Source organism: Phacochoerus africanus, chromosome 2 (genome assembly GCF_016906955.1).
Source record: "Phacochoerus africanus isolate WHEZ1 chromosome 2, ROS_Pafr_v1, whole genome shotgun sequence".
Lineage (NCBI taxonomy): Eukaryota > Metazoa > Chordata > Mammalia > Artiodactyla > Suidae > Phacochoerus > Phacochoerus africanus.
Window position 1 is genome coordinate 86,331,782 of NC_062545.1, and position 144,179 is coordinate 86,475,960.

The 144,179-nt window shown below is 42.0% G+C and overlaps 1 protein-coding gene across 1 annotated transcript; it reads right to left on the reverse strand.

The window, feature by feature from the left end:
* Positions 1 to 38,140: 38,140 nt before the first annotated feature.
* On the reverse strand, positions 38,141 to 104,119 carry SH3BGRL2 (SH3 domain binding glutamate rich protein like 2). Its single transcript, XM_047763404.1, has 4 exons — positions 103,564 to 104,119; positions 65,427 to 65,612; positions 45,915 to 45,995; positions 38,141 to 41,174 (listed from the first exon to the last, which is right to left on the reverse strand). Exons 1-4 carry the CDS (start codon positions 103,606 to 103,608, stop codon positions 41,163 to 41,165), a joined length of 324 nt encoding a protein of 107 aa, XP_047619360.1. The 5' UTR covers positions 103,609 to 104,119; the 3' UTR covers positions 38,141 to 41,162.
* Between the last annotated feature and the right edge of the window lie 40,060 nt (positions 104,120 to 144,179).

Here is a 144,179-nt window from a genome sequence, read left to right on the forward strand (position 1 = left end):
CACTCATTGGGTTAAGGATCCGGTATTGCCATGAGCTGTGGTGTAGTTCAAAGAAACGACTCGGATCTAGTGTTGCTGTGGCTGTGGTATAGGTCACCGGCTACAGCTACGATTCAACCCCTAGCCTGGGAACTTCCATATGCTGAGGGTGCAGCCCTAAAAAAAAATACAAAAAAAAAAAGAGAGAGAGAGAGAGAGAGAAAAAAAGAAAGCTGTTCTCCAACCCACCATGAGGAAAGATAGATCAACAAAGCTGGCAAAGTATGAATATGCAAAAAGACCCCTTTTTGACAAAATTAAGGTTTGAAGACAGACCCTATGTCATTCACTACTGTGCTAAACCAATAGAAAGGAAAAACTTTCACTTTTTTCCAGCAATGTATTAGTACAATTAAAATATGTTAAGCCATGTCTTCTTACTTTTTTCTGCAATATTTTGTTAAATTTTTATTATTTTTTACTGACATAATAAAGTCAGTAAATGAAGCCCTTTTCACTGTTTACATTTCTTTTCTGTCCATTATTATTGTTGTTGTTATTTTTTGCTTTTTAGGGCCACACCTGCGGCATATGGAAGTGCCTAGGCCAGGAGTCAAATCGAAGCTGCAGTTGCTGTCTGATGCCATGGCCACAGCAACACATGACCGGGGCAGCATCTATAAACTACAACCACCGCTCATGGCAACACTGGATCCTTAACCCACTGAGCAAGGCCAGGGATATCAAACCCAAGTCTTCATGGATGCTAGTTGGGTTCCTTACCACTGAGCCACAACTGGAACTCCCGTCCATTATTATATACTTGATTCAGCCTGTGATAACTCCTGAAATAATTTTTGATGGGGGTATGAAAAACCTATTTTTTCAGCCTAGGTGAACTTCTAGATTCACCACTGCTTAAACTCTCTCCTTAGCCTCCCTCACAAACTTGCCTCCCACTCAGCCTCTCCTCCTTCCCACTGGGCCATCTCATCTCAACTAGGGAAGCTGAAGTTGAAATGGAGATTTTGTACTTTTAAGGTCAGTTAACAACCCCCCGGACACCCGTCTAATCATTCTCTGAGTTAGAACAAGGGTACCATTAGTATGGCTTGTTCTCAGAGTGGGCTTTTATCTTAAATTCTGGAAAAGAGGGAAGATTTTGATCAGCTCCTCAACCACCACACATTTTAGAACAAGTAGATCAGTGCTTGATGACTTCAATTGAACTTGATCATAGCAGATGGCATTGCTTAATATGAATATAAAAATGATTTGGGGGAGTTCCCGTTGTTGTTCAGCGGAAACGAATCTGACTAGCATCCATGAGGATGCAGGCTCAGTGGGTTAAGGATCCGGTGTTGCCATGAACTATAGTGTAGGTCACAGACGTGGCTTAGATCTCATGTTGCTGTGGCTATGGTACAGGCTGGCAGCTGCAGCTCCCATTCAACCCCTAGCCTGGGAAATTCCATATGCCTCGGGTGTAGCCCTAAAATAAAATTAAAAAAAAAAAAGATTTTGGTTAATGGAATAATTTTGAGACTCTCCCTAGTAACCTTTTTTTTTTTTTTTTTGGCTTTTTAGGGCTGCAACTGCAGCACATGGAAGTTCCCAGGCTAGGAGTGAAATCAGAGCTACAACTGCAGGCCTACACCATGGCCACAGCAACTTGGGATCCGAGATGCGTCTGGGACCTACACCACAGCTCATGGCAATGCTGGATTCTTAACACACTGATCAAGGCCAGGGATTGAACCTTTATCCTTATGGATCCTAGTCGTGTTTGTTAACTGCTGAACCATGAAGAAAACCTCCCTAGTAACAATTTAAAAAAAAAAAAAACCTCAGCCTTAATTATCTTACATAACTTAAACTTGTAGTTTTAAAACAGAACTATAGAGAAATTTAAAATATGTGATCACACCACTTTAATGCGGAGGGGAAAAAAAAAATAGAATGAATTAACTTCTTTGCTGCTCCTGCAGTACTGACAGGATTTGCCAGTGATGGAAACTTTGCTCCTATTCCCAGTTGAGAAAGACAAAAATGATTCTGAGAAACATGGCATTATTTTGCAAAGAAGTGTGCTTATTAAAGGAGGTTTCAAAACTTGAGACTCTGTGACATAAATCCTCTCTGAAATCGTTCAGAGTTGCTCTCAGGCAAGTCTCATCTTTTGATTTCTTCATCGTTTTTACTTCTCCAGCTAGAAGTCCTAGGTGAAGATTGAATGATTCTTTGCATGGTTCTGTCCTGGGAAGTAGTCATCCATGCGGGACTGCAACTGAGCAGTCCAGGCTGTGTTCCTTGGTCGATGAGCCAGAAGCCTAGACAAACAGATTCAGTTTTTGTTTTCCTTTTCCTCCTGTTACTGGTTGGTGATTTTGGGTCTTGAGATCAGGGTATCTTTGGTTTTTCTCTGGGTAAGCTAAGCCCTTCAGGTTTATCCCTCGGAATAACATTGCAGAAAGGCAAAGAGAAGAACGGGATCGCGAAGCTTACATGTCCTTTGCTCTGGAAGGGGATTTGTGCTTTGTTTAATGATTTCTTGATAATATGCAGTGCACGTAACGAGAAATGAAGGCTTTTGAATGTCTGCTCTCCATTTTAAGAGAATACTTGTTCAGGTTCACCAACAAAGAAGCAGTAAAATTAGTAACATCATTGATGGCTTCCTGAGAAAAATCTTTAAAATCATGCATCTTTATCTTCTACCAAGAGAGGTTATCTAGATCTGATTTTTTTCAAAAAATTCCAAAATGTTTAAAGACCAAGACTTCAAAGGAGAAAAGTTTAATCATGAAGGGGACATAGCAGGGTCTTGAGCTACATAATAAAGTCTTTTAATTTGCACTACCTGCTCCCGTCCCCCACCAGCGTTAGGTTATTTCCTTTTTATTGTTCTCTGAAATGCCTATACTTCAATGAAATACACCAGGACCTGGAATAAGTATTTCCTCAATTAATTAAGATTGGCTTCAGGTCCTGTAAGTCACAAACTCAAAACCTTTTTTTAATGCCTTAACCTGCCTTTCAAAGCAATGTTTGCCCAGTGTAAGGAAACAATTGTGAAACTACAAATAGATGCTGACAAGACTAGAATAATGGTTGTGTCCGTTTTACTAATTTATGGTTAATGAAGTCTACAGAGCCTGCCACTGGCTTTTTTGTCTGCTCAACAGGCTTTCCAGTCCCATTCTTCTCAAAACAGACCCTGGTCCTTCGGCTACAGTGGTGGGGTGAGCTAATTCTAGTGCTTTATCCTTCAGGGCAGCAGTGACCAAAGCGTGTGTGTGACCACTCAGGGCTGGTCATACACATTCCCTGGAGTTGATACATAAACACTCAGAGGAAAAGAAGTTCATTCTTTCTGCTAACTTGGGAACCAGGGGACAAGTTCTTTGCCACAAGGAGGTCAGTAAGAACAACCCCAAGTATGACTTTAAAGCCAAGCACAGGGGAAGAATCTGGCCCCAGGAACTGACAGTTCTGTCTCTGTGCTTCTAAAGCCCAACCTTTAGGTTTATCATCAACACACACTGGCTCTTCCAGCTACCTACATAGTCAATCTTTCCCTCCCTCTCTCTCTCTTTTTTTTTTTTTTGCATAAAAATCATTTCTTTCTGAAACTTGCAGCCTGAAAGACTCATACATGTGCCATTTTTTCAGCATTCATTTTGCCATGTTTTTTAAATTTAGTTTTTAGTTGACATACAGGAAGACCCACTTTTTTAAAGAACTGGTTCGTTTTTATTTATTTATTTGTTTACTTATTTATTTTTGGCCACACCCAGGGCATGTGGAAGTTCTGGGCCAGGGATCAAACCCTCAACACTGCAGTTACCCAAGCTACAGTAGTGACAATGCTTGATCCTTAACCCACTGAGCCATCAAGGAACTCCTCATTTTTTTTTGATATGCAGTTATATGTTATGTTAGCATTAGCAAATGCATAGGGTCATGTGGCAAACACTGTTACAAGACACAAAATAGTTCCATCACACCCCAAAATGCCCTTATGCTGACCCTTTCTAGTCACTCCCTACACCCAAAACCAGCCCTTCAGAACCAACCATCTGTTCTCCATCCTAATAAATTTGCTTTTTGCAGAATGTTATTTAAATAGAACCATAGAGTACGCTGCCTAGAGTAGGCAGCCTTTTGTGTTTGGCTTCCTTCACTTAGCACAGGGATCCAGCAAACTCATTATGTAAAGGGCCAGGTAGTAAATATTTTTAGCTTTGTGAGCCCTATTGTTGCAACTATATATCTATTTAACTCTGTCATAGTAGCATAAAACCCCCACAGACAGTAATAATAAATGAATAGGTATGGCTGGAATTAGCCTACAGACCAAATAGTTTGCTGACTCCTGACTTAGCCTAATCCATTTGAGATTCATCCATCATGTTGTCTGTTGGTTCCTTTTGCTCACTGAGTAGTATTCCATTGGGGGGAATGTTCCACTGTGTGTTTATCCATTCGACAATGGAAAGATGTTCAGATGGCTTCCAGTTTTGAGAGATTATGAATAAAATTGCTATCAACATTGGCATACTGGCTTTTGTATGAACTTCAGTTTCATTTCTCTTGGGTAAAATACACAGGTGTGTGATTGCAGGGGCGTATGGTTGTTGTTTGTTTAGTTATATAAGAAACTGCCAAACCATTTTCTAGAGAGGATGTACCACTTTGTGGGGCTGCGCATTCTTTTTTTTCCCCAAGAGTTATTGAGATATAATTGACATGTAACACATTGTATTAGTTTAAGATTGCAACATAATGAGTTGATATATACATATATTGAGAAATGATTACCACAATAAGTTTAGTTAACATCCATCACCTCGCATAATTACAGTTTGTTTTCTTGTGACGAGAACTTTAAAGATTCATGCTCTTAGCAACTTTCAAATATACAGTATGGTTAACTACAGTCACCGCAATGTGGATGTGCCATTTTGCACACCCACCAGCAACACCTGATGGAACCACTTGCTCCTTATCCTGTTAGCACATGATATTGCTAGCTATTTTTTTTAATTTTCAAAATGATTTATTTTTTCCATTATAACTGGTTTACAGTGTTCTATCAAATTTCTACTATACAGCAAGGTGACCCAGTTACACACTTATATACATTCTTTTTCTCACGTTATCCTCCATCATGCTCCATCATAAGTGAGTAGATAGTTTCCAGTGCTATATAGCAGGATCTCATTGCTTATCCATTCCAATCTATTAACCCCAGATTCCCAGTCCTTCCCGCTCCCTCCCCCTCCCCCTTGGCAACCACAAGTCTGTTCTCCAAGTCCATGAGTTTCTTTTCTGTGGAAAGGTTCATTGGTGCCTTGTATTAGATTCCAGATATCAGTGATCATATGGTATTTGTCTTTCTCTTTCTGACTTACTTCACTTAGTATGAGAGTCTCTAGTTCCATCCATGTTGCTACAAGTGGCACTATTTTTTTCTTTTTTATGGCTGAGTAGTTTTCAATTGTGTATATATACCACATCTTATTAATCCATTCATCTGTCGATGCTATTTTTTTTAAATTTGCCCCTCTAATAGGAGTATAAAAGTTTCTCATGTTTTCAATTTGAATTTCCCTATTGAACAGTGATGTTGAGTATATTTTTAGGTACTATCCAACTATCTTCTTTGGTAGAGTGTCTATCAAATCTCCTGCCCATTTTTCATTGGGTTATTGGCTTTTTTATTATTATTGAATCTTAGCTTTCTTCATATATTCTGGGTACAAATTCTTCTTTGTGAGTGATTTGTAAAATTTCTCTCAGTCTGTAGTTTGTCCTGTCAGTCTCTTGAAAGTGTCCTCCACAGAGCAATATTTTTTAAACTTTTGATAAAGTCTTATTGATCATTTTTTATAGTCATGCTTTTGAAGTCACATCTCAGATTCTTTCCCCAACTCAAGGTCACAAAGCTTTTCTCCTGTCTTTTCTTCTGAAAGTTTTATAGTTTCATATTTTACATTTAGGTTCATAATCTATTTGAAGTTAATTTTGCAGTAAGATTTATGACTAGGTTTAATTTTATCATTCAGTTTGAAATTATCACTTATTTTTGATGTTTTTTTATGACTATAATATCTTCCTATTCCAGAGAAAATTCAAAGCAGCTACTTTTCTTTCTTTCTTTTTTTGGCCACACCAGGGATTGAACCCGAGCCACAGCAGTGACCACACTGAGTCTTTAACTTATAGGCCACCAGGGAACTCTTATTTGGGGTTAATTTTTGTACATAGTATATCTCGTCAAGGTCCGCTTCTTTGTGGCTGAATAACTTTTCTTTGCATCATTGCTAGAAATCAATTGGCTATATTTGAGTAGGCCTATTTCTGGGCTTTCTCTTCTTCATGGATTTATTTGTCTTCCCTTTTACCAGTATTACACTCTTTCTCTCTTGATTACTGTAGCTTTATAGGAAATCTCGAAATCTGAGTGTTCTTCGTATAACTTCATTCTTTGACAAAATTGTCTTGGCTATTCCAGTTATTTGCCTTCCAATATAAATTTTAGGATCAAATTTTTTCAGTCTTAAAAAAATCCTTTTCAGAATTTTGATTAGGATTTTTTTGAATCTACAGATAAACATTGCAAGAATTGACTTCTTAACAGTATTGAGCCTTCCATTAACATGGCACATCTCTCTTTATTTAGGTCTTTTTGAATTTTTTTTTCTGTGCCTGTGTTGCTATGGCTGTAGTGTAGGCTGGTAGCTGCAGCTCCAATTGGACCCCTAGTCCAGGAATATGCCGTAGGTGCAGCCCTAAAAAAATAAAAAAATAAGATAAAAAACTAGAGCACCTAGTTTGAAGTGTCCAGGTCAGTTTCCACAGCCAATTTGTTGTAGAGCTGGGTATATTTAAGATCTTTCTCATGGTCAGTACTCTTAGCATGCTTTGGTGTTAGTAAATCATGTTCTTCAACTCTGAAAAATTCTCAGCTCAGATCTCTTCAAACATTATTTCCATTATTCCCTTGTTACTCTTTTAGCAAATGTTTGTGTTGGCAAGGTTGCTCAGGGAACACACTGCACAACTCTAGGGTCACCATTCACACCAAGAGGCTGTGAGCCTCTAATTTCCAGTCAATTTATGTAGAGACAATTTTGTCAGTTCTCAAAGAGTTGATACTTGAAGACATTTTGGGTGCGGCTCTAAAAAGACAAAAAACAAAACAAAACAAAAAAAGATTAGAAGAAGCCATTTCTACCACATGTTTGTAAATCAGCTGTTACATACCTGGTCCTCCAGAAAAGAAGATATTTCCTGATGACCTATTGCTATGTCATTCAAATTTACCTCTGCTTCTCAAGTAATAATAATAATAATAATACTGATAATGATAATAGCTTTTTCATGTATTATGCTCCATCATCTTAAGAATGATTCATGTGCCTTATTTGACCTGATTCTCATCACAATCCTGTGAGATAGTTTGCGTGTATGGTATCAATGCCACCATTTATTGGACCAGGTCTCAGTGAAGCCAAATGGCTTTTACACAAGCTAATAAGGGCATACAGCTTCAAATGGCAATTGGGCTCAAGTCTTCTGCAGCTTAAACAGTGCTCACAACACTCTCAAAGATATTCAAATGCATAATAAGATGATTTCCTCATAGTAGAAATCAACGAGGTCTGTTGACTTGACCTGTCATCACTACCATTAACCTCACCATAAAAGAAACTGCACTCAGCAATACAACTAAGTATGGTACAGGCTAAAAGGTTTTGAGTTGTCACACAATTATGTAACATAGGAGTTCCCATGGTGGCTCAGCAGTTTAAGAACCCGACTAGTATCCATGAGGATGCGAGTTTGATCCCTGGCCTTGCTTAGTAGGTTAGGGATCCAGCATTGACACAAACTGCTGTGTAGGTCACAGATGAGGCCCACATCTGGTGTTGCTGTAGCTATGGCACAGGCCAGCAGTTGCAGCTCCAATTCAACCCATAGCCCAGGAATTTTTATATGCCACAGGTGCTGCCTCCACCCCCAAAAAGGAAAATTATGTAACAATTATGTAATTATTTATGTATAAATATTGCCGGTAGTTTCCATGACTAAAGGATGAAGTCTAAACACCATAGCCTTCCACATCTTGGATCCTTCTTACATTTTTCTGGTCACTTTTCATATTTTCCTATTGCAAGCACTATAATTTTCCAACACTCTTTTTTTTTTTTTTTTTGGCTTTTTAGGGTCACACCCACAGCACATGGAAGTTCCCAGGCTAAGGGCCAAATTGGAGCTGCAGGCCACCGGCCTATGCCACAGCCACAGAATCATGGGATCCCAGACATGTCTGTGACCTACACCACATCTCACAGCAAGCGGGATCCTTAACCCACTAAGTGAGGCCAGGGATTGGACCTGCACGCTCATGGATCCTGGTCAGGTTCCTTAACTGCTGAGCCACAAAGGGAACTCCAATTTCCCAACATTCTTGAATATCCCAAGCCCTTTCAGAGCTGACATGTCTCTTCTCTCAGGTTTCTGCCTCCTCTGCCCCTCTGTGGAGCCCAGAGAACAGGAGACCACCTATGGGTGCCATAGATGAAGTTGCCTCAACTGTGACTTCTTTATCAGATTTCTTCTGTGCCTGGTGCTTTTCTATTAAAACATGAGCTCCTGGAAGGTAGGGGGGGCTATTTCTTAGATGTCTGTGAATTCCCAGTTCTCGGCACAAGGCTTGGGCCACACACCGGGAGTGCCTAACATTTTGTGAATGAATTGAAATACAAAAAAATTATTTCTAGATAGAAAGGTTTATGAAGTTTTACAGTTTGAAAACACTTTCATGTGTTAAAACCTAACTTTTTTTTATAATGATTTTTATTTTATTTTCCGTTGTAGCTGGTTGACAGTGTTCTGTCAATTTTCTACTGTACAGCATGGTGACCCAATTACACATACATGTATACATTCTTTTTTCTCACATTATCATGCTCCAATATAAGTGACCGGACATAGTTCCCAGTGCTACACATCAGGAAAACCTAACTTTTTTTTATGGTTGTGCCACAGCATATGGAATTTCCTGGGCCAAGGATCAAATCAGAGCCTTAGCTGCAACCTACACTTCAACTGCAGCAATGCTGAATCCTTTAACCAACTGCGCCAGGCCTGGGATTGAACCCGCACCTCTGCGGTGACCCCAGGTGCTATAATTGGATTCCTAACCCACTGCACCACTGGGGGAAATCCAATACCTAAGCTTTTATTTCAAGCTTTCTGAAAAAATGCTAAATACTGAGTTAATATACGTCAAAAGGATAATAAACAAATTAATTAATGAATAAATTAGTGGATCTTAATAATAAAATAAGGCAATACCTCTATGTGTGTTTAATAATAAATCCTCTCACCGTAAAATTTAATTCAGTCAGTTTAATGTGCTTAATTGCACTCTTAACCTTTACTGACATTTAAATCTATAAGCTCACTAATTTAATCTTTAAAACGAATGCAATGTGAAATGTTTAAAATCTGTCAGGGAATCTGAACAAAAGGTATGAGCAAATATAAACTTGCCGTGTTAGATACTGATTTCATCATTTCTGATCTAGGAATATAAAATCAATGTTTAATATGGCAGCCAATGATGAATGTTGGGGGCTCAATGAGCTTCCTATGTGTATTCATTTTGGTGGTAAGTGAAACAAAAGGGATCCAGTGTGAATTTACGCCTGTGGCGCAGTTGATTAAACCTGCATGTGCGGTCACAGTGTGAGTGAAATATCATTGGATCCATGAGATGTAGTTTGCCTGCAGGAGCAGCAGGCAGGCAGATCCTCTGCAGTTCGGTGATTTTACTGCATATATGTGATTTCAGACAAGTGCGACAGAAAATACTAAGAATAAAGGCAGCCCCGGAAAGATAGCCAAGCCACAAATGATAGATTGGCTGTTTCAGAGACGCAAGAAACAGGGCAGCTTGATAAGCATTAAGAAAGGAGCAATGGACGCCTGGCATTCCATTTCATTGTCAAAGCCAGACTAGAGAAAAATCATGTCTCTGCTGGGTTTGTAAGCAGGCCAGGCAGGAAAAATACAAGCAAATATTCATGGAGAAAAGACTATAAAAGCACTCTTTTCACAGCTGGCCCAAGTCCACCAGGCCAGATTAGAAGATGAATTTAAGAGCTATAGAGGGAAGCACAACCACAGAGAAAGAAAATTCCATCCTGTGGTTGTTTGTGCTGGCCTACTCACTTTTCATTCAGCAAATATTAATAAGGACCTTGCTAGGATATGTAGAGAATGCAAAAAGAACAGGTCACATCTGGGCTCAGATAGCCTTGTTTGGTTAAAAATGTCCTTTACCAGGAGTTCCTATTGTGGTTCAATGGGTTAAGAATCCGATGCTGTCTCTGTGAGGATGTGAGTTCAGTCCCTGGACTCACTCAGTGGGTTAAGGATCCTGCATTACCACAAGCATCAGCGTAGGTCTCAGATGCAGCTCAGATCTGGTGTTGCCGTGCCACAGCTGCAGCTCCAATTTAACCCCTGGCCCAGGAAATTCCACATGCCACGGGTGTGGCAGATAAAAAAAAAAAAAGAAAGAAAGAAAAGTTTTATCATTATAGAATGATTATAACTGGAGATTGCAAGGAAGAGTGTCTAGTTCTTTAATTTTTGCTTTTTAGGGCCTTACCCATGACATATGGAAGTTTCCAGGCTAGGGGTTGAATTGGAGCTTACAGCTGCCTGCCTATACCACAGCCACAGCAACATGGGATCTGAGCCACCTCTTTGAACTACACCACAGCTCATGGCAACACCAATCCCCAACCCACTGAGTGAGGCCAGGGATCGAACATGCATCCTTATGGATACCAGCTGAATTCATTTCCGCTGAGCCATAAGGGTAACTCCCAAGAGTATCTAGTTCTTGAATGAACACATTTTCCCACAGCTCTAGAGAATCCTATATTAGACTAGATTCCATTATTATTACATTACCTTGGAGAGGTGAGGTGTTTAGCATCTTTGGGGCCATAAGAATGTTGTTTAGAGAGTGATATCTTCAAGTGCTGGAGCATGAGCATCTATTTCAGCAGAGGGAAAGAGTTCAAGGTGTTTTATTTATTTATACGTTCAAATCCAGCAGTTTATTTATATCCTAAGGCTTTTTATTAATAGGGTATTCTCCCAGGCCACTTTAGAAACCTCTATAAGGCATGTCCATTAAAACTGGAGTTCCCATCATGGCTCAGTGGTTAACGAACCCAACTAGCATCCATGAAGACATGAGTTCAATCCCTGGCCTCGCTCAGTGGGTTAAGGATCTGGCATTGCTGTGAACTGTTGTGTAGGTCACAGACACCGCTCAGATCCCAAGTTGCTGTGGCTATGGCGCAGGCCAGCAGTTGTAGCTCCAATTTGACGCCTAGCCTGGGAACCTCCATATGCCACCAGTGCAGCCCAAAAAGACAAAACAAAAACAAAAAACCAAAAACTGAATTATGGTTCCTCAACAGCTAGGCAAGTTATTAATTTTAGGTGTCAGTTGCTTATAACATCTTTTCAGCTTTTATTCTAATATGATCTTAAGATAATCATGGGTCCAGAAGCTCATAGGCTAAAATACCTGCCAAAGAGAAACTGGGGAGACAGTTTTCCTTTAATGTGATGCTCTGAGTTTGTGGTTTTCAGAGCAACTGGTTGTAAATATATTAACATAAGTTGAATATGGGAACTGAAGAAAGTGGAGGAAACCATCAGCAAATGTGAACACAATGCATTTTTGGGGTCTTTTGCTATTTTATTTTATTATTATTTATTTATTTGTTTTGCTTTTTAGGGACACACCCACAGCACATGGAGGTTCTCAGGCTAGGGATGGAATCGAAGCTGCAGCTTCTGGCCTACACCACAGCCAGAGCAACTGCAGATCCAAGCTAGATCTGTGACCTACACCGCAGCTCACAGCAACACCAGATCCTTAACTCACTGAGTGAGGCCAGGGATTGAACTGGCATCCTCATGAGTACTAGTCAGATTTGTTTCTGCTGCGCCACAACAGGAACTCCTTTTGGTATTTTAAATAATTCTCTGAAGTATTATTCTAGGCTTCTTAATGACAAATGGCCTTTACCTCTCTTGACTATGTTTTCTCTGTTATTTGGCATTTCGAACAAATACCTCACTTCCCATTACTTACACTTGTTTATTTCAATTCAGTAAACCTTTTAAAGCTTCTACCTACACTCTTTGTCAACGGAGAAATGTGTTTCCCAAGTGCCATGTGCTGGAAAGTCTAAGTAGCTAAAAAGCAAAAGCTGTGGGCCTGTTTCTGGAGTCTACATTTTACACAGAAGTCAATTTCAACTTTTTTTTTTCATTAAAATTACTAACACTATACAATAATTTTGAATGTAAAATTCACTTGAATTTCTAAGAGAAAGCATGGCTTCAAAGCCGTTTTATCCTAAAGTGGTCTGAAGGTATATATTCTTCTGCAGTAAGTAGTACCTGGAGGAAAATGTGAGAACATTTCATGCAGGATAGGTGGTTAGTCACATACCACTGGGAAGCATAAAGAATCTAGCCATGTTCCTCTTACTCCTGGAGTTTATAATTTGGAAGTAGAAAATACAACTCACAATGAACACAAACAGAAGCTTGTGGAGAGACAGGAGGGGAAAATCAATTCTGAATAATATAGGTGTCTTGTGAGTGGTAAAAAACTGGGAAAGCCCTGGAATTTCCAGCAGGTGCAGTATGTGGAAGGGCATTCCAGGTGGAGGGATCAACCTGTGCAATGGCACAGAGGCATGAATCAGGATGGCAGATTTAGGAACAAGAAACCATGTCATGTGACTGGAACATGAGCACAGGACACAGGGAAGATTTTTCAAAAGTTGTGCATACGTGTTTTTTTGTATGTGTTGTGTTATCTCAGATAAATCAACATCCAATCTCTAGGAGTTCCCATCATGGTGCAGTGGTTAACAAATCTGACTAGGAACCGTGAGGTTGCCGGTTCAATCCCTGGCCTTGCTCAGTGGGTTAAGGATCCGGATTTGCCATGAACTCTGGATTAGGTTGCAGACATGGCTCAGATCCCGCGTTGCTGTGGCTCTGGTGTAGGCCAGTGGCTACAGCTCCAATTCGACCCCTAGCCTGGGAAACTCCATATGCCTCGGGAGCGGCCCAAGAAATGGCAAAAAGACAAAAAAACAAAAAACAAAAAACAAAAAAAAATCCAATCTCTAAAGGAAGCGTCTTATGAATAATTAACTTTTAAAGTGGAAATAACTTCATTTATCTGCAAGAAGATTGACTGGTCTCCTTAGGAATAGTGTGCTCAGTAGTGAGTTGTCTGCTATCTCTGGCAGTCCCTCCAGAGTCATCAAGATGTTAAAGCAACAGAAAATCGAAGGCATGGTTAATACACCAATTGACATTAGTCGAGTATAGACATTAATACTAGAGAAGCTCATTAACTCAACCCTTAATAAAGATCACAAAAGGAGTAATGGAGAATAACTTCATGAAGACCATATGGAATAAGAACTATAAACACATTACTCTGAATTAGCTTGGGCATTATTCTTCACTACAAACTATAAGTCCAGTGCACAGTGGTGTTTATAATAACTACCAATGCTGTCTCACTGTGATTTCCTAAGATTTCCTAGAGCCCTTAGAGCCTGGCTAAAGGAAGTTTCCTTTTTTTTTTTTTTAATTGCTTTTTAGGGCCAAACCCGCAGCAAATGGAGGTTCCCAGGCTAGGGGTCGAATAGGAGCTACAGCTGCTGGCCTACACCACAGCCACACCTGATCCAAGCCACATCTGCGACCTAAACACCACAGCTCATGGCAACACCGGATCCTTAACCCATTGAGCAAGGCCAGGGATCGAACCGCAACCTCATGGTTCCTAATTGGATTTGTTTCCACTGCACCACTATGGGAACTCCTAAAGGAAGTTTCTTGGTTATTGTCTTCACTTCAGTCCTGATATCTCCTCACCTGCTGACTCCTCTTTTATGATTCCCATCAGTCTATGGGAACCATCATTTCTTCTCTTTCTCTCTCTCTCTCTCTCCCTCTCTCTCTCTCTCTCTCTCTCTCTCTCTCTCTCTCGCTCTCGCTCTCGCTCTCGCTCTCGCTCTCGCTCTTTTTTTTTCTTTTTTCTTTTTAGGGCCACACCTGCAGCATCTGGAAGTTCCCAGGCTAGGGTCGAATCAGAGCTACAGCTGCCAGCCTACACCACAGTCACAGCAACACAGATCCAAGCTAATTCTGCGACCTACACCACAGCTCATGGCAATGCTGGATCCCCAACCCACTGAGAAAGGCCAGGGATCAAACCCATGCCCTCAGGGATACTAGTCGGATTCATTACCACTGAGACACAACAGGACAACAGGAACTCCTACATTTTATTTAATAAATGTCTCTATGTCCCTTCACATCAATATGTCTAAATAAAAAATACTTTTTATTATCTGATTTGGGATGTGTTTGGGTTTCCTGGATTTGAGTCTTCCCACAATTTTGGAAAACTTCAGTATCTTCTTCGAGATTGCCTTTCCTCCATTCTGTTACCTTCCTCTGAAACTCTGGACTGAAATAATTAAAACTTCTTTCTATAGCTGTTCCTTTTACGTTTCTTATCTTTGTCTATCTCTAATTTAATTGAGTAATTTATTCAGATCTGTCTTGTTTCCAGTTCACAAATCCCCTTTCATCTAGGTCTAACTGCTATTTAACTTCTCCATAGAGTTTCTCATTTCAATAATTATATATTTCTTTATTTCCAAAAGTCTTATTTTTTTACCTTGCTTATTCTCTAAGTCTCTTTGTCCCACTCATATTCTCCATACTTTTAATATTTCTTTAAACATACTAATATTTTATTTTATATTTCTATATTAAATAGATCCAAATATTCTCCTAAATATGCTGACCCTCTTAGACACCATCTTGTTTGGACTGATAATTTTTTTAGGGATGCACCTTTGGCATATCAAACCACACATTTGCAGTGAACCGAGCTATTGCAGTTGGATTCTTTTTTTTTTTTTTTTTGCTTTTTGGGGCCATGCCCACAGCAAATGGAAGTTCCCAGGCTAGGGGTCAAATCAGAGCTACAGCTGCCAGTCTATACCAAAGCCACAGCAACTCAGGATCTAAGCTTCATCTTCAACCTACACCACAGCTCACGGTAATACCAGATCCTTAACCCATTGAGTGAGGCCAAGGATCAAACTCATGTCCTCATGGATACTAGTCAGATTCATTTCCGCTGAGCTACAATGGATTTTTAACCCATGGCACCAAAGCAGGAACTCCTAACCAATAATTTTGGAGTGAATTCCAACACTAATTTGGCCTTTGGGGTTGTAGATACAAGCTTCTCCTAGATCCATATGTATCTGAATACTAGGACAGAATGTTCCAAGCAGCCTGGTAATAATGATTCCAGCTTTGATGTAATACATAGGTTAATTATATTCTTGTGACAATGCCAGAAGTTTGGCTGCATTGTCCAAGGGACTGTGATTATCTACAGTGATTAAGTATTCATTGATATTTGTGAGAAATGTTCTAGCACTATTTCAAAACCTTCCTCATCTAGACAACTCAATCTTCTTGTGTACAAACCATCAATATTTCCATAGGATAGTTTCCATATGGATCATCCTTGTGCTAACATATTAAAACAGTATTTAAAATGAAATATTTAGCCTAAATGGAGAGGTATTAAAAACAAAGACCAGCTGTTATGTCTGTGAACTTGGGAAAAAAACAGCTGGAATCAATATAGCATTTGGACGCATGGCTGAAGATGTGCTTTGTGTGAGGAATACACCCTTGGGGAAAAGAACTTTTGCATTTGTGTACAACTGAAGTAGAAAATAGGAAAGAAACTTGAAAGCTAGGGACTGTCTTTAGATACATAACAGAAGTGAAGAGTGAATGCTTTGAATGTTATTGATTACAAGGCAGCCATGATAAACCATGGAGTTTTAATTAAATCCTGCACATTGGCAGTGAAAGCCCAGTCCCAACCTTGTGCTAAGTTTTAGGAGTTGAATATAGAGCCTCTTAGGGTATCTATGTGGCCTGCTCATAGTAGATTTGTGCTGTCCAAAATGGTAGCACTAGCCATACATAGATGTTTACACTTAATTTAAATGAAATACATTTTATTTTATTTTATTTTTGGCTGTACTCATAGCATGCAGAAGTTCCCAGGCCAGGGACCCATGCCACAGCAGCGACCCAAGCCACAGCAGTGACAATGCCAGATTCTTAACCTGCTGAGCTCCCAGGGAACTCCATAAATGAAATACATTTTAAAATTCAGCTCCTCAGTCTCACTAGGCACATTTCAAGTGCTCAGCAGTTACAGGTGGCTAGTGGCCACTGTGCTGAACCATGCAGATATGGAACATTTCCTGCATTGTGGAAAGTTAGACAGCACTACATCAGACTTCGATAAATGTATGTTGAATGAATGAATACATGAATGCCCAAAATCTGAAAAGAGATAAAAAGTATTGCTTTTGGAAAAAATTGAACCAGTCCTCTTAAAGAAGACATAGTATTTATTCAGGGGGAAATAAACACTAGTGGTAAAGTGATATAACCACCTCTTAAGAATTGTAATGTCATGATTCCACTGGACATTGTTAGAAACTGTGAGGGAAGAAGAAAAGGGAAGAAGGAGAAACAGCGAGAGAAGAAGGAGGCAGAAGAACGGGAGCAATGGGATTTCAGGAAGATTTATCAACCAACAGAGTGGCTGGGAGCACTGAACAGAGAGAACTCAGGTTCCCTGGAGTTTAGGGAGCAGCTAGTTTTATAGGGAAAGGGGTAGTTTCTATTTTTAGCACATTCTATTTTTAGCACAGTTTCCCAAATAAATAAGAACAGGGAAGATACTGTCACACTGTAACAGTTCCTCCAACTATTCTTGTCTTGCAGTTTTGTGTTTCATTTCGTACAGTTACACCTAACAGACATATAGCTTAAGCCTTGAGAGAAACTCTGCCTCTGGAATCTTCAGTAAAATCTGTTTTGTTCAAGAATGCTTGTGTGGGTGAGGATGTTTTTAAAAATTTTTATTGAAATGTAATTGATTTATAATGTTGTGCTAGTTTCAGGCGTAAAGTGATTCATATATATATATTCTTTTTAAATTTTTCTTCCATTATAAGTTATTACAAGATATTGAGTATGGTCCCCTGTGCTATACTGTAGGTCCTAGTTGTTTATCTATTTTATATATAATCGTGTGCATATTTTAATCCCAATCTCCTAATTTATCCTTCTCCCCCACTCCCCTTAGATAACCATAAATTTGTTTCCTATGTTGTGGACCTATTTATGTTTTTTAAGTAAGTTCATCCTGTTTTAAGATTCCACATATAAATAGTATTATATGATATTTGTCTTTCTCTGACTGACTTCACTTAGCATGATAATCTCTAGGTCCATTCATGTTGCTACAAATGGCATAATTTCATTCTTTTATGGCTGCGTAGTATTCCATTGTGTATATGTACCACATGTTCTTAATCCATTCATCTGTCGATAGACATTTAGTTTGTTTCCATATCTTGGCCATTTTAAGTAGTGCTGCTATGAACATAGCTGTGCATGTATCTCTTCAATTTATGTTTTTCTCAGGATAAATGCCAAGGAGTGGGATTGCTGGATATACAGAAACTCTAGGTTTAGGTTTTTGTTTTTTGGGTTTTTTTTTTTTGGATTTTTAGGGGCACATCCACAGCATATGGAGGTTCCCAGGCTAGGGGTCAAATTGGAGCTACAGCTGCTGGCCTACACCACAGTCACAGCAACGCCAGATCCGAGCTGTGTCTGCAACCTACACCAGAGCTTATGGCGACGCCAGATCCTTAACCCACTGATCGAGGCCACCACTGCACCACAATGGGAACTCCCCAATGACTGCTTTTTGAAAAAGGATATTTCATGACACATGAAAATAATATGTAGTTCAAATTTCAACATTCACAAAAAGTTTTGTTGAAACACAACCATGTCATTTGTCTATTGCTGATTTCATGCTCCAGTGGCAGAGTCAGAGTGGTTGCAACAGAAAGCACATGGCTTGTGAACTTTGAAATATTTATGCTTTGGCCCTTTATAGAAAAAGTCTGTCAGCCCCTGTACTGTGTGATCAGTAGTGAGAAAAGGGATCTGCCTACCAAAGACTACAAACACTGAGGCCAGGAATGGGCTGTACTAAAACATGGCTGCCTCTGGAGTTCCCTAAAGGGACAGCAGGTTAGGGATCCAGCATTGTCACTGCAGCGGCTCAGGTTGCAGCTGTGACTGGGGTTCAGTCCCTGGCCTGGGAACTTCCACATGCAGTGGGCGTGGCAAAATAAATAAATAAATACATTTAAAATAAATTATTAATTTACTAAATATGGCTGCCTCATGGGGAATTGGAGAAAATTTTTAGACAATTAGAAGTGGTGAGGAGTAGAAAATTACTTAACTGGGAAAAAAACTCTCCATCAAATGTAAACTGCTAGATTTTTATGGATGACCACAGGAGGAAACTGGACAGATAAACGGAAAAACTGTGTGACTGGTTACTCAGCTAACCTTTCTGAGGGTCTTTTCAATATCAGGCAAACATCCACCTGTGATACAGCACCGTCCACACCAGATGCTGTGGCTCATTTGGTAAACAAATACCTATGTAGTGCCTCCCACAGGAAGATGCTACGCTAAAGTCATAGGGATGGGAATATGGGAAGTCTCAGTTTTGGCCTTTATTCTCTACAAAGTATGTAACCTCCATGGAGAGTTAAAAAAACATATTGGATTGTTTTTGATCATCAGGGGGCAAATGAGAAATTTTGGAAACAAGTAATAGAACCATTCAGAAAGGAAGGAGCTAGAGATCAGCACAAGTAGTCAAAAAAGTCCTCTGAAAGAAGAAAGGAAGGAGGTGGGGTGGAACTTGAAGGCTGATTGGGCAGAGGGGAGGGGAAGAAAGGTAGTCCAGATGGGGAAATGGATGAGCAAGAGCTCAGCACCCTCCAAAAGAGGAAACCCTTCAAAAGAAGAGAACAGCCAGGCTGGAGCCGGTGAGTACCATGCAGAGAAGCTGGAGATGGAGGGCAACAGAGCAAAGGAGGGTTTGGGAAGGTTTTTGAAAGCTAAGATGAAGGGTTTTCCAAATTGATAGTAGAAAACCCTAGTATGTTTGTATAAAGAGGTAGGATAAGAAACTGGGTTTTTTTTGAGTTCCCCTGTGATGCAGTGGGTTAAGGACCTGGTGTTGTAGCTGCAGCAGCTTGGGTCGCTGCAGTGGCAAGAGTTTGATCCCTGGCCTAAGGAAGTTACACATGCCATGGGAGTGGCCAAGAAAAGAAGAAAAAGGTTTTCTTCAAAGCTATAGCACAGAGAAGAGTTGTATAAGCACAAAGAAAACAGACAAGTCTGATGATATTCTAGTAGGAGAGAAATAAGCAGTAAGCAAGGGTGTGCACCTTAGATTTTACAAGATAGGAGAGAAATAGTCTCAAAAGACTCATCATCTAGAGCTTCTGAAGACAAAATATAATGAGAGTCCATGAATAAAGATGGAAATTGTGCAGCAGTGCTGTGACTTCGGGCACATCATGGCCAACTGCTGACCACACAGCCAGTGGCTTTATTTCCATATGGGTCTGATGAATTTCTAAAAAAGATAATGAGCAGAAGCATTAGCATAAACAACTGATCCTAGACAACTAGGCACCATAGATGTCTCTTACTCTCCTGACCAAAGGTTAGAATAAAAAGAGAAAGAGGCTCAAGAGGGGAGAGATTCAGAAATATCCATCAACCCTCCAAGTTCCTGGAGTCAAGGGAATGGAGAAAGTCTACTGCTCAAGAGTGAATCCAATAAAACATCTTTTATTGTTATGGAAGCTGTTGAAAACATACAGTACAGTCACCATTGTTTTTTTCCCTTCCATCTTTTTTCTTGACCACTTCAGTGAGGCAACACATAGAGTGAATTTGTGACTAAAACACCAACCTCAGTGGCTAATAGGTGGCCACATCCCCACAGGTATGGTTGAGAAACAGTAACCAGAGCTATGAAGCTTGGAGAAGACATTCATAAAAGATGCTCAGTACACATGAAAGTCCATGACCCCTTGTTGAAAATGATAAAAGGAGCCTAAGGACTTCCACTTCAGAGATCTCACTAAGATGGCTAATAGCAGATGCTACTGTTTTTATATCGCCTTTAAAAACCAAGAGTTTTGCTATTTAGGTTGGTGACAAACCCAAAACCCCTTGGCTCATATCAAAAAAAATTATTTTTTATAGACTGAAGAATAATAACTTTGTTAGTTTTACCAACAGGTTTAGCACTGTATATGGTTTTTACTAAGAGTCATTGAGTAACATGTTGTGTGGTCAATAAAGCCATTGGCTGTATGGTCAATGACACTGTATCGAGTCCCAGTGGCTAGAAGCCTTTGGCAGCCACATCAGTGAGTCCTGATTTGAGAAGATCAAAGGCCATGTTCATGTAAAATGGAGGTTCTTGTCCACCATATGTGCTCTTACTGTTTGCACAAGAATAAAATGACGGGGGGAAAAAATCATAAATAAAATGATTTTTTTCCATGATTGAGATGGCTTCTTGTAGATATGAAATAGAAGATAATCAATTATCACATTGACCTTGCACATTTCAAGAAATGAGCTTGTTTTAAAAAATTAACAAAATGTCTTAACTTCTATTTTTGGATGAACAGAATTAATTGTGTCTAGGTATAAGACTTAGTGTGTTGGTAAGAAACATAGATACAGTTTTATAACTAAAAAGATGTCCAAAACATCGAAACCCTTTGCTAATTAATTCATAACTACGTGAGTAACTAGAATGGACAGGAATTGACAGCACAAAACTTAAAGCATGTTTCTGGACTAATTTCAATAAAATAGGTTGATTATACTACTAAATGAACTAAATTCTATGAAGAATAATAGGGCTTCTATAATGATCTAATTTCACATGATTTGTTTCTACCAACAGAGAGAGAAGATAAATGGTTAAATCTGAAAATAAAATGTAACTGGCTTATAAAAGCTTTTCCATTTTCCATTAAAAAATAATTTCTGGATTAAATTTGTCCTGTTACATTTTAATGTGATTCTTTAGGCAATTAGAATTAGATTATAAAAGCTCTAGGAAGCTCTTCCAAAAGTAAAGGAAAAAAAAAAAAAAAACTTCAAAAGAGAAGGCAAATTGCCAGCTCAGAAAAAAATTATTTGTGCACCTTTCAAATGAAAATAAACGCATTTGAATGTCTGGTTTCTTTAAAAGGTTATTTTAAAAATCATGAAGTTCAGGTCAGTTCCTGCCTTGAATACTAATAAGTGGTGAAGAGTTTTCTGAAGCTTTCTCCAACTCCATAAATTCAACAATAGTGCAATGTCAAAATAAAGGCATATTTTACTCATCTGCTAGGAAAACCACTTCCTGAACTCTAATTAGAGGGTGATGCATAAAACATTTTTTACCTAACCAACCTAACATATTTGCAGCTGAGATACTGTCCAGGGAACATACATTCAAATGAAAAGGAGAACTTATTTGGGGGTAATGATTACTCTTGATTATTAAATATTTCTCTCTTTACTTAAAATTTAATTGCTCTGAGAGAAATATTAATTTTCAAGCAGTAAATTAAGAAAATGAAGGTAAATGCAGACAAGTTCACTGTGTATGGGGTGAAGATAGGCTTATAGATGGAATTCATATTTAAAACACAGATAATTTACCTAATAACTCACTTTTTGGCCAGAAAAAAAAAGAAGTACCATATTTGATACAAACTATTATATATAAAACAGATAAGCAACAAGGATTTACTGTGCAGCAGTAAATAACCTATAATGGAAAAAATTGGACTATATATATGCAAATATATAGATAACTGAATCACTTTGCTGTATACCTGTCACTAACACAATGTTGTAAATCAACTATATTTCAATACAAAAGAAAGAAGAAAAAAAGCAGCATCTTTGTTTTCAAGGAGCTGGTGTTTTGAACACAAATAAGGAGTCCAGAGGTGGATTACAGGACATATGGCACACCTGGCAGCCACAACCCACATCAGCACAGAGCAGGTGGTTCCCTGGCAGGCAGGTGCAGACACTGAGATGGCTGACCACGGACCTGTCTTAGGGAGGTTCCACTCACTCTGACAGAATGTGGAATTCAACAGACTGGAACTGTCCCTATCAGAGACATTGATCAAACAATAGATAGACCCTCCCAAGCTATATACTTTCCACACAGCCTGGGTGCCTGTCCCCCTAGAGTTCTGGGGAAGATGTGTCTGCAGTACAGGTCCAGAGTGCCATCTTAGGATATCATATTCCCTAGAAGCATTCTTCTTTTTTTTTTTTTTTCTTTTTTAGGGCAGCACCTTCAGCATATGGAAGTTCCCAGGCTAGGGTTCAAATTGGAGCTACAGCTGCTGTCCTGCACCACAGCCACAGCAATGCAGTATCCCAGCCGTGCCTGCTACCTACACCACAGCTCGCAGCAACATTGGATCCCGACCTACTGAGAGAGGCCAGGGATGAAACCAGCATCTTCATGGATACTAGTTGGATTTCTTTCTGCTGCACCACAACAGGAACTCCAAAGCATTCATTTTTTAAAGACACTAAAAATAAATTATCATGATATAAAAGAAAAAAGAAAAAAAAGAAACACTGCTCTGTAGCTTATAGGCTGTGCAGCATTAAGAAAGTACAAGAGGAGTTTCCTGGCTCAGCAGGTTAAGGATCCGGTGTTGTCATTGCCATGGCAGGGTTTTGTTTTGTTTTGTTTTTTTGCTTTTTAGGGCCAAACCCAAGGCATATGGAAGTTCCCAGGCTGGGGGCTGAATTGGAGCTACAGCTGCTGGCCTACACCGCAGCCATGGCAACACCAGATCCTAACCATGCCTTCACCCTACACCACAGCTCACAGCAATTCGGGATCCCCAACACACTGAGCGAGACCAGGGATTGAACCTTAATCCTCATGGAAACTAGTCATATTCATTTCTGCTGTGCCACAATGAGAACTCCACTGTGGCACAGGTTTGCTCCCTGGCCTGGGAATTTCCAGGGGCCTGGGGCATGGCCAAAAAATAAAAAGAAAAAAGAAAAAGAAAGAAAGAAGAAAGTACAAGAACTTGATAAAGCCCACATAGTTTCTAACGCACTAAAAGAATTACACCTGGGAGTGAAATATGGTGAGGTAACAGGCTGGGGCACGGACAGCTTTTCAACACATTGTGTAGCATGAACAGCCAACTGAGAAGCTATTAGCTATGTCAGGTTTAAGTCCAGATACTTGCTCTTAATGACACAGCACAGAATTGAAGACGCATTTTTTTTTTTTTTTTTTTGCCATGCTTGTGGCATGTGCAAATTCCCAGGCCAGGGATAAAACTCATGCCACAGCAGCAACCTGGGCCACTGCAGTGACAATGCCGGATCCTTAACCTTCTGCACCGCAAGAGAATTCCCTAAGATGCTCTTAATAGTCAAGGTTTAAAAAAAGAGTCATTCCATCTCCATCACTTATTTCCAGCTTTCTTCTGTTTTCCTTCTATAAGCATCTTCCTAAAGCCTCTGATACTTTTGATCCCCAATTTTCTCCATTTTTCTTCTTATTTCTAGGCTCTGCATGCTCCAGTTGGGTTTTATCAGATTTCTGCCGAAGCATCCTCCTTTTCAAGTGGCTTGCCTGCTTCCATGAGAGTCCTTAAAAATCAAAACCTGCTACTACAAGTCCACTTGCCTCAACTTAAGATATTTTTTTTCTTTAGTGACATTCTGCATACATTCAAGTTTCCTTTCCATTTCTAGTCACTCTCTCCCAATTTCAGCAATTCTTTCCTACAATTTTCAGCACATAAATAATTAAGGACCTCACCTCAGATTTCCAAATTGTCAAATCTGAAGGATAAGGTCTAGAGTTTGTTTGATCTGACATTTCTTCGAGACTCTTCTTTCTTGAAGCTGGCCATACAATGCTTTCTCCTGACTTTCCCACTTCTCGGGGAGGGGGGGTTCCCTTCATTTTCTGTTCTCCAGGACTTCCCGAACTGTGTCATCATAGCCACTGCGCTGTCCAACGGTGAATTTAAACACCTGGGTCGGAGTTCCCATCGTGGCACAGTGGAAACGAATCTTACTAGGAACCATGAGATTGTGGGTTTGATCTCTGGCCTTGCTCAGTGGGTTAAGGATCCAGCATTGCCGTGAGCTGTGGTGTAGTTTGCAGATGCGGCTCAGATCTGGTGTTGCTGTGGCTGTGGTGTAGGCCAGCGGCTACAGTTCCAATTAGACCCTAGCCTGGGAACCTCCATTTGCCGCAGGTGCGGCCTTAAAAAAAATAAAATAAAATAAAATAACATAAAATAAAATAAAAAATAAACACTGGGTGTTTCACCTCAAACTCAGTGTCCAAACACAGCCTCATTATCTCTATTCTGTTTAACTATATCCATCAACTAAGCCAGAAAATGCAGGTGTCGCCCTTAACTCCTTTTGCTCCCCAGCAGCTAAGACATTTCCACTAGCTATGAACCTAGTCTTAGTCCTTCTTCTCCCTGAGTAAACTCTGTAATCATTCCCCCAGCCTCCATTCTTCCCAGCATCACCCTTCTTCACATCCTATCTTCTCCTCTCCCAACTCTGTGATTTTCTGAAAATGCAAATATGATTCTTTGACCCTTGCTTTCAATCCTTCAATGCCTTCTCTCTACATCAGGGCTTCTCAAATTTCAACCTGACTTTCAATCACCTGCGAGCTTGTTAAAATGTGATTTTCATGGGGGCGGGGCTGTAGCCCATTCCCCATGCTGCTCTTGCTGCTCCTTGGACCACACTTTGATAGCAAGACTTCCAAGTTCACATCCAAGTCCTATAGCCCCTTATAGTCTGGTCCTTGACAGCTGAGACCTTGACATCGCCCAGGAAATACCGGTGTTCTAGCTTTCTTCCTTCCTTCCTTTTCTTTTTCAGCTGCACTTGTGGCACATGGAAGTCCCCAAGCTAGGGCTAGGGATCAACTCAGAGCTGCTGCTGCCGCCCTACACCACTGGCTCAGCAACAGTGGATCCCTGCCGTATCTGCAACCTGTGCTGAAGCTTGCAGCAATGCCAGATCCTTAACCCACTGAGTGAGGCCAGGGATCAAACCTGCATTCTCACAGACACTATGTTGGGTTCTTAAGTTGCTGAGCCACACAGAACCTCTAGCCACAGTTTTTTTTTTTTTTTTTGGTCGACCAGTAAAATAAGCACCAGCTGGGGATTAGTCCATATTCAAAAGATAAAAATCATATCAAATTTCCATAATAGCAGGGCAATACATGTTTTACAAGCTCTTTAGTGTGAAATGGTTCAATAATCTCACATGTGTTTCATATTTCTTAACAATTCACCTTTGGGTCTTTACCATGGTAATCTTTTTTCTTTTTTTTTTAATAATAAAAATCTCACTAAAATTTTCATGAGGCCGGTGGTAAAAGAACAGAACTATATTGAGTCTCATGAAAAATATATTATACATCTTCCTTTAGATATTGTCTTTTCATATTTTCCTTGGATTATCAATTGCTTATCTTCATTCTAGCTTTATAGTTTCTTTTCTTTTATCGTTAGAAGTGGCTAATAAAAAGGTAGATTAAAATACTGTGTGACTGGGGTTGAACATACTTTCCTAACACCATGAATACTGGGAAGCAAGGTTTACGTGAAAGAAAATCAACCTCCTTGTTCCTAGAGCCCAGAGCAGATCCTTATTGTAAAAGAATAGCCTCTCATCACGTAGTTGAGTCTTTAGGTCCAGCCTTGTCTCCCACCATGTCCAGCAACACAACACAACACAACATCCTATTAGTCACGAAAACTGCTGAGCTGTCTTTACACATTTCCGTACTTTTGCATATACTATTTGCTATGTTTAAAACTCCCTTTCTCGGAGTTCCTGTCATGGCGCAGTGGTTAACGAATCCGACTAGGAACCATGAGGTTGCGGGTTCAATCCCTGCCCTTGCTCAGTGGGTTAACGATCCAGTGTTGCCGTGAGCTGCAGTGTAGGTTGCAGATGTGGCTCGAATCCCACGTTGCTGTGCTCTGGCATAGGCCGGTGGGTACAGCTCCGATTCGACCCCTAGCCTGGGAACCTCCATATGCCGCGGGAGCGGCCCAAGAAATAGCAAAAAGACCAAAAAAAAAAATTAAAAAAATAAAAAATAAATAAAACTCCCTTTCTCCCTTTGGTAGCTAACTCATCCTGATCTTTCAGAACTAGGTTAAATGTCACCTGGATTTGGAAGCCTGAACTGATAGCCTCAGCTTCTTACTGAGTTACCTACAATGACCACCACTGGTCCTATAACCGAGCAGGACCCTGTGGGGCCTTCCCAGAGTGGACCCTCACTTGTGTCCCCCCACCTGCCTTTTTAGCTAGAGAAAAACTTTAACCAAAGAACCAATTTAATCAGAGAAATGAAAAAATACAGAGGAAAAGGAAAACAGTCAAACAAGACAGAATAACAACAGTTAAGCCATTCAATGAAGTCAAGGACCTTTAGTTAGTTCTTCTTCAAGGACTGTACATAATATTCTGAGCCAAGTCCTTGGAGCTGTTTGGCAGGTGCTGAAGCTCCACCGGTTGGAAGAAGTTAATTCTATGCTGCCCACAAGTACGTAGACCCTGGACCGTTTGGAACCAGAAGGTTGATGACGCTGACTCCCAATGACCTCACTACCCACCAATCAGGAAAATGTCCATGAGCTGATCACTCCCTGCTCCTCAAACACTGTAAGACTCCTCACTAACCCCTCCAAGGGGGGTGGGCACAATCCTTGAGGCAATAGCCTGCTGTGTCCCCTCTTTGCCTGGCAATTAACTACATTTTCTGTTTCCTCCATCTCTGTCTCTGAGTTTCCATTTGGTCTCGGTGGACAGAGGCAGCCAACATTTTGGCAACAGTACTGTGTAAAATCTGATGTATTTGCAGGGCCCTATCCCTACCATATTAGAGGTTGGGACTTTATACCTCCTGTGCCCAGTTGGCACAGTGGTGATTTATGAGGTGCTTGTGAAGGACAGGAGACTGCCCTCTCCTCTCAAAGATGTCTGTGTCCTGGTCTCCCACACCTGCTTTACATTAGTAAAGGGGACTTTGCAGATGGAATTCATGACCTTGGAAAGGAGTCTAACCTAGATTATTATCAGAGTGGGCCCAATGTAATGCCAAGGATCCTTCTAAGGGAAAGGAGGTAGTGTCTGAGTCAGAGAAGGAGACGGAGATGTGAGATGAAAGCAGAGGTCGAGTCACACAGCTTGGAGCTGAGGTTCTGGAAGCTGAAAAAGGCAAGACAATAGTTTTTCTCCAGGAGCCATCAGAAAGGATTGCATCCCTACCAACACCTTGATTTTAGCCTAGTTGGGGCTTCTGACTTCCTGAACCCTAAGATACATTTCTGTTGTTTTAAGCCACTAGCTTCCAGTGATGTGTTACAGCAGCAAAAGGAATCTAACACAGTGTGAAATTAATGCTCTTTTGCAACATGAAGAAGAGAAAAATGCCTCTGGGCTCATCTTCTCTGTCTTGTGCTGTTTTTCTCTCCTCTTCCTCCTTGAGCTGCAAGGGGCCTGCCAAGATAACTTTCACACCCACACATGTTTTGCAACCCCCTGCCCTTCTGCTGGCTCAGCTGAGTCAGGGCTGGGAGGGAAATAGGGGCTTCTTTCCAGTTCACTCCACCAAAATGCAAAGTCGCACTTCATTCATCATTTTCTATCACCTACTGGGGCAAGGCTCCTGTGGTTGGTGCTGTGAGCAATCTTATTTGGTCTCTATCTTACTTTTAAGATTCTCTAGAACTCCTTGAGAACTGCAGCAAGGTAAGTTCAAAGGACACCCCTCTGGTGATCCTCCGCCCTCCACCGGTTTCTCCACCTTCTCCCCCAGGAAGACAGGCCCGCCCACCTCCCTGGAGAACTCAGGTCTCCCCAGTCACAAACCTTCTCCTTCCCCAGGCCTTCATTTCCAATGTAACTTACGTAAATATATACTGAAAAAGGCCTGTTCTGAAAGGTAGATTGCCTTCTCACTGTTATCTTCACCGGTCTTTTCATTGTTATAGTGGCGGTTAAAATGCAACACGCAGTTCAGTCTGACTTGCACTCAGCTATAAGGCCTCTAGGTGTCGCCACCACCCAAGTCCTGTTAAACAAGGGCGCCGGTTCTGCACATCCATACTGCTAAACATTTATTTTCCCCAAGATGATCCAGGAAAAATATATGCATATCATATATACTATATATACAATGTATATTTTTTCACAAATATTAAATGTGTAATATACATTTTTGCCCTAGACTTTACACACACACACATACACACATACATATACATACACATCATAATTTTCCTTCATTCCGTGCCAGCTCTAATTTTCTGTGCAAAATTCAAACTAAGAGTATATGTTGTACCTGGCTACATGCTAATTTTATTTTACTCTATTTTCACTGGCACTGGAACTTCTTGGATTTTGCTTGACTATCAGAATGTTCATTAAAGATACACCAAGTTCCGCAGACACAAAGAAGAAGTTTTTTCTCCTACAACACGGTGTGGGTGTTTTCCTTTCCTCTGGACCCGCATCCGTTTCTGGAGACTACCTTGAGTTGATTTGGTTTTCAAAGCAAGCAGAAGGCAGCCAACACAGAAGAGTGGAGGCTTTTAGACTTCTGGAAATACTTCAAAAGTTCATCAGTTAATCACTTAAAATCACTTAACGTTTCCTTCTTCCCCACTCTGAAATTTTATAGCTTAACAAATGTAAATCTATGGTATTAGGAATCTGAAAGAAGAATGCTGGGTGGGAGAATTCAGAAGAGTTGAAAGGGTGGAAACCCTGCCTTCCAATTCTGCTCCTTTGTGATCTTAGGAAGTTTTTCTCCAAGTCGGACAACCCAGAACACGTGTCTGTCTTGATTTCAAAACATATAGCCAAGTTTTACAACAATTACCCCAGTTCAGTTATACTACTTTCTCTCTTTATTCCGGAATTGCCTCCTTTGTTCCTATGTCTTTATGCTTTGGCATTGCTACTGTTCCTTGTGACTGACTTTGTAATCATTTCGTTTTCTTTCTGGTGACTGCTATAGGTCGTAGGCTAGACCAAGGCTTAAATCGAATAACTGGAAAGAACATTCTGTTTAAAGATACTCCTTGCCTCTCTTTATTTAAAACTAAGTAGAACTAAAAATTGAGACAAATTTCCATTAAGAGATATGTGTGTGTACACACACAAACACACTCATAAATAAATGGGGGCTTTCCAAATCTTAAATTTCAAATATATAGTCATTTTCTGTTAGCTTTGAATATAATCAAAGCTATTGTTAGGCAAAGAACCTTGACTGTAATCAAGGTTATTGTAAGACAAAGGAACACGCTGTTTTTATCATCCACCCACTTGCTCTACCCAAGAAAAATACTGAACAGCAGTTAGCTCATATTAAAGGCTATATCTAGTTACTGCTAAATTGGCAGATTTCTCTCAGGCTTCTAAAAGCAATTCGCATTGATTTCTGACTTTGGAGCTAAAATTAATAAGGGGCAGAGGAAGGCCAGGGTTTTTCCTCCAACAGAGAAACAACCCAAAGGCTATGTCCATGAAGAGTTGGCTGTGCTAGTTAAGGGGTTTTTGTTCGTTTATTTTCAAGTGTGTATGTATACTAATCAGATTGAAAAAGTGGGTAGTTACATAGTAAAAGTGAGTATCTGATTTTGCTCTGCTTCCATTGTACACTAGCAGTGATACTTCCATTTAGCCCCTGGGGAAGCTAGACTGTTTAGTTAACTAATACTTGTGTAAAATTACAGAATACCAAGCCTACCAGGCATAGGTATTAACAGTTGACAAGTCTGAGCTTGTGGGGTAAGGATAATTAATTCCTGAAACAAACACCCATGTTCCTACTGATTTACAGATTCCTGTAAAATCCACACCATAGAAACGAAGAGCTAGAAGGGTGCGGAGGCTGCCTGGTGCATCTCCTCAGCACTATGGAAATCTTTCTACAGGTGGCCTTGTATGACATCAACACCACAATCTCCTAATATGACAGAGCCACACTGGAAGTCACTTCTCCATTCCCAACAAAGTCCAGAACGGTGCTGGTCCTCTGAATATCTGTTACTCTTGATTTAATAGATGTCTTTTTTTTTTCTTTTTCTTTTTAGGGTTGCACTCACAGCATATGGATGTTCCCAGGCTAGGGGTCCAATCGGAGCTGTAGACGCTGGCCTACACCACAGCCACAGCAACGTGGGATCCGGGCCACCTCTGCAACCTACACCACAGCTCATGGCAACAGCGGATCCTTAACTCACTGAACAATGTCAGGGATCGAACCGGAGTCCTCATGGATGCTAGTCGGGTTCGTTAACCACTAAGCCACGACAGGAACCCCTAGTAGACGTGTCTTGATGGCACACATAACCCTCAGGTATAGTGGAGACACCACAACAGAAAATGAGCATTTCAGTGGCAAGCTGAGAAAGGCATTGGGAAAGAATGGAGAATACTGTGCTGGTCATCTTGTGAAGCCAATTAGTTTCTCAGGAAAATTAATTTTTCTTTCACTGCAGTCTCACTTAAAGGTTAACAAAGGTAGGCTCTCTGGCAGGATCATCTCTCTCTCTCCATTTATGCATCTGCTTAATCACTAGCCACCACGGACTAGAGTCTAGAAGGCACAGAATCATTGGGTTTAATTGGTTCTGGCACCTACCGTTTCCTAATAACATTTTTCTGCCTTGGTCTTCCATTAGAGGTGGGTAGGTCTTTCAGGGTGAGTCAATAGGATCGACTTTACAGCAAGGTTTTTCAATTTTCTGTTTGCCACTGGAGTAAACTAAAAACAAGAAGAGCCAATAGCTCATGGCCTTTATGAAAGAATTGAGTCCTTGGTCTTCACTGTTTTGGAATTAAAGAGAAATTCTAATGCTAGTCTAAGATCAATGCTCAAAAAATAGTTTGGTGAGTATCCTCTAGAGCTGATTGTGTGCAAAGTCATTTCTAGAAGCTTTAAATATATTCCTCAGCATCTTTCTTCTTCCTTTAAATTTCCACAGCTTTATAAAACTAAGAACCACAAAGTAAGGATGCCTGGACGTCACAGTTACATCCCAAGCTTTGCATCTTCCTGTAATATTTATATTTGTGACAAGATGCTCACCAGCTCGGTTAACAACTGAATTACAAGCTTCCCATGGTGAAGTTTTGCCTACTGGTCAGCAAGGCCTCAGTATGGCTCTTATGGCTAATTTTCACTTCAGTAACCTATAGTTCATAAAACACTGATCATCCTTCTGTTCTTAATGAACATGGTGAATTTTAGATGAGACGCCACTAAGAGAATCCCTTTACAATGTGTGCCAGCTATCAATGTATTGTGTCTTAGCTTCATATTCACCCGCCAACACATGTTGTCATGGTTGACAGAACTCCTTTAAATGTCTTTCCTTCAGTGAGCATGTTACAGCAGCTGCCCAGCAGCCCCACGGCTGCAATGCATCAGCTCTAGAGACAGCCCTGTGGTTGCAGTGTACCAGCTCCAGCAGCTCTGTGCCTGAAGTATATCAGCTCTTTTAACCTGCGAGAAACCAAACGAGCACTTGGAGAGTTGGAGAACTCAGGATTATTACGCTGGCAGGCTCAGAGGACATCTCTCTGCAGAGTCTGAGCCCCAAAGAAGGGTTTCACAAGGCTTTTATGGGCTACCTCTTCCAGGTCCATGCTTGGCTGGTTGGACCACTGTGAGGTCAGGCAAGGTAGTAGATGTGGAAGAAAGTTTACAGAAGAAGATGTGTGGGGGAGGGTTGGTTAGGGGCAGTTGGCTGGACTTTGCTTAGTCATCATGGCCGAGGTCCCTTCTTTCCACCTTTTTATAGGGACATTTTCTTCTACAAGCACATTATGCTTTCTCAGTAGAGGGCGGTAGAGGGACAGTGCAGGAGAAAGGGGGCTTTCCTTGGGGGCTGCTGCGTGGTGTGTCTGATGGTGCTGCTTCAACTCTGGGTCCCAGAACATGTGGTGGCTCGGGGACCTTGCAGCTCTGGCCTGACCTGGTAATAACCAACCTCTCTGAAAGTGCTCTTGTTGTGGACACACCTGCTTCAGGTGTACCATCCACATCCCCTCTCAACCACGTGTCACTGTGCTTGCACTGTCTGACTCCAGTAAAACCCCTGTCCATCCTCACTGCAGGTGTAACCGTGTACCTTAGGGATTCAGGTAAAGCTGTCCCTAGAGAACTGGGTCACTCTTGAATGGTCTCAATAAGAGGCAGCCCAGGAGTTCCCGTTGTGGCTCAGTGGTTAACAAATCTGACTAGGAACCATGAGGTTGCAGGTTCAATCCCTGGCCTCGCTCAGTGGGTTAAGAATCCGGCATTGCTGTGAGCTGTGGTGTAGGTCAGACGTGGCTTGGATTCTGCCTTGCTGTAGCTCTGGCGTAGGCCGATGGTTATAGCTCCGATTCGACACCTAGCCTGGGAACCTCCATATGCTGCAGTTTCGGCCCTAGAAAGCAAACAAACAAACAAAAGAGGCAGCCAGGTCCCCGAATGTGTCCATGCCAGGAAAGGGGTTCCTGGCTATTGTTCAGAAACTGCCCAGAAGCCTGAATGCTGCCGTCATTTTACTTGCTAAATATACACACTAAAATTCAGTTTGCCAGTCATTTGATAACTAGGACAGAAAGTATGTTACTATTCAGTCCCCCCCCCCCCCCCCCCGTTTTTTTTTTAATTTTTCAGCTGTACCCATGGCATATGGAAGTTCCTGGGCCAGGGACTGAACCCTCACCACCTCGGAGACAATGCTGGTTCCTTAACCTGCTGCACCATAGTGGGAACTCCCAGTTTCTCATTTGGAATACTGCAGAATAAGTATTTATGAGGCCTAAAAAACTGTACAGAAGGGAAGCTGCAGCTGGAGGCATTCTTCCTGGTTGCCAATCTGGGGAGTAGAAATATTGCTGTTGTCATGACTTCTGCTGCCCATGCTAGTTAGTTAGGATGTGGTTAGAAGCACATTGTTTAAGAGTGGTTAACCACCAAAAACAGGGAGAGAGGACAAGTCCAGCCCAACAAAAGAGTCAATGCCAAATTGCTGGTTCTTTTTGCCCCAGCTCTTGATCTTAGTCCTCTTCCAGTCTAGCTGTGGGCTGTCCTAGAACCCAAAACCGCATTTCAATAGGGATATCATTGTACAAGACATGACACAGATTGACAGGGAGGAAATTAAGAGAAAAATATTATCTCAACTGAACAGATGGGATCATAATATCAACAAGCTAAATTAGCATGAAAAATGTGTCTGTAATTTATTCCGGACAAGTTGTCCTACCCATCCCTAAAGGCTAAATCCTGCCTAGGTGTGGCAGCTCATTAGAATGACAAATAAGGAGCCCCAAAGCAGCATGCAAAACAGCTCCAGGAGACAAAGAGTTGGCTGGCAGGATAGCAAAGGCTATATACCACACTCTTATTTCAGGGAACGGTCCCCAGCAAGAGTCCAAAGAAACCTCATTTGCTTCATGAGTACTGTTACTATCAATTATTTTCAAGACAAAGATGATACAGGTGTCCCCCCAAATTGATTCTGCTAAGAGAGGAGCAAAAAGAAAATGGTTAAAAACCCTGGGCAGAGAAAGGAAGGTATTTCCCCTTAATACTCACATGCTGTTTTAATCTTTGGCAATAAGAACAGAATGAAACTTTGAAAAAGCAGATGATCCTTATATTCTGAACAGCTCCAGTGAGTTTTGCAGATACTGAGAATTAACATTTTAGGAAATCTAGGACAAAATCCTATTAATATTCATCACTGTTCTGCAGATTATAGATAGTATCCATGTGAGTCATGAAATTCCTTCTTTAAAAAAAGAAAAAACACCAAAATGTCCCCATGACTAGTTCACAGATGTGGACCAACTCAACAGGGGACATCAACTTTATATGACAATAAAGGAACAAGAGGCTAGACACAGAGAGATGGCCCATATTACAAGACACACATGTTACTCTTTTATTCCAGGGGGGAAAAAAACCCTCCTCCTTCATGACAAAAATATTTCACACTAGAGGGACAAAAAAAGCAAAATGAGAAAAGCATTTACTTTGGCAGCAGTATTAGAAAATTGTATCCCAGAAGATGTTCACATTTCCTTTCCTATTACAAATAAATGAAGGACATATTTTGCCAAAACCCAAAAAAACCTTTTAAAGGTATTTATTATAAATTCAGGTAAAGAGGCTGGAACAGAACAGTACTGTCCAAGAGAGCTTTAATGCAAGCCACATATGTAACTGAAAACTTGATAGTGGCCATGTTTATAAAAGGTGAAATTAGTTTTTAAATATTTAATTTAACCCAGTCTATCCAAAATATTATCATTTAAAATATAATCAATATATAATTAACGAGATCTTTTACATTTTTTTTTCATACCGTCTTCAAAATTTGGAATATGCTTTGTACTCACTGCACATCTCGAATTCAAGTCCCCAATAATTCTATGCGGCTTGCTGGTTACCACACTGGGTGGTGCTGTTCTGTACCATAGCACTTTCATTGCCAAGACATGAATGATGATAAAGCTTTTTCATCAGAAAGTTTTGTGACAGTGAATTTTACCACCATTGGCCTCAAAGGGATGTATATTACAAGAGCATGGAAAGATCTAAATCTTTGTACTGCTCATTAAAATCAGGATCAAGTTCCCAGTTAATATGCTTTCAAATACCAGGGTCCTTGGTATATTACAAATGCTGAGCCCTAGGAGTTCCCTTGTGGTGCAGCAGGTTAAAGATCCATCTTTGTTACTGCAGCAGCTTGGGTCACTGCTGTGGCGCTGGTTCATTCTCTGGCCCTGGTTCATTCTCTGGCCCAGAACCTTCCTATGCCACGGACATGGCCAAAACAAACAAAAAACACGCTGAGCCCTTATTTAGCAGAAACCTCAGAAAAGAATAAGCACTGTAGTTCTCATACCTACCAGTTTACGTACATGAAAACACATCATCACTACCACAAACTGCATTATAATTGCATGATGCTGTTTCATTTAGCTTAAGGATTATTTAATTATATGTCCAATATAATTTCCTATGACTCAAATCATTTAAAAAACTGTTCTAAAAGTATATACCACTTGGTCTATTGCTGTAAGCCTATTACATGTTGACATCTTAAGGAAATGTGTACATACAAATATGGGATCTATATAAAGAGTGCCTTTTGGCAAAATTCTGGAACAGAAAACGAAATCATGACATTAATTTTCCACCAAATAACTGGAATTCATGAGCCTTAAAATTGCTCCAAAAAAGGAACCCTTCTAGTGTTCTAGGATCCTTCTAGAACATAAGAAAATTTCCAAAGTGTATTTTTTTTTGGCTAATATGCTGACAAGGGAAAAATTAGCCACAATAAAAGTACCCAATGTAGGCATTTAACTTTATTTTCTCCAAATAGAATAGTTTCACATGCTTTTCATACTTCTGGAAATAGCTTCAGATTTTTCTGCTTCCAATATGCTTTCTCTCTACCTTAATAGATAAACACTAATCAATAAAAAGTATAAAGAACTTTTAAAAATTAACAATCCTGCATGTTCACTGCAGCACTATTCACAATAGCCAAGACATGGAAACAACCCAAATGTCCATCGACAGATGATTGGTTTAGGAAGATGTGGTATATATTCACAATGGAATACTACTCAACCATATAAAAGAACAAAATAATGCCGTTTGCAGCAACATGGATGAAACCAGAGACTCATACTGAGTGAAGGAAGTCAGAAAAAGAAAGACAAATACCATATGCTATCACTTATATCTGGAATCTAATATATGGCTCAAATGAATCTTTCCACAGAAAAGAAAATCATAGACTTGGAGAACAGACTTGTGGTTGCCAAGGGGCAGGGGGAGGGATTAGAAGGGACTGGGAATTTGGGGTTAACAGATGTGGACTGTTGCCTTTGGAATGCATTAGCAATGAGATCCTGCTGTGTAGCCCTGCGAACTGTCTAGTCACTTATGATGAAGCTTGATAATGTGAGAAAAAAGAAGGTATACATGTGTAACTGGTCACCATGCTGTATAGTAGAAAATTGACAGAACACTGTAAACCAGCTATAATGGAAAAAATAAAAATCATTGTATATAAAAAAATTAATAATCAAAAACACAGTATTATAGAAAATATGAGAAAAGACATGACAAGGGGTTTCCAGGTCAAAATAGGAATTCTCATAATAAAACATGTTCATGTTACTTGCAATCAAACATATGAAACCACAATGAGATACCATTTTATATTCCTCAGCTTGGCAGTTTTGAGTCTGATGATCCCAAATGTGGGCAAGAATCTAGATTACCAGAAATTCCAGGACACTAATGGCAAGTACAAGTTGGTACTGTTACTTTGGGAAAAAATCTGGCCCTAGCTCAAGTTGATGATGTGCTTTATTCTATGTGTCATACAGTAATTCTATGCAAGCGATACATCTACTCTTATGGACGTGCACCCAGATATCACATAAAAGGATGTTCACAGCAACAGTTAGTCTTCCATTTCAAAGAAAGATCTATTTCAATATCCAACCACAGGAGGGAAACTTGTGATCTATTTCTGCTTTGACAGAACACTGAGCCCTGAAAATAAATAAGCTGGGGTGCTTGTTTCAAAATGATAACGCTCAAAGGCAATGAACATAAAAAGAAAATAACAGAAGAGTCCAGGTTAATTTCACTTATTGATTTTGAAGGATATGTACATGGAGGTAAAATAATAATGGACAGAAAGGCTATCTATGATCAACACAATATTCGAAAGGCTGCTGGAGTTCCCACCGCGGTGCAACCAGATTGGTGGCATCTAAGGGGGCGGGGACATAGGTTCGACCCCGGCCAGTGGGTTGGGGAATCCAGTGTTTGCTGAAAGAGGTTTGGGTTGTAACTCTGGCTCAGATCAGATCCCAGGCCCCAGAACTAACTCCGTGTGCCATGGAGCAGCCAAAAAAGGAAAAAGAAAAAAAAAAACAAAAACAGAGGTGGGGGCGCAGGGAGCCCTCCTGCTATGAAATGGGGCAGGGCAGGTCATGGAGGCACGAGCAGTGCTACAAAGGAAAGGCAAGAAGCTGGTGGCAGAACACAGGGGCTTGTGTGTTATTCTTTATATGTCAGTATATATATGTATATATCATATACATTGAGTGTATGCTTATTCCACTACACGTGTGAAATAATTCTAAAATTTCGAATGGTTGTAACAAAGATTATACATACATGATCCTTCCTATGTCCATCCATGGCCTGGAGCGCTATGAACTTACCTCCACTTTCTCACTCATCACCACCCAGATCTGCTGCTTTTGCTTCTCCTTTCTCTCCTCCTGGAGGGGGAGGTTGTCCTGCTCAGACAGTATCTGGCCCATTCTAGGGGCTGAATACATGCTGATTAAAGGGTTGATCAAACTCACCTGAACTGCATGTCTAGAAAACGAGGAAAACTTTGCAAGTCTGGATTATACATGGGCAGACTGCTTGGCTTCTTTGGTTTCACACATCTTTGGAAACTTACAGCCTGTTCTCTCTACCTCCTCCTCCATCCTCCCTTGTCATGGTGTTTAAGGTTAGAAATAGTTCAGTGATGAGCTCAACCTCAGACACTGCGTTCAGAAAAGGCTTCTGCCTTCAGAGGTGTCGGCATCAGAGGGAACCCTGCTATTAAGGGGTGCAGCCTGTCGTTTCAGTGTACTCTCAAAACCACAGCCCTCTATTTGAACCAAGCAAGCGAAGAGTGATTCAATGTCACTCCTGGTCCTGGTCGTGGTCTGAGATACTTCTGCAGTTACCTCCAACACATACCACTCCCCCACACCCACAAAATGATCCATTGGCATTTTTACATCTAACCCGCAGCAAAAACACAGCATCCCAACCAAACAGGAAGGTCACCACCAGACACAGAAAACTAGAAAAGCTGTAAAGAAATGATGGGGAACAAACACTCCATTTTCAGAATCTGTGTTTTCTGGAATTTATTCCTCTTTAATGCTGAATATAAAATCTGAGATTTCACCAAGGCCTTTAGAGACAAATACATACAAATTGAAATCGAAAAACAATAAATGTGCAGATCAAAGGGGGCCCTGACACTTCAGAAAAGATGTTAAATAAAATGCATTTCCGAAAAAAGCCAAACCCTATATATAGCAAAATCAAATTAAAAAGCAAAAGCAAACAAGACAGAAAGAGGTTTTGGTACCTTTCAACAACAGAGGACAAAAACAAGTTCAGTTCAATAGGAATTCATGTAATATAAAAACATCTACATGGATGTGTTGAATAAATCTGTAAACAGAAACAAATCTAAAACATAGTAGAGCCTGAGAGACAGAGAAAAAAAAAAAAAACAAACTTCCTTTTCTCCTTGATTTTAATATACCAGAATTTGGAAAAAACCATTATTTCTCCAACTAAATTTGCTTCTGGTCTGCATATACCTAGCAGGATGGCTATTTTCACTAATTTTAAAATGGCCTAAAATGTGATTTTTAGCAGCAGCACATTTCCTTGACCCCTCAACAAGCCTACTACAGGAAATAAACATTCTGTCCTGAAATGCTCTTGATAGTACATCTAGGTCTGCCATCCCATCCACTGCTTTCCTAGGTTTGTGGAAGACTTGGGATTTTCCAAATCTAAAGGCAGCTAAAGAAGGGATGAGGAAAATCACTGCAAGTTTGGAATTTAGCTGGTAAAAAACAACAAGTGAGGATACGACAGTCTCTGAACAAAGTGTGGTCCCAGAGGGCAAGACCTCAGGACTCTGCAGAGCTCGGGTACCGTGGAAAATGCCACACCATGTGCTTCTAGCTCATTCATAACGTGCATGATACCAGTCAAAGCTGGTCTATTTCTTTGCTGATCCAAAAAAGGGGGGGGGGGCCTGGAAAATAGATGATGTGTAACTGTGGTAATGTTTAGCACTCCTAACCATCTAGCCTATTTAGGAGAACCATCCTTGGGCCCACCCTAACCAGGGTAATGCAAAAGGCAAACAAGTCTGAGTAGCTTTCTTGGTCTAGCAAGTCTTATATTGATCCTCCCACCCCAGGATTTAACTCCCAAAGACAAATCTTACAAAGCTGGTTCTTGGTGCTGACTGGCAAGAATAGACACAATCTAAGTTAAATTGATATTAACATTAATTTTTTTAATTGCTGTATCTTAAAAGAAATTCTAAGTCTTATCAGACTTTAACACAATATCCAGTTCAAAAAAAAAATTTTTTTTTTCCTGGATGATCCCTGGGATTTTTCAAGTAGAACTGGACCTGGATCTTATTGAATGCCCATGAGTAGTAATACCCATGATTTCACAGCAGCATTCCTTGGACAGAAAATCATGGATTGTGTATGGTTTCAGTCAAGTGGGAATCTGTGGCGTGCTTTTCTTCTGGTTGTAGTCCTGGGCTTGCACAAACCTCCCACTGGGATTTTGGCTTTCATGTTCAACAAGTTCTTGCAAATATTCCACACTTCGCAGTTTGGAGGGAGAGAGAACACAGGTGACAGGGCCTTAATTCTTCTCTTCTCTCCATTCCTTATAAACTTCCTGCTCTGAATCCAAAAGCCAGGTCCTGCATCAGGATGCTGAGAATAGCAGAATGTCTTAGGCAGTCCTCTCTGAGTCCTATTCAAGACTATCCCCAGGTTTGGCAACTAAAAACTCTTAAAAAAAAAAAATGTGAGAGGGGACAAGGCTGCAGAAAAGCAGCAGCCTCTGCTCTAATGAAGCAGACTCATTCAGTGTTGATCAGCACCCACTACAAAGGGAGGAGAGATGTCAGAGGTCAGAGTGAGTCTCTCACAGCCGGTTTCTCCTGTGTGTTCTGCTCTGAAAGATCACTGGTGCTCATAAGTGGCATGAGAACACGTATCTACTTACTCTGAAAATCTGGGGCTGTGCACTGGCCAGAAACATGAGCTGGCAAAGTCAGAGGACCAATCGAAAGTAACACAGGAAAAAGAAGTTAGCGTACAGCAATATTAGTATCTTTTAACATGCCTCATCATGGGTTCACAAAATATATCTAACCAAGACTTTCCTTTTTCAAAAAATAGAATCCTTCATAAAATAGAGTCAGCAGCTATTAGTTATGGGAGCTGCACTGAAAAATATATTTGCACTGACGCATAAATTAAGTTGCTAGGGCTGAAATGCCTGCAGGTACGAGTCAGATAATTTCCCTCTAAGTTTAATCTCTAATTAGTGCACCTTTTTAAATATATGTTTTAAGCAGTCTTACACATTAGGTGAAATCTTCCCCTTGTAAGAGATAAAGAAGCATATATTTTTTTCAAAATAGCAATTCTTTTCATCCCTGTGACTTGGTTCTGATCATACATGGTGGCAACAGTGATTTCTGGAAACATCTGTAGGAGCTTGGAGGATTGACAGGGGTGAGAATTTCTATTTCCCAAAGGAGGATCTAAATTTTTCTATGGTTCTTACAAAGCCCTGAACAATGATATTTGTGGTTCTGAGGCAAAGATCACCAGCTCCTTGATCAACCAAATTGTTTTTTTTCTTCCTGATCAAAATATTCTAATAGGCTGCAGACTCATTTCAAGGATACCACCTAGGCAGCTTGAGGAGAAGCAGGTCTGAGTGGTACTGGCATCAGCGAGAACCCAGGGCGGATCCAATCTTTTCTCTCTGATGGTGCTACCTACTTATTGCTCAGCCATTCAGGAAGCACACCTGTCACAGGTTACAGTACCTCCAGGCTGAGGGAGGCAACTGCAGGCAATTCTGAAAAGAAGAAAAAACCCACCACAGTCCTGATTTGGTTTGAAGCAATCATGCAATCCCCTTATACCCATGTTGTCCCAAACACCTTTTCCATGGCAAGCAAAGTTACTGATTATGCGTGTGGCTTTCGTCACAGTGATGCATTCGGTGAGCAGGTGTGTGCCGAGTGCCAGGGGATGCTCCAAAATGCATCTCCATCCTCTTCCACTTGGCTTTGCTAAGGTTCTGCCTGTTTATTCAAAACAAAAAACAAAAGCCCAAACTGGTTATTGCATGGCCTTGACAAGGAAATTCTCTCTGGCAGTGATAGTTTCCAATGTTAGGAACAGAGATGTTGGAAGTCATGATAAATCACACTCGTGTGATTGACAAGAGCAGACCTTAGGTTTCAGAATCAGAGCCCAGATTTAAATCACACCCACCTGCCCTGCCAAAAGTAAGCGGAAATAAAGCCACATATTTTCAACAACAGCTGAAAGTTGAACCTGGGTAAATGGGGTGGGAAGGGGTGACCTCACTCCAGGGCCCAAGGAGGGTGACCCCGGGAGATGAATGATGTGGCCAGACCTACTGGTAAAGGGCTGATACTCCAATGCCCCAAGCGCCACCTTAATACAACCCCTGATTGGCTGACCCCCAGCATGGTGGGAGAAAGGGTGGTTGTGAGACAGGTTCCCTGGCTGGTCAGTGCCCAGGGGTTACTAGTTGTTATACATTTTGAATATCACCCCTGAATGGCAGGGATCTGAAAGCAGAAACTCCCACTTCCGGCTCTGCTTTGAGTCTGTAACAAACCTGATGATTTTTCTGCCTGAAAATCATTGAAAAGACCTCCTTGATCCGTAGGTAGCATGGTGGGCCAGCCACTGCCAGCTCCAAGTGGTTGTGGGAGAATGTGCCCCTTGCCCCCAAGATTTCAACAATTCAACTTCTGGAAAAAAGTGCGAAATCTGCGTTTTAAATATTAGCAACCCACTTGAATTCCTTTTAAAAAGTCTGTGTAGGACAAACACATCTAGAGCGGATGTGGCCTGTGGGCCACTATTCTGGGGCCTCCTACCCTCCTTTGCACTGTGCACTTTTTGGTTTTGGGGTTTCTTTTTCTTTTTTTTTTTTTTTGTCTCTTGTCTTTTGAGGGCCGCACCTGCGGCATATGGAGGTTCCCAGGCTAGGGGTCTAATCGGAGCTGTTGCTACTGGCCTACGCCATAGCCACAGCAACGCCAGACCAGAGCCCTGTCTATGACCCACACCACGGCCCACGGCAATGCCGGATCCTTAACCCACTGAGCGAGGCCAGGGATCAAACCCCCAACCCCATGGTTTCTAGTCGGATCCATTTCCACTGCACCACAATGGGAACTCCTGTTTCTGTCTTTTTTTTTTTAGGGCCACACCCTGCAGCATATGAAGGTTCCCAGGCTAGGGGTTGAATCAGAGCTGTAGCCACCAGCTACACCACAGCCACAGTAATGCAAGATCCCAGCCACATCGCGACCTACACCACAGTTCACAGTGATACTGGATCCTTATTAGACCCCCACGTGAGACCAAGGATCAAACCGGCATCCTCATGGATACTAGTCAGATTTGTTTCCACTGAGCCACATGGGGAACTTCAGCACCATGCACTTTTGAGAACCACCCCAAGGCTATACTACACCTCTGCTTGTTGGGCCTGTGAACAGTTGTCTCTTTTTCTCCTGACCTTCTTCTCTCTCCTCACTGGGGATGAGCAATTACAGACACCATGGGGGTCTTTAGATGCCCCCTGGCAGGTTTGCAGCCCTGTCTTTTATGTATGTGTACTGCAAAGAGGGCAGAAAAGGAGACAAGGAAAGGGGGTCCATCTTTTAGTACATGACCCGTGAATGCTCCATTTAGGCCTCAGAGTGTAGATGGGTGGTGAATTGCTACCAAGGTACAAAATAAATAACTAGAATGGCAAGGGGGAGGATGCTGAATTGCTCTGGAAGATATTTTCACTTCTCCTAGGAAAATGAAGAATGAGTTGTCATTAACCCTTAAGGCCCTCAATGGTTGGTGGAGGGGGTAGCATCAACCCTGTAGCATGCATGATGGCCTTCCACTCTGGTCCACGGCCTCAGGTGCCTGGACATGGTGAGCTGGACGATGGGGACACCCAGGGCCCTCACTATCCACAGAATGGTCTCCTGAAATCAAGCAAACCTCAGCGGTATCAAGACCAACTTTAATCCCAGAGCAGAAGTCACGTGAGAATGCTTGTTTTTTTTTTCCCCAGATTGTAGGTTTCCTGAGAAATGTCCAAGAGAATAAATATTCTTTTTTTTTTTGTCTTTTTGTCCTTTTAGGGCCACACCCGCGACATATGGAGGTTTCTAGGCTAGGGATCTAATTGGAGCTGCAGCTGTTAGCCTATGCCAGAGCCACAGCAACGCCAGATCCAAGCTGCATCTGAGACCTACACCACAGCTCACAGCAACACCAGATCCTTAACCCACTGAGCAAGGCCAGGGATCAAACCCTCAACTTCATGGTTCCTAGTCAGATTTGTTTCTGCTGCGCCACAACAGGAACTCCAAAAATAAATATTTTCAAAGGGTAAAAACATCAGCCTGCAAAGTCTCTAAGGAATCTACATCTTCGGGGGAAATGAGAGCAAAGATGACAAACACGCAGGACTTTTCAGAGGTTTTTGCACAGACATGGATGGATTTATGCATCCATCGGAAGACTGCTATCCCATTTTTTTTCCAGTCCTTTGAAGATAAAGCTAGATTGTTTAATATCTTTGCATGAAACATGTTATAAAAATACTATCATTTCCCTAACAAATAGTCCAATGTCCCATCTTTATAAAAATAGTTTTAAGAGCCTTTAAATATTTTATGTGTGGGTTTTGCCTCTGTTTAAAGCATGTGCAGGAAACCGCCTACAACCATCTGTGGACTTACTGATGTAAAACAAAGCCTGATTTCACATCAGCGAGGAATTACAGGTGCTGGTGTATAATTTATATTATTGATAGTCTCTACCTTCCTCCCACAGGTGTTCCAGAAATGGTACCAGTGCTGGGTAGCCTCAAAAGACCTATTACCTATAGACATCAAAGTTCCCAGTAATGCGCTTTCATTTCAATTCAGTGTTAAAAATGGATGCTTTAGGATTCAGTCTTAATACTGAAATACAGTCAAAACCTCAACTGCTATGTATACAAAGGTTGCAAGGAAACACACCGAAATACCCTGAAATACGTGGTTTTCTCTGGGTGGTAGGATGATGGGTGACTTTTTATATTCTACTTTATAATTTTTTGTATTTTTTCCAATTTTCCTAAATGAGCCTAGGCTACTTTCATAATTAGATAAAACAGTAATTTTTATGAGTTCCCACTACAGTGCAGCAGGTTAGGGATCCAGTGTTGCCACAGTGTGGTATAGGTTGAAGCTGTGGCTCAGATTTGATCCCTGGTCAGGGAACTTCCATATGACAAGGATGCAGCCAAAAAAGAAAAAAAAAATAGTATTTTTAAAGGGGACATAACAATCAAAACATTATTTATTTACTTATTTATTTATTTATTGTCTTTTTTAGGGCTGTACCCATGGCATATGGCGGTTCCCAGGCTAGGGGTTTAATAAGAGCTACAGCTGCCTGCCTACGCAACAGAGAAAGCAATGCCAGAGCTGAGCCTCAAATTCGACCCACAGCACAGCTCAGGGCAAAGCCAGACCCTTAACCCTCTGGGTGAGGCCGGGGATTGAACCTGCAACCTCATGGTTCCTAATCAGATTCGTTTCTGCTGAGCCACGATGAGAACTCCAAAATATTACCTTCTTTAACAAGGAAATGCTATTTTTGTTTGGAAAGTACATCCATGTGCTTCACAAAGTCGCAATAATATCTATAATTTATGGCTCTAAGTGTCAGAAAAGCTCAAGCTAGAGTTCCCTTCACGGCCCAGGCGTTAGTAAACCTGACTAGGATCCATGAGGACGCGGGTTGAGGACGCAGGTTCAATCCCTGGCCTTGCTCAGTGGGTTAAGTATTTGGCATTGCTGTGAGCTGTGGTGTAGGTCACAGATGCAGCTCGGATCTTGCGTTGCTGTGGCTGAGGTGTAGGCTGGCAGCTGTAGCTCTGATTAGACCCCTAGCCTGGGAACTTCCATATGCCGAGGGAGCAGTCCTAAAAAGACAAAAAAATAAAAATAAAAATAAAGAAAAGCTCAAGGATTTTCTACATTCTCTAATAGACAAGACATAATAAAGTGGTCTCAAAACCACTTTGATTCATTTTGGAATTGTAGTGTTTTTTTTTCAAGGCTGACCACTGTAAAACCACCTCCCGTCCAATGTAAACGACTTAAATGTGCAAAAGACCTTAAAATATGGCTTTGATTCTGCTATTTCAAAAAATGTAAAGTAATATAGGAGTTCCCATCGTGGTGCAGTGGTTAACAAATCCGAATAGGAACCTTGAGGTTTCGGGTTCGGTCCCTGCCCTTGGTCAGTGGGTTAAGGATCCAACGTTGCCATGAGCTGTGGTGTAGGTTGCAGACGTGGCTTGGATCCTGCGTTGCTGTGGCTGTGGCGTAGGCCGGTGCCCACAGCTCTGATTCGACTCCTAGCCTGGGAACCTCCATATGCCATGGGAGCGGCCCTAGAAAAGGCAAAAAGACCAAAAAAAAAAAAAAAAAGAACTTGTACTTTAAAAAGCATCTACTACTTTTTGCTCCCTTGAATTTTTCTTCGAAGAAGGGCATATAAATTATAAATAAACTAAATTTTAAATAAAAATTAATAGACAGCAACAATTGAAACTGGGAATGAAAAAGAAAAAAAAAACTGGCTTTTTTTTGTCTTTACCCTGAGCAGTCCTAATCGTGCATTTGAGAAAGCAAAACCTAAAAATTTAACAATCTTTTAACAGCAATCCTTAAGAACAATTCAAGAAAGATACACATCAAAATATGAAAAGATGTACCTACCTTTGATGCCAACTGTGATTTCAGGCCTAAGAACGAAAAGACTGTGTTGCTCTCCTTGGATTCAAAAAAACTGTCATAATCCTAGGAAAAAGAGGAGACAATAAAAACAAGCAGTTGTCTTTGTAGTTGGTGCTTTTGACTCATTCTTTACGTAAATTAAAAAAAAAAAAAAAAAGTACCACTGCTCCATGTAGGCCAGGAAAGAGCTATATAAATCTACTGGATTTGCTGTTTGAGACTAAACATTGAAGCATGATGATGAATGACTGGAACAAGTTTATAATCCAAAGCCTGTCACAGGATTAAAATGTGGAACACTGACAACAGAATTGAAATCACAACACGCTCCTTTGTGTGTCAAGCTAACATTTCTTTGTGTGGACTCACTCTGCCTTAAGATTTTACTCAAGCACTCAACATGGAAGGCTGTCTCCCAATACTGCTCTTGATATTTTGTTATCTAGGGTTAGGGCTTAAAAAAAAAAAAAAATCACAGGGTAAACAGAAAAGCCATAAAGGTCTCCGTGTGTCAATGTGAGCGCTTCTCTGCTGCTTTTGAAGTTTTCCGCATTCTTTGAGACTCTGTCTTCAGAGAGAATAAAAAGATCAAATAAAAACTGGAGGAAACTATATTCGCTATCACATTTATCTTTGCCTCAGACACATTTTCCTTCCTACTTTGGAGAGAAAAGTCATAAAGGAATTCTGGTCAATGTGTTCATCTCTTTCAAAAGTTTGCTCATATAATACCACATAGTTGCTAAGTTGACGTAAAGCAGTCGTAAAAGCTGAGAGAAGTCCCTCTGATGACTTTATGCAGAAGACAAATATCACAGGCAGGCAGGGTGCAGCATTATTTTTAGGCAGTTGCTTTGTGCTCAGTGTCTTGTAATCGGCATATTATTTAATCCCCACTGGTGCCCACCAGGTGAGAGAGTGGCTCTGGGCAAAGAAATACAGTGCTATTAGAATTTATTTTTATTTAAAATTTAGTTTGACAGCCAATAAGTGAGGAAGCTGAGGTTTGGGCCTCGGCATTGAAATCCATGCTATGGGTACTCTACAATGCTTTCTTCCCAAGAGGAAAGCAAGTATGGGTCACCTGTATGTCAGAGTCACTGAGCCCTAATGAACCCACGGCTGAGCTGAGTCAATGGCATTGAAAGTACTTCTGACAGCTGTCTACGCAGCTCAATGCACTCAATGGCTTAGAGTGGGGATCTCTTTCTTGTAAAACGCACCCCTGTGGATGAAAAACGTGGACTTATTCGACACTGTGGAGAGACTTTATAGGTCTTTTATGACCAAGAGCTTTATAGCAATCTGGGTCTTCTGTGGTTGGAAGGCAGCTCGATTTCAGTTCCCGGGCATCTCAGGCTCAGACCTTGCAGATGTGGCCCCTTCTCCAGAACTTCATGCAGTCGATCTCATTGTCATTTAGGATCAGCCTGAAGGCCAGTCACCTCCAAAGAGAGGCTGTCATCCACGAGGCCAAGAAGAACCAAGAAGAACCAAGAAGAACCTCTGAAGAGAGAGGCTCAGCTAAGACCTCCTTGGAAATGGAGTTTTAAGCAGAAACCCAAAGAATGACGAGAATCAGCCAAGCATTGGTATCGGAGCATCTGAGACAGGTAATAGCACCGGTGAAGAGTGAGGCTGACAGGTTTGATGGGATCCACCTACGCTAGAGTTTGTAAACCAAGAAAAAAGATTTGAATTTTTTTTTCCTTTTTATGGCCACACATGTGGCATACGGAAGTTCCAAGCTAGGGTACAAATCAGAGCTGCAGCTGCAGGGCTACCCCACAGCCATAGCAACACTGTATCCAAGCCTCATCTGTGACTTATACTGCAGCTTGCGGCAAGGCCAGATCCTTAACCCACTGAGCAACGCCAGGGATTGAACCCACATCCTCACAGAGACTATGTAAGGCTCTTAACCCACTGAGCCACATTGGGAACTCTCAGAATTTTATGTTAAATATACAAGCAAATCACATGCGGGTTCTGAGCAAGGAAGCAGAATGATTTCTTTCCTTTAAGAAAATGCATATATATTGACCATGTGGAAAATGGCTCAGAGAGAGGCAGGCAGGATGGGAAGCAGGTAGAAAGGCTAGAGTGTTCTGTGTGGTAACTCAGTGAAGAGATGTTGGCAGCCTGAACCACAGCAGCTGTAGTAAAGTAGACAGGGACAGACTAGAGATATATTTTGGAGGAAGAACAGATCATACTCAATTGCATAACTGGTGTAGAAGGTTAGCGAGAATTAAGAGTTAAAGCCGTCCTTGGAGTACCTGTCACGGCTCAGTGGTTAACAAACCCCACTAGTATCCATGAGGATGCGGGTTCAATCCGCGGGTTCGATCCCTGGCCTCACTCAGTGGGTTAAGGATCCAGTGTTGCCGTGAGCTGTGGTGCAGGTTGCAGACACAGCTCGGATCTGGCGTTGCTGTGGCTGAGGTATAGGCTGGCAGCTGTAGCTCTGATTAGACCTTAGCCTGGGAACCTCCATATGCTGCAGGTGTAGCCCTAAAAAGACAAAAAAAAAAAAAAAAAAGGTGTGTGTGTTTGTGTGTGTGAGTGTGTGAGTGTGTGAGTGTATTCTTTGCAACAAAGACAGTTCCAGTGAGCTGAGCAGCATTTTCACTGACCTGGGTTAAAGATATAATCCTGTTTGACACATACTTTCTCTACCTGAATATCTGCTGCTTATATTTAGTGTGGTAACAGGAGGACGAGGGCTAAACTACAGCCAGATCACCTCATCCTTTTAGATATCCACCATGTGAAAAATGGTCTACCTGTTGCTTAATACACCATATTCTGCCACTATTCGGTCTAAATTCTTTCCCCTGGGAATCTCATTCATGGTCATGGTCCTAATTAAACTCAGATCCCTAGCTCTGACTTCTCTCAATTCTGGTTCCATGTTAAGTATCTGTTCATAGATTCTTAAACATAACAGGTCTAAATTGCCATTCCTGATCTTCTTCCTTTCACTACCCAAGCTGGAACTTGCAGAAGAATGGCACCACCATCTCCGGGCTCTACCAGCCAGAAATCAAGGCATCCCTGGACTCCTCTTCACTCAACCAGTAACTATCTTACATATGCCTCAACCTAATTTTTTTTTTTTTTTAGGGCCACACCCACAGCATATGGAGGTTTCCAGGCTAGGGGTCTAATTAGAGCTACAGCCGCTGGCCTATGCCACAGCCACAGCAACACCAGATCGAACCGTGTCTGCAACCTACAACACAGCTCACCGCAAGGCTGGATCTTTAACTCACTGAGCGAGGCCAGGGATCGAACCCACAACCTGGTTCCTAGTCAGATTCATTACTGCTGTACCACAATGGGAACTCCAATCTCTCTATTTTTCTACATCAGTCTCATTGCCCTAATCCAAGCTAGACTTCTGCAACAGCACCTCAATTCATCAACCTTTCTCCAATCTAACCTTTTTCCCTCTAGTCATTCCTTTTTTGTGTGCGTGTGTGTCTTTTTAGGATTGTACCCACGGCACATGGAAGTTCCCAAGCTAGGGGTCGAATTGGAGCTGCAGCTGCTGGCCTACACCACAGCCACAGCAATGCCAGATCCAAGCTGCATCTGCGACCTATACCACAGCTCATGGCAACACTGGATCCCCAACCCACTGAGTGAAGACAGGGATTGAACCTACATCCTCATGGATACTAGTCAGATTCATTTCCGCTGAGCCACGATGGGAACTCTCCTCTGGTCATTCTCAAGTGAGGACAGCCTGATCTTGAAAATTGCAAATTTGATCATATCATCCTCCACTCAAATCCTTTCATTCAAGATTTCTCATTGCTCCTTGAGGAGCAGAAGGTCTTGAAAGGCCACCTGCACCCAACACGTCTGGCTCACACGTCCATTTCTGGGACATTGAATGGTGTATGCCGGCTCAGTCACCTGCAGATGTGACTGATGTCTGCCAATGTACTCCGAGTTACGGCCCCGACCAATCCTGAATGTTTCTTCCTTTCTGTATCAGATACAACTAAAGGCCCTTGAAGCTCCAGAATTATATACAATTACAGAGGATTTGGTGGAGATGCTCTTAAAAGGGCTGTTGGAATTCCCGCTGTGGTGCAGTGGGTTAAAGATCCAACTGCAGTGGCTCAGGTCTCTACGGAGGCATGGGTTTGATCCCTGGCCTTGCTCAGTGGGTTAAGGATCCAGTGTTGCTGTGGCTCTGGTGTAGGCCGGCAGCTGTAGCTCCAATTGGACCCCTAACCTGGGAACCTCCATATGCCGAGGGAGCAGCCCAAGAAATGGCAAAACAAACAAACAAACAGACAAACAAAAAAAACCAAAAAAATTCTTGGAGTTCCCGTCATGGCGCAGCAGAAATGAATCCAACTAGGAACCATGAGGGTGGGGCTTCGACCCCTGGCCTTGCTCAGTGGGTTAAGGATCCGGCGTTGCTGTGAGCTGTGGTGTAGGTTGCAGATGTAACTCAGATCTAGCATTGCTGTGGCTGTGGCGTAGGCCAGTAGCAACAGCTCCGATTTGACCCCTAGCCTGGGAACCTCCATATGCCATGGGTGTGGCCCTAAAAAGACAAAAGACAAAAAACAAACAAACAAACAAAAAAACAAAACTTATAGCTGTGTCCAGATATAAAGTCCAGCCTACGTGTTACTACAGATTCTGTTATCTGTACAGATAATTACTACAGATACCTGTTTGAAGAGTTTACCTCTCTGAATAGAGAACAGGCTTAACAGGAAAGGGAAGGAGCAAAGGTGAGAGAAAAAGACTGAATGAGGACTGGTGGCTTAGTCATCAAAATGCTGTTCCTATTCTTGAATTTTGAATTCTTGAATTTATACCTGTTCCTTCTTGATGACTAATCTCTGATGTCAGTGTGAAGTGCAAGAGTGAAAAAACTAATGAAGGTAAGAAATAAAATGAGAACCAAGGCCTGACTCAATCTCTACAAATGCAGTGTGAGTTTAACTTTAAAGACTGAAGTGCTAGTGTGAAAATGCAATGCATGTAAAAGATCAAAAGGCAAGTTGTGAGGCTTTAAAGTGTATAATTCAGGTTTCAGAGTTTATGCTAAAAACATTAATCTTGAAATGATTACAGTACTCCAAAACACAGACTTAGAAATAGGTAAGTTTCATATATATTTAAAACAAGACACAAAATATACACATGTAGAGAAAATATGTGCCATTATAAATAATCCATTTAACCACACTGAACCAAATGTTAGTCAACCAACAAACATATTCAGAAATGTCAGATATTTAGAAATCTCAGAATGGCAACATTTCTTATTTATATAAGAAATTCTCTTGAACTTTATTTCTGTTATAAAAGTTATAACCATTATTTTTGTTTTATGAACCTTTAACTCAGCATCATATCACTACGGCCAGGGGACTTGTTACCTGAATATTAAATTGGATCCCAACAATTTAGAAACTATCACGTAAGGTGTTTAACTCCTTCCAGACGGACAACTATAAAATTTGGTAATTAACTTTAAAAGCAGAACAATTTAAAGGAAATCATTTTATTTTTAGCGGTTAAGCTGCACCTTTGGCTCATGGAAGTTTCCAGGCTGGGGGTCAAATCGGAGCAGCAGTTGCCGGCCTATGCCACAGCTATATCAGTGCCAGATCCTTAACCCACTGAATGGGGCCAGGGATCGAACCTGTATCCTCATGGACACTAGTCAGGTTTGTTACCACTGAGCCACAGTGGGAACTCCAGGAAATAACTTTTAAATGTCAATGTTAGAAGAGAACCTGACACACAGAGGCAAAGTAATTGAATGAGCAGTGTTTGCTAATGAGTGAATGACATGTCATGTTTGACATTACTCTTGCTAGTAATGTTATTTGCGTAAATCCTATTTCTACTCTATTATTTCAGATTTTAAAGATTTTATGTAAAAAATTTACTTTCTGACATACAAAAGTGGCCTGATGAATCTCAAATTGGAAGAAGTTAAATAATTTTTTTTGTCATGTTCATTCAGAGTAGTTGATTGATAATTTAAAATCCAGAGTTTCTTAATAGTTATTACCCTCTTTTAGAGATAACAAATTTAAAGAGTATGAAGTCAAATAATTTAAAATAGTATTAAAAATGTTTTAATCACCTCCTGTTAATATTTAAGTTCTTATATAATGGCCTTAGGCAGCATTCTCTAACAAAAGAGAAAGACATGCTTTCTTACAAATTAAGTTGCTTATCAGGCTTACATTAAAAAAAAATACTAGGGTTCATACTTCAAAAGTTTGAAGCATTGCGTTTTTAAAACTCACTATAGAGTTTCTCAAGAGGCTTGCTAAATTCCTTATAGTCAAAGACACACTCTAAAGTGTTGGTAAAGGAGTTCCCATCATGGCGCAGTGGTTAACGAATCCGACTAGGAACCATGAGGATGCGGGTTCGATCCCTGGCCTTGCTCAGTGGGTTAAGGATCCGGTGTTGCCTGAGCTGTGGTGTGTGTTGCAGAGGCGGCTCAGATCCCGCTTGCTGTGGCTCTAGCGTAGGCTGGTGGCTACAGATCCGATTAGACCCCTAGCCTGGGAACCTCCATATGCCGTGGGAGCAGCTCAAGAAAAAGGCAAAAACAAAAAAATAAAATAAAGTGTTGATAAATACATATCGGCAAACTGCACACTGTAACACAATCAACGCCCTATTACTACAGAATATAATGATCGGTTAATATCACCTTTGGAGACGAGTACAAACACATAAAGCATATTCAAGGGAAAAAACAATCGTTCACTTTCAAAAGCTGGTACATTTTTCATACATTTAAAACAAAGCTGAAGAATTCACCTTGTTTCTAGGGCCAACTACTTATGAAAAGAAAAAAAAATCCTGGACTCTGTAGATATCAGCATAACCGAGCGCTCTTACTAATGGAAGATTTATCTAAATGCTGCAATTTTAAAAATAAAGCAAACTGAACAGTTGTTGAAAAGAAAAGGGGGGAAAACGTCCATTACCTATACGTCTGTTTGCTTTTAAGTGAAAACCAAGGTCAGAGCCGATATTAGCTCATGATAAAATCTACAACAGGGAGTTCCTGTCATGGCGCAGTGGTTAAGGAATCCGAATAGGAACCATGAGGTTGCGGGTTCGGTCCCTCCCCTTGCTCAGTGGGTTGACGATCGGGCGTTGCTGTGAGCTGTGGTGTAGGTTGCAGACGCGGCTCGGATCCTGCGTTGCTGTGGCTCTGGCGTAGGCCAGTGGCTACAGCTCCGAGTCGACCCCTAGCCTGGGAACCTCCATATGCCACGGGAGCGGCCCAAAGAAATAGCAAAAAAAAAGACACAAAAAAAAAATCTACAACAGGTAGAGTTCACAATAGCCTCATTATCGCACAGAGCTTACTTAAGGACATTCCTCATTTACCAAGCTTAGACTATTATGGGCTGGACAAGCATTTGAGACAAAGGCCCTAAGTTCTTTGCCCTTTCGGCATTCACTAAGAAAATGCAAAGGGAAACCCAAGCGGCCACTCTGCAAAGCTGTATCACTTCCCACGCTAAGTCCATGATAATTAAGTGACAGACCCGTCTTATTTCCACTTGCCAAGGGCCTTTCCAAAAAGAAGGCTGCAGGGAACAAAAACAACACGTGTGGCCCACGAGGAAATGGTGGTACCAATCACTTCTAAATGAGCCGAATCAAATTTGGTTTACCCAAAGGAGGAAGTTCTTTTAAAAATGTCTTGCTCAGACTGTAAGAGTTACTGCGGCTGCTGCTGCTGCTGCTGCTGCTGCTGCAAGTGGTCAGAGACTCCTTGAAATTTCTTTCAAAGCTGAGGGTGGCCTCTGAGCAGAATTTCTTGATTCAGTGGTTAAGGACTCTTAATGCCATATTCTGTTTTGTGAAATTTTGATAGAGAAGGAAAAAAATAATTGATAGCTCCGAGTCCCAGAAGGATATGTGAGATGTAGTTGTCTAGAACAGCTTCACTCAGCAATTTTTAGGCCAAAACCCAAAAACTCTAAATAAGCCCAAAGCTGAAGATTTAAAACCCGGAACTTATGTTTAACATTTCTGACACATTGGTACAAGATGGCAGAGCAAGCAAATCCATCCACCCAAACATTCGCTGACACTGGGTGGGAAAAAATAATTGTTTGAAACACAGGAAAAGCAACCAGGAATAATTTTTAAAGAAATATCCAAAGGGGTAAGTGAAAAGGCTAAAATTAATTACAAATATTTGTTAACCTGTATTTGCAATATCTTACAAATATGTCATTCTTCAAGCCACAGAAATTTAGTAAAACAGAATTATACACACTCCTCTATGACCACTCACACAACTGAACAGTTCTGTAGAGAATATTTATGTGTACATATCAGTATAAATGTGATATATTTACGCATTATATAATAGCTACTATAGTTACAGAAGATAATGTGACTGTTACAAACTTTAGCAAATGCTGTGTGTGAGTGTGTAAATCAAAATGGAGAAATGAGAAGTTGTAAGAATGTAAATTTCTCATAATGCCATTCTGCAGCATACTAAGCGAAGTTACGTTAGAGAAAGAAAGACAAATACCATATGATATCACTTACATGTGGAATCTAAAATACGACATAGGAGTTCTTGTCGTGCCTCAGCAATAATGAATCCAATTAGGACGACAACGAGAACTCCTGTGTCATATTTTAGATTCCACATATAAGTGATATCATATGGTATTTGTCTTTCTCTCTCTGACTTACTTCGCTTAGTATTAGAATCTCTATGTTGATCTGTTGCTACAGAATGGCATTATGAGAAATTTACATTCTTGTAACTTATAGGGAACTATATCTAGGCACTTGCGATGGAGCATGGTGGAAGATGATGTGAGAAAAAGAATGTGTATATATATATATATATATATATATATATATATATATATATATACATGTATGACTGGGTCACTTTGCTGTAGAGCAGAAATTGACAGAACCTTATAAATCACCTATAATAGCAAAAATAAAAATCTTTAAAAGAATAATAATAAAAATAAATAAAATCAAGGCATATAGATAACTAGTAAATGAAACATAATAGTAGTGATAACTAAGAAAACCACAAGGTAGAATTCATAAAAGAGGTTACCTCTTGGCAATCTGGGGGAGGCCACCAAGAAGGGCAGAGGAAAGCTGACTTTTCACTTTGGACCCTCCTGTCAACAAGCTTTACTATCTTAAGGGTGATATAAACATGACCTTGGTGTTTGAACAGTTATCTTTTCATTAACTCTAACTGTGTAAGCTTCCAAAAAACAGAAGAAAGCTTTAACAACAGGAGAACTGCTAGTTTGGATAGTTATGGATAACGGCAAGTTAAGATAATACCGCTAAACATTCAGGGTATGCTGACAATGTCTGGGTGAAGGTTTTCAATATTCAAAGCACAAGCCATCGTTTTTATGAAAGACACACACGTTCCAGGGATTCATCACTATAGACTATCTAGGCAAACATCTCAGTAAGGTGAAAATGGGAGATTAAACATTTATAGACAGAAGAATAAAAACCAGGGTTATACAGAAGAAATAAAATTGCAAAGAAGATCTAATTCTACTGCCCTGCTTCTGGGCACCCAGCCATCAGCAGTAAAGAGGAACTGACATCACCTTTCCCCACCACCCTCTCATAGCATCTGTGAGGGTGCCATATGAGCTCAATTACAGTAAAACATCTAAAGGAGAGAGAAGATTCTCCTTGATTCAAGAACTGATCCTTTAGACAGAAAGCCTGGAATGCAGATTTTCAAATTCAGATCCAAATTCAGATCAAAAGTCTTCTAAGAAAATCCTATCTATGGGGTAGGTAAGCTTCTGAGAGAGGTGATTTTTCAAATAGATTTCAGTTCCCGTCGTGGCTCAGTGGTTAATGAACCCAACTAGTATCCATGAGGACATGGGTTTCAATCCCTGGCTTCACTCAGTTGGGAACCTCCAAATAGATTTCACTGTAAAATTGACAAAATCCAATAAGCCTGCTTTTGAGCGACCCAGCTTCAAGTTTCATTAATAAACAGGAACACAAATGCTCAGAACCTTGACAAGATGGGAGCCAAGAGAATGGGTTGGCTACCTGCTTCGCTGAAAAGCTCTGGGGAGCTATTCACACGTTTATAACCAATTTTTGTTAAGTATGGTCTATGCTCCTAGCCTTCCTATGATAAATAGGCCATGGGATCTGCTGAGAATGAGCACAAGGAACTCAAGAGACTGGTTGAAGGCACAGACACAGGAAAAAAAAAATTCTAGGGAGTTCTCTTGGAGCACAGCAGGTTATGGATCCAGCATTGTCACTGTAATAGCTCAGGTCGCTACTGTGGCAAGAGTTTGATCCCTGTCCTGGGAACTTCCACATGCCAGGAGCAAGGCTAAAAAAATAAATAAATAAAATTCTATGAACTATAAAGGTCATAATAGGAGTTATTGACACACAGATTAGCTAGGCATGGGGGAGGGGGAGAAATAACCAGAGTCCTGGTTAATTAGGCAAAGTCAACATCAAGGCCCCTTTGAAACTGTGTTTTGAAAGAGAAACAGGACAGGAGGGAAAAAATATAGGATTTGGCAACCAAGCAAGTATTAAGATGAGGAAAACGGGTGTGGTGTGGCTTTCAGGACTTTACGTTAAATCTACATAAAGAACGTCCATACTTTAGAGACAAAGTTCTGTGGGTGAGGCAAATTTTGAACTTTCACTTTCCTTTTTTTTTCCTACTGACTGTAGACAAAGTTCTATTAACATAATTATGGCAGGCAGCTGGGCTCCAACAAAATTCTAATTTCTGTCATCACTCCATTTTCCTCCACTTGGCCAGGGGATATGCTCAAATTTCAAGGAGCTGGGGGTGGGGGAGCTAATCCTATGTTTCACCAATGAGACCCACTACAGAACCGAGGAAGCAGGGGGAAATGTGAATGGATCATGGAGGGGCCCATGAACTAAAGAAGCACGACATTTCCAAAGGTTAGGAAGCAAAATAAAAACCCAACAAAAATCAAATGAAAAAGAATATGGAGCAGAGAACTATGCAGCCCAAAGTGTAAAGTATTTACCAGGTAGCCCAACCCCTGACCCAGAGAATTAGAAGATACTTTTATTGATTTTTATTTGCTTTTTAATTTTAAACCATTTTTAAAAACTGAAGTAGTTAATTTACAGTGTTAGTTTCAGTAATACATACATATATTTGTGTGTGTGTACACCTATGCTTTTTCAGATTTTTTTCCATTATAGGTTATTAAAAGACATCGAGTATACGTTTCTATAGTAGACCCTTGTTGGTTATCTATTTTATATATTGGAGTGTATATCTATTAATCCCAAGCCCCTAATTTATCTCTCCTCTTTCTCCTTTCATAGCCGTAAATTTGTTTTCTATGTCTGTGAGTCTATTTGTTTTATAAATAAGTTCCTTTGTATAATATTATTTTTATATCCCACATATAAGTGTTATCACGTGGTATCTGTCTTTTTTTAACTTACTTCATTTAGTATGATAACCTCTAGATCCATCCATGTTGCTGCAAATGGCATTACTTCTTCTTTTTTTTTTTTTTGCCTTTTCTAGGGTTGCTCCCATGGCATACGGAGGTTCCCAGGCTAGGTGTCAAATTGGAGCTACAGCCGTCGGCCTACGCCAGACGCATAGCAACGCAGGATCTGAGCCGCATCTGTGACCTATGCCACAGCTCACGGCAACACTGGATCCTGAACCCACTGAGCAAGGCCGGGGACCGAACCGAACCCACAACTTCAGGGTTCCTAGTTAGATTCGTTAACCACTGAGCCATGACAGGAACTCCTACTTCATTCTTTTTAAGGCTGAGTAATATTTCTGTCTCTGTGTGTGTATATATACACACACCAGATACACTGTATCTTCTTTATCCATTAGAAGACATATTTTGAGGTAAATGTAAAATTTCCTTGAAGCCTTGTTTAACCTAAAAGTTCATGTAAACTGGGTATACTGCCCCAAATATATATCTGCGTTTGTTTTGTACACTTTGCAAGGTGCTCAAAATCTTCAAGTCCAATGGCTGCTCAGGTAGACATGCAGTCTCTACTCTATGACTTCAGGTACCCTGAGGCCCTGAGAAACTCAATTCTGGTTTTACCAGCAACACATATAGTAATCACTTTGTTTAACATTTACTAGTTTTTATTTCCCTAAGTAGCTCTTGAAAATAACCTTTCATATCTCGATAACAATATATCCCCAAATATTTTGTTGTTTGATAGAGGGCTTTAAAAAAAGGAAGAAGAGTGAAATAGCCTAAAATGAGAATGCACTTTTCAGAATAAAATGACATTCACTATTCACCTTGCCAGTTACAAACTATTGTTTTAAGTGGTTGGGAACAAACTAAAGAGCCCACAGTGGGGGAATAATTAAGTTAATTATAATAATCCACCCCAAGGAAATAATATGCAACCTCTAAAAATTTTGTTTACAATGACATGGAAGCCAGTTTTGTTGGAGAACAAAGCAGTGCTGGACAAAGTATACACAGCACTTCCCTTGCAGCACAGTGCATCAAGGATCTGGTGTTGTCACTGCAGCAGCTCAGGTCACTGCTGTGGCTTGGGTTCAATCTCTGGACCAGGAAGTTGCACTGGGTGCATCAAAAAAATAAATAAATAAAAAATAAACAAAACAAAAATGAAAACAAAAACAAAACAGTATGTGGAGTATGATCTTTTGTGTATTTTGGTATCCTTGGAGAATCTTGGGACCAGTCCTCTGCAGATGATGAGATGACTGTCTGCATGTGTGCCTTTGTGCATGTGTATGTGCCTGCATGTGTGTGTGTGTAATATTTTTAAAATAAAATTATATGAGGCAGGGATTTATAAAACTAATAATTAAGGGGGTTGTTTAGCTTCAAAAAAGATCCCCAAACACAATGAAAATATATTATCCTAAGGTAGTCTTCTCAAAAGCCTTAAACACTGCACTTGGGAACAACATAACTACATACATTTAGGTATTCTTGTGGTGTGCTTCTTCACCTTGAACGATGGTTAGAAAATGCAAACACATCTCCCTGTTTCCTTTCATACTTCAGAAAGAAAAGGAGAGGAGACTCCAAAAAAAAAACCCACTGCTGGTCATTTAGTCTTTCTGTGCCTCCTGAAGATTAGCATGGCTCTCGTCTACTTCCAGGCTCCACCTGCAGCATAAGGAGGCTCCCAGGCTAGGGGTCGAACCGGAGTTATGGCTGCCAGCCTACACCACAGTATCAGAGCCACAGCCACTCAGGATCCAAGCCACGTCTGCGACCTACACCACAGTTCACGGCAACACCGGATCCTTAACCCACTGTGCGATACCAGAGATCAAATCTACATCCTCACAGATACTAGTCTGGTTCTTAACCTTCTGAGCCATGACGGGAACTCCTGCTTTCCCATTTCTAACTACCAGTTTTTGGTATAAAATGAAAGAATTAATAAATTAATTCAGTAAAGTTGCAAGACAAAATACATACACATATATAAATCACTTGTGTCTCTATACACTAATAATGAACAATTGGAAAAGACAATTAGGAAAATAATTCTATTTACAATAGTACCAACCCCTCCCCTCCAAAATTTAGGAATAAGCCTAAACAAGGAGGTAAATGACTTGAACACTGAAACTACCAAATTGTTGAAAGAAATGAACAGAGACACAAAAAATGAAAAGACATCCCACGTTCATAGACAAGAAGACTTAATATTGTTAACACATCAGTGCTAGTCAAAGCAACCTAAAGATCCAACATATTCCCTATCAAAATCTTAATGGTATATTTTGCAGAAATAAAAAAAAAATTCTAAAATTCATATATAATCTCAAGGGACCTCATACAGCCAAAACAAGTTTGAAGAAGGACAAGTTAAAAGAAATCATACTTCCTAATTTTAAAACATATCACAAATTTAGAGTAATCAAAATAATGTGGTACCAGCATGAAGACAGAAAGACATATAGACAAATGTAACAGAATTGAGTCCAAAAAAAAATAAACCCTCATGAACATTGTTTAATGATCTTGAACAAAGGAGCCAAGACCACTGAATGGGAAAGTACAGTCTAGTCAACAAATGGTGCTAGGAAAACTAGATCTCCACATGCTAAAGAATGAGGTTGAACTCAACTTATACCATATACAGAAATTAACTAAAAATGAGCTAAAGACCTAAACATAAAACCTAAAACTTTAAAATTCCCGGAAGAAAACATAGGGGAAAAGTTTCATGACACTATTGGCTGATATGACTCCAAAAGCACAGGCAATAAACAAAAACAGACATATAGGACTACCTCAAACTTAAAAACTTTGTTCATACAAAGATGCAATCAAGAGAAAGACAACCTAAGATTCGGAGAAAAATACTAGCAAATTACTTACCTGATATGAGGTAAATATTCAGAATATAGAAAGAACTCTTACAACTCAACAACAAAAAAATCAAGTAACCTAATTAAAAACTGGGCAAAGGACTTGGGAGTTCCCGTCGTGGCACAGTGGTTAATGAATCCGACTAAGAACCATAAGGTTGCGGGTTCGATCCCTGCCCTTGCTCAGTGGGTTGACGATCCGGCATTGCCATGAGCTGTGGTGTAGGTTGCAGATGTGGCTCGGATCCCGTGTTGCTGTGGCTCTGGCGTAGGCCGGTGGGTACAGCTCCGATTCGACCCCTAGCCTGGGAACTTCCATATGCCGCAGGAGCGGCCCAAGAAATGGCAAAAAAAAAAAAAAAAAAACCAAACTGGGCAAAGGACTTGAATAGATATTTTTCCAAACATAATGTACAAATGGACAACAAGCAACAAATATACAAACAAGAGTGCTCAACATCAGTAATCATCAAAGAAATACAAGTCAAAACCATCCTACCCATTTTCACCTCATATCCATTAGTATGGCTACTCTCAAAACCAAAAAAAAAAAACAGAAAATAACAAGTGTTAGTAAGGATGTGGAGAACTCTTGTGCACTATGGAGGAAGTAAAATGGCACAACCACTTTGGAAAACAGTATGGAAGCACCTCAGAAAATTAAAAATAGGAGTTCCCTGGTGGCGCAGCAGGTTAAGGATCCAGCATTGTCACTACTGTAGCATGGGTTCGATCTCTGCCCCAGGAGCTTTTGCATGCCGCAGGTGTGGCCAAAAAAAAAAATTAAAAATAGAACCACTATATGATGCAGCCATCCCACTTTTATGTATATATCCCAAATAATTAAAAATGGGATCTTGAAGAGATATTTGTAAAACCATATTCATAGGTGCACTAGTCATAACAGCCAAGAGACAAAAGCAACCAGTGCCCATTAATGGATGAGTGGAAAACCAAAATATGATATATACATACAAAGAAAGTCTTGTCACATGCTTCAATGCTATATAGGCTGAATGTTTGTATCCCCCCAAAATTCACTCACTGAAGTGCTGATGCCCAAAGGGGAGGGGACTAGGTTATGACAGCAGAACTCTGATGGGCAAGATTAATGTCTCTTAGGAAAGCGATCTGAGAAAGCTCCCCTACACTTTCCACCCTGTGAGGACACTAAAGGAAGTGGGCCACCTGCAACCTGGAAGATGGCCTCACCAGAACCCAGCCCTAGTATAAGCCTGATCTTGAACTCCCAGCCTCCAGAACCCTGAGAAATAGCTATTTGTAAGCTACCTAGTCTGTGGTGTTTTGTTACTACAGCCTTAATGGACCAACATACAACATGGATGAAACTTGAGAACATGATGCTAAGAGAAGTAGCTAGTCACAAAGGACAAATACTGTATGACTTCCTTCTATGAGGCATCTCAAGTAGGTAAATTCACAGATATAGAAGGTAGAGAATGAAGGTTATCAGGGGCTGGGGGAGAGGCTAAGTCAGAGTTGTTTAATGAATACAGAGTTTCAGTTCTACAGGATGAAAGAGTTTTGGGGGCCTGTTTCACAGTAAGGTGAACATACATTAACATCTCTCAACTGTACACTCAAAAGCAATTAAGATAGTAAATTGTATGATACATATTTTTACCACAAGAAAAAGTTTTAATTAAAAAATAAAAAAGAAAGAGATCCAAATCTTTTTTTTTTTTTTTTTGAATGGGGAGGGATAAAAGAAATGGGAGTAAATGTTTTACTTTTGTGTAGATGTATGCGTTTTCATTTCTGGTGCCTTCCACACATGCCAGTTCCACAGAAAGAACAGAGATGAAACCTTGAACATGAGGATCTGAGCTCTCTAAAATCCAAATCAGACTCGAAAACCCATGAGATAAGCCAAGGCATTGGGCTGTTCACCTTTAGGACCCCATTTCCGGAGAAGACTTGATCATGGTAAGGCATTCCAGGGAAACAGCAAGAACAACCAGTCTGCACCATTAAGGGTTCTTGCCGACAAATGACTGAAATGGACAACTTAGAGGGGTGGAAAATGTATGAAGGTACTGGGGGGAGCTTTCAGAATTAACATGAAGGCTAGAGGACCAGTTGAGAAAACAGGAGGAATTTCTGTATCTGGGAAGCCAAGAACACATCTCAGGATCAGCCCCACTTGGACAACACCAGCCTTATGATGTCTAGTTAGCAGGCTATGGCTGGCCCATCACCCTGGCACACTCACACTACGTTTCTGCATTGTTCCCTGAATGTTCAAATCTGAGATTGGAAGAACTCACTGGACTGCCAGGGAGCTTCCAACTGGAGGGGAAATTCCTCCCAATAAGCAAGAAATTCAAATGCTATGGGAGAGAAGTCAATTATCCACACTGGTTAGTAAGTGGCTTAGCAGCTGTGTAAGTCTCACATACCTACGTCATCCAGTTTAAAATAAAGTAATAAGTTTCCAGCCAGTTTCAGGAAACAGGAGAATCTTCATGCCTAACTGCATCCTGTCACTTGCAGTATGGCAGGTTTCTACCGGTTATCCAAGCGGATAAGACCACTCATAAACCATCACCAGGTAAAGCAAGGCACATGGGAGTAGGTGAGATGAAGGAGGCCATGGTTAGTTGCCCTCTAATTGCTTTTGCTTTTGTCAAAGTCAAATTTATATGACCTTGATAAGAGCAGACACTGTCTTCACAACTCCTGCCAGAAAAGACTATGAAGACAGAATGCAGACACTAGCTCTGCCGTCACCCCCAGCATGGGACTGACACTGCGCCAGCAGGGAAGATGCCAGTTATCTGCCACTTTAATCAATATGTAAGCCTGCAGATAGCTCTCAGACAGTCCATCTGAAAAAATTTCCATATACTCTGTAGGACAAAGATACACAGAGATTGAGCGTCATAAAGAGGTGAAATTAAAGAGAAGGCAGTAACTTCACATTACATTCTTTTATTCATCAAATACATTCCTCTCCTCAAAGAGCTCTGAAGAATTCTCATTTATGGAGATAGAGCAAAGATGTCTCAAACCCCTTCCTCTTGAGAGATCCATAAAATAATAAGAATTATATATTAAAGAAAAAAAAAGGGAGTTTGGCATCTTGGGAGCAATGAGATGGAGGTTTGATCCCTGGCCCGGCACAGTGAGTTAAGGGTCTGGTGTTGCCGCTGCTGTGGCTTAGGTTGCAACTTCAGCTTGGATATGATCCCTAGCTTGGGAACTCCATATGCCTTGGGGTGGCCAATAAAGAAAAAGACAGAAAAAACTCCATTTTTTAAAGTGAACCTAGGAGATATTGATAGCCCTGAACCACATATGCAGGAGGTGGATAGAAAAATGGAGAGGAAAGCTGAGGGTAGAGGATGGTCAAACCTATGCAGAGTCAGCGTCAACAAGAAACAAGCTGCAGGGCCCCCCCAAAATCAGGGATTGGGAACATCTGCTCATGCGAAGATGGGTTGTATGGGCAAGGGCAGGAGACAGGGAGACTATAGGGGCAGCAGTTTGAGTGCCAGGGTGCCTCACTCTTCCCAGAGGAGATAGACTATTAACAGACATGGCTTCTGGGAAGCAACACAAGCTTATAAACACCAGCACTGAATAGAGTGGGGGTGAAAACAGGGATACGAAGTCAAAATGTGCATGGCTTAGAGTGGGACCTTCTAGCTCTCTCCCTCTACGGGTCCAGAACTCTAAGAGCCAGGTTGATATTCCCAAAGCAAGAAAACAGAAGGCCATTCTCTGGAAAAATGAAACCATTATCTGAAAAAAGACCTGCAAATACTACTATGAGTATTTGCAATGAGAATGCTAATAGGCTACCCAGTCATCCTACAGAAAAGCCTGGTGAGAAACAAGCCTACCGGCACATAGCACACACACAACTTCTAATCAGCTTTTTAGTGCCTCACTTCTTAAATAAACAAAAGAGGAGGATCACCAGACATCTGAGGAAAGTCCACCACACTTGAGAGAAAGGACCAAAATAAAGTGAAAAACAGGTAATAAGTGGAAACAGAGATAATACAGGTAAGAGGAGAAAACTTCAAAGAAATCGTATTTAATAACTCCACTGAGCTATGATCTTGCATTCATCTCATAAAAGTACAACATTATTTAAAAAAAATCAGAAAGGAGAAAGGAGGGGAGAGGAATGACATAAAAAATGCAATGAAGGAATTCAGGGGTAAGTTAAAGAATCTCTTAGTAGGACGAAAGGGAAATGGATAATACACACACACACACACTTTGCTGTACACTTGAAGATAAAACATTGTAAATCAACTATATTTCAATAAAAAAGCAAATCCTAACTATTCATTAAAGAGATGTTTCTCTATTTTTTTCCCCTTAACCTAAGGAGTGAGAAGGAAAAGAGACAACACACAGAACTGCCTTCATCTTCTCAATGCTACACATACCAGGAAGGCACCTAAAGTATTTTAGTTGTTCACACTGACCTTCTGGCTCGTGATCACAAAAAAAATGAAACTCGTTTATAATCAGCTATCAGTAGTTTTTTACACTAGAGGGACATAAAGATTTAAGAATAATGACCCCTGGAGTTCCTGCTGTGGTACAGTGGGTTAAGAGCCTGACCACAGCAGCTTGGGTGACTGCTGAGGCATGGGTTTCATCACTGGCCCTGCACAGTGGGTTAAAGGATCTGACATTGCTGCAGATGTGGTGCAGGTTGCAGCTGTGGCCCAGGAATTTCCATATGCCAAGGGTGTGGCAAAAAAAAAAAAAAAAGAATACTGACCCTTTCTACTCTGCCCCCCAAAATGTATTAATCAAAATATATCATTAAAATCTTGATCTCAGTTAACATGCAGGTACTGAACTTCCCTTCCCACCCCCTTTGCCAAAGCAAAGAGGAAGACAGGCCCACCTGTACTCACATTCACAGGGTTTGTGACCTTGGACTCAGACACGCCCTCCACTCTACCCTTTGTTATTAGTTACTTGGTGCGGAGGTCACAGTCTGCATTGAAAACACCCGACTGCACTCTAGGTGACGCTGTGTGTTGAATCAGGCAAAGGAATAACTTGGTAACAATGGAGCTACTTACTCCGCAGTATCGGTCACCATTAAATATCTGTGGGGGCAGAGGGTTGCCCTGAGCAGGCTTCTTTTCCGGAGGGATGTTTTTGTACATCCACTGCCTCTGTTCTTCTGACATTGTGATGTCCACTTCCTCAAACTCTATCTTGTTGGCTTCCAGAAATCTCACCACATCCTGCTGCTTCTTCTTTATCTGCAGAGAGAAGACCTACAAATAAGGAGAAACGCTCCTCTGAAACCACATGGAAGTATTTCCAATTGGAATAGGATCAGATTTCTCATGGATGGAGGTCGCTGATCCAAAAAAAAAAAAAAGGTGATTTTTTTGCTGAGGCCATGCACTGCCCACTCCTCCCTGGTTACTCAGCAAACGTCTGAGCAAATTTTGCCACTCTGATTTCTTCACAGAATTCTGGGGCACAACTCAGACTGTCTGGGGAGGGGCAGGCCAGGTCTGAAGTGAAAATTCACTTAGTTCTTAGGGTCCATACCCCCTCCCCACTCTTAACCCCCAGGAGTCGACATTTACAGTTATGAAAGCCCCCCCTCTGCCCCGAACCATTTGAAGACCAAGTGTAGCCCCTCTGAGATGTCAACACTTCACTGATTCCTAGGAGCGGCCACATTTTTATTCCCCTCAGCAGCCTCTCTCAGATATTCCACAGCCGTCGCCACTGTCATGAAAGCATCCTTTCATCAGTTTCACAAGAGAAAAAAGTTCTCCACTGGTAAGGTGGGAGTAAACAACAAGCATTCTCTTACTTTGAACTCTATTTCTTAACCCTTCCTGTGCCTCTGATCTTTCATGTTTCCTTTTTCAGTCACTAGGGGTCAGGTGTGCTCTTGAAGAGCTGCAAACATGTCTGCAGGTTTTCAAAATGTCACCAATCCTGTTAATTTAAGGTCCTGTATTAACCAACCGAGTTGAGAGTGACAATAATCAATATTGTAAACACAGCACGTAAAACGAGAGAAAGCAAGCGAGCTTTTTCTAAAGGATTCTGGGAACTCACATAAAAAACAAACTTAAGGAGTTCCCGTTGTGCGGCACCACAGAAACGAACCCAACTAATAGCCATGAGGATGTGGGTTCCATCCCTGGCCTCCCTCAGTGGGTTAAGGATCTGGCATTGCTGTGAGCTGTGGTGTAGGTCACAGGCATGGCTTGAATCTGATGTTGCTGTGTCTGTGGTATAGGCCGGCAGCTGTAGTTACGATTGGGCCCTTAGCCTGGGAACCTCCATATGCCTCAAGTGCAGCTCTAAAAAAGCAAAAGAAATAGACAAAAACTTAAGTGGTGAAGTAAATGTGATGATGGCCAAAGAAAAGAATCCTTTTGGGGTGGCCGGGCAGCTAGAAAGACTTTTCGTCCCAGAAAATAAAATGCTGAAGAACAAACTTTCACATACTGATTTGCCTTCATCCAGCTCCCCAAAAGCCTCTGTGATCCATGTCTCTGGGGTGGACATGTTACTCATCCTGAGCACAGAGGCTCTGAGTACTGGGTTCAAGTCGGTGAGTGACTAGCAAGATGGCATAGTTAGTATGGACAGAAATAAAAAGCTGGCAAAAGAGAACACTGTATGCTCAATGATATTATAAAATGACAGAATTACTGTATGGTTGTAAATCCAAGTTGAAAATTACAGTATCCCAATTTCTTGAATTAGGCCATTTCTCATGGCTGAAAAAGGTGACTTTTTCCCCTCATTCATCATAGTCATATTCTTTTGGAAAGTGAGCATGCAAAAAAGCATCATCCATCCTACTTAATTTTCCCTTACAACCCAACCAGGTAGAGTTTATAAGTGTTCACCTATTTTGATCAAAATCCTAGTGTGCGTTCTTGTCAAGACAATCATGGTCCTGAAATCCTTCTTTAATGGTTCCCCACTGCCCTGTGTAAAATAAACCAACAAGAAGTTACCCACAGTCCTACTACCCACACAACCACTGCCAAAATTTAAACAGGGGAAAGGGTCTGGATTTAATGCCTCTATTTGGAGCTCTACAAAGCCAGCACATTTCAATTGTGCATGGGTGTGATCAACAAGAAAACATTCATGGTTTTCCTTATATAATGTACAGATGTACAACCTTCATCATTACCCCCAAATGTGCGTACATAAAAGCTCACCCATACTTAGTATGAGGATAAATCAAGACACATGCAGCTTCTGGAGTTCCCGTCGTGACTCAGTGGTTAACGAATCTGACTAGGAACCATGAGGTTGCAGGTTCAATCCCTGGCCTTGCTCAGTGGGTTAAGGATCCAGTATTGCTGTGAGCTGTGGTGTAGGTCACAGACTCGGCTAGGACCTGGCGTTGCTGTGGCTCTGGCGTTGGCCAGCAGCTGTAGTTCCAATTCAACCCCTAGCCTGGGAACTTCCAGATGCTGCAGGTGGTGCCCTAAAAAGCAAAAAAAAAAAAAAAAAAAAAAAAAAGAAGAAGAAGGAAAGCCAAATGATTAAAAGGAAAAAAACAGTGCTAGAGCAATCACCCAAATAAACAAAGAGAAGAGAATTAACCCAGGGAAGGAAGCTCCAAGTGGTTGTTTGTGACCTTAGCATCATCAGGAAGGAAGATGAGTCACGCCACCAGTTGTTTTTTTCTTTCCCTCTGAGGTCTACCCGGTGAAGAGGGCAGGAACTGGCAGGACTTGGGAGAAGCAGGGCCCCAGGTAATGGAAAGCCTCCCCTGTGGCAATGGGAGGCATCAAGGGCACTTCACAGGCTGGCATAAACCCAGAGTTCAGATAACAATAACATAAACCGTCACTTCCCTGACACAAAGAGCTGTTTTCTCCTCCATCTCAACCATCCTGAACAAAATGTATCTTACAATGAACATCAAAAGAAATTTGGTGAGCAGGTGAAAGAGGAGGAAATTGTGGGCCAAAGGTTGTTGCCTTCACCCACGTCAATGTGCCCTTGTTGGGGAGGGGGCAGTATGTTGAACAAGTTTTTTGGCAGGGTTTTTTTCCTTCAAACAAACTTGGAAGCCATAGCAGGAGTTCCTTTTGCGGCTCAGCAGTTAACAAGCCTGACTAGTATCCATGAGAACGCAGGTTTAATCCCTGGCCTTGCTCAGTGGGTTAAGGATCCGGAATTGCCGCGAGCTGTGGTAGAGGTTGCAGACAGGGCTCAGATCCCGCATTGCTGTGGCCTCGGTGTAGCTCTGATTGGACCCCTAGCCTGCAAATCTCTATATGCCTCGGGTGTGGCCCTAAAAAAGACAAGAAGAAGAAGAAGAAGCCATAACAGATAATGACAGTTATTTACCCAGCAGCCAATCTCCCTTTCTTTCTTAGTAACAGAAGCCTAGTTTTGTTTCAGAAAGCAATGAACAGGGACCTGCTGTATAGCACAGGAAACTCTATCCAATGCGCTGCGATAATCCGTGCAGGGAAAACAATCTGAAGACGAATGGATGTATGTGTCTACGTAGAACTGAATCACTCTACTGTATAGCAGAAATGATCACAGTGTTTTAAGTCACCTATACTTCAGTAAAACTTAAAAAAAAAGAAAAATAAAAAAGAAAGCAATGTACTCAGCTACAAAAACCCATTGTCTCAAACTCCTCTGCAGCTATAGGGGTGATCCCAAAACACAGGGCTGGCAAATGAGACAGACAGTGGCTGCTCGCTGGGAAGCCTCCACTTCATGAATGAAAAGACCAAGTCCATTTTGCACCTAGTTTTTCTTCCCCCTTCTCCCAGCAAAAGTATGCACGTGGTGCCTGAAGGTGCAGAAACCATTTGGCAAATGTGAAAACAAACACCATAGGCTGAGGGTGATAGAGCAGAATGACAGGAGAATGACACTTTAAGCTTCGGTACTAGTCTTGTGTAGCCCATGCTAAACCTCTCTGTATTAAACAAATAAAATCCTAGTTAAGGCACTCTTTGTCAAATTTTCTACAGTTTGCCTCTAAACGCAGTGCTACTTGGTAAAACTCTTAATTGCTCCATAAAATGCCTTCAGCAATATTGTAGTATGATGGATTGAAAATAAAAGCTATTACTGCACAGCAGAGCTGAGAAATAAAAGCTGGAAGTCATAAATTTCATGTAAGTGAAATGACTATTTGTCACCAGATAAACAGGAATTTTCATTCTTTTCCTTGTAAAGTAACAATAAAGTTATTGGACCTAACACAGGAAGATATCTAAGAACTCATGCAAGTTGCCTTTTACCTTATCATTCAAACATACACCATGACATATCATTCAAAGCAATTAAAGGGAACAGACACTGTTAAACCTCTCCAGCTAGATCACAGGGAGGCCCACAGGCCAATTCGAGCCTGCTAACTATTTCTGTATGGCTCACAGCCAAAAACAGATCTCATCTTTTTTTTTTCTTTTTCCTTTTTCAGGGCCATATCTGTGGCATATGGAAGTTCCCAGGCTGGGGGTTGAATCAGAGCTGCAGCTGCCAGCCTATACTACAGCCACAGCAACGCAGGATCTGAGCTGCATCTGCGACCTACACCACAGCTCACAGCAACACCAGATCCTTAACCCACTGAGCGAGGCCAGGGACTGAACCCGCATCCTCTTAGATACTAGTTGGGTTCATTACCGCTGAGCCACAATGGGAACTCTGGTCTTTATCTTTTTAAATGGTTGAAAAAAAAATCAAAATAATAATAACATTTCATGACATGTAAAACTTCTGTGCGACCCACGCACCTATGATCAATTAATAAACCACAAAGGAGGCAAGAATATACAATGGAGAAAAGACAGTTTCTTTAATAAGTGGTGCTGAGAAAACTGGACAGCTACATGGGAAAAGAATGAAATGAGGACATTCTCTAACACCACACACAAAAATAAATCTGAAAGGGATTAAAGACCTAAATATTAACTGGAGTAAAAGGCAGAACACTCTTTGACATCAATCACAGTAATATCTTCATGGATCAGTCTCCTAGAGGAATGGAAATAAAAACAAAAATAAACAAACGGAACCTAATTCAACTTAAAAGTTTTTGCACAGCGAAGGAAACCATAAACAACATGAAAAGAGAACCTACAGACTGGGAGAAAATATTTGCAAACAATGTGACCAAAAAGGGATGAATCTCCAAAATATACACACAGTTCAATAACCAAAAATTCAATGAGATACAAATTTCAGTGCCCATAAATACAGCTGGGTTGGAAGACAACCCCATCGGTTCACACATATCCCTCACTGCTGCCTTCCCTCTGGAATCGCACGGTTGAGCCCTTGTAAGTACTTTATCCTTGTATGGTTCCCAAAGCCTAAAGTACTTACCAGCTGACCTTTTCAGACAAAGTTTGCCAACTCTGTGCTAGATCTCAGGTCTTTCATTTCTGGCTCAAAGCTGACTCTCTCAGTGAGGTCTTCCCAAACCAGGTGATTTTACATTTCTACCAGCACCCCCAGAACTCCCTCCTCCCCTTTAATGCTTTTGTTTTCACTGCAGCCCTTGGCATCTGACATTCTGGTTGTTTTAAGCATTTGTCCACCTTCTCCTATCAGAATACAAATTCCATGTGGGCGGAGGGTTCTATCTGCTCATCCGTTCACTACTGTGTCCTGGGGTTGAGAACTGGCATCTGGAACAGACCAGACACTCAATAAATGGCTGTTAATGAACAACTAGGATTTTCCCAAGTAGAAGGACCAGTGTCGCTCTAAGGCTGCTTCTCTTACCATGAGGATGAGATACCTCCTGGGAAAACCCTCTCAAAACACCTCAGTTGTATTAATTATCTATTACAATTGTATTTACTCATCTGTTTACTTGTTTTTATGCTCACCTCTCTGTCCACTGTCAGTTCTGGAAGCACAGGGTCTGGCACACAGGAGGCCCTCAGCAAATATTAACTGAGTTGATGATTAAAGAATGATCACTCCAGGGCCACACATCAAAGATTTCCAGGTGATGGTCAAGAGATCAAACTGAATTGACAATTTAATTCAGGACAATTTAATTCAGAAGCTGAAGTTTAGCCAAACAGGAATGTGGATCAAACAGCAATACTTCTCAGTGGATGCTAAAGCTGTATGATTTTCAAAAGCAGTATGTCTCAGATACGAGGAACTGCATACAAGGAGTTATCAGCAGCCTAAAATCATTCCAAAGAATCTCTGGACCCTGAGCCTAAAAAAGGCTTTGTTTCTAAGGTTGACATGATACTAAAGAAGGAAGTTGTATGCGACTGGATGTTTTATTTTTTTACTGTTTGGCAATAAGCCTATTTATTTATTTTATTTTTATTTTTAGGGCTGCATCTGCAGCATATGGAAGTTCCCTCGCCAGGGGTCAAATCAGAGCTAAAGTTGAGGCCTATGCCACAGCCATTGCAACTCAGGACCTGAGCTGCATCTGCAACCTATGCCGCATCTTGTGGCAATGCCGGATCCTTAACCCACTGAGCAAGGCCAGGGATCAAACCCTCAACTTTATGGATACTAGTTGAGTTCTTAATCACTGAGCCACAATGATTATATGTTTAAATAAATGCTGCTGTCAGTTAACTTCAAAAACTGCCAAGCACACAACATAGCATTTTGTTTTACCCAAACATTTTTATAAGATTGTTGATATATTTGCAAATCGTGGCAACTGAACATGAAGCAAATATGTTGGTATTTCCTTGACTCTGCTTCCAGTTGCTACCGCAGAATTCTAGTGCCCTCAACCCCTTCCCCCAAATTATTTCTAGGAGCTCTCAATCAAGTTCCTCCCATGTGCTTGGAAGCAGCCTTCTTGGCCCCTTCTGTATCACCACCAAATCCTATGTTGAAACCCAACCCCCAAGGTGATGGCATCTGAAGGTGAGGTTCATGGGAGGGAATTAAGTGATGAAGGTGATGTGTTCTTATATAAGAGGCCCAGGAACATTCCTGCCTCCATCCACCATGTGAGGACAGAGCAAAAAGACTGCAGGCTGCAATCCGGAATTGAGGTATCCCCAGAACCCATTCCTGCTGGCTCCCTGATCTTGGACTTCCAGCCTCCAGAACTGTGAGAAGTTTCTGTTGTTGATAAGCCCCACCTGCCCATGGTATTTTCTTATGGGACCCTGAACAGATGAAGACAATAGACCTTTACCCTTTCAACTCCAAACTCCTGCTGGACCCAGATTTGCTGAGGACTCCATTGTTGCACCCAAATCCTGGGGACCCACCCCCAGGGGAGTGTGGGTGATGAGCTGTTTGGGTTGGTACTGATGAGTCTGCTGATGCGGCACCAACACTCATTGATCTGTGGAAATCCTAGTGACAATGCCAGTAGTTTTCAGTGGCCACCTCCTGACTCAGGAATCCCTGGGGAAGTGGATCAGAGGCCAGGCTAAATAAACTACACCGCACTTGACTTTCACTTACCCCCTATTCCGAGGCACAGACTTAGATGTAAGTAAGCCTGTATCCTCCTCCACTCTCTCCCCTGGTAGAATCAGTTCTTTCCCAGAGGGCTGCCAGTTAACTTATGCAATTAAGAAGACTGTCAGATTTCTTCCAGATGCTTCCAGACATGATGGTCATGTTTGAATTCAGGGGTGAACACAGCTGATGCTGCACTCTGGGACCTGGGGAGTTGCTAGTAGATAAAGACATCATCAACTTGAATAAGACAGGACTTGTTTTTCTTTAACTGAGATTTAACATGAGCAACTGTGGGAAAGCAAGCTTAAAGAAGAAGCACAGATGGAAGAGAAGAAAAATTGGAACAGGAGTTCCCATCGTGGCACAGTGGAAATGAATCTGACTAGGAACTATGAGGTTGCTGGTTCAATCCCTGGCTTTGCTCAGTGGGTTAAGGATCCCACGTTGTGCTAAGCTGTGGTGTTGGTTGAAGATACGGCTTGGATCCTGTGTTGCTGTGACTGTGGCATAGGCCGGCAGCTATAGCTCCAATTCGATCCCTAACCTGGGAACTTCCATATGCTGCAGGTGTGGCCCTAAAAAGCAAAAAAAAAAAAAAAAAACTGGAACGAACCAAAAAAGGGATGTACTTTAGAGTGAGATTGTCCTGGTTTTAATCCTGGCCTTATCAGTTGAGTAGCCTTGGAGAAATTACTAAGCTTCTCATTTGGCCTTAATTTCCAAAACTGTGGAATGGACCCAGTACCTTTTTTTATAGGTTTATTGGGAGGATTAAGTAAGAAAAGAGATTAAAAGAATAAGCATTGCTTTACTGCTTCATTCATTCAAGCATATTAATTCTTCCTTTGCCCTAAATGTGGCTTCTGCAAAAAATATCAAGTAGCTTCTGAGAACCTGCAAAGCTTTAGGTAGTTGATGCAACAGTTCTTCATTTCACCTACTTTCACCCTTCAATTACACAAGTTTTCTTTCTTCTGACTTGAGGCAGATGTAAGGCTGATGAGGGCCTTTTATGTCTCTCCTGTGGAACAAGTCAAAAGCAGGCAGAAGCAAGAGAACAGAAAGGATAGATGCTTATAACTTGATCCACCAAAGAGGAGGGGCGCACCAGACTAGGAGGAGGAGGGGATCCAACTCAAAAGGGAGCAAAGGACTCTTTTCCTGGTCAAAGACTGCAGGAACTTTCCAGTGATTGAAAGTAGGGTACCTAGAGATCTATCATTTCATGGCAAATTCTTTAACTAACATACACTGCTAGACTCACTGGGCATTATTTATCATAAGCTAGGTATTATTTCTCATAGAGTATGCTTCTAGATTAATTACTCCAAAAGCTATTCACTACCCCTCCCTGAAGGCTGAAAGATGAAAGCCCAGCATCCCAGGCACCCCTCAGCTGGGCAGCTACATGACCCAGATCTAGCTGCTAAGCTGGGGGCTGAAGTCAGCTGGGTGGAACTGCTGCATAAGGCTCTGACCTCCTGCTGAAGCCAAGGGATTATGGGTCCCAGGTCCTGTACCCCTTCCCTTCCTTCTTGCCTGGAAACCTGGTGTAAGGGATGGAGGGGAAGAGGAAGTTTGTTTGTTTGTTTGTTTTCCCTCGGCTGCCCTATGGCACATGGAGTTCCAGGGCCAGGTTTCAGAAACAAGCAGCAGCTGTGGCAACACTGAATCCCTAACCCACCACACCAGGGCTGGGGAATCAAACCTGCATCCCAGCACTCCCAGGACACTGCTGATTCCCACTGCGCCACAGTGGGAACTCTGAGAAAGCCTTTCCACATTGAGGCAACAAGCACCAAGGAAGGCCAAGAAGATCCCAGAAATGCAGGCACTGAGCAAATCAGTCTCAGGATGTAGCAGGAAAGACCACAATACCTCTATACGTGTAACCTCACGTTAGTCTCTCTCTTACCTTAACATGGACTGCACTCCTTGCTAAAATACCCACCAATCTGTTTCCTTGCTAGGGAACAGGACGGGGATGTATAATAAACCCCAATAAGCCATCTGCTCGCCATCAACACTCACATGCTGTTTAAACATGAGGTTACAGGTGGGATTGTAAATTGGTGCAACCACTGTGGAAAACAGTATGGAGATTCCTCAGAAAACTAAAAATAGAGCTACCGTTTGATCTAGCAATCCCACTCCTGGGCATCTATCCAGAGAAAACCATGACTCGAAAAGACACATGTACTCTACTGTTTATTGCAGCACTATTTGCAATAGCCAAGACATGGGAACAACCTAAATGTCCATCGACAGAAGAGTGGATCAAGGAGATGTGGTACACATACACAATGGAATATTATGCAGCCATTAAAAGGAATGAAATACCAGCATTTTTAGCAACATGGATGGGCCTAGAAATTATCATGCTGAGTGAAGCCAGTCAGATAATGAGACACCAACATCAAATGCTTTCACTGACATGTGGAATCTGAAAAAAGGACAGAATGAGCTTCTTTGCAAAACAGATACTGACTCACAGACTTTGAAAAACTTATGGTCTCCAAAGGAGACAGTTTGTGGGGTGGGGGGGATGTGCTGGAGTTGTGGAATGGAAATCCTATAAAATTGGATTGTGATGATCATTGTACAACTACAAATGTAATAAATTAATTGAGTAATAATAAAATAAAATAAACATGAGGTTACACATAAAGTATTGTGTCTCTGGTGTCTATTTCAGTCTACCTTCCTAGAAAGCAAATACCAGGTTACTAAGCCAAAGATAACAATGAGAAAGGCCATCCTGTGAGAGATTGAAACTTGAGTTTTAGGGAATTGGAGTGTCAGAAAGGGGAATCAAGAAATACAGGGCCATTTTTTAAAGAATGACAATATGTATTATGAATTAAAGTAATACAATTATTTGTTTATTGATTGATTGATTGTCTTTTCAGGGCTGCACCCACAGCATAGGAAGTTCCCAGACTAGGGGGCAAATCAGAGCTGTAGCTGCCGGCATACACCACAGACACAGCAACTCAGGATCCAAGCTGCATCTGCGACCTACACCACAGCTCACGACAATGCTGGATACTTAACTCACTGAGCGAGGCCAGGGATCAAACCATTATCCTCATGGATCCTAGTGGGATTCGTTAACTGCTAAGCCATGACAGACTTCCAAGCAATACAATTGCAATGATGGAAAAGACTGCTTTTTTGTCTCTGTAACAAGACCACAGTCCCTGGTAGTTACGAGGCACTCAATTTGTGTGTATTGAACAAATAAACATTATTGAGCTTGAATAAATACTTTTAACATATTTTCTTTCTTAACCAGAAATCATTTTGTATCTTGTTTTCTTCACTAACTTGCACTGGCTTTCTTCCATGTTTATAATGTTAAGTCATCTTTTCAATTTAAAAAAAAAAACCGTAATATCACCCTGAAGTAATTAGTTTTCATATTACCTTCCAAGAACTCAACATTTAGAAACAGACTTTACATGGTATCCCTAATAACATACATATTTGGGGTAGGATGTTTCGGTTGTTTTAAAAATATTTTGTTTTTATAACATCATTGCATGCATTAATTGTATTAAGTACTTACTCTAGTATTTAGAACATTATCCAACCATTGGAAATTTAAGTGTGTTCTAGAGATATTTTTCTTTTATAAAAAAAGAAAACTGTTTCAGAAAGTTCCTGTTGTGGCTCAGGGGTAATGAGCCTGACCAGTATCCATGAGGATGCAGATTTGATCCCTGGCCTCGCTCAGTGGGTTAAGGATCTGGCATCACCATAAGCTGTGGTGTAGGTGGCAGATGTGGCTAGGATCCTGCATTGCTGTGGCTGTGGTGTAGGCAGGCAGCTGTAGCTCTGATTCAACCCTTAGCCTGTGAACTTCCATGTGCCGCGGGTACAGCCCTGAAAAGCAAAAAGAAAAAGTGATGGGAAAGAATATGAAAAAGAAAATATATGTACAATTGAATCACTGCTGTACAGAAAAAAGTAACACAACTTTGTAATTCAACTATACTTCAATAAAATAAAGTTAAAAAAAAAACTAGAACGTCGAATAGATTTCAGACAAGAGAAATTAACAAACATCCCCACACTGTCCTCTAGAACTAAAAGTCCATCCTCGTCTATTTTTAAACTGATGATCAACATCAATTTTTTAAAGCTGACAGCCAACATCAACGTAAATAGCCATTTATTTGGAGTCACACTTAGTCACCCCTCTTTTGCAATTACAGATTAAGATCAAGAAGTTATTAAGATGAGGAATTTCTGTTGTGGCTCAGCAGAAACGAGTCTGCCTAAAATCCATGAGGATGCAAGTTTGATCCCTGGCCTCGCTCAATGAGTTAAGGATCTGGCCTTACTGTACCCATGGCGTTGGTTGCAGCTGCGCCTCAGATTACATCCCTGCCCTGGGAATTTCCATATGCTTTGGGTGTGGGAATAGAAGAAAAGAAAAGAAAAGAGTAGATTCCAGGGTGTGGTGGGAATCAGGTAATTAGGATTTACCCACATCTTAGAAAAACAGAAAATTCAGAAGATCTAGTGGTGGTACTGATTCTCCTGCCCAACCTAAAAACCTGGATTCCATCTCTGACTCTCCCTGATGACACAATGAATCCCTAAATCATTAATCATCAAGTTCCTGCTTTCAAAGTTTTTCTTGAACTCACCCATGCTTCTCCATTTCACTGACATGAGCCCATGCCAAGCCATCCCCTCTCATCTACCTCTATCTTCTTGTATCTTCTTCTAGCCAGATTTCCCCAAAAACTGTTTTTTTTATAGAGAAGCTAAAGTGACCTTTTTAAATAAGCACAAACCTAATAGTTTCACACCTCTGCTTAAAAACCTTCCAGGAACTTCCCATCATCCCTAAGGCGAAGGTAGAAATCCATGCCCAGGCCCTCAAGCCCACTTTTGCAGCTCACAGTCCCTCTCCCCCTGATCCTGTTGCAGTGGTTTCCCTACTCGCTTGTGGAAAGTAGGAAGCTGATTCCCAAAGTTTCTGATTCGGTAAGACTGGGGTGGGGCTCAAGAACCTGAGCCAATTCTTGGCTGGGGCTTAAGAATTTGCATTTCATATCCATCCGATGGAGTATTACATGGCCGTGCCAATGAATGAGGTACAGATACAGGCCACAATAGGGATCAACCTCGAAAATGTTATTTATGCTCAAGTGAAGGAAAGTGGTCAGAAAGGGCCATATAATGTATAATTCCATTTACTTAAAATGTCCAGAGTGTAGACTCATCTACAGACAGGAAGCAGACTAGTGGTTGTTGAGGGCTGAGTGAGGGGGAGGGGGCAGGGTAGGTACCTCGAGGGGGTGTGGTACTGGCACTTGAGGTCCCAGCCTCTCCAGGTCATCTCCCATCTCCCCTTCCCTACACTTATCTCCTCACCACAGTGACTAACACTTGCCTCCCCTGCCTCGAATGCCTTCCTGACTTCTCAACATTTAGGTCTTCCTCCTACAAAGATCAACCTAGAGCCCACCTCTCACCCTGTACCTCCCCAGTCCAGAATAGCCTCCACTTACTTCCTCACTTGGTGTCTAAGAGCTACTGGGTCCTGTCCAGTAATTTTCAGTTCTGCAAGACAGGGAACGTATGCTATACCTCTTTTTTGGGGGTCTTTTTAGGCCTGCACTTGTGGCATATGGAGGGTCCCAGACTAGGGGGCGAATCAGAGCTGTACCCACCAGCCTACATCACAGTCACATCAATGCCAGATCCAAGCTGCATCTGCAACCTACGCCACAGCTTATGGTAACGCCGAATCCTTAACGCACTGAGCAAAGCCAGGGATCAAAGCCCAGTCCCCATGGGTACCAGTGAGGTTTGTTACCACTGAGCCATGACTGGAATTCCTCTTTGATTTTAAAGTACTTTGTACACAGCCTCAGCAAATAATGAAGTTGCTGAAACAATGGATGTGAAACTGTCAACAACAGACCACAATCCTGAAATAGAGCCATTTGTCTTTCAACTATTCAGTGACTTGTCACTGCTCTTTTGACAGAGAGGTGAGCTAGGTAACTAACCCAGTAATCAGGACTAGAATCCATATCTCCTAACAAGCAACCTAATATGTGTTTCTCTGCCTCTGCCAATGGTTTAAGTTTAGGAGCTGGGAGATCAAGAACTCTTGTCCCAGAATATCATCCCAAGTGAAAATACAAAGCCTTATACTCCGTTAAACTACTTCAAGCAACTAGTTTCAAGATATTAGCAAGGAAGCAGTTAATGTTCAAAAATTAAACATTCTGGAAACACACAACATCATGAGTCAGAGTTACAAAAACAGAAGGGAAGAAAAAGCCACACAAACACTTCAGATGTTGAAGTGATCAGATACGGAATATAAAATGTTTGCTCAATATATTCAAACAAAGAAAAGAGGGGTAGGTAATTGGAAATTCCGCTGTAGCACAGCAGATTAAGGATCCAGCATTGTCTCTGTGGTGGTTAAGAGTTCAATCCCCGGCCCAGTGCAGTGGGTTTAGGATCCAGCTTTGCCACAATCGTAGCAGAGGTCACAGCTGTGGTTTAGATTTGATCCCTGGCCCAAGAACTTCCACATGACACATGTGGTCAAAAAAAAGGGGTAATTTAAAAGTAAGTGATAGGTGGAATTTCAGCAAATTTCAGTCCTTCAAAGCTTCCAGGTAAGACATGAGCAAAGGCCCAAGGTCACAAGCTAAGCTATCTGTCTCCACAACCCCGTACCAAGGACATCCAGGGATCCAAACAGGAATTTAAATTAAGAGGCAGAGACCCATCAATGCCACTATAAAAACAGTAGCAATCAGCAAGTTAAAGATCTGGTGTTATCACTGCTGTGGTATGGGTTCCATCCTTGGCCCTGGGCTAAAAACAAAAAAGTGCCAAGGGCAAAATCCTGTTCCACTCACAGAAGATGCAAATGAACCAAAATGCACGCTACTTTTATTTCTTTAAGGGAAAGTTTTAAGCACTGCAGAATAATCACAAAAGTATCTTTCTGCCAAAGATATTAAAATGTTTACAAATCACAAGGGGGAGGAACACACATCATCATCTAAACACAAGGTCTGAAATGAACAAATGGAAGTTCCTAATGGGCAATTATCACTTTAAAATCATGGCCCAAGCCAAGTACTTAGAAAAGGTTTCTAAGTGGAAATAATGGGATGGCTGAAAAAGAAACCCAGATTCAGGCCAAATGATAAACACGCCCTCCTAATGTTATTTCCATCTCAAAAACATCCGTTGGATCCCCCTCCCTACTCCAAAGTCCATTCTGCTGTGTGGGCATTAGTTCATTCATCCTGCAAATACTGAGTACCAGCCCAAAGATGTGGCAGGCACTCTGTGAGAGCTCAGTCATCAGCCCACCTTTATGGTCCATGCGGGCCACAATGAGTCCATCCTATTCTCTCACTGTGCATCCTAAGTCCACTTTGCTCACAGCCTCATTGCTCCTCAAAGCCTCAGTGGTAAAGGACCACTTTGGTGGTGTTCTTGCTGTTCTAATGTTCCCATACTTTAATGTCCCAATGTTTTAATATTCTGATACTTTCAGAAAATGAATTTCTAGAAAAATGAAATGACAAAGACACACAAAATAGAAGCCTCAAGTTTTCATTATTACAGTCAAAAAACCATAAAATTATTCTGTAAACTTGCCAGAGAAGTTTCTAAATCTTTATCCACAACTGTACTCCACAGATCACACTTTCAGCCTGCTCCAAAACTGACTGATGGAGAAGTGACTGGGTCATGAGGGTGGAAAATAAATTAGGAGTTTGGGATTAACATATACACACTACTATATATAAAATAGATGAACAACAAGGACCTACTTATAGCACAGGGAATTATACTCAATATCTTACAGTAACCTATAAAGGAAAAGAATCTGATAGATAGATAGACAGACAGATAGACAGACATAACTGAATCACTTTGCTGTACACTTGAAACTAACATGACACTGTAAATTAACTATACCTCAATCGATAAAAGAAAACATAAAAAAAAAGAAAGGAAAAGAGGAGTTCCTGTCATGGCACAGCAGAAATGAATCCAACTAGTATCCACGCAGATGTGGGTCTGATCCCTGGCCTCTATCAGTGGGTTAAGGATCCAGTGTTGCCGTAAGTTGCATTGCAGGTGACAGGTCGAAGATGTGACTCGGATCCTGAGTTGCTATGGGTGTGGTGTAGGCTGGCAGCTGTAGCTCGGATTTGACCCCTAGCCTGGCAACCTCCATATGCCACCTATGTGGCTCTTAAAAGAAAAAAAAGGCAAAGAATTTGACTGGATCTTTTTTTTTTTGTTTTGTTTAATGGCCACACCCAAGGCATATGAAGTTCCTGGGCCAGGGACTGAATCTCAGCCACAGCTGCAGCAACGCTGGATCCTTTAACCCACTGCGCCAGGCTGGGGAGCGAATACACACCTCCTCAATAACCCAAGCTGCTGCAATTGGATTCTTAACCCACTGTGCCACAGCGGGAACTCCAAAATTGGCTGAGTCATTATATAATGACTCCTGTCAATTAAATCATCTCCATATAGCCTCCACTTCCTATCCAAGTTCTATTTATTTTTCCAAGTTCAGCCCCAAACCCACACTGTGTTCAACTACCCTAACACAGTGTTGCTCAGTTGGGGCAGTTTTGCTCCCCCGAGGAAACATTTGCTGATGTCTGCAGGCATTTTTGGTTGTCACATTGGCTGTCACAACTGGCAACTAGTGGGCAGAGGCCAGGGAAGCTGCTAAACATCCTATGATATACAGGACATCCCCCACCCCAAACGTCAACAGTGTGGATGCTGAGAAACCCTGACTTTCACCAACCACTGTCCTCCCAGATCGCCTCCTCATCAAACTGCCGTTATAACCCACAGTCACCATCCACCTAGCGTTTAGTGACATACGGCCTGGTACTGCTTTTAACAGTTGTGTGTGTCTGTGCCTTTTTCCCCAATCTAACTCCAAAATCCTCTGGAAGATGAAGACTGTGTGCCTCACATCTGCCCCCACCCCGGACTCAGCAGGGAGCCTTCCAGGAGCTGCTAGTCACCTACCTGTGAGCTGATCTGTCTCCATTCCCACCTGCTAAATGTAAATAGCTCTAACTAGTTCCTCCATCAACTCATGCAATAAAATATTTTTACTCTGCATTTTGAAAAAAAAAAAAAAGCCAAATAACTTGTATTACTTAGCAATGTGAAGCCATAAAAAAATCGCTAGCAAAAACCTGGAATGAGAAATGTGGGTGGTTTGATGTTATTGTTTTTACATTCCCCATCAAGATGCTGTGTTTATTTTTTCAAAGGGAAGAGTCACCCAAGTATAAAATACGAACCTGGAATGCCACTATCTTGCAAGACTATCTATGAAAATTATACATAACTTCATAAACACGCTTCCTGTTAATTAGGGGATAGTGTGTAGAAAAAGCTGCTCCAGCAAAACTTGCTATCATAGTCAAAATCCTCTGCAGTAATGAGGAAATCCTGCTGAGGATGGTATTTTCCACACCGAGAATGACAGGACTGCAGCCAAAGGCCATGCCTTTATCTGGAGCCGGAGTTTGGCACTGCAACAGTGTGTTTGAAATCTGTTCTTCCCATTTCTACATCAGCCCATCATCACTTGTATGAAAAGACTCAGAGATGATCCGGAAACTACACCTGTTTACCTTTGACAAATAATTATGGGGACAGCAGATTATTCTGACAGTTACATTTTATGGAGGATCATATGATAAGTGCATATTTCCATAGCAGGTGCACACTGATGCTTGAGAGAAAGCCTGCACCTTCTCGCTTGCATCCCATGGACCCGCCCCATCACTTTCTCCTCCCTCCCTGGGCTACTGAGCTAGGCTGGTGCACCCTGTCTGCTGAGAATCCCAACTACCTAACTCCACTCCACTGGACACCTGATTCTGCTCAGGTTCTGCACAAGCGCCACTAGGAGCATAGAAAGCTTGCTGGAATCTCCGAAAGCACCCAGCCTTCCAACAGAAGACCCAATATTCCTGCAGCCCAGATAAGATAAAGCCTGTCTTGAAGAGTGCCTCCAAATTCTGGTGTCTCCACCTCAAATTCCTCTCCCTCTTTCACCATGTAGTTTCTGCATTCCATCTCGACTCTAAAGACGCCATGGAGAAAGGAACAGAGAACTGGGCGAGAGAGCAGAGAAAGGCAGGACCTAGAAAAACCTGAGTCTCCGCAAGGTCAAGGAGCCATGAGTCACTCAACAGGTTTTACAAGACCTTGGGGAGGTCCTGCAATGCTGTAGACACTGCCCTAGGAACTAGGGGGGACAGAGGTGAAAAAGAAAGGTCCAATTTGAGGCTGTGCACAGTTGTTGGGGGTTAGGGTTGGAGACAGGGCTTGTCCACAATTTCCATAGGACAAAGGAGGTAACACGCAAGTGCACGCAGGGCTAGAGCAGCCCAAAGGCAGGTGCTCAGTGGAGAAGGTACATGGGAAGGGCTATAATGCTACAGCTGAGGTGTAAGCAAGAAACAGAAGCTTAGCATCAGAAATATGGAAAGAAGGACTATAAAGTAAACAGCACCTAGGATGATGAGGAAAAAGTCTACAGGTATAGTACAGAAGGGAGAGACAGGGAAAAGGAAGGCCAAAGAGGAGTTGCCGCATGGGGATAGAGTTAAGAGAAAGGAGGTTACTTTCTCCTGGGATTGGAGTTTGAGGTTTTCCATATAACTGAAACTTGGCCCTTTAAGCACCAATTTATTATTACCCTCACTTTCTTTTCTTTTTGATGGCCGCACCTCCGGTATATGGAAGTTCCCAGGCCAGGGGTTGAACTGGAACTGCAGCTGAGGCCTACACCACAGCTGCGACAACAATGAATCCAAGCCGCATCTGCAAACTATGCCACAGCTTATAGCAACACAGGATCCTTAACCCACTGAGCAAGGCCAGGGATTGAACCTGCAACCTCATGGTTCCTAGTCGGATTCGTTAACCACTGAGCCATGACGGGAACTCCAACAGGAACTTATTATTATCTTATTTTAAGCTATTTTTATTTTGAAATTTTTCTAAAATGCACATGTGTTCCCTGCATTGTTCAGTAGGGTACATCAAACCAAAATATGCCAACCCTGATTTCATCTGCTCTAGACTAAGAATCATCCTTAGGACCCATTTTTGTCCTCTGATGTAGTAGCTGACATTCTCAGAGCCTGTTGTTTCATCTTAGGCCCAAGAGAGCCTGAAGCTGTGCTTCTAGAATTCTCCACTTCTGCTTTCAGAGCCTCCCTGGGTGACCCCCTACGTGGGGGCCTATTTCATTCGCAGTCATCTGTGTGATGTTCTGAGGGCAGCCCCCTGCCCCACAGATCTCGCTGCTTCTTCCCAAATGAAAGTTCTAGAATTCTGTTATCTGATAAGAGGACTAAGACCATAACAAACTCACCTCTGATAATGTCAATTCTTCGTGCCACTTATTTAAGAAGCAGTGAAATACATCATGTCCCTTGAAGCCTTTATATTTTCCAACCAGACTTCCATCTACTCCACTCCAGTCCCGCCCTGGCACGGTCACCAACTCTTTATTAGCTTTTATTTTTGATGTGGAAGCTAGAGAAGCAATATTTCTTTCTTTCTTTCTTTCTTTTTTTTTTGGTCTTTTTGCCATTTTCTTGGGTCGCTCCTGTGGCATATGGAGCTTCCCTGGCTAGGGGTCGAATTGGAGCTGCAGCCACCGGCCTCCACCAGAGCCACAGCAACACGGGATCCAAGCCTCGTCTGCAAACTACACCACAGCTCATGGCAACGCCGGATCCTCAACCCACTGAGCAAGGCCAGAGATCAAACCCGCAACCTCATGGTTCCCAATTGGATTCGTTAACCGCTGAGCCACAACGGGAACTCCTAGAGAAGCAATATTTCTTTTTCATGTGTTCAGGAAATGCATTATGCCAAATTCTCTAAAAGGAAACTTGGGGGTGGGAGGAGAATAAAAAGATGATCAGAACCATCCCCGACCTTAAGGAATTTAGAACTTGGGAGTTCAAACCAGCTGAGTACAAAATAATTGTAGCCAAGATGAGATGCATAGAGGCCTCAGGAGAGCATTGTAAGGGCTGTGCCCTGGAAAGCTGTGGAAGCTGTCCTCCAGGTTTGGAGAGCAAAGCGGGTGTTTGGGAGGATGGCTTCATTGGGAAATGCTATTAGCATGAGCTTCAAAAAAGGGAGGGGACTCTGACTAGTCCCAATGCAGGATCAGCACAGGCAAGGCAAAGAAAATGGCATGAGAAAAGGCAAGAAGGCAGGGGTTAAAAAAAAAGCCTCATGTATGTATGTATACAGTAGTGCAAAGAAGCAAAAGCCTGGTGTATGTATACAATAGTCCCAAGAATAGTGAGAGAAAATGCTGCAAAAGTAGGTCATGATTTGATCAAAGTGAAACTGGCACATTGTAAATCAACTAGGCTTTTAAAAAATTTTTTAAAAAGGAAAATAAGAACCTGACTAGTATCTGTGAGGATGTGAGTTTGATCCCTGGTCTTACTCAGTGGGTTAAGGATCTGGTGTTTCCACAAGCTGCAGCATAGGTTGCAGATGCAGCTCTCATCTGATGTTGCCGTGGCTGTGTTGGTACGTAGGCCTCTGCTGCCCAGGAAATTCCATATGCCATGGGTGTGGCCCTAAAAAGAAAAGGAAGAAAAAAAAAAAAAATCCAATCAGAAGTCCCAAGATACCAGGCCAGAAAGTTAAGCCCTGAAACTAAAAGCCCTAGGGAGCCAATTAGGTTTTGCTACCTGAAACCTCATTAGCAGGAAACCTCATAGATTAAATCTTATTAAAAGGATGATCCTTTTTTCTCCCCCTTTTAATGGAAAAGGAATTCAAACAGGTGAATTATTAATCATCTCATCTCTGTTAATTAGCTCCTAGAATTGTTAATTATCTCCAAACTATCACCATGGAACTCACTACAGGACGTGTGTTAGTCACACTCTCCCTCTATAGGAAACGCACACAGTGGAAAAGGAATCATCTGGTCTAAAATGAAGGGTGACGCAGGTACACAAATCAAATTTGTTCCTTGGACAAAAAGGGAACAGGAAAGGTGACATCTGTTCCAGTTCACAAGCTCATACAAAATATTTTGGGGGGGAAAAAAAAAAGTCTCTCAGTTTCCCACTGGAGCCTTTTATGTAAGTGACACTTTCTACAATCTTAAAAAGATGTACTTTCCCAATTCAAGAGATGCTGTCTTTCTGTCTAGCTCTGAATATGGCATTTCTTGCCCTCATTCACATAAATATACTTGCCCTGGAGACTTACCTACAAGATAGATCATTCTAGCATGTGGCTCTGTTTTCTATGTTCATCTTTTCTCCTCAATCAGATTATTAGCTCTTTGTGGGGAAAGGACCATGTCATATATTAACACTGCATCCAGAACATGCTTGAACATGGGATACTCACAAATACGTAGGAACTGATTAACTCGGTTAATTATATAGACAGACAATTTTTTCAGATTGATCTAAGTGTGGAATAAAAAAAATTAAAAAGAGCTAGCTTATTAAAAAAAAAAAAAAAGAATCTCGGTACTTCCTACTGTGGCATAGCAAAAACAAATCTGACTAGGAACCATGAGGTTGCAGGTTCAATCCCTGGCCTGGCTCAATGGGTTAAGGATCCAGTGTTGCCATGAGCTGTGGTGTAGGTCGCAGATGAGGCTCAGATCCCTACTTGCTGTGGCTGTGGTGTAGGCTGGCAGCTGTGGCTCTGATTTGACCACTAGCCTGGGAACCTCCATATGCCATAAGTGCGGCCCTAAAAAGCAAAAAAAAAAAAAAAAAAAAACATGGTGAGATTCCACGGCACACCTACTAAAATGGCCATAATGAAAAAGAGACAACAACAAGTGCTAGTGAGGATGTGGAGAAGCCGGAACCCTCATAACATGCTCATGGGAGTGTAAAGTGGAATAGCTAACAGAGATTACCATATCAACTACTAACTCCTCTCCTAAGACTATACCCCAGAAAACCACATTTATGCAAAACCTTGAACACAAACGTTCACAGTAGCATTGTTCATAACAGCCAAGAAATGGCAACAACCCAAATATCAACTGATGAGTGAATAAACAAAGTGTGATATATTCATACATGGAATATTATTCAACTATAAAAAGAAATAGGGTGCAGAACCTCCTTGCTTGACTGCTTGCATCTCTCACAAGTGTCCTGCCTTAATAAATCTATTTCTTGCCTATCGGAAAAAAAAAAAAAAAAAGAAACAAAGTGCTGATATATTCTACAACAGGCATGGATTATGAGAAACATTATGCCAAGTGAAGGAAGCCAGACACAAAAATTCACATATTGTATAATCCCATTTATATGGAATGTCCAGAACAAGCAAATCCATAGAGGCAGAAAGTAGATTAGTGGTTGCCAGGGGCTGGTGGAGCTGGGGGGCAGGGGTGTGTGTGTGTGAAGGAATGAAGAGGAATTACTGGTGATGGTTGCACAACACAGGGAATACACCAAAACCCACAAAAACAGCTATTTTAAATGGTGACCATTACATTACATGAATTATCTCAGTTAGAAAACAGTAATAACATGGCAAGAAACTGAAGCTTAGAGAAGTTTCTTGTCCAAAGTCACAAAGCTGGTTATTTATTTTATTTTTTAATTTTTTACTTGTTTTAGGGCCGTACCAGAAGCACCTGGAGGTTCCCAGGCTAGGGGTCAAACTGGAGGTAGAGACACCAGCCTATACCACAGCCGCAGCAATGCCAGATCTGAGCCATGTCTGCGACCTACACCACAGCTCACGGCAACACCAGATCCCCAACCCACTGATCAAGGCCAGAGATCAGACCTGTGTCCTCATGGATGCTAGTCAGATTCATTTCTGTTGAGCCACAATGGGAACTCTCACAAAGCTGATTAAACGGCATTACCAGAAACATACTCTCCCAGGCCCTCAGTACACTGCTCCAGAAGGATCAGGGCAGGCAGCATAGAGGTGAACTAGTCATTTACTTACCAAGAAACAGATGAACTAAATGATCCCTTCAGGTCCTTCCAAGCTTAAAGCAACTTAAGTCTCACACTGAGAGCACTCCCTTTCTGCAGGAGCAGGGGCAAGTGGTGATGGAAAGGAGGTTAACCCCCCAGGGGACATTTGAGAATATCTAGAGACATTTCTGGTTGTCACACTGGCGAGCAGGGGGTATTCTTATCAGTACCCAGTGCGTAGAGACAAGGCGCAGTGCAGGATAAGCCCCACAACAAAGAACTACGTGGCCCAAGATGTCAATTGTGGTGCTGCTGATAAACTGTGGCATAGGGTATGATCAACTTCAAGTTTACCCTTCGAAAAGAAGCTCTGTCCTAGAAAACGATGACCATAAGCAACAGTTCTCAGATTACTGAGTGACTGGCAAGTTGGCACAGCAGAAACCGGAAATAGAAGACCATCTTTTAAAACAATTTTATTGAGGTATAGCTAATTTACAATGTTGTGTTAATTTCTGCTGTACAGCAAAGTGATTCAGTTATACACAGACATATTCTTTTTCATATTCTTTTCCATTATGGTTTATCACAGAAGAGTGAATATAGGTCCCTGCGCTATATATACAGTAGGATCGTCTTGTTTATCCATTCCATATATAATAGTTTGTCTCTGCTAATCCCAAACTCCCAATCCTTCCCTCCCCCACCCCTTCCCCCTTGGCAACTACAAATCTGTTCTCTATATCTGTTCTTGTTTTGCAGATAAGTTCATTTGTGTCGGTATTTTACATTCCACATGTGAGTGACATCATATAGTTATCTGTCTTTGTCTGACTTAGTTAGTATGATAATCTCCAGGTCCATCTATGTTACTGCAAATGGCACTGTTTCATTCTTTTTAATGGCTGAGTAATATTACACTTTATATATGCACCTTATCATCTTTATCCATTCCTCTGTCGATGGGCATTTAGGTTGTCTTAGCTACTGTAAATAGTGCTGCTATGAACATAGGGGTGCATGTATCTTTTCTATTTAGTTTTGTCTAGGTACATGACCAGGAGTAGGATTGCTGGATCATATGGCAACTCTATTTTTAGTTTTTTTTAAGGCATCTCTGTACAGTTTTTCACAGGGGTTGTATTAAAATTTACATTCCCAGAGTTCCTGTCGTGGCGCAGTGGTTAACAAATCCGACTAGGAACCATGAGGTTCGGGTTCGATCCCTGGCCTTGCTCAGTGGGTTAATGATCAGGCATTGCTGTGAGCTGTGGTGTAGGTCGCAGACGCGGCTCGGATCCCATGTGGCTGTGGCTGTGACGTAGGCTGGTGGCTACAGCTCCGATTAGACCCCTAGCCTGGGAACCTCCATATGTTGCGGGGGCGGCCCAAGAAATGGCGAAAAGACAAAAAATAAAAAATAAAAAATAAAATAAAATAAAATTTGCATTCCCGCCAACAGTATAGGAGGGTTCCCTTTTCTCCACACCCTCTCCAGCATTTATGTGTAGACTTTTTGTAGATGGTCATTCTGATGGGTGTGAGGTAGCACTTCGTTGCAGTTCTGAGCTGCATTTCTAGAGAGACACTTTTTACCTCCCATAATAATTAGCTTTCACAAAGAATCAAATATTCAAATACCCACAGGAGTTTGGCAGCTAATATAAAAGAATGCAGCCAACAAACACCTAATGGCCAGTGAGAGCTATTATTTCCTTCCTTCCACCAAAAAAAAAAAAAAATTCACTGGCTCCCATTCTTCTTGAAACATATAACCCTCTCAATATAACCCACTTTTGATGGACATGGATGCCAAGAAATATTTTCTATTATAAGAAAAAGAGTGAAGAAATGGCTCAGAGTTGGGAAAACAGTGGGAATGATAAGGGGCTATGGAGACTTCAGGGGGTACATGCCCTAAGGAAGGGGCCGCCACTAATCAGTTTCAGTAGATCCATGTCAGGATGGAGTGAGGCTCCGGGGTCAACAGATCTTCAGAAGTCTCAAGAAGAATGAGAAACCCAGATGATGTGTGTGGGAGAGAAAAACATCTCCCAGGATTTAAAATCTTCGTTCAGGAGTTCCCATTGTGGTGCAGCAGAAATGAATCCAACTAGTATCCATGAGGATGCAGGTTTGATCCCTGGACTCACTCAGTGGGTTAATGATCCGACGTTGCTGTGAGCTGTTGTGTAGGTCACAAATGCAGCTTGGATCTGATGTTGCTGTGGCTGTGGTGTAGGCCCACAGCTGCAGCTCTGATTCAACCCCTAGCCTGGGAACTTCCATATGTCGCAGGTACCGCCCTAAAAAAAAATGCATAAATAAAATTTTAAAATAAAATCTTTGCTCGAAGTTTTTTAAAGTACTGTTAAGTCAAAGGAGTGCTAGCCTCTACAAGCAAACCATGATCTCTAGCTTACACTATAGACCCTAATAAACAATGTCAATTTCAGGCCTTCCTAGGGAAGGCCTGCTATCTGATTATACAAACAATTTTTTCCGTAATTAATTAAATCTTAGTAGTTCATTTAAAGTTGAACATTTACCGAAGACCAGAGAATTACTGCTGACAAATATGAATGAAACTTATAATAACATTACCACTTATTTAAGCTCCAACAACTTTACAAATGGAGATGCTGAGGTCCAGACAAATAAAAAGACTTTGCTAAGCTACCCTGCTGGTTAGTGGAGCAGAGGCCTAATTCAAACCCAGGTCTTCCCACTCCTAAAATCCACATTCTCTCCACTTCCAAGGGCTACCATGCCAAACCAAGTTAGTTTAAGGAATACAAAGAGCAAACTAAAAGCCCCGAGTACTTTCTGTACAAGCTATAAGTGGTAGCTGTTATTATCACATGAAATATTAGCTGTCCATCTCAACCCATACTCCTTACATCTTTTATCAGTCTATGAAGAAGTCAAGCTTTCACAAGCCCTGTGGACACTGTGCCTATAATTACTGCTCAACCACTGAGTGGGGACCCTGGAAATGGTCTTCGGAGGCCTGCCCCTTGCCCTTTTGTTAGCTGGAAGAACTCACACACTGTTAGCCTGGCCACCTTTCTGGGTCAGATGACCAGGTTCTCACCCGTCTCGGATTAGTAACCAAGAGAGTACCTGACACAAAAGAGAAGACAGGGGTTCAAACGTGGTTTCACTGAGTTGACTGATCCTGGACATGGTACCTAATCACTCTGTGCCTCACCATTCTCATCTGTAAAATGGGTATAACAGACCATGGCCTGTAGGGCGACTGGAAGGATGGAATAATTTGCAGGGAAAATATCACATTGCTGGGCCCAGGTAAACACTCATTGTTTACCTGACCTGTCAAGGTCCAAGGCTGAGCACAGGGGGCAGGCTTATCTTAGAATCCACCTACTCCAGTGCTTTTTCTTCTCTCCCCTGTCTCCACTATCTTGTCCCACAAAGCCCCCTTATCTCTTTTACCAACAATCACCTGCCCATCTGGCAGATCTGGAAGCACCCTGCCTACCTTTCACCAGCATCAAGGTTTGGTGTCCAGTTTTACAGTCAGGACAATTACTGTCTTTTCGGGGAAGTATCACTCACACTCCTTCCACCCAGAAATCCTGACCCTTTACTCCTGTCCCCACCCCCACCCTCCCACATCAGAGATATTTGCAGAGGACATTATCCATCAATTCAACCTACTGTCTCATATTTCTCCTCCTTCTTACTCAGTCTGAAAATATTCTACATTCAGTTACACAAATTTAAAAAATGGAGCCCAACCGCATAGAGGCGAAGACAGGGCTGGTTCATCATATGCAAATGAGCTCTGGTCCTCCCTCCTCCGGTGCCAATGCAGACATCAACAGTCAATCACATTGAGTGTTTTTCAGCTGACCCCAGACCAGGCTCCAAAACCCCTCTCCCAGCTCTCCAGGCAGGCACCACCCAGCAGTCAGCTGCCATGGGAGATGAAATCCACTTGCTGAGTTTAGGAAGCCTTAAATCAGATTAGGACTCTAAAATCATATATTGTGGAGTTCCCTGGTGTCCCAGCACCCTAAGGATCCAGCATTGTCACTGCAGTGGCTAGGGCTGCTGTTGTGGCATGGGTTTGATCCCTAGCCCAGGAAGACTTTCCATTATGCGGGTGCAGCCAGAAAAGAGAAAAAAAACAAAAACCATGCACTATGTACAGCAGAGAATAATCATTTACATCGCAGTAAGCACTTTGTAGGTAGTGAATAAATATGGTTTAATGCTTCGTGCACAGCATGCTATGTCCCTATAAAGTGTTCAAAAATTACAGAACTCTAATTAAGTGGTTTGTTTGGGGAACAACCTCAAATTGTAATGTTCTTGTTAATACAAATTTCAGTAGAAAACTCTTTACACTTAAATTTACTAAAAACTCTCCAAAAATTATACCAACATACACCGTTGGCTTAGTAAGTATTATGTACTGTATATTTTATTTCAATGATTAAAGATCTTGCATGAGCTAGGGTTATAATTTTTCGGGTTTTTATTACTGCTATTACTCCTACTGCTGCTGTTTATGATGATGTAATAGGAATAACAGATAAAACACTGAGTGCTTCCTATATACCAGGCAGTCTATATGGAATATGTCATTGAAGGAATCTTCAAGCTTCACAGCAACCCCATACACAAGGTACTGCTCCTGTCCCACTTTACAAATGAAGAGGCAGAGGCTACTTGCCTAAGACCATGCCCCTCACCAATGGCAGACTAGGATTTGGGCCAAGCCCCGCCCCAGTCATGACCACTGTAGCCAATGGGCTACGCTGTTTCATCTATCCAATGGCAGATCTCCAAAGATGAGGCAGAAGCAAGCACTTTGGAATGTAAACTGACTCCAGGATTAAATATATCAGCAGACATTCAACACAAAGACCTAGTGGACAATGCAAAATAAAAAAAAGATTTTAAAAAGAAAGAAATAAAAGGGAGTTCCCCGTTGTGGCTCAGTGGTTAACGAATCCCACTAGGAACCATGACGTTGTGGTTTCCATCCCTGGCCTCACTCAGTGGGTTTAAGGATCCCGCCGTTGCTGTGAGCTGTGGTGTAGGTTGCAGATGCAGCTCAGATCCTGTGTTGCTGTGGCTCTGGCGTAGGCATGCAGCTACAGCTCAGATTGGACCCCTAGCCTGGGAACCCCCATATGCTGTGGGAGCGGCACTAGAAATGGCAAAAAGACAAAAAAAAAAAAAAAGATAATACGGCCCAAACCTCCTGCCAACTGGGGGTCCAGGCTTATGAAAATGGTCAATTTCTAGTCAAAGGAGCTGTCACAGTGAATGTAATTACTAAAGCCAAGAACCTGGAAGCTTCACTCCACATGGAATGTCATGAATGAAGGCCATACTCCCACTCTTTGTGCAACCCACAGAAGGAAAAGAAACTACTCAAAAGCTATGTTGGCTGTGTTGCTTGGGGGTTCTTGTTTGGCTTTTGTTTATCATTTCAACTTGTTTTATTTGAAATCAGATTGTGTTCATAAACCAATTTAAGTCAGATATTAGTGTCACAAACTCTTTTCCCAACTAAGCTGCATATAGGTAGTGTATTTTTTAGTTTACTTTAAAAAAATTACAGTTGATTTATAATGTGTTAGTTTCAAGTGTACAGCATAGTGATTCAGTTATACATGTACATGGATCTATTCTTTTTAAAATTATTTTCTCTTATAGGCTATTACAAAAGATTATCATTCTCTGTGCTGTATAGTAGGTCTTTGTTAGTTGTTTTGTTTTGTTTTTCTGGCTGCACCCACGCATGTGGAAATTCCTGGGCCAGAGATTAAACCAGAGCCACAGCAGTGACAATAACAAATCCTTAACTAGTAGGCCACCAGTTGTTTTGTTTTTAGTATTTGATTGGTATGTAGCAATAGCTGCTGACTTCAACTATATATATTTGCATTTACCAAATACCACTGAACTGACCTGTCAAGCAAGTCACCTCTTACTCCCACCCCTCCACTCCCAAAGCCACTAGAGCCAAGGGGACAAAAAGCCATTTCCAGATCTGGGCTATCACCAGCAGGAAATGGAAAATGCATCCTGAAGTAGTAGAACTGGCCTCAGTCATAGCCAAGGTTCCATTTCCGCTTTGGGAGCTCTGAGGGGATATTGGCAGGACGCCCATGAAGGTCCCACAACAAGGCAGACACACCCCAATACACAACATGCCTCCTGGTCAACTCTTGGGGGTCAGCTCCAGGAAACCTCCTTTGGGGTTTTTTCAGTTACTAAGCCAGCCCTAAAGAGTCAGATTCCCTCAGAAAGAAATAAGCTGTCAATGGTAACACAAAGGATCAGATCTAGGAGAATAGCTAAACTGTTCCAGAGTGTCCCAGGGGCCATTCCAGGCTAGAAGTGCCTGGGATCACAGGTTGGGGGACCTTCTCTGCTGGCATCTAGTTCAACTTTCAGACCTACAGCAGCAGAGCTGTCATGAGTCCCAAAGGAAAACATTCAATTAAGTACTGTTGTTCCTAGTCTGACTTCTTTAGGGTTTGGGAGGGAAAAAAAAAAAATCAAACATAAAAGAAATAACAACATTAACTTTAAATGACCACAGTCGGCGAATTCCTGCTGTGGCACAGCAGGATCAGGAGCATCTTGGGAGCTCTGAGACACAGTTCGAGACCCAGCCCTGCAGAGAGGTTCCAGTGCTGTGGCAGCTTCAGGTTAGGTTGCAACTGTGGCTCAGATTTGATGATCCCTGGCCCAGAAATTACCACAGACTGGTTCCTGAGGAACTAGCCTGTGCTGGCAGATGGACTCCGAGAAGCCTAAAGAGGACAAGAGGGAAACCACTGCTTTCAAGGAGACTGCTCAGGTGCAACTTCACCAGCCCCGGCTCCACCTCTCCTAGCAACTCCAATCATCAATCCAAAATTTGGCAGCGGTAAATACCAACTGCTATTGGTCTAAAAACATCAAAAAAGGTTCAATGACATGATAATGAAAGAAAACTAGAAAGAAGCCCCCAAAAGACAATCATACATAATCAGAAGTGGAAAATTCCCTCACCTGTTAATAAGCATGCGTCATTTCATAGAGAAAAAAAAAACAAATTTTCACTAAATTTCTAATTTGGAAAGCTAGTCAGGAGTTCCCATTGCGGCTCAGTGGGTTAAGAAACTAACTAGTATCCATGAGAACACGGGTTCAATCCCTGGCCTCACTCAGTGGGTTAAGGATCTGGCATTGCCACGAGCTGTGGTGTAGGCCGGTGGCTGTAGCTCTGATTCAACCCCTAGCCTCTGAACTTCCATATGCAGCAGGTACAGCCCTAAAAAGAGGAAAAAGTAAAGAAAAGAAAAGAAAGCTAAGATCCCTTTTCACAAAGTAGATAAATGGAATAATATATAAAATTTTTTCATCTTCTTTTAAAATGATTTTTATTTTTTCCATCATAGCTGGTTTACAGTGTTCTGACAGTTTTCTACTGCACAGCAAGGTGACCCAGTCACACATACATATGTACATTCTTTTCCTCGCATTATCCTCCATCATAAGTGACTAGATATAGTTCCCAGTGCTATACAGTAGGGTCTCATTGCTTATTCACTCCAAAGGCAGCAGTTTGCATCTATTAACCCCAGACTCCCAGTCCATCCCAGCCCATCCCAGTCCATCCCACCCCCTCCCCCTCCCACCTGGCAACCAAAAGTCTGTTCTCCAAGTCCATGAGTTTCTTTTCTGTGGAAAGGTTCATTTGTGCCATAGATTCCAGACATAAGTGATATCATATGGTATTTGTCTTTCTTTTTCTGACTTATTCACTTAGTATGAGAGTGTCTAGTTCCATCTATGTTGCTGCAAATGGCATTATTTTGGTTTTTTATGGCTGAGTAATATTCCATTGTGTATATGTACCACATCTTCTTAATCCATTCATCTGTTGATGGATATTTAGGTTGCTTCCATGTCTGGGCTATTGTGAATAGTACTGCAATGAACATACAGGTGCATGTGTCTTTTTCAAGGGAAGTTTTGTCAGGATACAAGCCCAAGAGTGGGATTGCTGGGTCATATGGTAGTTCTATATTTAGTTTCCTAAGATACCTCCATACCATTTTCCATAGTGGTTGTACCAATTTACATTCCCACCAACAATGTAGGAGGGTTCCCTTTTTTCTACACCCTCTGCAGCATTTGTTATTTGAGAATAATATATAAAATTGATCACAGAGGGAGTTCCTTGTTGTGGCTCAGCGGAAACAAATCCGACTAGTATCCATGAGGATACGGGTGTGATCTCTGGCCTGGCTCAGTGGGTTGAAGACCCTGAGTTGCTGTGACTGTGATATAGGCTGGCAGCTGCAGCTCCGATTTGACCCCTAGCTTGGGAACTACCATATGCCACAGGTGCAGCCCTAAAAACAAAACAAAACAAAACAAAACAAAAAAAAGATCACAGAAAAATAATAAACACAGGAACATGATTTATATCAGAACTTCAGTTTTTCAGCTAACCCTGTGACTAAACTAACAAGCATTAAAGCCACTCCTACTGAAAAACTAATGTAACAGGGTCTCCTTCTGAATTTAGAGGGTATCTTTCTTAAAAGTTAACATTTACAAGCTGAACTAATAATCCGTGACCCCATTTTTTTCAAATCTGCATTTCAAAATAAAATGTTTCAAACTTTCACATATAATAACCACTGTCATGTCACTTTTTATGTCAAACGTGAAACATTTCACTAAGAATCCAGATTTTTTCTATGTCACCCATTTCTAACTTTATTGAAAAAATCCACAATTCTTTTCAGAACTTTTTATAAATGAAACATGAAAAAAACCTAAAGAAGAAATATTCTTTTGAGTTAGTATCTCACACTGGTTCCTGCAGAACTGTTAGTTTGTTTTTTTTTTGCTTTTGTTTTTTCCACAATAGTTGCTCTCTGGTTTGGATCAAAAAATTGAAAAAATACAGAAGGAAAAAAAAAAGGACTCAATCAAGCTTACAATCCTGCAGTGTGGAAACCACCTCATACTTTTATAGATAGTTGTCAAAATTTAGTTTCCTCAAAGAGAATGAAATATTTATTTAAGTGTCTTAACGCAAACGGATTTTAAAAAACCCCTAATTTTGTAAAAAAAGTCCATGCCCTTGATTATATTAACAAGTTCAAAATATCACAGAATGGGAAAAATATCAAATTTGGGAAATATTAAAATGAACTAGAAAAACTGAGATCAGGTCTTCACTTGGGGTATTGATAAATCTCCCTTTCTACTAATGGACCTTATTATACATTGACTATAACTCCATATAATTCCATATCCAGCTGCTGACTTTAAGACTCAGGAAATTCACCCATAATCTTTGCAATTAAAAGGGAGAAATGCCATCAATTAGTCCTTCTCTTTCAACCCTCATCTTGCATGCTCCGGTTGAATTGTGTACTCCTCACCCTAAAAGATGGTGAAGTCCTAACCCCCCTTGCCCCAGGTACCTATGAATGTGACCTTATTTGGAAATAGGATCTTTGCAGATGATAAGAGTTCAGATTATGTCACTAGGGTAGGCTCAAGGTCACTATGACTGTGTCCTTACAAAAGAGGGAAGTGTGGGCACAGAGACAGACACATACAGAAAAGGAATGCCATGTGGACATGAAGACGAATATCGGGACCATAATCTACATGCCAAGGAATGCCAAAGACCGCCAGCAAGTCTCAGGAAGTTAAAGGCATAGAACGGTCTCCCTCACAGCCTGCAGAAAGGAGGCAACGCTGCCAACACTCTGATCTTCACTTCTGCCTCCAGAACTGTGAGACAAATTTCAGTTGTTTAGGGAGTTTCCATTGTGGCACAGCAGAAACAAATCTAACTAGTATCCATGAGGATGAGGGTTCCATCCATGGCCTTGCTCAGTGGGTCAGGGATCTGGCATTGCTGTGGCTGTGGCACAGGCCAGCAGCTATACCTCTGATTCAACCCTAGCCTGGGAACTTCCATATGCCCCAGGTGTGGTCCTAAAAAACAAAAATTTCTATTAAGCCTGGCAATTCTTGGATTGTGATAATGGCAGCCCTAGAAAAACAACATAGCTTTCCCCAGTCGCACATTCCCTTACACAAACATCCTCATCCATGTGCCCCCAACTTACTCCTGCTTCTCCTGATTATTTCTTACCTGCTCACCCTCAGCTTACTTCTTCCCTCAACTCACCCCACACTCTCCCCACCGGTGCCCTTCAGCACTGTCTCTTATCAGGGTACCACTGGCATTGTATAAGGGGCAGCTCTCATGGGGAACGGGCCAGGACACTGCAGGACCTCCAGCGTCCCTATACTCTCATCTTCCCACAGCAGAGGAACTCTGTTCTAGAAGCATTGGAGCCACCTGTCCACCAGATTTTGACTCAGGGGCCCACCATCTATTGCACATGATCTCAGATCCGTTAACTTCAGCCCCTCCACCTGGGAACTGAGAATAAACCTCGCCATGTGACTCAGGCTTTTGTAAACGAGTCTAGCAAGCTCAGGCTTACTCTCACTAGCTCCGTCTGGCATTAGAATCACTTAGGAATTAAAGTGCATTCTGTTCTACATGGTCACATCCTGAATTTAAGTGCCTTGGAACTCTTTCTGGAAGCTCCCTTACACAAGTGAAGCTTCACAGTACATCCTATAGAGATGAAACTGATGACTGCATATTTAAAGAGTTTTAAGTCATGCAAAGCAAAGCATGGGTATGTCTTTCTACAGCTAAAACAAACAGGACAGGAGTTTCTTTTTTGGCTCGGTTAATAAACCCGACTAGGATCCATGAGGATGTGGGTTCAATCCCTGGCCTTGCTCAGTGGGTCAGGGATCTGTCGTTGCCAGGAGCTGTGATGTAGATCGCCAATGTGGCTTGGATCTGGCATGGCTGTGGTATAGGCTGGCAGCTGTAGCGCTGATTCGACCCCTAGGCTGGGAACCTCCATATGCCGCAGGTGTGGCCCTAAAACAACAAAAAGAAAAAAAAAATCTGGACAACTCTGAGCAGTTTCTGTGTGCTTCCCTCCACTCCCACCCTCACCTGAAAACATAGCTACAGACAGGGGCAAAGGTCCATGTCTTCCAACTCCGCTTCCAATTTCTCTGTACCTTGTCCTCCCCATGACTATTCCCTCCAATACCCAGGGACATGCCAGGGCTGTCTAGTTCATTTCACCTCATCCCGTGGAAATACCCCCCAAGCTGAATGAAGGAACATTCGCCCTCCATGCTCCTTGATGAGATAGTTTGCATCCCAACCCTGTGGGCTGTGGAGAGTCGGCACTGATTTGCGCCACTGAAGCCAGAGTCTGTGTCTGCTCTCCTGACCGTCATCTGCACCTAGCACCAAACAGCACCTAACAGCTTGCATGGTTCTTAATAGGTTTTTCAGTGATGGCCTGATAAGTGGCTGCCATCGACCAGGGCATGAATGAATATCCAGCTGAATGGACACACCAATGAAGACAGTCAGGAGTCAGGAGACCCCGCTTCCCTTTAACCCTTACCTCTGCACTGACTGACATAGACAACATCAGGGCAAGTCACTTAGTCTCTATGCCCAAACGTCCTTGTCTGTGAAATGAGGTGGCTGGACACCTCACTACAAAATCTCTTTGGGTACTTTGCAGCTCTAACAACTGAGCCCAAGAACTTTTAACAGAAAGAGAAACACTTTTGAGAAATTTTGGTCAAGGCAAGCAGAAGGGTAAAGGATTCTCTGAAATCACATACCAGGGGTCCCACCCTGCCAGACAGCACCTTGTTCCCTGGGGACCAAAGGCCCCAGACTGCAGGCCAGCTACAGATCTTGATGACCTCTCTGAGATGCTGAGCACTAGGAATTTTGTTGCTTTTTTTTTTCTTTTGTTTTTAGAGCCACACCCATGGCATACGGAGGTTCCCCCGCCAGGGATTTCAACTACAGCTTCAGCTGCCGCCCTACACCACTGCCACAGCAAAGCGGGATCTGAGCCACATCTTCGACCTACACCACAGCTCATGGCAACGCCGGATCTCCAACCCACTGAGTGTGGACAGGGATCGAAACCACATCCTCATGGATACTAGTCAGGTTTATTTCCAATGCACCACAGGGGGAACTCCAAAAGTTTGTTTGTTATCATGGGCTGTTCTCAAGGACTTTCAAGTCCACCCTGTCCTCAAAAGAAGTCCATGGGGACCCTCACTGCCTGCCCCTCCCACCTAAGGCTCCTCCCTCTCTAGCCTGAACTAGGTGGGCTTGGCATCCAAATCCAGTATCAATCCTTCTCTCTGCCATCTGCCTAAGGCTCCCACATGCATATTTTATGATTTCTGGCACATTTCCTCCTTATCTGACATCCTGCAAAGCATCCCTCTGCCGCCTATATTATTTCTATCTCCGGTAAGAATGTTCCTGAAAGAAGCATGTGTCCTTGGGCTGTACTTTATCACTGGAGGTTTCACCTTTCCTATCTTATTTTGCTGCCTGGTCCCCACCTGAATTCCTTAAGGACAGAAACCACACCCTCTTCATGCCTCCAATTCCCAGGAGACCAAGAACAGGACTGGGCCAGGAGCAGACCCTCGAAAATGCTTGCTGAATGAATGAAATCACTGGCTAATTTCAATGCTTTGAAATGTAAAAGTCAGAGAAATATATTTCCTGGATAAAATTACCAGGACGCAGAGTAAGTTAAATTTTAAAACGGCCCTTCTGTGACTGCACTTTTTCCTTATGACTGAAATAAAATGCCCTTCACTAGGATGTGAATGACAGCAACACAGTCACCTGCATAAGAAATCTGACTTTAGTTCCTTCTGTGGCACAGTGGGTTAAGAACCTAACTTCCAAAAAAAAAAAAAAAGAATCCAACTGCAGTGGCTCAGATTGCTTGGGAGGTGTGGGTTCGATCCCTGGCAGAGGGTTAAAAGATCCAGCACTGCTGCAGCTGTGATGTAGGTCACAGCTGAGGCTCAGATTCAATCCCTGGCCCCGGAACTTCCATAGGCTGTCCTGACTTTCGAGCTAGCATAATAGCTTTTATTTCCTAGTAAAAGCAGATTTTACCTGGAGTTAGGGAAAAGGGCAAGCACCCCTTGGTGTTAATTATTCCAACCACCACTGCTAGGTGTTGAAGCTAGAGAGTCTTGGAAATCAGAACAAGACTTGAGGATTTTTCCCTAAAGGGGCTGTTTAACAAAACAAACAAACAAATCTATTGGTGATTAGGGCAGAGCAGCTTTTTGGGAATTCCTGGGACACATCCCTTCCTTATAGTTTCATCAACTCCAGCTAAAATGATCTAGTCACATCCCTTCCTTATAGTTTCATCAACTCCAGCTAAAATCAAATTGACTTGGGAATCAAATCATTTGCTCTCCCATGTGCTTGTTGATCACCTAATGAAACAAAGTTGGTAAACACAACACTGCCTACCTGAGGGGGGGAGGGAGGGGACAACTGCCAACACAGCCCAATATACTCAATACAGCACAATGCCACCAGTCTCAGCTGGCCTCTTCTGCTCAGTAGTTGACCTAAACAACTTCATTATCTCTTAGAAATCATTACTCTTACCTATAAGCTAGCATAAGCTATCATCACCAAAAATATCGATATTACATAATCACAGAAACACTGTATACTGACATAGGACATAATATTACAATTGGAGAGACTGAATGACTGAGGATTGTCTGAGACCTGGGAAGATCAGACACATTAAAATAGATAGTTTTATCATATTTTATGTGTTTATGGGCTGTCCCATATGTGATCACAGAGTCCATCTTCCAGCTCAAACCCTATCATGTTAGAACACATACTACCGGCTGGGGCAGAGAGGAGACCTGAGATAGCCCTGTAAAGACCAAAGGAAGAGAATAAATTCACTTTGATACCAGCATGTGCACTGTTAATGTGAAAGAAGCCATTATAAGGATTTATCTACATTTCCTCAACTACCAAGTCCAAGCACCTTCAAGCTAGGATAAAATGCTGAGTTATTTACCACAACCCTTCATTCTAAGGACAAGAAACTCAGGCAGAGATGAGGCAACACCCACTGCCTCAATACTTGGGTCCCTCAAGACTAGCTTCATGTGCAAAACACCTAACATTAAATTTAAAAATTAAAAAGGCACACAGCAGGCAGGCAATTAATATCTGTTAATGGAACTGAGGAAACAGATGCAGAGTTCGAGAACTCTCTTGATATACTACCTACTGAACGAATAAGTCAAGTCACTGCATCCAACCAATTTTGACTTTGACTTGTTCATTATAAATAGTGCAGGCTTCTTTATACTATAAAGCATCCTTTCTGCAGTCAGTAAAATGCTATTACAGTAACTATATAAGCATGCAGGTCCATGACGAAACCTAAAACTTTGCATCACTCTTATGAAGGAGTGAATTTGAAAAAAACCTATCCACGAAACAGTACGGAGTTTCCAAATACATGAAGTGTAACTTCAGTGGAGAAATCTATAAAAGGCAGGTATGACTAAGCAGCCACAAATAACAAGAAACACCAAAACTATCTAGGTCTGGGGACCAGGACATGCCTGCATATAAAGATAAACTGAAGTTTCCCATCTATTGTTACTAATGCAAAAAAGGGCTTTTTTTTTTTTTTTTTCCCTTCCAGAAGTCAATTCCTTTTTAATTTAAAAATCTCACTGCTGTGTTGCAAATTATTTCATTCCATCCTCCATCTCTTCTGCTTCAGAAAACAAATTCTGGGAAAATCTGGTTGAGTTGCTGGGCAGGCAACTAAGTGACCAGACCATATTTTAACCAATCAATAATGCACTTTTTGATGTATTTGACTCTATGCCTCACTAAAGAGGCTCTTAAATCTATAGTTTAAACCTATAGTTTAACTCTTAGTTAAGGTAACCAAATCTTAATAATCATGTAAACACATTGGTCCATGTCTTAATGGGCTATCAAATACATGACTGAATCTTCCTTAAAATCTGACATCCACCTTCGTAACTTCTTCCTCCCAAAATTCTTTCTAAAAAATTTCAAGAATATCGACCAAAAAAAAAAAAAAAAGCTTAAAATAATTAAAGAGACCACAATTTATATATTTCAAGGTGAAACTAACTACAACATTTTAGGGGGAAAAAAACGCACCAAACGCACCACGTTTACATAGATATAAAAATATAGCACCCTAGGCAAAAAAAAAAAAAGAGAAAACAAACCAAAAACCCGGGCACGACAGGACAAACCTGGTTGGCCACCCTCTTTTCGCTGGTATAAAACTGAAGAAACGCGCTTGGTGCCGGGGTATGGGGGGGGGAGCAATTCCCACTTAAACTTGGTTCATTAGGGAGGCAGGTTAGCAAACCCAGCAGCCTAACAAGCTCCCGAACAAAACATAAACAAGCTGAAATTCCCAAATCGGCAAGAACTAACACCAAGGGAAGTGGGACCCACGAAGCTCTCGCCCTCCCCCCAAATTCCCAAGCCCAAAAACTGGAGCTAGGGGCTCCCTGCAGACTCCATTTCCCCGTCTCCTCGCAGGCCAAGCAGGGTGGGCACGTGAGTGGGTCTGGGGTACCCCATCCACCTCTGCTCCCCGCCCTATTCATTGTTGTCCAAGTGCAGTGGATCACCTGCCGGGCGCGGGCTCCCGCCGCCGGACGCGCCGCGAGCGGAGACTCTCACGGGCAAGCGCCGCGCGCTTCCTGCAGGACCCGCGCCCAACGCCCCTTACCCCAACAGAGCCGACACCGGCCAACGGCCGGTCCCCTAAGTGCTCACCGCCACGAAGCCCGAGGAGGAGGCGATGAACACGCGGATGACCATCCTCTCGCCGCGCCGGGACAAACCGTCTGTCCCCGCGGGCTCCGGGCAGGCGCGGACGCGGAGGCAGAACTCGACTGAGAGCCGCCGCTGCCGCCTTCGCCACCACCGCCGGGCACAGCACTCGGAGCCGGGACGATCGCAGGAAACCGGCTCCCTCCCGCCGGGTCCGCAGATGAAAGCTCAGAGCTTCCCGGCCGCCAACCGAGGTAAGGAGGAGGGGGAGGGGTGGGGCGGCAGCGGGCCGCGGAGCGTGCTGGGAGTTGTAGTCCCGGTCCCCTTCCTGAGTGGCGGGTGGACTGAGCTCCTTGCAGCCGCTTGCTTACTGCGCGTGGATCCCGGACCCTCGCGGGTGGAGAAGAACAGCCGAGGCCGGGAAGGAGCTGTGACAGGGGTGGCCGGGATCCTAGCGAGACCAGGGGGAAAAAAAGAAAACTAGGCGAGAATAGCCTGGTTCAAAGTCCGGGGTTGGGTGCTGTGTTGTGGTTGACTGGCTTGGAGCATCCCCACCCAGAAATGTCAACAGACACCGTGGAGCCCGCCGAGACCTAAGTCTCCTGGCCGCCTGCGCGCCGTGCGAGCCCCAGCGACCCGCAACCAGCGGGGTGGCGCGGCCGGGCGCCCGGGAGGGGGCGGAGGGGCCGGCGTGGGGGGACGACTGGGCGCTCCTCTGTTTTCCCATAGGCTCTGGAGATTGCAGGAAGGTGATTGAGGGTAAATGAGCGGAATTCGGTTTTTTGTTGGTTTTTTTTTTTTTTTTGGTAGACGTTGAAAATTAGAAACCCAGGTGAAAGCACAACCGATATTTTATTTTTCTAGCAAACCTGTAATTGTAGTAGAAAAAAACACCAAGCGAAATTAGAATCCTGCTATCAACATCGGGAATCAGGACCCCACCCGCCGCTCCCCCTTCCTTACACAATAGCTTCGCCTTTCTGCACCTAATATTTACAGTTGAGCCAAATCTGTACCTTTTTCAGACCCGCTGCGCATTCCAGCGCAGTCTCCCAGGAGGATGCTGTTAAATAAAAAGCTTTTATGTAGTTGCTAATAGTTTAGGAATAGTTCTTCAGCAAGCGTTTTCTGTTTCACAAAAGCTCAAGCCTCTCACAGTTCCGTGAAAAAGAACCAGTTTTCTCTGCATTACTTACTGTATTTACTTTCTTCCTTTCAGCAGGGGAGCTTTGGCAGAGGTCTGGGAACAACGTTAATTAATAGTTTGGGAAGAAAGAAATTAGATGATGAGGTCTCTGGCTCTTTGGTAGATTTCTTGCACAAACGAATAGTTTTGAAGCATTTGTTTTTTAGAGCTATTTTGAATATTTCAAGGGTGTAACCTTCCCTATTATTTATTGGAGGTCATTCCATTTTCCTTTTTTTTTTAAATTTAGTACAATAACAAGATACAGTCCTAATGGGACTTTATTTCTTCTTCCTATTCAACCATTTTAAATATAAATTGTGCTGGCTGTAAATCCTCTCTCTGCAAATGTACTTTTATTTGGCTACTATAAATGCAGAAATATTTATAATTTAAAATAATTTTATTAAGGTAGATACTGTATACTCTGTATAAATGCAGCTTATAAAAGTGTTAAGTTTTCTTCAGTTTGGAATTGCTCAGCTTTGATGATATGGTTAAATGCAACAAATGAGAACTCAGAGTCTATCCTCTCTGACAGGTACCAGAGCGCATGAAAAGCGCATAAGTCATTTCCTCTGTCAGCAAGAGCATCTATGGACTGCAAAGGAAAAAGACAGATACAGAAATAGCGACAGAACAAGACACGCTGTACCAATAGAGTGTTGTGTGGATATAAAGGAAAGAGGGGAAAGATAGCCTTGTAGAAGAGACTTTGAGGGATCAGATGATGCTGGCAGGCAGAGGGAATGCAGAACAGAGAGGGCAGAGTCTGTGGGAACAGCAAGGGCGTTAGTTGCACTTCAGGAAGGGCTGGGAGGGTGCTAACAGGGCACAGCACTGAGAATACTTTTGGTTGAATGCAGGAAGGGGCTTCTCACTGGATGTTCTGCCCAACTCCTTGCCCTTTTCTGGAATCTGTTCCTCCACCTTGATCTAAGAGGCTGTAAAGGTGCTTTCTCAGCACCCTCTGGTTCATAGAGCAGGGCCAGAGCCCTGGCCATAGCTGATCCGTCTAGGGGAGAAGTTCTGAGCCAAGCAAGGCTGGGCAACATCTCTGCTTTAAGGATTTGGGGTTGGAACTAAGAAAGAGGGAGAGCTTGAACTTGATCTCGTGACATGGAAGCTCAGTGCTTTCAGAAGCCCTGTTCCAACATGAGAACCAGACAAACTGAGGAAAGGGGTCAGCAGGAGGAGAACAAAGCAAATGTGTGGAGAGTGACAAAGATGAGTTTCAGAGAGTCCTGATAATGCCTTAGGCCAGGGGCCCTCAAACTCTGGCCTGTGCGTCAAATCCAGCTGGTTATCTATCTTGTAAATAACGTCTTATGGGAACATCCTTGTCTATGGCAGAGTGACAGAAACCATGAAAAGCCTAACTATGCAAAGCCAAAGCTTAACCTGCAAAGCCTGAAACATTTAGTCTGTGGCCCTTTCCAGAAAAAGTTTGCCAATCCCTGTTGTGGTTCAACCTGTTCCTATATCCCTGCCCTTGAAGCATGGGTAAGATTCCTGCATCCTTACCATAAATTCCTCATATTACCTGAGTCACCCCAAATAGGTTTCTGTTTTACGCAGCCAGAAGAGCCTTATCTGAGAAATGGTGCTTGATTTGTACACATTCTGAGGAAGAGAAGGCTATGAGCAAATCTGTACTTTGAGAAGATTACTCTGGTTATGGTTCTGTTTTGTTTGTTTTGTTTTTTCCCCACCCTGGGTGATGAGGTTTATCTCTAGAGCTTGTATTCAGGACAAAGCATTAGCAGTCTAGGAACCCACAACAGCCAGTTATGAAGTTGAGACCCCAGGGAGTGACCAAGTAGCAAGCAATATGGGAGAGAAGCTAAGAGTCCAAGACCAAAGCACAGAGAGGATTCCGATGAAGATCTGACATTTCAAGTCTGCAGGTAAAGCAGGTGGCTGAAACTTAAACACCCGACTCAGAAAATGGAGTAAGGCGTTAGGGAAGTTGCTCCTGCATTGCCTAAGACTTAATCCCTTTTACAAGTGATGATAACCATCTGGGGAGAGTGGGGTTTTTTTCCTTAGTTTTATTGACCTATAATCAATATATGACATTGTGTAAATTTAAGGTATACAACGTAATATTTGATATACATATATATTGTGAAATGATCACCATAGTAAGATTAGTTAACAAGCTCCAGTGTTTTAAAGCAGGGGTTCTTAACTTTTAGTAGTCTGGTGAAGTCTGTGCACCCTTTTCAAAAAAAAAAAAGTTTCTATATACAGAAAATAAATGAAGATTATAAAGGAAACTGCTTATATTGCAAAACAGTTATCAATATTCAACAGATATATTTTGGATATGTTAATGTGCTTACTTGTTTCTTAATGCATTAAATATCAAGATTTAGTAGTGTGTCAGTAGCCACTATGATTTTGAAGTATAATGGGGAAAAAAATCAAATTTTGAGATACTTGCAAAAATCGAAAAATGTTAAAAAACCTGTGATTTCTGTTGCTAATAAAGTCACAGATATTTGCTGCTAATACAATGGTTTACTACCTACATTTGTTTTTTTTTGTTTTTTGTTTTTGTTTTTGTCTTTTTGCCATTTCTTGAGCCTCTCCCGCGACATATGGAGGTTCCCAGGCTAGGGGTCTCATCGGAGCTATAGCTGCCAGCCTACGCCAGAGCCACAGCAACGCAGGATCCAAGCTGCGTCTGTGACCTACACCACAGCTCATGGCAACACCGGATCCTTAACCCACTGAACAAGGCCAGGGATCGAACCTGCAACCTCATGGTTCCTAATCGGATTCGGTAACCACTGCACCACGACGGGAACTCCTACTACCTACATTTGTAATTGAAGAAATTGGTAAATTTCTATTAGAAATTAGTGAAAGTATAAAACTCTTATTTTTTTCTCCTTGAAGTTCATGAACTCCCTAAATTCTATCCACAAGTCCCTTGTGGAAGGGGGGGAGTTGTCAGTCCAATACGTGAAGAATCCCAAGTTAAGAAATCCTGGTAATGTCAGATGTTATTGAGCTGTTCCTCTGTTGGTGGACATTTGTGTTGCTTCCATGTTTTGACTAATTGTAAATAGTGCTGCACTGAACATTGGGGTACATGTATCTTTTTTTTTTGGCTTTGTGGGGCCGCACCTGCAACATATGAAGCTTCCCAGGCTGGGGGGAGGAGGGTCCAATCGCAGCTACAGCTGCCGGCCTGCACAACACCTACAGCAATGCAGGATCTGAGCCTCCTCTGTGACCTACACAACTCATGGCTGCTGCACCTCAATGGGAACTCCAGGTGCATGTATTTTTTTTTTTTTTTGTCTTTTTGAGGGCCGCACCCTCGGCATATGGAGGTTTCCAGGCTAGGGGTCTAATTGGAGCTATAGCTGCTGGCCTACACCACAGCAACGCCAGATCCAAGCTGCATGTGCAACCTACACCACAGCTCACGGCAATGCCAGATCCTTATTAACCCACTGAGAGAGGCCAGGGATCGAACCTGCAACCTCATGGTTCCTAGTCAGATTCGTTTCCACTGTGGCACAACGGGAACTCCCCATGTTTCTTTTTGAATTATACTTTTCTCTGGATAGATGCCCAGGAGTGAGACTTCAGGATCATATGGCAATTCTGTTTTTGTTTTTGTTTTAAAGATACCTCTGTTCTCCATAGTGGCTGTACCAATTTAAATTCACACTTACAGGGTAAGAGTGTTCCCTTTTCTACACAACCTTTCCAGCATTTATTGTTTGTAGACTTTTTGATGATGGTCATTCTGACTGGTGTAAGGTGATACCTCATAGTGGTTTTGATTTACATTTACTCTAATAATTTGTGATATTGAGTATCTTTCATGTGCCTTTTGGCTGTTTGTGTAATCTTGGGAGAAATGTCTGTTTAGATCTTCTGCCCATTTTTTGATTGGGTTGTTTTTGTTTTTGTTTGATATTGAGCTGTATGAGCTATTTGTGTATTTTAGAGATTAATCCTTTGTAAGTTGCCAATATTTTTCTTTCTTGAAATATTCTGATTTTTCAACATTGACTTGATTTTTAAGATCCGAGCCAATGAATCCAAAGCTGTATGCAAATCCTGTCTGGCCCCAGGGTTCTCCAGGTTTCTCCCTCCAGTGGAAAGAAAGCGCTGAACCCAGTGTATTTGGTCCCCAGTAAATCCACAAGAAGCACCAGCTGTGATTATAATAATGATTTGTTTTCATTGCTGACCTTTGTGAGAGCACTTCCCCAAGGAGGACCAGGCTGAAGTCAGACCACAGCGGCCTGAAAACCAACGGCTAATGAGGCTGTGGAGGCAATAATTTAGTCTTTTCTAATTGCAAGTTGAGGAGTGCTGAGAAGGTGAGCAAGGACAGAAGCTTGAAGGGGAATCCGGGAACAGAAACATTCTTCATTCACGTTTATCTTCAGATTAAAGGAAGAGCTCTTTTAAACAGGCCAGAATCCCAACTGTCCAGATTTTATATTTAGAGTAGAAATGAATCTGATGGATAATTCTGTGTTATCACAGCTGCTGTTCTTAACAGCACTTAATCCAATACTATCTAGCGCCTAAGAATTTCACTTTTTAAGTTACATCAGTCACCACACACACCGTGCCTGTCACAGTCCCTGCCCTGCTGCAGGCAGTTGCGCCTGCTGAGTTAGTGCTGTTTGTAGGTAACAGATTTATGGGAAAGGAGGTTATAAGCCAAAGGGCAGGGGTAGGTCAGAATGGTTAAGGATCAGGCCGGGATTGATGTCACAGCTCTAGGACCTTCCTTAGGCAGTTTATGTGACTTCCTTTTTTTTTTTTCTTTTCTTTTTGCTTTTTAGGTCCGCACCCGTGGCATATGGAGGCTCCCAGGCTAGGGGTTGAATTGGAGCTACAGCTGCTGGCCTATGCCATAGCCACAGCAACATGGGATCCGAGCCATGTCTGTGACCTATACCACAGCTCATGACAACATTGGAATCTTAACCTACCGATTGAGGCTAGGGATCAGACCCACATCCTCATGGATACTAGTCCAATTCATTTCTGTGGCGCCACAACAGGAACTCCTGTGTGACTTTGCAATATCTCCCTTTCCTCATAGTTGTTTGGGGCTTAATGGAGAAGATGTAAGTAAAGTGTTTTGCACACAGGGCCTGGGATGTAGTTAGGACTCAGAAAGTATTAGCTGTTATGAATCATGTAGAGTAAATCAGGGAATGGCCTTCATGTGCAGAAGGCATATAAACACAATAAATATTTCTGTTTCATGTCTGTGATTTGAACTTTCTAAATAACAAGGACCTGGTTCATATAAGCCTCTTTGTATAGAGCTGTGTTCAGTTAGAGAACGTAACAAAATCTTTTTGATGTTAATGAAGTTTAGAGGCCATGCTTAAGATAAAAGGAATGTTAGTGAAATGAAGCAGCAATAAAGTCAGCTAAAGCAGCTTGAATTTCATAAAGAATCTATCCACGACTTTTATGTGGCCTCCTCAGGCCCATTCTGTCTATTCTTAATAAAATAAAATCTTAATTAACAGAAGCCTACTGAGCACTCCCTGAATGGGATGGAACTTTCAGCACTCATGTTTAAGAACTGGAGGCAAATCATAAAGCAAGAAATTAGGCTTGAAACCAACATTCAGGACATATTCTTGAATCAATTCACATTCAACCCAACCAATAGGGGTCCCTACCCTTTCATCTCCCAGATGCCTTGTTCCCACAAGAATCTGAAAACAGGAGAAGAGAGGTGAATGACACAGGCCACCATCTTGGAGCTTTATTGGAACCGTAACAAGGAAGCTTTGAGGTCTGCTGGTAACCATAGGAAGAACTAAAAATCTTGTATGTGATTCATTTTTTTAGAGCTGTGGTCATTCAGCAATGTGTCAGATGCTATGTTAGATGCTGGGGACTCAGCAGTAAATCACAGTCCCTACCCTCCTGGAGATTATGGCTTATCAGGAAGATGAAAACTGAACAGAGAATGTTAAGTGCAGAGTTCCCATTGTGGCTCAATAGAAATGAACCCAACTAGTATCCATGAGGATGCAGGTTTGATCCCCGGCCTTGCTCAATGGGTTAGGGATCCAGCATTGGTGTAAGCTGCAGTGTAGATGTGGCTTAGATCTCGTGTCACTGTGGCTTTGGCCTAGGCCTGCAGCTGTAGCTCTGATTTGATCCCTAGCCTGGGAACTTCCATATGCCACAGGTGATAGGGTCCTAAAAAGAAAAAAAAAAAAGTTAGGTGCTTTGAAGGAAAAGACTATTTTTATTGTTTGGTTTTGTTCTCTAATCTTGTAGGAGTCTCCTAAACAACTTTTTTTGGGGAAATATATGTGTGTGTGTGTGTGTGTGTGTGTGTGTGTGTAACACTGGGGAGCAGGTTCCATCCCCAGCCCCTCATAGTGGCTTAAGGATCTGGCATTGCCACAGCTGTGGCATTGGTTGCAACTGATCTGATCTCTTCTGGATGGGAACTCCATATGCCATGGGGTGGCCAAAAAGGAAAAACAAAACAAGAAACACTTGAGGTCAGGGAGCCAGACTTCCCAGTGAATGTAATTCACTGTGCTGGGAAGCTGGGATCTGACCCAGGTATCACTAAGTTTATTACAAAATGAAGCACTTAATAATGGAGCTCTAGGAGTTCCCTGCTGGCTCAGCAGGTTAAGGATCCAGCGTTCTCACTGCTGTGGCTCTGATTACTGTAGTGGCTCAAGTTTGATCCTTGACCATAGAGCTTCTGCATGATGTGGGCACAGCTGAAAAATAATAATAATGGAGCTCTAGTCCTTCCAGTGTTCCTTGCTCTCTTATTGTAAACCAGACATATTTGGAAAATCCGTTAAATTCTTCTTGCCCCAAGAACAATGTAGTGGAAATGGCTTATTTTACTTTAACCACAATTTGCATTTCCCAGAACATGTAGCTTTTGAAAAGCCAGTCTGTTTGGTTGAATTTATTTGCTGGGTACCTGCTTTCTATTAGCAACTTAGCAAACTTCCTGTCTTTAGCAATTTGCACTTCTTTACATTTTTAAAAAAATTTTTAAATTTATTTTTTCTTTTTTGACCACTCAGCAGCATATGGAGTTCCCAGGCCAGGGATCAGCTCCAAACTGCAGCTGCTGCAATGCAGGATCCTTAACCTTTGGTGCAGAGCCGTGGATGGAATCTGCATCCCAGCACTCCCAAGATACTGCTGATCCCATTGTGCCACAGCAGGAACTCCCTGCACTTCTTTTCATTTTTAATAATTCTTAAGAAATCATCTCTCAGGATCAAGAAAATATTAATATGTCTTTGGAGTTCCTGAGATGTAACTTTGATAGCTGTTCCATAGAAGGAGTACAATGCAATTTTAATTCCATCCCACCAGTGTTGAGTTCCTACTAGGCACCAGCATTGTACTAGATGCTGGAATAGGAAGATTCATAAAACAGGGTGTGTGTGTTGGGGATGGAGTGAAAGAGTTTTATCACAAGCTCAAGTCTTGGGCAGAAGCACAAAGGCCAGTGAGTGAGTGCTTGTGGTGACAAGAACAATGCAGAGGGACTGTGGGTATGAGTCCTTTGAAAGGAATCTTTGTAGTATGATCTAAAGTTTACTTGTTTGCAATATGTATCATTATTGTTCTGATTTCAGATGAGAAAGTAGAATAAGCAATGTTTTCAGTAGGTAAGATCTCATCAGTTTCCTACACTTTGCTACATTTTGTCTTTGTTCCTCTGTTAAGAGTATCAGTTGTGTACCTGGAGTCAAGGTTGAGGATGGGAGGTGCTAAAGCAGACAGAATTCTGCAATACTCAATAACCACCTATCAGCCTAAAACAGAAACAACCTTCCTATGTCCAAAAGCCAGTTCTGTTCCCAGAGCTATTGATGTATCTACAGTTTCAAGTTTGGCTGAATCTGAGGAATGTCCAGCAGCATTAGTGACATTATTATTTCACACAACAGGCAGAGTACATTTTCAACAATGGTGCTGTAATAGACTAGTCATGCAAAAAAAAATTGTAGACCCATCATACACCTTTCACAAAAATTAACTCCAAACAGATCACTGACCTAAATGTGAAACACAAAACTATAAAACTCTTAGAAGATAAAATAAGAGACAACCTAGTTGACCTCAGGTATGGTGATATATATGTGTGTGTGTGTGTGTGTGTGTGTGTGTGTGTGTGTGTGTGTGTGCGCACACACATATGTATGTATTTTGTCTTTTAAGGTTGCACCTGCAGCATATGGAAGTTCTGGGGCTAGGGGTTGAATTGGAGCTACAGCTGCTGGCCTGCACCACAGACAGAGCAACACAGGGTTCGAGCTGCATCTGCGACCTACACCACAGCTCATGGCATTGCAGGATGCTTAACTCACTGAGTGGGGCCTGGGATAGCACATGCATCCTTACGGGTACTAGTCAGATTCACCACTGCTGAGCCATGATGGGAACTGCTAGGTGTGGTAATGACTTTTAGGATAGAACACCAAAGGCATGATCCTTGAAAGAATGAATTGATAAGCTGGACTTCATTAAAATTAAAATTTTCTGCTTTGGGAAGAAAAAAAAAAAAGAACCAAGCAAAGTACAAGGAAGTGAAGCCAATCCAGCAGTGTCCTCAGAGCACACTTTCCAATCCTCTCCACTTTCTACTCTGCCATCTTCGGGGTAATGAAGTTTTTCCTTGGGTTTGTTGCCTCATGGTTTTAAAGTGGCTGCCTCAACCACAGAGATAGTCATACTAGCTTCTCAAGCAGGAGGAAAGAAGAGGGCAAGCAGAAACTGTGCTTTTCTCTGATCACCAAGTAAAAACTTTCCCAGAAACACCCCAGTGGACTTCTCCCTAAACCTCTTTGAGCAGAACTGGGTTACATGGTCAACTATCAGGGAGGCTGGGAAAGGAGAATGCCAGAGGCAATACGGGTTTAGGTCTTTATCCCCAGGAGCTGGGGGTGAAGGTTGGGCATATAGCCACACAAACTAATAGGGTTCTATGAGCCAGGAAGACTGGGGGTTGTAGTGGGGCAAGTGGCAATAAACAGTGAGTGCTACAGCCATTTGCTCAGTGTGACCTTGGGGAAATTATTTAGTCCTTGACTCAGTTTCCACATCACTAAAACTGAGATAATTATAAAAACTAATTCCTAAGTCTGGGGTAAGAATTAATTGGCATAATCCATGCTAAGTGTTTAAGATGTCTAGTACATGGTAAGCATTCAGAAATATTAACTACTAATAAAAAGAAGCACAATAGGGAGCTCCCATCGTGGCTCAGTGGAAATGAATCCAACTGGTATCCATGAGGATGTGGGTTCGATCCCTGGCCTCACTCTGGGGATGAAAGATCTGGCGTTGCTGTGAGCTGTGGTGCAGGTCACAGACTGCTCAAATCTAGTGTTGCTGTGACTGTGTATAGGGCAGTGGCTACAGCTCCAATTCAACCCCTAGCCTGGAAACTTCCAAATTCCATGTGTGTGGCCCTAAAAAGAAAAAAAGGTGGGGGAGGCATCGTGTTTCCCAAAGTGCCTGATTTATCGCCGGGTTCCTCAGAATCTTTATGTAGCATCATGAATAAAAGATACAGAACTGGAAAACCTGGTTTCCGACCCTCAGAAGAGAGTCCTTCCCACCACACTTGTCTAGAACATAATTTAGACGCTTTCTGCTCTTTCCTTGCAGTAGCCTCATTCCTCTCCCTTTCTCCCATCTTCTTCTCTCCCTTTTCCCTACTTGCTCTCACATCCACTCTTCCACCTTCTTTTCTCACACGTGCTCTTTTTCTTTCTCATGATCGCCTTTCCTTCCTTGCCGGCCGAGAAGCCATCATTGCCTTGCCCTACTCCTGACTCCAAGGCTGAAACGGCTACTGACCCTTGCACAGGGCTCCAGACTCCTAGGAGACAATTATCCTCCAAGGACAAATAGGTGATCCATCCGGAGCCCAGTTAATTTATTCTGTGTGTGCTAAAGCATAAGTAGTTCATAAGCCAGGCAACAGTCATGAACCCAGCATGCATTGTCTAGATGGTAAACACACTTCACTGCATTAATTTTGTTTTGTTGGTTTTTGTTTTTTGCCATATCACGCTTTAAGGTCAGAAAAAAATCGTAGGGAAAGGCAAAAATCTTTAAATTTAAGCCACACGGTTTATCCACCCTTAAAAAATGTAGGGCAGAAATAGGACAGATATTTTAAGAAATGAACTTGGAAAGAATATATTTGCAAAAGAATTACCCAGCCAGAAAGAACATTTGTTAACAAAAAGGTCTTACTATACAGCACAGAGAATTATAGTCAATGTCCTGTGATAAACCGTAATGGAAAATAATAGGAAAAAGAATATATACATGTATAACTGAGTCATTTGCTGTAGAGCAGGAATTAACACAATGTTGTAAATCAACTATACTTCAATAAAATAGAAAGAAAGGACATTTGTTTGTCTCAAAAAAAAAAAAATGCAGACCTTGGCTCCTCTAAGACTGATGCATGGAACACAGCAGAAAAAGAAGATGAGAGAATGTTTGTGTTATGAGCTTTGGAGATGAGCACAGCAAAAAAGTCAACATAAAGAGAACTGACATACTGAATATTTAAAGCAATTCTGAGCAATTTGAAACATTAATTTCAAAAATGGAAGCTCCAGCTTCAGTGTGCAGTAAAGTATTTCTCTAACCAAATGGTAGGTCTTTTGAATGTTATTAAAATCCTGGGTTCCTTTTTCTTTTCTTTTTTTTTAAATGGCCTGTTAAGTTAGCACAAGAGAGAAGTGATTCCCATTTGTACCTACTAGATAAAGAGAAGAAAAGGGAAGTTAAAAACCAAGCTGTGGGAGTTCCTGTTAGGGCTCAGCGGTAATGAACCCATGAGGATGCAGGTTCCATCCATGGCCTCTCTCAGTGGGTTAAGGATCCTATCCGGCATTGCTGTGAGCTGTGGTGTAGATTGCAGATGCGGCTCAGATCTGATTTTGCTATGACTATGGTGTAGGCTGGCAGCTGCAGCTCTGATTCGACCCCTAGCCTGGGAACTTCCCTATGCCACAAGTGTGGCCCCCAAAATCACACACACAAAAACAAACAAACAAAAAAATCAAGCTATGTGAAAGCCACAGCCTTCTCTAGTTCATTACTCTCCAGCTCTCCATCTAAAGGAGGAAAAAAACTCGGAGTGTCTGGGGCCAGATCAGAGAGAAAACAGCTGAGATCAGTTCCTAGTTACCCTTATCTCCATCAAAACCAACTGGGTTGATGTGATGAGTCTTTGGGGATCAACTGTGCGTGGGTTCCCTGCCTGCACCCCACCAGAAAGCCTTAGCAGAGATCAAAACGTGAAACGCCTACGAGGACCAGGAAGGGTGTGAACAAAGGCTAAAAGGTCCACTAGTAGGATAACACAACCAAAACTGCTTGTTTTGAGACTGAATAGCAGTGAAAGTGTAGGACTGCTGAGTAAAGTATGCAGTAACAAAAAAGAATGGGGAAGATATGTAGGGACAAAAATGGATTCTCAGGCTATATTGTTGGGGAGGAAGAAAACAAAGCATAGAGCAGTAAATATAGATTGCTCTCTTTCGTTTAAATGGGGAGAGGAAATTAGACTAAAAAGTGCCCAAGCCACAGAAGTAACAACTTGTGATCTTTAACCCATGGAACCACCAGGGAACTCCCAGATATAAAGTATCAAACTACAGAAATAAAGTAATGGGTCCCATGTAGGTAGGAGGGAAAGAGGGACAAGGTGGAGAGGATAGGATGAATGTAGTCAATTTCCCTAGCTATGTTTTTATATAATTTTGAATTTGACCCATATAAATGCTCAAACACATTTTACCTGTTCAAAAATAAAATTTACTCACAAAATGAAAGCAAACCAAATCTGAAATCAAACCAAAACAAATAACTCTTAACTATATATCATATGGATGACATAATATATATAAAAATAGTTCTTTCAAGTCACTTTGGGATACAGTACTCTTACTGTTCATCTTTAATTGAATATATTCTTTTTCTTCTTTTTTCTTTTTATGGCTATACCTGTGGCATATGGAAGTTCCTGGGCCAGGTGTAAATCAGAGCTGCAGCTGCAGGACTACACCACAGCCACAGCAACACCAAATCCAAGCCACATCTGTGAACTGTGCTGTAGCTTGTGGTGTTGCCCTAAACCACTGAGTGAGGCCAAGGATTGAACCTGAATCCTGAAGGAGACAATGTTTTTATTTTTATTTTTTTGTCTTTTTGCTATTTCTTGGGCCGCTCCCGTGGCATATGGAGGTTCCCAGGCTAGGGGTCGAAGTGGAGCTGTAGCCACCGGCCTACGCCAGAGCCACAGCAATGCAGGATCTGAGCCGCGTCTGCAACCTACACCACAGCTCACGGCAACTTGGGATCCTTAACCCACTGAGCAAGGGCAGGGACCAAACCCGCAACCTCATGGTTCCTAGTCAGATTCGTTAACCACTGCGCCACAACAGGAACTCCCCTGAAGGAGACAATGTTGGCTCCTTAACTTACTGAGCCACAATGGGAACTCCTAATTGAATGTATGCTAAGGACAAAAAGAAATACCCCTCAAAAAAAATCTGAAATTTCCCAAGTAATTTTCTGCTATTTCTTTTTTTTTTTTTTTTTTTTTTTTGCTTTTTAGGGCGGCATCCCCAGCGTATGGAGGTTTACAGGCTAGGGGTCAAATTGGAGCTGTAGCTGACAGACTACTCCACAGCTACAGCGATGCAGGATCCTAGCGGTGTCTGCGATCTACACCACAGCTCCCAGCAATACCAGATCTTTATCCCACTGATCGAGGCCAGATATCGAACCTGCAACCTCATGGTTCCTAGTCAGATTCGTTTCTGGTGTGCCACTACGGGAACTCCTGCTATTTCCATTTTAAATCTACTTTGTTATCATCTATAGCCAATTATGTTATTAGAAATGTATACTTTCCTATGTAAGAGAGAAGTGGTAAAATATAAAATTTAAAAAGTTAAGAAAAGCCATGTAATATCACATTTGAATTGTGTATCAATATTAACTCATAATTTAAGTATTTTTTTTAGCTTTAGCCACTGGAAGAGCTTACAGGCAATGTCATTTCAATGGCAGTGAACTTACCAACTACAGAGATCTTGGATTTTATTTTATTTTTATTTATTTATTTATTTTTAGGGCTATACCTGCAGCATGTGGAAGTTCCCAGGCTAGGGGTTGAATTAGAGCTGTAGCTGCCATCCTACACCACAGCCATGCCAGATCCAAGCTGAACCTATGACCTTCACCACAGGTCATGGCAACACCAGATCTTTAACCCACTGAGTGAGGCCATGGATTGAACCCATGTCCTCATGGATACTAGTCAATTCGTTTCCACTGAGTCATGATGGGAACCCCCAGAGATCTTGGATTTTAAATACCATTCTCTAGTAAAAGTCTCAGGGCTCCTTGGGGAAATGGCCAATCTCTGGATCTGTAAATACAAAGTAGCAGGTGCGTTCAGGACATTTTCTTGCTCTAGAAAGCAGGGAAGTGCTCAGATAATGATGGGGACATCTCAGAGTCAGCCAGCTTGAAGAAATTCCCTCTGGCAAGATTTGGGGCAATTTGAACACCAAAAATGACTCCAATTTATTGTAAAAATTGAATCAACATAGAGCTGCGAGTCCATAGCACTGTTCAAAGAAAGAAAGAAAAATCTGATTTGCCACCATTGAAAGTGAATATAGCAACTCTTTTTCGAATCTGAGCCACAGTTGTAACAATGCCGGATCCTTAACACACTGCACCACAGTAGAAACTCCCTACATTTCCTTTTTAAAAGGCAGGGATGTGGCACAGAGAGTTAAGGATCTGGTGGTGTCACTGCAGAGATTTGGGTGGCTGTTGTGGTGAGGGTTTGATCCCTGGCCCGGGAACTTCCAAATGCCAAGGCTGTGGCCAAAAAGAAAAAATAATAAAATAAAAAGCAGGGTAAGTGCTTCTTTCTCTTCGGTTGCTAACTTTCAGGATAAAGAGTTGCTATAGTTGAAGTTCCCATGTGGCTCAGAGGTTAAGTATCCAGCATTGTCAAAGCAGTGGCTCCGGTCACTGCTGTGATGTGGTTTTAGTCCCTGGCCTGAGAACTTGCTTTGCTGCAGATGTGGCAAAAAAATTAAAAATTAAAAAATTAAAAAATTAAAAGGAAATGTAAATGTAATTCAGTCCCAATAGGTAAAGAAAAGTTCTTGTTTACAGAGGTATGCCTGCCAATAAATGAAGAAAGGAAAATTTAGACAATCATCATTTTGCAACTATCAGTTTAAACAATATGTAAAACTAAATAAAATCTCCATTACAGGACAGATGAGCCACACCCTGCCAAATTTTCAAGGGAATCCCACCTTGACAATGGGAGGATCTGTGTGGGCTGTCCCTTTAGCCAAGTGATCATATTTTGTGTCATTATTGTTGGCATTCTGTGTCTCCTGATGAAAGTGATATGAAGTACAGATCACCTAGGAAGTTTCCCTGCCAAAAGTGTTTAACATAATTCCAATCCAGCCTTTACACCCAACTTTCAGTTTACAGGGAAAATCAGGGAAAAAGTTAAGTAACACCACAAGGAACCAATCAGAGAATCCAGAATATGGCTTATGCTACCAGACGTTGGCCTAGACTCTTCTAAAAGTCAATGTCATAAAGCAAAACAAATATAGCAGAGTTTGAGGGCTGTTCTTGTTTAACTTTAACCAAATACAGTGAGTGAAACTTGATTGGATCTTGGTTCTAAAACAAAAGCAAGAGTTTCTGTCATGGCTCAGCGGGTTAAGAACCTGACCAGGGGAATTCCCAAAGTTGTGGTGCAGCAGAAACGAATCTGACTAGTATCCATGAGGATGTGGGTTTGATCCCTGGCCTCGTTCAGTGGGTCAGGGATCCCACATTTCTGTGAGCTATGGTGTAGGTCAAAGATACAGCTTAGATCCCACGTTGCTGTGGCTGTGGTGTAGGCTGGCAGCTGTAGCTCCAATTCGACCCCTAGCCTGGGAACTTCCATATGCCCCGAGTGCGGCCCTAAAAACCGAAAAAATAAAAAAATAAAAAGGAACCCAACTGGTATCCATGAAGATGTGGTTACAATCCCTGGCCTCGCTCGGTGAGTTAATGATCCAGTGCTGTCGTGAGCTGTGGCATAGGTCACAGATGCAGCTCTGATTCTGAGTTGCTGTGGCTGTGGCTGTGGCTGTGGCTGGTAGCTGCAGCTCCAATTCAACCCCTAGCCTGGAACTTCCATTTGCTTTTTGGCCCTAAAGAAAACCAAAAAAAAAAAAAAAAAAAAAAAAGCAAAAAAAACACACAAAAACAAGAGCAATAAACCAAAAACATAAACACAGTTGGGGACAAGGAAATTTTAATCTAGACTGACTTATTAAACTTAGATATAGACAACCTAGAAAAAATAGGCAACTTTCTAGAAACATACAGCCCACCAAAACTGAATTGAGACGAAATAGATCATTTGAACAGATTCATCACTAGAATTGAAGTTGAATATGTAAGAAAAACACTCCCTACAAACATCTGTCCCAGGACCAGATGGCTTCACAGGCAAATTCTACCAAACATACAAAGAAGAACTTATATGCATCCTGCTTAAACTTTTCCAAAATACTGAAGAAGGAACACTCCCAAAGACATTCTATGAAGGCATCATCACCCTAATACTAAAACCAGACAAAGATACTACCAAAAAAGAAAATTATAGGCTGATATCTTTGATGAATATAGATTCAAAAATTCTCAAAAAATTTTATCCAACTGAATCCAACGACATATAAAAAAGATCATACACCATAGCCAAATGGAATTCATCCCAGGTGCACAAGGATGGTTCAACATATGCAAATCAATCAACATCATACACCACATTAACAAAAGAAAAATAAAAAAACCCATATTCATCTCAGTAGTTGCAGAAAAAAGCATTTGACAAAATCCAACATCCATTCATGATTAAAAACTCTTACCAAAGTGGGTATAAAGAGAATATATCTTAACATAATAAAAGCCATTTATGACAAACCCAAGGCCAATATAATACTCAGTAGAGAAGAGCTGAAAGCTGAAATCTAGAACAAGACAAGGATGCCCACTCTCACCACTTTTATTCAACTTAGTCCTAGCCACAGAAATCAAACAAAAGAAAAGGTATCCAAATTGGAAGAGAAAAGGTAAAATTGTCACTCTTTACAGATGACATGATACTATATATAAAAATCCCTAAGAACTCCACACAGAAGCTACTCGAACTGATCAATGAATTTAGCAAACTAGCAGGATACATGATTAATATTCAGAAATCAGTTTCATTTCTGTATACTGACAATGAAATATTAGAAAAGGAATATAAAAATACAGTACCTTTTAAAATCGCACTCCAAAAATCAAATACCTAGGAATAAACCTGACCAAGGAGGTGAAAGACATATGCCGAGAACTATAAAACATTAATCAAGGAAATTAAAGAGGATTCAAAGAAATGGAAATATATTCCATGTTCCTGGGTTGGAAGAATTAATATTGTATACATAGCCATACTTCCCAAAGCAATCTACAGATTCAATTCAATCCCTATCAAATTACCCATGACATTTTTCACAGAACTAGACCAAACCAAAAATTTATATGGAACCACAAAAGACCCAGAATTGCCAAAGCAGTCCTGAGAAACAAAAACCAAGCAGGAGGCATAACTCTCCCAGACTTCAGGCGATATTACAAAGCCACAGTCATCAAGACAATGTGGTACTGGTACCAAAACATGCATACAGACTAATGGAACAGAATAGAGAACCTAGAAGTGAACCCAGACACCTGACATCAATTAATCTTCAACAAAGGAGGCAAGAATGTAAAATGGGAAAAAGTCTCTTTAGCAAGTGGTGCTGGCAGAACTGGACAGCTGCATGTAAATCAATGAAACTAGAAAACACACCCTCACACCATGCACAAAAATAAACTCAAAATGACTTAAAGACTTAAACATAAGACAAGACACAGTCAAACTCCTAGAAAAGAGCATAGGCAAAACATGCTTTGACATCAGCCGTACAAATGGTGAGTCTCCCAAGGTAATATAAATAAAAACAAAATAAACCAATGGGATCTAATCAAACTTTCAAGCTTTTGCACAGCAAAAGAAATCATAAAAAAAAAAAATGAAAAGCCAACCAATGGGATGGGAGAAAATAGTTGCAAACAATGCAACCAACAAGGGCTTAATCTCAGAATATTGTAAACAACTCACACACCGCAACAGTAAAAAAAAAAAAAAAAAAAAAACAACCCAATTGAAAAATGGGCAGAAGACCTATATAGACATTTCTCGAAAGAAGATATACACATGGCCAACGGGGAGTTCCCATTGTGGCTCAGCAGTTATTGAATCTGACTAGCATCCATGAGGACCCAGGTTCAATCCCTGGCCTTGCTCAGTGGGTTAAGGATCTGGTGTTGCTGTGAACTGTGGTATAGGTTGCAGATGCGGCTCAGATCCAGCATTGCTGTGGCTGTGGTGTAGGCCAGCAACTACGGCTCTGGTTGGACTCCTAGCCTGGGAACCTCCATGTGCCTCAGATGCAGCCCTAAAAAGCAAAAAGAAAAAAAAGCAGATGGCCAACAGGCACATGAAAAAATGTTCAACATCTCTAATTATTAAAGAAATGCAAGTCAAAAATTCAATGACTTTTGATTTGCTTTTCCCTAATAACACTGACAACACCTGATCGTAAACCGCATGCCATTAGGGAACTCCTCTATGGCTCTTTCCATTTCTGCTCCTGGAGTCTCACCAAATCACAAAGTAGCTTTAGCCCTCTTCTCCGTGGACCTGCCTTCTGTCTGGGCTGGTTACAGTCCCAGACCATCCTAAAACTACCCTTTCCCCCTCCTGTGGCCCGTGACCTCCATGACCCAGGAAGCACATGCCTTGTTTCCATCAACAGACCTGAGTCATGGCTTTTCTACTCAATGTGCCAAGTATATACTCAGAAGCAATTCCTGAATCCTTCCTGGAACTGGTTGAGTAAGGAAATAAACATCTACTATATGCAAAGCTCTGCTGTAGATTCCGAGAGAGCTGCTTATAATCCAGCAGAGGACAAGGCAGAGTTGGTGACATTGTGAGGCCCAGTGCAAATGCTGTAGGGATAATACCAAACAAAGTGCTATTTGGGTTCTAAAAAGAAGGAGGAATTCCTCCTGTGGCTCAGCAGGCTAAGAACCTGACTTAGTGTCCATGAGTATTAGGGTTCACTCTGGCCTCACTCAGAGGGTTAAGGATCTGGCTTTACCGCAAGCTGTGGCATAGGTCACAGATGCAGTCTGGCTCGGATCTGGTGTTGCTGTGGCTGCAATGCAGTCCTTGGCTGCAGCTCTGATTTGTTCCCTAGCCTGGGAACTTCCATATGCCACAGCTGTGGTCCTAAAAGGAAAATAAATAAATAAATAAATGCATACATACATACATACAAAAAAATAAAAAGAAGAAGGAAGATCCTCTGGTTGTCAGGGATAAAGAAGGATTTTGAGTAGGTCATGGCATTTTACAACCTTTTGGAGCCCCAAACGTTGTGTGCTGAGGAACAAAAGCAAATAAAATTCACATCTTGCCTCCCTTTTCTCTTGCCCTTTCCATGCCAGCATCCTGCATTCCAGCCAGGCTCAAATGTTTGTTTTACCTATTATGTCCATCATTTTCCACCTCTGACTCTTTGCTTTTCCTACGTGGATCGCCTCCTTCCAATCCATGATCTCCATAAATCACCTTTCAAGACTCATGTCAGGGGTCACCTTCTCCAGGATGTTCTCTGTGACATCCCCCCTAACAGATTCCCACAGTGTCTCTCTTTATCCCTCATGGTTATTAGCATGGCTTCTGGAGCCAGAGCATCTGGCTCTGAATCCTGACTCTGACACCTGCCAGCTAAACTACCTTTACTTGTTTAAGAGGATTGAGTTTGTACCCACACAGCACTTAGAATAGTGCTTGGTCATAAGAAGCCCCAGACAGAATTTAATGATTACTATTATTAGCTACTACTGTTAGTACCACCACCAGCAGCATGGCATATATCTCCCTGGATGGGAATTTTTTTGTTTTTTAGGGCTGCCCCCATGGAGGTTCCCAGGCTTGGGGTCCAGTCATTGCTACAGCTGCCGGACTACACCACAGCCACAGCAACAAGGGATCTGAGCCACGTCTGCAACATATACCACAGCTCATGGCAATCTGGAACCTTAACCCACTGAGTGAGGCCAGGGATCAAACCTACGTCCTCATGGATGCTAGTCAGATTTGTTTCTGCTGAGCCATGACAGGAACTTGGATGGAAATTCTTCATTTGTCTGTGTCTCCTCTGGTCAGAATTTCTAGAGCACGGTGTTGTGTACTAAACAACTTGGTATCTTCCACTCCTCATGCATTTCCTTGAATATTAGTAGCATTTAATTAATACTTGATGGAATTGGAGAAGGATGGGTGGAAAAATGAGATGAATATGGGCAATTCCATAGACTAAGACCTGAGAACAAGTGTCCAGTGCTGGTATGGTTGAAGGCGTGACCGTATTTCAGGTGATGAAGGTAGAATGGAGTTCATCATAGTCAAGGGAGCACAGAGCCATGACTCCTGACTTTAGAGGGATGATCCAGATGGGTTTTTCAGTCACCATGGTTGGGTATCAAGAAGTGTAGGGATGTCCTGGGAAGACAGGAGACAGGGATGGTATCCTTGTGTCGTATGGGAATGTGGGCAATGGTTGGAAAGATGTTATGAAGGACAAGAGAAGGTACAACAGTTAAGAGAAGGCAAGGAGTTCTCTGTGGTGCAATGGGATTGGCAGTGTCTTAGGAGCACTGGGATGCAGGTTCCGTCCCTGACCCGGAACAGAGGTCTCAACTGTAGCTTGGATCTGATCCCTGACCCAGGAACTTCATATGCCAAGTTGTGGCCGAAAAACAACAACAAAAAAGAAGACAAGATTGCCTCTTCCTCAGTCTCACCCCTCCCTACATCTTCAGTGCCCTGGTCACCAAAAGTTGAAAACATGGACTTTGTTGGTTCACTGCTTGTTTGGAATGTTTCCCCCGTAGTTTGTGGAGTTTGTATGTGTGAGCACATGTGTGTGTTAGCACACACAGGTCTTCATGCATTGGCTCACTGGCTCCCTTACCAGCCCCCTACTCCCTTACCTCCACTGACCTCCCCTACAGCCTATTTCAGTCCTTCTCGCCTTGCAACTTGCTATTCACTCTATTCACTGTGCAACCTTGAACAAGTCACTTCATTTTTCTGGGCTTTGGTTTTTTTTCCTCCATATAACATGGAGAAGTTGAACTGTCATCTCAATAGAAGTTTTTGTTTGTTTATTTTGCCATGCCCACAGCATGCAGAAGTTCCCTGGCCAGGGACCAAACTCAAGCCATAGCAGTAAGAACACTGAATCCTTAACCTATAGCAGCATTTATAAAACTTCAAGTCATAGCACATTAATGGGCCAAGAAACCAATTTAATGAGTCAGTCATTAAAATGTGAAATAGAAGTAGTTCCTGCTGTGGCAGGGTGAGTTAAGAATCTGACTATAGTGGCTTGGGTTGCTCTGGAGGCACAGGTTCGATTCCTGGCCCAGAGCAGTTGTTTAATGGATCTGGCATTGCCACAGCTGTGGTATAGGTCGAAGCTGTGACTTGGATTCAATCCCTGGCCCAGAAGAAACTTCCATATGCCATGAATGCAGCCATAAAAAAAAAAAAGAGAAAAGAAAGAAGCAGAATAAATAACAAGCAGTAATGTAAAATAGAATATACATTAGTGTGTGTGTGTGTGTGTGTGTGTGTACAGGTTCATATGGAAATGTATTTCTTACTATGCATCATGGTCAAAAAAGATTGAAAGTATGATTCTTTAGATCCCTTTCAGCTTTAAAATTCAAGATGTATAGACTATTTTCAACTTTTCTTTGCAACTTTGAGGATGGAATTGAGCAGAAAATTTTCATATTTAAGGAAGAGTGACTCATAACAACAGTCAGCAACTTTAGGTTGTGCTGACAAGGCAGTTATCCTCCGCTTCTTCGGTTCAAAGAATTGTTCATGATGGTGCAATGGCAGGTACCAGGTTTCTAGGGTAACATTGTTTCTGGCTCCTAATTGCACATTGAGGGGTAAGGAAGAAGCTCTCTGGCACCCCTCTGAGCACAGTTCCATCTGGAACTCAGAGCATCTGCCAAAGATTGAAAGAGAGAAGGGAAGACTATGGAAGACAAAGAGGTGGAAGAGGAGGAAGGGCAATCCTTCCTTCTCCCAAATCCTAGTTATGTAATACTCCCTCTCTGGTGCATAAAATCCCACTATTTCCAGCACAGTACTATGTGGTCATCACTCCTCCTTCTAAAGATCGTGAGTAGGTTCACACTAATAACCTAACATAGGGGAGCAAGCTCTGCAGTGAAGTGCTAGAGCCTGGTTTTGTTAAGGTCCTGAGTTTGACTCACAGGAAAAACAAAGTCAAGTCCCAACTCTGACATGCAAGGTCTGGCATTCAAACACTCACTTTTTAATGAGTGCTTTCTGAGCACCTATTAATTTCACTGCATAAGTCTTTTTTTTTTTTTTTCCTCCTCTAACACAAAGAGGGCTAATTAGAACTTCTTTGAGGTTCTTTTTTTTTAGGACCGCACCTGTGGCACATGGAGGTTCCCAGGCTGGGGGTTGAATCGGAGCTGCAGCTGCCATCTACACCACAGCCACAGCAACATGGGATCTGCATCTCGTCTGCAACCTACACCACAGCTCACAGCAACACCAGATCCTTAACCCACTGAACGAGGCCAGGAATCCAACCTGTGTCCTCATGGATGATAGTCGAATTCATTTCATTTGAGCCACAAGGGGAACTCCCAAGAACTTCTCTTAGGTTCTGTGTACGATCACTGTGCTAGGACCTTTATACACTTGCTACTCTTTTAGCCACAATGACCCCATGACAGAGGGATTTTTATGCCTAGTTTTTGTTGTTGTTGTTTTCATTTTGCCCTTCTTTGGTGCACTTTATTTATTATTAGCATTTTTTTAATCGTCAACTTTCCTTTTAATTAACCCTTCTCCAAGTCACCTAGGATCTGCATTGTTTGTTCTACTGAAACATGTTAAAAAGCACAAGAGTCATGGTTCTGTCATTAACTAACTGCTTGCAAGTACTCTAAACTTACATTTCTTCATATTTCACAAAAAAGCACAGGAAAAGAAGATGCTTAAGATCTATTTTATTTTATTTTTATTTTTTGCTTTTTAGGGCCACACTTGCGGCATATGGAGGTTCCCAGGCTAGGGGTACAGTTGGAGCTACAGTTGCCAGCCTATACCACAGCCACAGCAACACTGGATCCTTAACCCACTGAGGGAGGCCAGGGATTGAACCTGCAACCTCATGGTTCCTAGTTAGATTCATTTCCGCTGTGCCATAATGGGTACTCCTATTTTTATTTTTTTCCTTTTCATTCTGGTTTGCTGCAGGATATATATATATATGTATGTGTGTGTGTGTGTGTATGTGTGTGTATATATGTATATGTATATTGGCCTTTTTAGGTATGTACCTGCAGCATATGGAGGTTCCCAGGCTAAGGGTCAAATCAGAACTGAAGCTGCTGGCCCATGCCACAGCCCTAGCAATGCCAGATTCTTAACCCACTGAGCGAGGCCAGAGATCCAACCTGCATCCTCATGAATGCTAGTCAGATTCATTTCCACTGAGCCATGATGGGAACTCCATACTGCAGGATATTGAATATAGTTCCCTGTGAATTACAATATGAGTTTGTTACTTGTCCATTCTATATATAATAGTTTGCATCTGCTAATCTCAAACTCCCAGTCCATCCCTTCTCAACATCCCCCCCTCCTCCTTAGCAACCACAAGTCTGTTCTCTATGTCTGTAGGTCTGTTTCTATTTTGTAGATAGGTTCATTTGTGCCATATTTTAGGTGCCACATTGTAATATGATACAACACCCGTCTTCCTCTTTCTGACTTACCTCACTTAGGATGAGAATCTCTAGGTCCATCCATGTTGCTAAAAATTGTATCCTCATGTTTGGATGCGGTGTGGAGAGTTCAGTGACAGGTCCCAGGTCACATGACTTGAAGCCATGGCTGGTCTCCAGAAATCTGCTCTTCCCATTATACTTGTGATTGTGTTTTTCTTTTTCATCTTTTTTTTTTTTTTTTTTTTTTTTAGGGCCCCACTTGCGGTATATGGAGGTTCCCAGGCTAGGTGTCAAATCATAGCTGTGCCGGGATCTGAGCTGTGTATGTAACCTACACCACAGCCCATGGCAACGCCAGATCCTTAACCCACTGAGCAAGGCCAGGGATCGAACCTGCAACCTCGTGGTTACTAGTCAGGTTCGTTAACCACTGAGCCATGACAGGAATTCCATACTTGTGGTTTTTGAACACTGGTTCCCCCCAGGCTATCTTGGAGGCCAGCAGCCCAGGCCCCACCCAGGCTTACTGATTCAGAACCCAGCAAGGTATATAGCTTCTTAGGCAATTCTGGTGAGTCTCAAAGTTTGAGGACCATAACATTAAAGGAAAAGGTTAAAAAACCTATGACAAAAAAGAAAAAAAAAATGTCTGACACACTTTAGGCCAGATGAGCCGATGGTGGTGTTCCTGAAAGACTACAGTACCTAACAATTACAATGCCCTTCGTCATGGCCTGGCACTATGCCATGTTCTTTACATGAGCCCATTGAATTGCAATCATGCTACTTGCCACATTTTCAGGGAGAGAAGTCTGAGGCTGAGGAACTTGCTGAGGTCATGCAGCCCCTAAGTAGCAGAGCCACAGACCAAGCAGTGTGGCTCCACTGTCCACGCCGGCAACAACCTCAGGCCAGAAAAGGAACCAAATAGCACAAGAGAACAAGGAAGTAGGAAGACTGGACAAAGAGCAAGCAATGGGACTGAGAAGGGAGCTTGGGGCTACAAACTCCAAATACTCTTTATTTTAGTGTTTTCTATCAATAGCCTTCATGAGAGAATTAGAAAAACCAGACACATTATGTGTGTTTATTATGAAGCAAACTGAGGAAAACATCATTTACATTTCACATTTCTGTTAAAAGAGGTGGCTGTGTCATCAAGGAAGAAGTCAGGACTCAGAGAATAAAGAAAGAAGATAAAACCAGCTCTATGTCACTGTGGAATAACCCCCAGCCTTTTTTTTTTTTTTTTTTGGTCTGCACCCGTAACATGTGGAAGTTCCCAGGCCAGGCATAGAACCTGTGCCATAGCAAGGACCCAGCTGCTGCGGTGACAATGCCAGATCCTTAACCCACTGAGCCACCAGCGACCTCCCCAAATTTTTATACAGCTTCTGCCACTTGACAAGCAATGAGCCGGACATCTTCACTACAACCTATTGTTTTAGTTCTCTGCAGGCATAGAAATACCTACTTCATAGAGTTGCTAAGAGTACCATATGAAATATTTAGATCTGCCTTGGGAACCTTAAAACACTTGACAAATGTTCAAGGAATTTATTATCAATACGAAGTTTCTTCATCAGCGTTTGTTTGCCAAGTAACCTCGGTTCACTCAGCATTGACTAAACATGAGTAAAGAAACTAGTGCATGGTAGCCCAGCCATGGAGACCAAGAGTGGAAAAGCCAAAGACTGAATATCAATACCTCATTTTGTAGATGGTTTTTGTCAATTCAGTAAGTGGCTTCTCAGTATCATGGGTGAAAAACTACAGGGTTAAGGAAGTTAAATTAACTACTTGACCTTGTATGTCTTTTTAAAATTTTTTTATTTGTTTATTTGGCAGCACAGAAGCATGCAGAAGTTCCTGGGCCAGGAATCGATCAAACCTGTGCCACAACAGTGACCCAAGCTACTCTCGTGAAAACATCTGACCTTTAGCCACAAGAGAACTCCTGCCCTTATATGTCTTTTAAAAGGCAGAACAAAAAGCAGAAAAGCACTTCTTTTGGTGCTAAGAGCACTGACTCCAGATGAATGTGATATTTTTTGATAGAATAAAAAAGAGTAGAAACCCATTTATTATTACTTCTGACAGGTAAAAATTGTGGGACTCTCAAAATTAAAATTCAGGGGAGCTCCCTGGTGGTCTCGTGGTTAGGACTCAGTACTTTCACCACTGCAGCCCAGGTTCAACTTCTGGTCTGGGAACTGAGATCTCATATCAAGCCACTGCACGTCATGGCCCCAAACATTTAATAAATAAATACATTTTTTAAAATAAAATCAATTTCAAGATGGTTTGAAATAGAAAGTCACTTGTCTTAGTCTGTTTGAGCTTCCTATAATAAAATGCCACAGACTGGGCAGCTCATAAACAACAGAAATTCTTTCTCACAGTTCTGGAGCCTGGATGTCTGAGATCAGGGTTCAGCAGGGTGGGGTCAGGACCCTCTTCTGCATCCCAGACTTCTCACTGGTGGAAGGATCTAGGGAACTTTGTGGGGTCTCTTATATAGGAGTGCTAATCCAGTCAGTAAGAGTTTTATCCTCATGACCTAATTACCTCCCAAAGCCCCCACCTCCTACAACTGTCATCAGCCAGGATTATGGTTTCAACATACAGATTTGAGGCAGGAAAAACAGAAATATTCAGATCATAGCACTATCTATATGTGCTGAAATGATTCTGTCCACAGATGCAGTTGTGCAAGAAATACTGTTTTGTTTTTTTTCTACAATCTATTCATCAACTTAATCTTGATGAATAGATTACTCACTCCTACCTGAATAGATGGATTGTTCACTCCTACCTGAACAGATCTGGGCTTCATTTACTCAGTATTGGGGCCCTTCCTCTCCCTTCCAGGGTTCCCTCAGAATCTGAGAGGGAGGATCAGACTGCTAAAATGAAGACAGGTTCTCCAAATTGTGGTCTTTGAAGAATTCCCTGTCTTAGCTTGGGCTGCTCTAGCTAAATACTGTAGACTGGTAGCTTAAACACCACATATTTATTTCTCAGAGTTCTACTGGCTGGAAAGTCCAGCATCAAAGTGCTGGCAGATTCAGTGCTTGGTGAGGGCCTGCTTCTTGCCATGTGCTTACAATTAACTGGAGAGATCATGCTGGCCTCTCTTCCCCTTAACAGAGCATTGGGGGGAGGGATGGACTTGGGGTTTGGGATTGGCATGTACACACTGCAGTATATAGAATGGTTGCCCAACGGAGACCTACTACATAGTACAGGGAACTCTACCCAATATTCTGTGGTCATCTATGTGGGAAAATAGTGTGAAAAAGAACAGGTGTGTGGGAATTCCCATCGTGGCTCAGTGGTAACGAATCCAACTAGTATCCATGAGGTTGCAGCTTTGATTCTTGGCCTTGCTCAGTGGGTTAAGGATCTGGTGTTGCTGTGAGCTGTGGTGTAGGTCACAGACATGGCTCGAATCTGGCATTGCTGTGGCTGTGGTGTAGGCTGACAGCGGCAGCTCCAATTCAACCCCTAGCCTCTGAACCTCCATATACCTGGGGTGCAGCCCTAAAAAGACTTGAAAAGAAAAAAAAAGTGTGTGTGTGTGTGTCTTTTGCTCTTCACCATCTCTCAATAGTGCTTGTCCACACATGACAAGGATTTGGAGGTATAGGCCGAGAAGCACTGTAGTGCTGCCGGGACAGAGCCAGCAGGCTTCCTCCTGCAAGGATGGAGGCAGGCAGTCTGGCAGGAGATCATTCTGGCTGGGAGGTGCTGCAGCAGTGCTGGGATAGACCCAGCGGTCTTGCATCGCAGGCAGGTGGTCTCTCCAGGCAGGAGCTATCAACTCAGGATGGGAGTGGTTCTGGGGTGAAGGGAATTTACAAGCTCGAACCGACACCACAGTGTGACAGCTCTGGTCTGGGCTTTTATTTATTTATTTATTTATTTATTTATTTATTTGCTTTTTAGGGCAGCATCCTTGGCATATGGAGGTTACCAGGCTAGGGGTCTAATCAGAGCTACAGGTCTAATCGGAGCTACAGTTGCCGGCCTATGCCACAGCCATAGCAACATCAGATCTGAGCCTTGTCTGTGACCTACACCACAGCTCATGGCAACTGTGGATCCTTAACCCACTAAGTGAGGCCAGGGATTGAACCCGAAACCTTATGGTTCCTAGTTGGATTCGTTTCTGCTGCGCCACAATGGGAACTCCTGACCTGAGCTCTTTTAATGAGCTGTTTTGGTCTATCTTCCCAAATGAAAAACACTCCTGCCAGTTGCCTCAGAGGTCACAATCAAGAGTAAGGTAGCAGTGTACAGCAAGTTTCACTTATGCCATCAGAGAGAGTAGGCCACCTTGGGTAGGGACTGGCCCTGGCCTCAACTGGGTCTTTCCTTATAGCCTTATATCTCGGACCTGTTTGGGGACTCCTATTCTCTTGCTCCAGGACCACTAATTTCCTGTCCCCCACTGCCCCAACCCCCACGCCCCTGCGTAAGGGCTGAGTGTTGTTTTGGTCTCTGTATGGGGGGCGTGTTTGGATCCTCTGATTGGTTCCAGGCAAGGATGCCTTTTTACAGAGAAAAAGGTTATAGGGAAGTGCTCCAAAGAGCATTCCTCTGGCACCTATATGTGTCTTCATTGTTTGATCATAGGCCCTCTGTTTTTGGTCATCGATAAATGGCCTGTTTTGAATAAACCAGTTCAAGTCCCTATCCTATCCTATCCTACTTAACATGTGTACATATATAACTAAATCACTTTGTTGTACAGCAGAAATGATCACACAATTGTGAATCAACTATACTTCAATAAAACTTAAAAAAAAAAGAGCATTAGTCCAATCATGAGAGCCCCATCTCATGACTTAATCTAAGCCTCATTACCCCACCACTGCACCATGTCCTCCAGGGGTCTGCCTCTCCCACAAACCCTGTTCTCTTCCATGGGTTTGGTTTTTGAGAAATAACACCCAGAAAGACTTACAGACCCTTCTGCTTCTCATCTTGCCCTGTATGGAGGAGAAGTGGACAGGGGGAGGGGAAGGAGAATAGGTAATATTTATGGAGAAAAACAGTAACTGAACAGCTGAGACCATCACCCAGCCTGTGTCATGCAGAGTGTCTTCTGGACACTGAGGTGGCAGATGTGGCTATTACCCAATGCACATTCATGTGCCTGACACACAGGCTGAACAAACTGAAACCTGTAAGTTTGGAGCAGAAAAATGCTTATTGTAGGTCCAGGCAAGCAGATGAGTGGCTCATGCCAGCCTCCCCCCTGGAAGGGTTTCAGCAAAGCAGTTTTAAAGGCAAGGTTAGGGAAGGGTGTGGTTGGTTGTTGCAAAACTTCTTAGTGCAGGAATCCTTTGTTCTTGCAGCTGTCCTAGTAGGTCAGGTCACCATGTTCCTGTAAACTTCCAACAAGACAAATGTTATTCTCTGTTCTGCAACTTTTTATCTCTATAGGAACGGAAGAGTGTTACACTTTTAAAGGCAGAGCTTCAAGAGGGGGCTATTCTGTACATTTCAGGCTATAGGCAACTTGCAGCAAAAGCAATAGAATACAAAAGTTAGAGTAAAAGAGACAGATTTGTTCTTCCTTGTTAATGGCTTCTCCCCTCATTGACTCCTGGCTGCTCTTGGGACTGGGGCCAGATGCCCAGATGCCCAGTCTCACATCACCTAATGCTCCAAACCCATCTTCTTCCAGAGGGAAAGAACAATAGTGCCACAAAAAGTCAGGTCAAAATAATTTGCTTTCCAGGAGTAACTGAAGTAGAACGAATCTGACAGATGGGGGTTCCAGGGTACATGCAAACATTGTTTCTAAGGTTTACACACAACCACAAATAACTACCAGGTGGCAAAAAACCCCAAATTTCTACATTATTGCCCCCAAATGTTCCCAGAAATTATGGATTATAATGTAATATACTATAAACTGAAGCATAATATTTTAAAGGAGTCATTTTTGTTCCCTTAAGTGAATGTGGCTCTTTCCTTCTCAAGGTCCTTGCTCACCTGTTTCAGGAACATTAGGGACCAAACGCCTTCTTCAGGCACTTAAAACAGCTGGGTTTTGATATGGTTTTTGATGCTATAGTAACAATGAAGAGAGATGCCCTTGATTCTTTCCATTTCTGATTCTAAAAAAGGACAGAATGGTTGATTTTTATTAGCTCTGTGCTAAATAGAGTGCTGCCTGGCTTTGGGTGAACAGTCCTGAAGATGTGTCCCCACCCCCACCTCTTAGGTAAAAGCAGTCTCAGCAGGGAGCCTTAGGTCCCCTGGGCAAAGCCACTGACAGGAGGGGATGCAGTCATATGTCCCTGAGGGCTGCCTCAAGGCCCCTAGATGTCCAGAAAGATCACATGCATGTGAGTGGGACTGCCCAGTGCTTGCTGAATGCAGAGTCAATTCTCCACACAATATCTATTTGTAAGTAGACAATTTTTGGTTTTGTGCATTTTGTGGATTGCTAGAGGATTTGGAGCAAGGTGGGCTTCTCTGAAAACCAGTGTTTTTGTTTTTATTTTTTTGCTTTTTAGGGCTGCACCTGTGGCATATGGAGGTTCCCAGGCTAAGGGTCGAATCAGAGCTACAGCTGCTGGCCTACACCACAGCCACAGCAATGCCAGATCCAAGCCATGTCTGAAACCCACACCACACACAGCTCAGGACATTGCCAGAAACTGAACCCATGAAGCGAGGCCAGAGATGAACCTGCATCCTTATGGATCCTAGTCAGATGCGTTTCCACTGTGCCATGACAGGAACTCCCTGAAACCTAGTGTTTTTGAACTGCCTCTTCCTTCTTTCAGTTTCTGTGAACTCAGGAAATAGCAATTGATCTTTATCCCCAACGGAGCTTAATGTGGGTGGAAGTTTGTTGCCCTAACAGTAAAGCTTCATGTCAAAGTCAAATCAAATTGATTCTTTGAACTTCCCATTGTGGCTCAGCAGTGACAAACTGGACTACTATCCATGAGGATGTGGGTTCGATCCCTGGTCTTGCTTGGTGGGTTAAAGGATCTGGGATGCCATGAGCTGTGGCTGTGGTGTGGGCCAGTGGCTACAGCTCTGATTGGACCCCTAGCCTGAGAACTTCTATATATGCCATGGGTGGAGCCCTAAAAAAGAAAAAAAAAAAATTTTTTTTGTATTACTCCCTGGTTTGGATGACTTAGGCATTGTTACTTAGGCATAGTGAGCTGGTATTTTAGCAGTACTGTAACAGTGAGAAGATTGCAGTAACTATCCTTATTGTTGGAATGGATTAATTTTTTTATCTACTAATTATCAGATCCTTTATGATAATCTGAAAGTTCCCAAATAAGGTGGGATGAGGGAAATAAACCACCATGGGGAATGCTGGCAGAAATCATTGCAGGCTGTAGTTGAAAGAATGGAATTGAATACACTATACACTTATTTTCTTCTGTGGTTAGTGAAGTCATTAAAACCCAAGCCCAGCCTTGCCTAACATTAGAGATTTGCAATTATAGCTGGTAGTTTTGAGCCAGTCCTATGCCAGATTCTTTTCTGAATTTATTTAGTAATCCCCAGAGAAATCCAGCAAAAGACACATAAACATCTCTATTTTACAGCTGAAGAGACTGAGGTTCTAAGTGGATAGGTAACTTCAGGGTAGACAGCTAGTAAATGGCTGAGATGTTATCAGAATCTGGATTTAGTCTGTGACTGAATATTTTTAAAGTGGACACAGGAGCTATAACTGTAGTTAATTTAAGGCCAGTTGATTTAGCAAAGCTCTATTAGCTGTGAGAGTAGAGGAAAAGCTGCTAATATGTGATAGAAACAGCAACAATGATCGTTTGTTGTGCACCTTATACGTGTCACAAATGTTTCTAGGAACCTCATGTCCCTTATTTCATTCAAGTCACAAATCAGGCCTGGGATTGTTTTTCACCTTTGTAGAAAACAACAGTGAGACTCAGAGAGGTTACCTAGCACCCTCTCAGAGACAGTTCACCAGCCCTCAGACCCCATACAGGAAGGTCGGACCATGGATCCAAGCTAAAGGTAGGCAGGATATAAAATCATAAAATGATAGAATCTTAGAGCCAAAAGGGATAGTCAAGGTGACCCTGTCCAACTCCACTTTTTACATGTGGGAAAGTTTAGGTTTAGAACCTTAGCCCCCAAGGAGTTCCCTTCGTGGCTCTGCGTTAACCAGCCTGACTAGGATGCGTGAGGGTTTGGGTTTGATCCCTGGCCTTGCTCACTGGGTTAAGGATCCAGTGTTGCCTTGAGCTGTGGTGTAGGTTGCAGACGAAGCTTGGATCCTGGGATGCTGTGGCTGTGGTGTAGGCCAGCAGCTGCAGCTCCAATTAGACCCCTAGCCTGGGAACCTCCATATGCAAAAAAACCCAAAACAAACAAACAAACAAACAAAAAAACCAGAGTAGGACCTTACCCCCCAAATCACACATGATCTAGTTATTTACACATCAGAGATGAGAATGCAGGCTCATTCAATGAATCCGTTTTGATGTGCATGCCTGCCTACTATGTTCTGTGCATGGCCAGGTCTCCTGTCTCTTGGACCCAATAGATTTTCTGTCAGATCTTGTGTAGAAGCAGTATATGGGGCCCAAGATCATGAAGCTCATGCCACATCCTATAAGGGAATATCCTGCAGCCTGAGGAGTAAAGGAAGCATGATGACAGAGACCGGAATGCAAATTGTGTCCATTTATTCATTTGCTCACTCCTCCTTCATACAATTCATCTCTGCTGGGGTCCTTCTTGGGTACCAGGTGCCAGCTCACCTTTCCTTCGTTCTTTCTTTCCTTCCCTTCCTCCCTCCCGTCCCCTCTCTTTTTCCTTCCTCCCTTCCTTCCTTTTTCTTTCTCTCTTTTTCTCTCTCTTTCTTGCTCTCTTTCCTTCTCTCTTTCTTTATTCCTTCCTTCCTTCCTCCCTCCCTTCCACAGCATATTGAGTTCCTGGGCCAGGGATCATCAGATTCAAGTTCCAGTTTCAACCTTCACCATAGCTGTGGCAATGCTGTATCCTTAACCCGCGATGCTGGGCTGGGGATCGAAGCTGCATTTGAGTGCTCCAGAGACGCCATCAGTCCCCTTATGCCACAGCAGGAATACCAACCAGCCCTTTCTTGAACTATGAAAATGACAGGTATGCACTCAAGTCCTGGATATTCTCAGACCTTGTGTAGAAGGCAGGGCACATCAGACATTGTATAGGAAGGTTGTGTGGCCAAGACATGAGCTCTAAATCACAGGACTGACCATTGTAAGTGAGAAAAGTCTCCACCCTACTCTGAAGCCAGAGGGAAGCTGGAGCATCACATTTCGAATGTGAGTGTCAAAAGTCCAGTTCCCAGTTAAGTTTGGAGTGATTTGTCCTGCACAAAATGAAATCTAAACCTTTCGACTAGAACCTCACTGGATGATTTATGTTATTGCAGTTAATAGGAATAAGGAAAAAAACATCTGTTTCTATAAAAAATGTCCGTGTTCATCAAGTTCATGACTTATGAACTGCTGGGGGCATTTTTGAAGATAAGAGCGGCCTCACCAGACACAAGGCAGTCCCAAGGCAGACCTAGAGTGCAGCTTTCTCCATTGGCCTCAAGTGCATAAGACCCTCTCTGTCTTTCGGAGCCAAAAGCATGACTCCTGAAACATTTTATAACACTCCTTTGCCTCTAAATATTTGCACATAATTGAAGAAATGTATATTGAATGAAAAAATGCATGGCAGAAAAGTGAGCTCAATGAGTCAAGTAATGAACTAGTTAGTAACGAACTAGTTAGCAGCGATCTTGGATTGATGCTTCCATCCAAGTTCTCTTTCATTCTTCCAATTAGCATCTTTGGAATCTTTCAACACTATTTAAGAAAAAAAAAAGAGTAGTAATATTGTATCTTCCTTTGCCTCGGAATAACAATGTCAGCGAAATGTCTTACAATCTTTTCTCTTTTTTTTTGTCTTTTGTCTTTTTTTTAGGGCCCACCCGTGGCATTCAGAGGTTCCCAGGCTAGGGGTCTAATTGGAGCTGTAGCTGCCGGCCTACGCCACGGCCACAGCAACGCCAGATCCAAGCCACGTCTTCGACCTACACCATAGCTCACAGCAATGCCAGATCTTTAAACCACTGAGCAAGGCTGGGGATCAAACCCACAACCTAGTCTGGTTCATTACTGCTGCGGTTCCTAGTAGGGTTCCTAGTAGGGTTCGTTTCTGCTGAGCTCCAACGGGAATTCCTGTCTTATAGTCTTTGAAGAAGCAAATGTAAAGTCAGTATATGTAAAGGCAGGACCCTTAACTCAGGCAGTATATCTCTAAAACAATAACAGGTTGCATGACGATATTTCTAAAATTCTCTAATTTGACATAGGAATTATGACTTCCATTTATAGAAATGCAATAAGCATTCCATTTGCTGGGCCACATGAGAAATGAAGCTTGAATGGTGGCCTTTTTTTAGTTAGATAAGTGGATGATGAGATTCTAGCCAGCCTCTTCTAACTCTTTGTCTGTAAGTATATTTGCTGCATTAGTGGAAGATAAGACTGTCTTTATAATAATGCTTGCCAGGCTGAGTCCTGATTGATTCCGTGTTTGGGAATCCTAGTAGCTAATGGAAATAGAGCTATGTGACTGGATCAATATGGCTGTTGGATCAACTGTGTATGAATAAATCTTTAATAATCCTAAGAAAAGCATTGGGCCAACTCAGATGGCTGTATTAACCATGACGAAGGGCTGGGGATGGCAGAGGCTGGTCAGAAATGCAAGGAGTGAAAGAAAGAAAATCCTCTAATGCTGGGGGATGCTTATCAGCAGGGAGAGGGCAGGGCTGGTGCCAGTTGTCAGCCTGGGCCTGGAAAGGCAGGCCCATTGTTAAATCAGAGCCAGTATGGGGGCGTTCCCATCATGGCTCAGCACTAATGAACCCAACTAGTATCCATAAGGAAGTGGGTTCAATCCCTGGGCCCACTCTGTGAGTTAAAGATCGGGCGTTATCGTGAGCTTTGGTGTAGGTCACGGGTGCAGCTCCATCTGGCATTGCTGTGGCTATGGCATGGTCGGCAGCTGCAGCTCCGATTCAGCCCCTAGCCTGGGAACTTCCATATGCCCCCAATGTGGCCCTAAAGAGAGAGAGAGGAAAAAAAAAGCCAGTATGGGTACAGCCGTTCCATGTCTTCTGGTCATGCTCATCTGGATGTGTCTAAGCAATGGCCTTAATAGGCAGTTTTTTTCAAATAGTCCATGCTTCCCGTCTTGAAGGTACATTTTCCCCCATAGAGCTTTTATTTTGCAGCCAATGCTACCTCATTTCTTTGTCAGCACACCAGCTTCAAATGCATATCCTGATGTCCGGTGTCAGGAACTGGAAAGGTACTTATCACACAGGGGAAAATTCTACCGTTTACCAATGAGGAGGTGCCTCTAGCACCAAAAGTAAATATGTGTTTAGTGTAAATTATCAACTTGAATCACCACACCTCCCTGTGCCAGCCCTCATACGAAGCATAGGAAAGTTCCCAGGCTAGGGGTCGAATCAGAGCTGTAGCTGCCAGCCTACACTGCAGCCACAGCAACCCAGGATCTGAGCCACATCTGCGACCTATACCACAGCTCACGGCAATGCTGGATCCTTAACACATGGAGCAAGGCCAGGGATTGAACCTACATCCTCATGGATCCTAGTTGGGTTTTTTAGCCACTGAGCCACAAAGGAAACTCCAGGAAGCTGGTTGTTAGTGTTGCACCTGCAGCAGTTTTGCAGGGTGTGGAAGGTTTAGCACACAGCTCTGCATTTCAGCATTCTCATGGGGCAGTGTACCCAAACCTTGCCAGGTGTGAGACAGGTACCTGGGCAACTTAAAATAAATGCGTATTTTCCAACTGTACCCATATATAATGCATCACAATCTGTAGTGAGGAGGATGAGATTTGGGACAGGAGAGCTGTAGGTCCAGCAAGTGTTCCAGCTGATTCTGATCTACAGCCAGGATGGGAAGCCAGATTCCTAGATTGAATTCTAGAGAAAAAAACAAAAAGAAATATATATATAAAATACAACCAGGGAACTATATCTAGTCACTTATGATGGAGCATGATGGAGGATAACATGAGAGAAAAAATGTATATATGTATGTGTGACTGGGTCACTTTGCTGTACAGTAGAAAATTGACAGAACACTGTAAACCAGCTATAATGGAAAAAATAAAAATCGCTGAAAAATAAAATAAAATAGATAACCAACAAGGGTCTATTGTAAGGCACAGGGAACTATATTCAATATCATGTGCTAACATATAATGGAAAAGAATCTGGCAAATATATATATATATATTGTTTTTCAGATTCTTTTCCATTATTGGTTATTGTAACTGAATCACTTTGCTGTACACCAAAAGCTAACCGAACATTTAAATCAGCTATATAAAATAGAGATCAAAAAAAGAAAAAAGGGTTCCCATTGTGACACAGAAACAAATCCAACTAGGAACCATGAGGTTTTGGGTTCGATCCCTGGCCTCGTTCAGAGGGTTAAGGATCCAGCGTTGCCGTGAGCTGTGGTGTAGGTGCAAATGTGGCTCCAATCCCATGTTGCTGTGGCTGTGGTGTAGCTCCAACTAAACCCCTAACCTGGGAACCTCCATATGCTGTGGGTGCAGTCCTAAAAAGCGAAAGAAAAAAGAAGTAAAAGGTTTTGTAGGTCATAGGAAAATTTTCTCCCTGAATAATAACTGGTGAGACACTCTAGGGATCTTTATAAAACCCACTGCAATGCCCCATGGTATAGGGTCCTGTCTCAATATAAACTGTGATCTTTTTATTTTTTTTAATTTTTATTTTTTTAAAATTTTTATTTTATTTTTTTGAATTTTTATTTTTATTTTTTTTACAGAATAAAATACATATATTTAAACACAATTACATTCACACAGATTACTATATCATGGATCTTAAGAAACAGATTAAGTGACTCCCTCTGGAGAAGTGGAATGAAAAATATGCTGAGACAAATAGGAAATTTATTCTATACTTTATCCCATTTTGTATGGCTTTCATCCTTACTATTTAGCATTATCTATTACAATTTTTCTTTAAAAATTAGCATTATATTAAAATTGTATATATTATGCAACTAAAATTTATAATGAAGAAAGCCTTATATACCAGTAAATATTTTATATAGCATAATAAAAAGAATAACTGGTAAGAATAACAAAAATAATATACCTTCTGAAAATAAGTAAAATATAAAATGCATAAATTGGTTAAAAAACAGTGTAACTATATAAAAATGTCCTCACAATTTGTTACATCTTATTGATTCTTCAATATAGGCATTACACCATTCTAGGTGATGCGATAAAGAAGGCATTATAGACCTTACATTGTACCATGGAGAGAAATGGTTACTAATAATACAATTGTAGAACTGTATTATTTAATCGTACAGTTGCATTAATTATAATTATCATAAATTCTTTGATGGAGAGGAAATCAGAATCAGATCTAAGAAGACTTCAGCATTCCAAGAATGATGTCAAATGACCCCCTTCATGGTGGATTATGCACTTATTTACTAGGAGATATATTTCTTCTCCAGAGATTCCTTGTTTGTGTATCAATTGTAGATTTTTGGTTTGCAGTTATTCTGAAGTTTTGATACAAGACTCTATATGTATATGAGATTGTTTTAAGTTGTTCTCTTAATTGTAAGTTCATCTCCAGTGTCCTGCATTTGTACCCACCTCTTCTCATGATTTCTGATTTTGGTGGTATAATTGTGCATGGATGATTTTGTATCTTTACTGTATATATACCTTGACTGGTGAGCCTTGTCATTTGTGGAATTTTTATTTCCTGTTGCTGTCTTTTCTTTTCTGCCTAGAGAAGTTCCTTTAGTGTTTGTCGTAAGGCTGGTTTAGTGTTGCTGAATTCTCTCAACTTTTGCTTATCTGTGAAGGTTTTGATTTTTCCTTCAAATCTGAATGAGAGCCTTGCTGGGTAAAGTAATCTTGTTTGGAGGTTTTTCCTTTCATCACCTTTAGTATATCATGCCACTCCCTTCTGGCCTGCAGAGTTTCTGCTGAAAAATCTGCCGATAACCTTATTGGGGTTCCCTTGTATGTTATTTGTTTCTTTTCCCTAGCTACTTTCAAGATTTTCTCTGTCTTTAATTTTGGTCAGTTTGATTAATTATGTGTCTCAGGGTATTCCTCCTTGAGTTTTTTTTATATGGTACTCGTTATGCTTCTTGGATTTGAGTGAGTGATTCCTTCCCCATGTTAGGGAAGGTTTCTTTTGGAATATTTTTTCTGTCTCCTCTCTCTCTTCTCCTTCTGGCACCCCTATAAATACAGATGTTGGTACGTTTCACGTTGTCCCAGAGTTCTCTGAGACTCCCTTCATTTCTTTTCAGTCTTTTTTCTCTTTTCTGTTCTGCATCCGTAATTTCCACTAATCTGTCCTCCACCTCACTCATTTGTTCTTCTGCCTCCTGTATTCTGCTGTTAGCTGCTTCTAGTGAATTTTTTATTTCAGTTTTTGTATTTTGCATCTCATCTTGTTTATGTTTTATATCTTGTATCTCTTTGGTCAGTGTTTCCTGTAAGTTATCCATCTTTGCCTCCAGTTTAATTCCAATGTCTTGCATCATCTTCAGCATCAATGGTCTAAAGTCTTTTTCCTGGAGGCTGAAAATCTCCTCATTGCTTAGCTGATTTTCTGGGGTTTTTCCTTTCTCCCTCATCTAAATTGTGATCTTTTTAGATGAGGCTGTGGATCCTATGATGTCAGAAGGTCTTGAACAGTCTATGAGCCAATCCCTCTGGGCAACTCGATGGGTTAAACATGTTTCCTGTTTACAGGAAGTGGTCACCAAATTCAGGCTGTTGAAAATGCGAATCTCTCTCTTTTTTTTTGGCTGCACCTGCAGCATGTGGAAGTTCCCAGGCCAGGGACTGAACCCTTGCCACAGTAGCAACCCAAGCCACAGGAGTGATTGCACATGATCCTTAGCCACTAGGGCATCAGGGAACTCCAGGATGAGCCTCTTCTACATGCATAATCAGGTGATGAGCCACAGATTTGAAAGAGCCAGAGTTACTGAACAGATGCTCCTAGCACACCTCAATCCAGGTGGTGTTGATAACAGTCTTTCTAGGAGGCCGAGGAGAGCCCTTTTCTCCTCTCCTGCTACTTTTCTCTCTCAGCACTGATGGAGCGCTCAAGGGTGAAGTACCTGTATGCTGGGTGCAGCTATCTCAGTAGGGTTAGGAATGCACAGTATGGCAGTACCTCCCAGCCTCTGAAGGAAGAATTGAAGAAAAGCTGGAATAGCCAGTCAGGCCAGAGATCTGTGCAGGAAGTACTCATGAGGAACGGAGCAGGGTGGAGGGGGGTTAAAAGAGAGAGGGAGATAATGCTAATGAAGATAAAAGAAAAAGAAATCAGAAGAGCCGGGAATTCTGCCCTCAGCCAGGTACACTGGGAGCCCAGCATGTGCTATTTGTCCAGCTGGGCATTCTGAGCCTAATGTTTGCAGCACTCTGCTTTCCATCCCTGGATCTGTCCACTGGGCTGCTGGTTGTCTTGTTGATACATGCTCTGCTGCAAAGCTGGAGGTCCACTGCTGTGGTTTTGAAGCTGCAGGGAATAAGCAAAGGGGAGGGCGCTCCAAACTGCAGGAAATTTTAAGACCAGCTGAATTAAACTGAGTCAGTGGAGATCACAGTGAGTTTGTGAGCAACCCAGGCCCCTATGAAGGGTGTGTTGTGAAACCAGGTTATTTACATGCTTATAAGGAGTTCCCTGGTGGCCTAGTAGTCAAGGATCTGGTGTTGTCACTGCTGTGGCATAGGTTCTATCCCTGGCCCAGGAATTTCTGCATGCTGCAGGCACAGCCAAAAAATAAAATGATAGGGAGTTCCCATTGCAGCTCAGTGGAAATGAACCCAACTAGTATCCATGAGGATGCAGGTTCAATCCCTGGCCTCACTCAGTGGGTTAAGAATCCAGTGTTGCCATGAGCTGTGGTGTAGGTCACAGATATGGCTTGGATCTGGCGTTGCTGTGGCTGTGGTGTGGGCTGGCAGCTGTAGCTCTGATTCAACCCCTAGCCTGGGAACTTCCATATGCCATGGGTGTGGCCCTAAAAAGACAAATAAATGAATAGGATAAAATAAAATAAGAGAGAAAGATGGATCGGGTTCTGGTAGTAAAGTTGTTAGTATAAGTTTGTGTGCCCAATGCGCAGTGAAGCCAAACAAACAGAAATGTTGGCATTTGGAGCAGTGAAAGGTTTATTTAAGGTCATGCCAGGAAATAGGTGCCCACATGCCCTCTAAATTTCCCAAACCCCTGAACCAAACTTGCAAAGCATTCTTAAAGGCAAGGCGAAGGAGGGGCATGGTTGGT

Excerpts from the sequence above, each read along its gene's own strand:
- SH3BGRL2 (XM_047763404.1), bottom strand. The coding sequence starts at position 103,608 with ATGGTCATCCGCGTGTTCATCGCCTCCTCCTCGGGCTTCGTGGCG. Across the intron at positions 65,613-103,563 it reads CCTCCTCGGGCTTCGTGGCG|ATAAAGAAGAAGCAGCAGGA; the intron begins GTGAGCACTTAG and ends TTCTCTCTGCAG. Across the intron at positions 45,996-65,426 it reads ATGGTGACCGATACTGCGGA|GATTATGACAGTTTTTTTGA; the intron begins GTAAGTAGCTCC and ends TCTTTTTCCTAG.